Source organism: Rhea pennata, unplaced genomic scaffold, assembly GCF_028389875.1.
Source record: "Rhea pennata isolate bPtePen1 unplaced genomic scaffold, bPtePen1.pri scaffold_47, whole genome shotgun sequence".
Lineage (NCBI taxonomy): Eukaryota > Metazoa > Chordata > Aves > Rheiformes > Rheidae > Rhea > Rhea pennata.
Window position 1 is genome coordinate 1,006,201 of NW_026907686.1, and position 140,911 is coordinate 1,147,111.

Below are 140,911 nucleotides of genomic sequence, written 5' to 3' on the forward strand. Positions count from 1 at the left end.
AGCAGAGAGATTTCCTCTCCCCTCCTGGAAAGCAGTCACCTCCCTTTCCCAGTTATTTTCCCAAACTTTCTGATAAATCCTTCAAGAATATCTCCAGATGGTGCCAAAGTCAGGGAAATACCTGAAGTAGGGAACTGGAGAGGTCACTTCTGGGCTCCTGCACTCCCTGGCTGCTGCACTAGGCAAATCTCCTAGGGTTGGTTTGGGGTTTGGCATTTTTACAGGATCAAAGTCAGGTGGGATGAGAAAGCACAAGGGGTGGCCACAGGCTGAGATGCTTTGGTGAGCCTCAAAACTGGTTGCTGCTGTGCATCGCTCTTTTATGCAAAGTAGGGTGTAGGAGAATAAGGGACAGGACATAACCTTCCTGCTTTAGGCACCAAAGCAGGGTCTTAGATTTGGAAAGTCTTCGGCAAGGTTTCTCGCTCTGCGATGCTTAAGACAGAGAGGATATGCCAGAAAAGAGCAAACACACATCATCCAGAGGCCTTTACCCAGGACCCTCGTCCCTGCCAGACTCTGTGGGCCAGAGTCATGGGCCAGGCCGCGTAGCCAATCTGGGGAAGTTTTCCCATTTCCCATGAACCTTTCCTTCTGTGTGAGCCTGAGGAAAGCCAAGTCTCATCTCTGGGCTTCAGATGGTCCTTGGGCTTTTCAGTGTCCCCCTGGGGCTCTGCTTCTCCCCTGGGTACACTCCTCAGCCCCCTGCCCTTCCCCACACCAGCACCCTGGCTCCTCCAGGGATCTGTGCAGCCCGAACACTCTGGATCCGCACTGGCACCCTTGCTCTCCCATGGTCTGTACAGCCCTGGCACCTGGATCTCCCACATTTGAGGATTCGAGGCTTCTCAGGACACCCCCCATACTGCAGCACTGCTGTCCGGGCTCTGGTGCAGAGCCGACGAGGCAGTGCAATGCCTCAGGGCCTGCATTTGGACTCATTCAGGAATTCGTAAGAGCAGCCCCCAGCTCAGCAGCTGCCAAAGCTTGCGAGCGTCCCTACAGCCAACCTTCCTGCTTGCTCTTCCTAGTCTCTGAAGAGTGCTGGGGCAAGTCTTGCAGAAGGGAGACTCCACCCACCTTAAATACTGCCAGAGATGTGCTTTTCCAAGTCCCTACAGAAGGAGTTAGCTTGCTTAGTCAGCCTCTAGTCATCTGTGACGCAGGGAGCCCAACTCTACCTGCTGGCATCTCTGTCCTTTCTCTGCCTTGCCTCTGTGTGCCTACCCAGTCTTCTCCATGCACTAGAGGCATGGGAAGTGTTGCCTGAGAGAACTCACCTGAAGCTATGACACCTTCTGGAGCTGAAGGCCTGATGGAGGCAAGTCTGGGACGTGGCTGTGCCCCCATGTCCTCTCCTACTCCCAGCCCGAAGGCTAAGAAAGTTCTCTGGGGAGAGCAGTTGGTTTCGTATGGCTGGGATGGGTTTTCCTCAATATCCCTGGGTCCTGCCTGCATTGCTCTGAGTGCCCAGAAAATTCCTCTTCGCTAGGGGCTTGCATCAATGTTTTCCAGACTTTTGTACAGAAGATGTGGTTCATCAGGGCTTTCTGCATTTCAGTGAGCCTCTTGGTGTTCTTGGTGCTGAGTCCGTGAATCGCACCTACTGAGAGGAGACAGAACAAAACTCAAGAAGTCAAAGTCAGCAGCAGATCCCAAAGTTTTATAGAGCATTAATGGATCCCACTGAGGGCCATTTTAGCAACAACAACTCACCCAGATCTAATTAGAGCAGAAAACTGTAATCACTGATTACAGGTAGGCAAAGGAAATGTGCAGGGGGCTCTGGTGACATGTAAACCCTTGAGGTGTTTTCTCAAACAAAAAAGCCAAGTACAGCCATGGAGCCGCTGGGAGGGGAGATCCTTTCCCTGCTGCATTGCCCAGGGCTCCTCCTGGGGCCTGTGTGCAGGTTCAGCGTGCGCAATGCTGAGGGCAGGACAACAGGGTGACACCGCTCAGAGTCCCCAGAGGGGCAAGGGAGAGACAAGGAGGCCCTGGCGTCTGCTGGTAGGCCTCGGTGGCAGACACAACAGCCACATTTCTGCCAGGAGAAGGGGCACAAGAGCCGGGGGATGCCGGGGGGCCGGAGGCGGCCTAGGCCGGGCCAGGCCTTCCCCAGCCGCTGCTGCCACACAGCCGGGCCGCGGCGGCTCCGGCTGCCCCCGCGCGCATGGCCGCTCGCTCTGCCCAGACCGTGGCCCTCGGCCCCGGCGCGGCAGCTCCCGGCTGCGGCTAAAGGCTCCGGGCGGCCCCGGGTTGGGAGACGCTGCCCCGCGGCAGCAGCCGCCTCTCGCCCCCTCCCTGCCCGTGGGGCCCGGGCAGCCCCGGACCCACCCCCGCCCCGCCCCTCACTGCCCTCCTCTGGGCCACTGCGCATGCTCCACCCTGCCCGGACACGCCACGCCCCTCTTGGCCCCGCCCCTCCCCTCATGGCCCCGCCCCTCCCCACCCGGCCCCTGCACCGCACACGCGCACTGCTGCCTCCCTCCAGCCCCTCCCTGGTGTCCCGCCCCGGGAGGCCACGCCCCACGGGAGCCACTGGGGGAGAGCGGGGTGGGCGGGGCTGCAGGGTGAGAGTCGTCACTTCTGGGTGTGGGGGCGGGGCCTGTGCGCCCACGGCTGCCGGTGCTGCTGCGTGGGGAGATGCTGCTGCCAGGCGCTGCTGCCGCAGGGCCCCGCTCTGCCCCGGGGCCTGGGCGAGTCTGCGGGAGGGGAGGGGAGGGGAGAGGAGAGGAGAGGGGAGGAGAGGAGGGACGGGAGAGAAACCTCTGCGCTGCGCTGGGGGCAGCTGCTGCCTGTGAGCACCCCGGGGACGCGGCGGGGGTTTTCAGCCTGCGCTGTGGCCTGGTGGGTGCTGAGAAGCCCTGAGCTGTGAGAGCTGCAGCACTGGGGACCGCGCAGGCAGCAGGGCAGGAGGGAGAGGAACAGAGCAGCCGCTGCGTGTGCTGCTTCTGGCCGTGGATATTCTCCCCTCGTGGAAAGGGGAGAAGTGGCCGAGTGGACAGCGAGGTGGATTGAGAACTGGCTGAAAGGCAGAGCTCAGAGGGTTGTCATCAGCGGCGTGGAGTCCAGTTGGAGGCCTGTGGCTAGTGGCGTCCCCCAGGGCTCAGTACTGGGTCCCATCCTGTTTGACTTTTTCATCAGTGACCTGGATGAGGGGACGGAGTGCCACCTCAGCAAGTTTGCTGATGATACCAAGCTGGGAGGAGTGGCTGACACACCTGAGGGTCGTGTAGAGTGCAGAGTCCTGCACCTAGGGATAAATAACCCTAGGCACCTGCCCGAGAGTCCTGTCTGGCTCGGGAGACAATGTGGCAGCCAGGGCTCCTGGGTCCTGGGTCCTGGGGCTGGGGCTGCCCTAATCCCCAAGGCTCTTCTGGGGATGAGGGAAATCCAGGGCCAGGTATCCCTGGGAGTGGGATGCCTTTGGGGTGCCAAAAGGCACCTTTGTCAGTGCAAGAGTGACCTCTCCAGGGCCCCTTTCTAGCTAATTCCCTGACTTTGGCATCATCTGGAGACATTCCTGAAAGGATTTATCAGACAATTTTGGAAAATAACTGGGGGAAGGGAGGGGATTGCTTTCGAGGATGTGAGAGGAAATCTCCGTGCTCCCTGGCTGGGCCATCTCCACGGCAATGACATAGTGAGCCCCCAGATGACACGAGCTGAGGTCACAGCGGGATGTGCTGCATCACAGGGAGGTCTCCGTGGTGTCCTGGGTGGGGGCCCTCACTTCCCTGTGAGGCCCAGGCACTGCTGGGCACTGCTCAGGCAGTCCCCACCGCGGTCCTTCGTAGTGGCTCCGTGGCAAGCAGGGGGCACAAGAGGCAATGGGGCTGCGCTAGGACCCCTTGTCGACATGCAGAGGAGCAGCAGCATGTTGGAAAGGAGTATTGGGTGATGAGATGGGAAGAGCGTCCCTCGTCCTGGGCTTGAGAGGTGAGCTGAGGGCAAAGGGACAAGTGAGATGGAGGACTGCTGCGTGGACGCCATCACCCAGGAATGCACTTCCTTGTTTCCAGTGCTTTTGTAGCTTTCCAGTGAGGATTGACACCGTTTGCATCCTTTTATGATTCTAACTTGGCAGAGCAGATTTGGAGCTCAGAGATGCCATCCTGAGATGGCCACAGCCTCTGTCCTCCTGCGCATCGGGCTCCAACCTCTGCACCCAAAAGAAAGCCTGTTCGGGAGAGCGCTTTGTGACCAGGTGGAGGTGCCATTGTCACCCTGTAAGTCCTGGCTGCCCCAAGGACATTTCTGTGTGGGGTGCGGTGCTGGGGTGAGCCCAACATGGCCATCTCCCCCAACACCCCTCACGATCCCACACCTCCACTCCTTGGCACCGGCAGGCTCAGAGCTGGTCTCCCCCTTGCTGCCCTGTGCCCCCATGGGGCTCCTCAGCCCTCTGGAGTGACCCCTCGGGGCACAGCCCAGCCCCACACAGAGCAGCCCCTGCTTGGCCACAGCCCAGCCCTGCCAGGCGCAGCGGGAGGGCTGCCAGCCCTGGTCTACCCTGGGGAAGGGAACGGGGCAGGAGGGGCGAGAGGACACTGCCCTGCCCGAGGGCAGCAGCACGTCACCCGCAGGCTCCAGCACCCCGGCCATTCCCAGGGCCCCATCGCCTTTACGAGGGCTGGCCCAGCACAGGCCCCAGGGCTGCCCTCCAAGCCCAGCACGGCCCCCAGGCTGCAGGGCAGCGAGGAGCCCCGCGGGGCCCCTGTGGCAGAGCGGCCGGGCCCAGGGCCCCGCACTGCCCGGGCACCCTGCGCCGGGCTGCCCCGAGGCGCCGCCGTGCCCCGAACTGCTGCCCACAAGATGGCGCCATCCCGTGGGGGAGGGGGCAGAGCTGGCTGCCAGGCTGGGAGGGTGCAGTGTTGCCATGGCATCGCCTGAGTGCAGCCCTGCTATTGGCTGTCATGAGGAGGAGGGCGGGGATGGGTTTGAGTGATGGCTCTCACAGCCAATTGGAGTCCAGAGCGGGAAAAGGGCAAGAGAAGGGAGAGGTGCAAGAGGGGAGGGAGCGAAGCAGGCATGAAGGGGGCGGGAGTGAGAGCGGGTGCGAGCGGGGCTGGTGGGGGCTGCGGGTGCGTTCAGATGCCGGCGGGTGCCCGCTTGCTGGGGCAGGGGCAGCGGTGCTGGCGAGGGGGCTGCTTTCCTGCAGGAGCTCCCGAAGGTGCTGCTGGGGCTGTGAGCAGGGGACCCAGCGCCCTGTCACCGAGGGGAACTGACCTGCGAGCCAGGCGTGCCGGCCTGCCCCGAGCAGCTGGGCCGGGGCGGCTCGGTGGCGTTTGGGTGCAGGGAGCTTTGCCTGTGTTGTGGGTACAAGATGCATTTTCAGGTGCTTCCCTGATCTGGTGCTGCCCCTGCAGCCCCCAGGTGCTGCTGAGAGCTGTGTTTGGGAGCTGCAGGGCAAAGTGAGAGCAGGTTGCTGGTGTCCTCGCGAGGTCTCGTGTGCAAGTCGTCGTGCTTGCTCCATGCCTCTTGGTTTGCTCCAGGACCTGTGACCCTGGGAGCAGACTGAAGGGTGTTTGCAGAAGAGTTCTGTTAGCTGTGAGGTGTTTTGCTGTCCAGGGGCCTTGGAAGTTGACGAACGACCAGTTTCAAACTCAGCAATTGAAATATCCTGGACAGAGTCCTTCCCCATGTCTGACATTGTCAGCACATAACATCGGAGAGTGCTTGTTGTGCTTGATGTGTAGAGGATTTGCTGGGTTTGTTCAGCATTTGCGAAGGAAGTAGACTTCTGAGATGCAGGAAGGCTTCTCCCTCTGCCTGGGACATGAAGCACTGCTCCTCTTGCTACATATAGAGACTGCCTAGGCTAAAGCTGATCTTTTTTTTGGGGGGGCTGCAACTGCTATGTAATGGGTGCTTTGCTGCTGTGAATCAGGGAGGCCATTCGGGAGCTGGCTCGGCCTTGGGAAAAGGCAGGGGGAGCTGCAGGCAGCAACAGGGTGGGCAGTGAGGTCCCTAGTGTTTAAAGGGCTGTATCAGAAAACGCCCCGTGTCCATCAAGGCTCTGTAGGTAGCTGGCAGGCCTGGAGGAGGCCCAGGGCTCAGCTGCTGCTGCTGAGGTCACTTCTGCCCGCGTTCCTGATAGGCCAGCTGGAGGGGGGAGGCGTGGCTGTGGCTTGTGATGTCACTCCCAGCTGAGCAGTGGATAGGGCAGCAGCAGGTCCGTGCTGGGATGTGTTTTTGAGATCATTTCTGCCCGAGCAGCTGATCAGCCAGGATTCGTCTCCTGGCTGAGGAAGCTCTAGTGAGGTGATTGCTGCCTTAGAGGCTTCTCGGCCAGTGATGGAGACCTGGCTGCGCCGGGGACTGTGAGGTCCCGTCTTCCTGAGTCCCCGATACACCAGCAGCAGGCAGTTAGTCACGGGCGTCGAGTGTGAGGTCTCTTTTGTCCGAGTGCCTGCCAGGGCAGCAGTGGTTCGTGGCTGGGGAAGTTATTTTGAGGAAAGTTCTGTCCCTGAAGCCCATCGGCCAGCAGCAGGCATGTGCTGGGAGTTTGGACTCATGAGGTCACCTCTCTGTGAGCAGCTGACTGGTCGGGAGAAGCTACATGGCCTGGATGCTGGTGGTGAGGTGACTCCTGGGTTTGCTGCGTGTGCCCAGAGGAGGGATTGACCCCTGCAGAGCTCTACAGCAGTAGTGAAAGGCAACTAATTAATCAAGCAGAAGTAGATGTTCCCCATCATCTGACACAAATTCTAGTCCACTCTGTCATCCTGAGTTTGTACTGCTACGTTTAAAATGTGGGTGATGTTCTCTGGTGAACATGGACATGCAGTTTGACTTTGCATTTGCTAAGTTGCTAAGCAGAAGCTTGCAGCCTACCACTGGTCATCAAGGGAGTCCAACTAGACTTTTTAAACTACTGAATAAATCTAGTGGTGGTGTATGCAGTGGTGCTAGTAATCTGTTATTCCCAGAGTGTGTGTGTGCTTTAGAAATCCCCCCTGTCAAAACAGTAGGGAGCTTGTGAGATTTTCCTGCATGGTCTGAATGCTGTCGCTGTCTTTCAGGTGTCCACCTGCTTTTACGACACATTTGGAACTGTAACACATTGGAGGTTGGTGTTTTTCTGTCCGAGTATGCAGTCCCTGGAGAATGGTTGCAAAGACTGTTGGAGGAGACAGAAGGAATGTCACCCCCAAACAGGTATGGTCCACATTTTCAAAGAGATTTCTTGTTCAGGGAAGTTGAGGCACAAACGAATGGCAAGAGGTGGCCTGATCAGTCCTTGTGAGAGCGCTCCTCTGCTTCCTGGAGATGGGAAGTGACCAGGTATAGGACTGTGAGTGGATGCTGAGAGGCAGTGCCTGTTGCAGAGCCTTGGAGGACTAGAAGGGAACTGAAGAGCTGGAGAGTTGGGCCTGCTGTGTTGTGGGGCACTTGGGGTGCCCTGCGTGTTGCTGATGCGGAGGTGCGTGTTTGCTGGCAACCCTGTGTGAGGCGAGCAGAGGTGGATGCAGGGTGTCACAGCGCAGGGGTGCCCTGTGGGGGGCTGTGTGGGCGGGCTGGTTTTGGTGCTCAGCATGGGAGGAGATAGCTGGAGAGAGTGGTGCTGTGCGTGGGGAGTGCCTCAAGGTGAGGGTGTGAATATGCTCGCCGGGCCTAGGCCGCCCTGGTATCATGGGCCAGAGTTGCTGGCAGCCTGCTGCCTTTGATGCACTGAGGTTCAGGCCTTGGGGTTGCTAAGCGCTTTCCGGGATCTGCAGCATGGAGGCTGCCTAAAGGCCAGGGAGTGTTTCTCCTTGCTCTACAATGTGAAGCAAGCCTGCATTTTCCCTCCATTGTTCTCTTTTCCTTTGGTTCATGAGAGCTTTGGTCTGCAGCAGTGTTTGCTGAGAGGAGAGGACGTTGTGGGAGATGCAACTTGCTGGCTGGGCATTGGCCTGCTGGAAGCTCTTTGAAGGAGTGAAGGCCTTGTGGTGTGGTGGTCTCTGGAGAAGGGCAGATATGTTCTTAGGAGCTGACTGTCAAGGGGCTGAATCCTTCCTGTAGGAGATCTGTTTGGAAGAGTGCCTTTGAATGGGAGCAGCAAGGAAAAGTGTCCTGCGAGGGATGCGCAGCCCAGGTTTCTCTTTGTTCTAGGTACAGTGTCTGCAAGTTACCCCACCATCCTGCTGTAGTGTGACCTTTCTGTGCTGCAGCAAGGAAATAAGCAAGCAGCCACGTGTAGCCATCAGTGTGCTAGGTGTGGTGTGGTTAGGTGCTGACACTGCTGACCCTGGCAAGGTGGAAGGTGCTGGATTTTGTCTGCACTTTTGGTGGTTGTGAGGAGCCCCATGTAGCTCTAGCTGCATTGCTCGGAGTAGCTGGAGTCAAGGCAGTGGTGATGAGCACATACATCCTACCACTAACCTCCCAGCTGTTTGGCATGCATTATGTTCCCTCTGTTCTGCGATTTCATTTTCATGGAAGTTGAGGCACACGCGAGAGGCAAGCACTGGCCTGATCAGCCCCTGTGAGAGTGCATGCTCGCTATTTCTAGGAGGTGGTAAGTGAGCAGGTCCTGGGCTGTGAGTGGATTTTGAGAGGCAGTGCCTGTTGCAAGGCCTTGGAGGACTAGAAGGGAACAGAAGGGCTTGGGACTGGGGCTTTCTGTGTTACGGGGCATCTGGGGCTGCCCTGTCTGCTGCTGTCTATAGTAGGGAGGGCAGCGAGCAGAGCAGTGCTTAGGAGTGTGCAAGTGGCGAGTGTCCTGCATGCATCTCTTCTGGCTGGCACTTGGTTGCATGTAGCAGAGCAGCCAGCAGAGTGGGGCAGAGACAGGGTGCTCGTAGACTGGCTGGCTCAGCAGAGGTCTGGCGTGAGGTTGAGGGCTGTTGCAGTGCTGAGTTGCTCTGCCAGTGTCAGACACCCTTTCCAGTGAAGCTGCTCCCTGGGCTGATCGCTCTACCTAGGCACTAGAAATGGAAGTGACATGCTGTTGTCCTTGTGTAGATGCTCCAGGGCAAAGGCTCACAGCTTGGATTTCAGGGTAATAATGAAAAGGCAAGACCAACTGTTCCCTTTTGTGTCTTGCCAGGAGATGAAAGCCATTTACAGAAGATTGTTATGTCCAGAAGGACAACAGCATAGTCAAGGGCCATGAGAGTGGCCCAGGTGAGTTTCTCCTCTGTGAATCTATTTGTGTGTGCACTGTTTCCTGGTCTAGGTGAGCCTGAGGTGAAATAGCTCTTGCCAGTATCTCCACCACCCTTGCAGTCATTCAAAACACTACTGCAGATGCCTTAAAAAATCTACAAAGAGGAGAAGTGAGAGCGCTCTCTCAATTAGCCATCCAAAATCGATGGGCCCTAGATTAGCTGTTGGCCACACAGGGCGGAGTGTGTGTACTGCTATACACCGCCTGTTGTTTGTATGCAAACAAATCAAAAGAATGGAGTATGATGTAAATGTCATTCAATGACATGTTTGTACCTTCCATCAAAGACCCAAAGAGCACTCGCTGGCTAATACCCCGTCAATAGATTGGTCACGGTTGCAGTCATGGCTCCCAGATCTGGGAGCATGGGCAGGCATATTTTAATCCTTTTTAATGTTATTTCTGGCAGGAGGAACTGTGCTTTTCTGTTGTGTCTCATGAATGGGTCCAGTGTGCTCAACTTGACTCTCATGTGTAAGGGGATATAAGTATAGACCGGGTAACACTGAGAGCAGGTACGCATGAAGTAAACGGAGGGAATGTTGAGGACATTTCCATTACGCTCTAGTTTTGCAGGAAAAGAACATGAAAGATTGCACGCTCTGCAAGCAGAACATCTTACCTGATGTTGCCTTAGCCATGTTTCTCGTACAAAGGTGAAGATCTGCAAAGAAGCCAGTTTAATCCAGTCAGCAGGACAAAGGTACAACACTAGAAGAGGTGCAAAATCAGCATCAGCTAATGGATGATTTTAAGATGGACCGTATGAGGCTGGCATGGAACTATCTGGTACTCTAACACAACAAGGGGATTGGTAGAACTAAGAATCATGCATAGATCTAGTTGGTTATGTAAACTAAAGTATTGGATATGTAACAACTTACTGTTGCTTGAAAGTCATAACAAAAAGCTGCTCAGGGTGCTTTCTTCTGCTGCAAACCAAGAGGAACCTTGCTCATAACAATAAAAATTACAAAACTTAGAAAAATCTGACTCCTGCTGCTCATTACCAGTGCTTGTGAGCAAACAAAAGAGAAAAGATAATTTTAATATTGGGCTCAGTTTGAGGACCTCCTCCAGCTGCTGTAAGCCCTGGTCTGCCATGGAAGTAGCTGCTTGCCTCTCCTGTAATCCTCTTCCTACTCAAGAGCTCGTTTTCAGACAGAAATCCCTCTCACTACAAAACGGCACGGACTGTCATGGGCTGAGAGAAGGACCAGAAGCAATGGTCCACGTGCTGCTGCAGCAGGGTTTTACGCCCTCCTTAGCTCCATGTGTCAACAGCCCCCAACCTACCACTGTGACAAGAGAAAAAAAAATGGAGCTCCAGTGCTGAGCTTCATGAGCTGGGCTAGGTTTCTCGCACGCTCATTTACTTTGCTCGAGCCCCTGCCCTAGGGCTGCACTCAAGAGCCAGGCCGTAGCCCCTGGACTGCCTTTTCTCCTTGTGCCCCGGCACAGCCAGAATGAAATTAAGTGCTTGAGTTGGAAGGCTGGGGGAATGGAGATAAAACCATTAATTCATTGCAATTAATAGGAAACCTATTTTCTTTTCTTTTAGAAAAAATCTTTTCTTGTTCTCCATTTCCTGCTTTTTCTCCTTTTTTCTCTTCCTACTCATGGGGCTCTGTTCTCACCAGAAATCCCTCCCTTATCAATGTGTACAAGTACCTGAAGGGAGGGTGTCAAGGAGACGGGGAGAAACTCTTTTCAGTTGCCCCGTGTGACAGGACAAGAGGCAATGGGAAGAAATTGAAGCACAGGAAGTTCCGCCTGACCGTGAGGGGGAATTTCTTCACTGTGAGAGTGACGGAGCACTGGAACAGGTTGCCCAGAGAGATTGTGGGGTCTCCTTCTCTGGAGATATTCAAAGTCTGCCTGGACGCAACCCTGTCCAACATGCTCCAGGTGACCCTACTGAGCAGGGAGGTTGGACTAGATGATCTCCAGAGGTCCCTTCCAACCTTACTGATTCTATGATTCTATGAAATTCAGCAGCTGCCAGTATTTCAGGAGGTAAAACTCAAGGCAGCAAAAAGAAAAATAAAAAAATACCCACACCTGTGTCCTCCAGTTCAGCTTTTAGTCACAGACACGTTTCATGCTGATCCTTCACTCACACCTCACCAGCATTTGTTTCCCAGCAGACACAAAGCAGAACCCAGCCTCCTCCAGGGAACACCCAGGGATAACTACAGACAGGCTGAACAGGGGCTGGGGAAGCTCTGGGGGAAGGACCAGCTGCGGCAGGGCAGGCTCATCCCCCCATGGAGAGGGGCTGCGAGGGGAAGGGCTGCTCACAGCTCCCGCTCGACCCCAGGACACTTCGCAGGGGCTTCTCAGGAGGAATTTCCAGGCAGGGATGACACCAAAGCCAAGGAGCTTCCCCACGTCTCTGCCTTCAGGTCCCTGCTGCTGGGGTGGGGGGAAGGGAGAGGAGCTGCCAAGCCTGGACAAGAACCCAAGACTCCAAAACTGGTGGAGAGACCAGCAGGTCTGCAAGGAAGCTCAGAAAGTGCCTTCCCCCACTCCCCACCCACGCACAGCACCAGCAGCACCTTTGCTGGCCCCAGCAGGATCTGTCCCCGCTGCCCATGAGCACCTGCCAACACGCAGATGTCCCTCAACACTGCCCTGCTGCCGGGAGGCGTCTGTGGGGCAGAGCTGAGCACACAGGGCTGTGATGGGGCTGTGGGTCAGTGCTCTCCTGAGGAGACGTCACCTTCAGACCCTCGACTGCTTCTGGGAGGTGTCCTGTGGGACTCAAGTGCCCTCCAGAAGGGCACTGATCTCCTGCTGCCGCTTTGCTGCAATACCTGAAAGCCTGGTTCTGGCCATGGCCTTCAGGAGCCTTCATGTTTCCTGCTCCTCACGGTGCCCACAGCCGGGCTGGGCACAGAGAGGAGCTGGGGACCTGCCCCGGGGAAAACAGGGCTGTCAGCAGGGGCATCGGGGCGCTGGCTGCCTCCTGCCTCCAGCCTGCTGCCCCCACCAGAACCGCTGCACCCGTGGCCTCTCCTCACAGCAGGGACGGCGCTGAGAAATGGCCACCGCCGCCGGCACCGAGCCGCCAGGAGAAGGGGCGCAATCATTCCCCTCCCTTTTCCCACCTGCTTCTATTCAAACAGCCACCCATTTCCTCAGCTCTAGGACACTCACAGCTACAGTACAAAAACACAACATACCTCCTTGCAGAACTACAACTACATCCTACCATGCCAGGCAGCCTTAGTTGCCTGCTGCCTAAGACAACTGTAGCCTCATGTTCGGTGCATATGCGCTGCCTTCAGCAGGTTATTCAGTAGGCACCAAGTGGGCACAGGGCACATTCTCAGCATCTTTGGGACTGATCCTTATTCCTTCTTATCAGCAGGAAAACCTGTATTGGTACACCCCAGTGTCAGGGACATGATACATGAGGTATGCCTTAAACAAGCTGTTTCCAGAGCTAGGAAGCAGTGAGAGATGGCAGGCCTGGTGCAGGCAAGACGGTGCTGCCCCCTGCATTAACTCCCCCATCCTGACTAAAGATTAAGGGCATGTGCGCACAGAAAGGTCCTACCATGGTCACGGCAATAGAGAGGTCAAGTCAACCACCTGGAACCCCTACTCCCCCAGACCCATTTTGAGAACTTTCTGAACAACGCAGTACTCCTGCTCAAACTTTCGGACAAAATTCTGCCTCAGGGGAGGATCTCAGAAAAAAAGAAACTATACAAGATGCAAGATAAGGCAGGTAACTGCCAGCCCACTTTCCAGGAACCTCCAGTCAAGGACAATGCGGGACAAGACATCACTGGAACCGAGGGTGGTGATCTCTCTCTTCCCTATCATCTCTCCTTCTCTTCCTTTCCTTTTCCCCTTTTCTCTCCTTCAGCCTCCTCTAATTGATAATGTAGGGTGCCGAAAGTTCATTTTGCTAGTGTGGTATATCATACGGTATAAAATAGCTAGGATTGCACCCGGGACCGCTTAGTCCTTCCTCTTGTGTAGTCAATAAACAGGTTTAATTGGATTTATCAGTTGCTTGGTGTTGACTTCACCTTTATTTGTCCATGGGGTATCATGAAACCTAGTGCAATCTGTTTTGAGACCAGGGTCGCAGATTTGTATTGTGACATTATTAACGGGTGTCATAAACAGGATACCGTGTTTTAGAACAGAAGCAACTGCCAAAGGAACTGGGATAGCATCGGAGTTTTCCCCTGCGGTGAAAGGGGTTGCTCCCGGGACGAAAGAACTTTTCACCCTCAGAGGGCAGAGAACTGAAATATAAATGACCTCCAAGGGAGTAACAGGGGTAGACGTATCCCCACATTTAGAGAAATTGGAGTATTATGCTCATCCCTCTCCACTGGGAATGACCTGGGCTCAACAACATTGGCACGACCCACGGGCAGTGACAGACGGAATAACCCTGTTGACTAAAGAGCAGAATTTGAAATGCGGCAAAGGGAAAGCTGTAGTCCGCGCAGTGTTAGGGGCAGCCCCCACAGCTGCCCAGCAGGAGAACCAAGCTAATCGGCGAGCGGAAAAGGGGGCGGTTCAATCCCTGCATGACCTGGTAAAAGCAATGCAGGAACAACTCAAGGCTGAGACTGAGAGCCTCAGGGAACAGCTAGCAAGAGAGCAGGGGAACAACAAGTGTTTAGAGGCGTCCTTGGAGAGGGCGTGGAGGAGAGAACAGGAGGCCCTTTCCAGGTCACAGATAATTTGGGGTAAGTGGTATAGTGGTATTTTGGAAGGGGAAAATAAAGTGTCGGAGTCATGTGACTCGTGCTATCCCATAGAAGAATTAGAGCACCTGGGGGAAAAATATCCTAAGAAGGGGGAGGTAGTGTTGAGACCCCTAATAAAAGCAGATAGTAGAGATGACATAGCGCCAAAGTTACAATCTGTACTGTTCCCCACTCCTCTACAGAGTTAGCCAAAATTTGGGAGAAATATTCTAGGGAACCAGGAGAAACAGAAACTGAGTATGTCTGGAGAGTCTCGCTTACCGGCGGAGATCGTATAATGTTGTCGGAGGAAGAAGCTCGGGGTTATTGGGGACCTGGGGTATTTGTCACTGCGAACGACCCTCGGGAGCCTTGGTCCCTAACCCAAAGGGCAGCATATCGGGCAGGAGGTTTAGACCCCTTAGAGAGGGGAGACCCAGTCAGCACTGACATGGCTAACATCAAGCGGCTGACTGAAAGTATTCAGAAAGTGGCTTGCCTCCCATTAATGAATCAGAGGCAAATAGTCCCTAGGAAACCCTCTCCAATGTTAATGAGAGCAGATCCTGCCTGAATGACCCCCATATAATGACCCCCTGCCAGACAGTTTAATAGCTTATGCGGTCCAACTTCAGGATCAGCTGAGAGCTATACGCTGCGGACAACGTTTTATAACTAGGACACGGTTTGTGTACTTTCCTTTTATCACACCCGACACTAAGCCTTCACTTATGGCAAGGAGTTTCCTATACTTTGAGTCTACGTATAGTCTACATATAGGTTTTAAAAATTCTTCAGAAACTACCTTTTACTGCTTCTGTAAGAATTTCTGTAAGTTCTGCTTCTGTAGAATTTTTTCAAGCACACAAATGTATTGCTGCCTCAGTTTACCTACAGATACACTCAACAGAACACATCTCTGATGTTAAAGCAAGGCAAGGAAACCCCATCAGGGCCTCTATTTATACATATTCTGTGATAAGGGTTATCTTACTGAAGAGCCTACTGCAAAGCATAGGGATAGTAGAATTCTGCGTTGAACTATTTAGCTTTTTTGCCTAATCGCTCCAAAAAAAGATACAATTCCTCTTAAAAGAATCCAACTGGTCCATGTGATGAATCACCTCAGGGTTAAGAGGGGCACTTTCTGCATTTTCTGGCTACAACCTCCATTGCACACACAGACAACGGAAAACATCACATCAGCTTCCAGCACTATTCTTTGGGAGCAGCAAGAGAAAAAAAGAGAAAAGAGAAAGAAGAGCTCATGTCCTATCCCACTTTCTTCCCTCAACGCATGGCAGGAGCCCTTCTCTTTTGCTGTGTCGCTTTCACTCGTTGGAAAAGGGGGAAGCCACCAGCACCTCCTCTGTAAAGTCCTTGGTGATCTACTGGGGAGGAAGACTGCAAGCTGCAGACTCTGAACACCAAGCAAATACACAGGCACTGAAGATGCCCCTGTAGATGCTCCTACTGCCCCCAAAAGGAGTACTTTCACTGTCACCAGAGATGGGACTCTTCACTCTGCCTCAGCCTTTGCACCTAACACCTGCCTCATGCTGAGGCCTGAGGTAGGCTGGGGCAGCACCACTAGGCTACAGCGAGAGCAGACACAAACACCACATCCTCACGGGCAAAAACAAGGAGGTCTGCTGTCCTTGCAGGTTTCTCAGTAATTCTTTGTTTATACCTGCCAAGTCTGGAACTCTTTGGAATTAAGTCAATCCTTTCCCAGTAACCAAAAGGACCGGACCGGTGTGCAATTCAGAGCACACCTGCATTGTGAAGGAGGAGGAAGAATGAGAGCTCTCACTGTCAGTCAGGTAACTACTGATCGTAAGCATGCAACTTAATGAATTATCATGTTAATGCATCAGTGAACTAGCACATGTAACTAGAAAATTAATATTTTAGTGAGTCTACAGAGAAAGGATTAATCCCTTCTTGGCTTTTTCTTTTTCTCCTTTTTTTTTAACCTGAGGAGTTCCTGGAAATAGCACGAGCTTTTCAGGGGAGAGGCCTACAAGTGTAACTCGTAGTATCCCAAACACATTGTGCTTTTCAGGCATTCAATCCAGTGCTGGAAGAAGAGACTCTACACAACCAGATCGTTTCTCTGAGACCACTGGGGCCCCCCACGATCACCACCCTTCATAGCTGCGCTGAGGGACGACAAAGTGTTAAGAGAAAAACCACAAGTCAACCTTCAAGGCCAATTACACGTACGAGACTGCCAGTTTACGGGTGACAATGCAGACAGCTTCCGAACACTCACTGGCTGAGCAGGAAGCCTGAACTCTGACAAACAGGCCTGTCAGATACCATGTCAAAACTGATGAGCACAGAAGCAAGGCAGCTGCTAGAGGTTAAATCTTGACACTCCACCTCGGACCAAATTAGTCCCCTACTTCCAGGACATGCTCAAAAGTAATTACAAAACACATATGTTTTCTTAATAATCTCAGACAGGTCAAAAGATGTACCTGTGAGCTATTATTTAAGTAATAAACAGGATACAAGAAAAAACACCCTCTTTGGGACAGTAGTAAATGTGTACACATGGCATTCTTATGAACTGCAGGATGCAGAAGCAGCTTGTTTGTCACCAAACTAATTTAACCTGACCTCTCCTCAGGGCACAATTCAGGACACCTTCACACGTTACAGACCTCCAGTTTTACACAGAAGATTCCTCCCACACCTGCTACTTTCCAGAGAGAGCTCGTTTTATTTCCTAGCTTCCAACAAAAGCTATAGTAGCACAAAGGCTCTGCCTCATTTAGACTTTTTCAGACAAGAGATTTTAACACTTTCAGGTGAAATGCTCTTGCTGCTGCCCACGCGCAGAGGCACACAACCTGCCATCCACGGCACTGCTGACTTGGGATCCCTCCTGCTGGCACTAGCCAACACTCTTAAGGATTCTCCACTCTTTCTTCCACAAAATCCCTTCTTTTCAACTCTTCTGCTCCCAAAACCACCTGGCACCATCTCTACTGGATCATCTCCCTTTTGTGTCTGCTGCACAGAAACTTCCTACAACAGAACTGATATTTTCAACTGCACCTTCCACTGAACACAGGGAACAGTTGCTCTCAACATGCTTCTAAGGTCAAGCAGAAAATAGTGTGGGGTAGATGGTAAACACAAACCTAGTCCTAGAAAGATACATTCTCATTCCGCATGGTCTGGTATGGACCTTTCGATGGAAGGTAAAGATCAAGAAGGCAAAATATTTCTGTGTCCCCCGGCTCAACTTTGAGCACAACATCAGTTTCAGTGGAGCTGTCTTCAGTCACAACTTGCCTGCACCAGCCTTCCCACAGACACAAAGCACCAGTCAACCTTCTCAGTGTGACATGCAGACATAGCTACAGTTTAAAGGTGTGGCTACGGTAACAAGACCCACTCTTGAACAGAAGCACCCCTTTCTCCAGCTTTCGCAGAGCGCTCAGCATCTGTGAGACCCTGGCTCTGTCCTTTCTCAGACACTTGGGGGTTTAGAAGTGGTGTGATCACACACGTAGAGCATTTTCTCTTCACAATTTGGAAATGCATGGCGACATCTCAGATCTTCTAAAGTAGCCACAGCCAGGGAACACGGCTGGACACAACACAGAAGCAAGAGTGAGTCTACGCTTAGATCCCTCTGTCTCTAGATGGAACATACACCTCGATGAGAGGGCTACCATCAAATGGCTTCACCATTTAGGGTTTACCAAGGGCCTGGGAGAAAGGAATAAGCTTACTGGTGTGGAGCAGTATTGGAAATAAACTGAGAAAATGGGACCTACCTGTAAATCCTTTGAAAATACTTTCCATGCAAGGCTGTGTTCACGACCTTCTCCTTGGTCTAGCAAAGACACTGCCATTTGTGGCCAGCCTTTTGCTTTCCCCCTTAGCAACTGCAGGAAGAGAGGACGCTTTCAACAAAGTGCTTCAACTCTGCACATAGTTAGCTCAGGCCTCAGGCCCTACTCTTTTCACAGCTCTCTTTTCTCCCCGTTACTGCACATGACAGCTTGTGACTCCTCTTAATTGAAAACTGAACAAAAAAGTCACATTTTCACAGGTTGATCAAGGAAACCGTACACTTCACTGCCCCAGCACAGTGCAGCAGCAGCTCCTGCCTGTCCACTTCCCCCAGCACTCTCCCCACACACACCCAGGGTGTTCCAGCTTTCCGCGAGGGGAGAACATCCTGGGGCAGAAGCAGCACACGCAGCAGCTGCTCTGTTCCTCTCCCTCCTGCCCTGCTGCCTGCGCGGTCCCCAGAGCTGCAGCTCTCACAGCTCAGGGCTTCTCAGCACCCGCCAGGCCACAGTGCGGGCTGAAAAACCCCGCCGCGTCCCCGGGGTGCTCACAGGCAGCAGCTGCCCCCAGCGCAGCGCAGAGGTTTCTCTCCCGTCCCTCCTCTCCTCCCCTCTCCTCTCCTCTCCCCTCCCCTCCCCTCCCGCAGACTCGCCCAGGCCCCGGGGCAGAGCGGGGCCCTGCGGCAGCAGCATCTCCCCACGCAGCAGCACCGGCAGCCGTGGGCACACAGGCCCCGCCCCCACACCCGGAAGTGACACCTCTCACCCTGCAGCCCTGCCCACCCCGCTCTCCCCCAGTGGCTCCCATGGGGCGTGGCCTCCCGGGGCGGGACACCAGGGAGGGGCTGGAGGGAGGCAGCAGTGCACGTGCGTGGTGCAGGGGCCGGGTGGGGAGGGGCGTGGCCATGAGGGGAGGGGCGTGGCCAAGAGGGGCGTGGTGTGTCTGGGCAGGGCGGAGCATGCGCAGTGGCCCAGAGGAGGGCCGTGAGGGGTGGGGCGGGGGCGGGTCCGGGGCTGCCCGGGCCCCTCGGGCAGGGAGGGGGCGAGAGGCGGCTGCTGCCGCGGGGCAGCGTCTCCCGGCCCGGGGCCACCCGGAGCCTTTAGCCGCAGCGCCGGGAGCTGCCGCGCCGGGGCCAAGGGCCGCGGGCTGGGCAGAGCGAGCGGCCGTGCGCGCGGGGGCAGGCGGAGCCGGCGCAGCCCGGCTGTGTGGCAGCAGCGGCTGGGGAAGGCCCGGCCCGGCCTGGGCCGCCTCCGGCCCCCGGCAGCCCCCGGCTCTTGCGCCCCTTCTCCTGGCGGCCCCGCGGCTCGGTGCCGACGGCAGCGGCTGTTTCTCAGCGCCGTCCCTGCTGTGAGGAGAGGCCGCGGGTGCAGCGGTGCTTTTGTGGGCGCCAGGCAGGAGGCAGGAGGCTGCCAGCGCCCCGGTGCCCCTGCTGACAGCCCTGCTTTCCCCGGGGCAGGTCCCCAGCTCCTCTCTGCGCCCAGCCCGGCTGTGGGCACCGTGAGGAGCAGGACGCGCAGAGGGTCCTGACGGCCATGGCCAGAACCAGGCTCTCAGGTATTGCAGCAAAGCGACTGCCTCAGGTATTGCAGCAAAGCGACTGCAGGAGATCTGTGCCCTTCTGGAGGGCACTCGAGCCCCTCAGGACACCTCCCCAGGGACAGTTGATCTGAAAGTGACGTCTCCTCAGGAGAGCACTGACCCACAGCCCCATCACAGCCCTGTGTGCTCAGCTCTGCCCCACAGACGCCTCCTGGCAGCAGGGCAGTGTTGAGGGACATCTGTGTGTTGGCAGGTGCTCAGGGGCAGTGGGGACAGATCCTGCTGGGGCCAGCAAAGGTGCTGCTGGTGCTGTGCGTGGGTGGGGAGTGGGGGAAGGCACTTTCTGAGCTTCCTTGCAGACCTGCTAGTCTCTCCGCTAGTTTTGGAGTCTTGGGTTCTTGTCCAGGCTCCCTTCCCCCCACCCCAGCAGCAGGGACCTGAAAGCAGAGACGTGGGGAAGCTCCTTGGCTTTGGTGTCATCCCTGCCTGGAGCTTCTTCCTGAGAAGCCCCTGCGAAGTGTCCTGGGGTCGAGCGGGAGCGGTGAGCAGCCCTTCCCCTCGCAGCCCCCTCTCCATGGGGGGATGAGCCTGCCCTGCCACGGCTGGTCCTTCCCCCCAGAGCTTCCCCAGCCCCTGTTCAGCCTGTAGTTATCCCTGGGTGTTCCCTGGAGGAGGCTGGGTTCTGCTTTGTGTCTGCTGGGAATCAAATGTTGGCGAGGTGTGAGTGAAGGACCCACATGAAACGTGTCTCTGGGTAAAAGCTGGACTGGAGGACACGGTCATTTTTTGCCACCTTGAGTTTTTCCTTCTGAGATACCGGCAGAGGGGTGCTGCCATGCCAAAATGCCGTGGAGAGGGCTGTTGCCACGGGAGCCGCAGGGCTTTGTGATGGTGGTGGCATGGTGCCCACAAGGCCACTGTGATGGGGTGGTCTCCATGGGGACTGTGTCCCCGCTGTGAGCAGGGCCCCCGGGGTCCTCACTCTGAGGAGAGCGGCTGGATCAGGAGGCAGCTGCTGCCTTTGGTGCCAGAGAGGCAGGTCCCCAGGAGAGGATCCTGAGGAGGGACAAGAAGCAGCAGGCAAACACCTGCTCCCAGTGCGCAATGGACTCCCAGGCACGCCAGAGCGCAGGGTCGAGGCGAGCCGTGGGGCTGGAGGGAGAGAGAGGCGGCACGGATGGGAGACTGACGGAGAGCACGAGGATGGTTTGGGCTGACCTGCTGGAAAGCAGCTCTGCAGAGAAGGACCTGGGAGTGCTGGTGGAGAGCAAGTTGACCATGAGCCAGCAATGTGCTCTTGTGGCCAAGAAGGCCAAAGGTAACCTGCGGTGCATTAGGAAGGGTGTTGCCAGCAGGTCAAGGGAGGTGATTCTGCTGCTCTCAGCCCTGGTGAGGCCTCCTTGGAGTACTGCATCCGGTTCTGGGCTCCCCAGTACGAGAGAGACGTGGAGCGACTGGAGAGAGTCCAGCGGAGGACTACAGAGCTGATCGGGGCACTGGAGCATCTGCCCTCTGAGGAACGGCTGCGAGAGCTGGGCCTGTTTAGCCTGGAGAAGAGAAAACTGAGAGGGGATCTTGTCAATGTACAGAAATGCCGTGGAGGGGGTGTCAAGAGGGTGGGGCCAGACTCTTTTTAGCGGTGCCAAGCGACAGACAAGAGGCAACGGGCACAAACTGAAGCACAGGAAGTTCCGCCTGAATGTAAGGAAGAACTTCTTCACTGCGAGAGAGACCCAGCGCTGGAACAGGTTTCCCAGAGAGGCTGTGGAGTCTCCTTCTCTGGAGACACTCAGAGGGGCGGTAGCGGCACCGGCTGTAATGATTGAGAAGGTGAGGAATGTTATTTTAGCGCTAGTCTGTAGGGAAGGGATCAACCCTTGGTTTGCTTTTTGATCTAATGAGCGCGTACAGATGAGGTTTGTTTCGCACAGTGGGGCATCCTGTGAATTAGCGAGATCACAGCGAGTGGTAGTAATAGGTAACAGATTTGGGGGAGGTATAGGCGATTCAAGTACTGGTGATGAGGTCGGTGACTGTGAGACCACTTGGGTGAGGCCCTTGCAGCCAAGTCTAACCACTGACCTTAAGCACTACCTCTAACCCTAAAGCCTACCCTAACCCTCAATGCCTTATTTTAGTCCCCATCCCATACTCTAATCACGAAGCCCAGATCCAAACCTGTAATGCCTTACAGGTAATCCTCAGATCTTTCCCCAAGAGTCACTCTAGTCGCTAGCTCTTATGCCTAGCCTTAATGTGTAAGCCCCAAACTCCAGCCTTAGCCCAGTCCTCTAACCCCAAGCTCTAAAACACACCTTAGCTGATTGCTGGAAACTGTATGCCAAACCCCAGCCCTTCCCAAAGCCTCTCCCCACTCCGCAACCGCCAAAGCCATTCCCTCCTCTGACCTCCTGCCAGAGCACAGCTCTGAAACCTCTGTGGATGCCAACACTGGAAGAGACACGCTTGCGACAGCGGAGAGCTTGAGCGTGCTGGCCAGGGTAGATGTTGTCGGCCACCCAGGGGCCTGCACGTGCCTTTTGAGAGCTTGAGGCTTTCTCTGTGCCAACCCCTATCCTGGGCTTTGACTGTCAGCTGAACCTTGTCCGATATCACCAACCCCAAGGCAGGGGAAAAAGTGGTCTGAGGGGAGATATTTTGCCAGATACCATATCCTTTAGAGGGATCTGGGTTTCTCCAAAAGGCAGCAGGAGAGTGTTGGGGTGCACGGAAAGACACACCAAGGGGGTTGTGGGGGAGACCCATACCCGAGGAGCCACCGAGGAAGCTCTCGCCCCCTACCAAGACCTTCCCTCTCCATCAGCACTGAGCCCAACCTCTGCTGGAGCAAAAAAGAGCAAAATAGTCATCGGAGCCCCCTGAAGCGCCCTCTGGAAAGTATAAGCTTGGTGGTAAGGCGGAAGGAGCCCTTCCAAAAAAATAACTTGAAAAGATTTTTGAAAAAAGCTCTCACAGCATTTGTATTTCCATGTATTTATTTAAATTGATGAGTACTCACATCATGTAATTATTAATTGATGGTTATAAGATTTTCTTAACATTCATGAAGGAAGATTGAGATCAATCTTAACAATGTCACTGTGCCCCAAATTCTGCTAAATCCTGACGAAACTTCCAGACAGAAGGACATGGCGGGGCCATGGGCTGCACGGGAGGGCAGATGAGGGGTCCTGAGAGGAGCAGACCCTGACTGGAGGCGGGGGGCATAGAAGGCCCCACGGCCCAGAGGGTTTCAGCTCCCGGGGTGACAGTGACCTGCCAGCGCCCAGCCGCGGGGCACGGCGGTGCAAGGAAGGTCCCTGGCACCCGGCCCCGTGTGGACAGCTGCCCGTCCGCTGCCGGCCCCAGGGGCCGCATGTCCAGCTGCCTGGTCGGGGCACAGAGCCAGCCGCGCTCGGGGCTGGGGAGTCTCCTCACATCCCCCCAAAGGCCTCGCGGTGCCTCGCTGCAGCTCAGGAGGCTGTGGGGGCCGGGCAGGGAGGGGGCAGCAGGGATCAGGCCCTGGCATGGGATCCTGCTACCTCCTCCCCACCCCGCTCCCAGGCAATGTTGGAAGAGGGACCCTGCAGCGTTCGGAGAGTTCCCGGGTTACACAGAGCTCCCTGCCCAGGGCCTCCCCAGCAGCATCACTCAGCTCCCCATGCAGAATGTCATAGTTTTATTTGTGTATTCATTATTACATACTTGTAATACAACTTAACAGCATATAGTAAAATTTACACTATAGTTTAATCTGTCAGGCTACAGTACAATTTACACAGGACTGTATCTATCAGAAATCTGCAGGTAGTATAGTACCAGATTATGAGCCTATTGCCTTATGAGCCTTTTGCCTTATAGCCCTTCTACGCTCTATCTTGGCTCTCCCCTCCACTATTCTCCTGATTTTGTTTTTCTCGCTAGTGGCTGAAGTGGCGATTGTGGGCGGCCGCGGGGGATGACTGCTGGCTACGCTCTGTCTTCCTCGTGGCTCCTGAAGGCTCGCAATCCAACGCTGTCCATCTTTGGAGGCTAAAGACAATGATGCATTACAGATTACAACAGTTGTTTCTGACTAAAACTCCTGGTTTTGCCAAGAGAATGATCAAGGAGGCCTGCAGGCCCATGGTTTTGGTGGCAGTGAAAAGCTTGGGTGCCTGTAATACAGTGTCTTTGCCAGGAGGTTATTCTCCCACGACAGCATTTCCAACCAGGACGCTCCTCGAAACAAGCCTCGGGGGAGCACGTTTGTGCTGAATTGGAGCAGAAGTAGAAGTTGGTGCTGCACAGGAAGCGCTGGGGCTCAGCGTCTACCCCCTCTACTTTGCCAGGTGTTACAGCATACAAGACAGTGCTGTCCTTTGCAGCAGTCCCTGTCTTTTGGCACCATCCCAGCATTTTCCAGTCTTTTAGATAGTAGATTGAGGCCCCTTTTCCCAGACTGCTAAAACTCTGCGCAGCATTATAAAAGTCCATTTGTAGCTGCCTTAATCAAATACTTTGTTTTCTCCTCGTGGCTGTGTTCAGTGCTCTGTGCTAAGGGAGGGGGCTGGTAAAGCTGTTGGTGGCTGGTGCGCCCTCCTGTCTGTGTTACCAGTGCATGCCAGCCCGAAGGACTGGGAGCGCCCACGGCTGGGCTGTCTGCTGGCAGGAGCCGTCTCTCGGGCACTCCTCTCCCCCACTGCTCCCTCCCGAGGAGACCCTTTCCCCAGCCGTGGTGGGGAGCGGGGGTGCAGGGTGGCCCCCTCTGAACTGCACGGCCCTTAGCGTACCTCCTTGCTGTGGTCTGTTGAAGGTCAGCAGCGCAGGGATGTGGGCTCCTGATGTCAGATCAGTCAGGGATTGCTGTGTCCTACAGTCACATGTGCTGGGCTCAGCACTGGGGAAGGAGCCCAGAGTGATCCCCCCACATCCCTCTGAGGCCCACTGCCACCACACAGGTGGCAGCACAGCCTTGGCATCAGGGGCTGGTGGAGCATGGCCCAGGCTGCCGTGTGACTTGGCCCTTGGGAGAAGGAGCGACCTAGAGCACACCAGTGCCAGGCCTGTCTTGCAACCCCTAGCCACAACTTGCATGGGGGCAAGTCCCTGCCCCGGCTGTGGGCGCTGAGCAAGAACCCCATGCCGCCCCCCACTGCCAGCCCCAGTCTGTTCCTGACCTGTGAGCAATGTTGGCGGTTGGCTGCGCTCGGGGATATGGCAGGAGCGCCTGGGAGGCTTGAACAGCCCCGCGTATGCCTGCTGCCTGCTGTACACAGGCTCTCACCTTCTTAGCTTGGACTGGTAGTGGGGTCTTAGCTTTCTCCTTCTTGCCCCTGCTTCAGAGCACCAGTCCATGGACTCTACAGGAGCCCCAAGGAGGGAGGTGGTGAAAACCTAGGAGGACAAGAGATGCCTTGGCTGTGGGGGTCCCCGCCTCAGAAGTGAGCTGGCTGGCACACAGAGCTGAATACGATGCTGGCAGCACAGCCACTATGGCACCTTTCTCAGGAGCGTTATGGGGGAGCTGCATGGCTGTGAAAGCAGCTTGCCCTTCAGAGAAAGGTGTGAATACACCACACGCCTGCCCCAAGCCTGGTCTGAAGATGCAGTCAGAATGAGGCCAAGAGGAAAGGGAGAAAGGATGGGTCTGGTTGGCGGGGCAATGACACAAGGCAAGATGATCTCCCTCTCGGCCCCAGAGCCATGGCTCCTCTGATACAGGCGTTCTGGTGCAGGGGCTCAACGTGACACTGTGCTCCCCCACAAGCCCAGGACCTGCGCCCGGTGCCACAGACCCTCCAAAGCCCTTCCTGACAAGGTCTCTGGCCTCAGCTCAGGGCTTTCCTGATACCTGGGCGCCGATGACGCTGGTCACCACGTCCTGCTCTGTCTGATGATCTGATGTGGTCCTCCTCGCCCTCTTCTGAGCCTGAAAAAGGGAGGGAGGCATTTGCAGGAAGGGCGATGAAGCCAGCACTAGTCCTGGGGGCGCACGTGGCAAGTGGCAGCATCACCCCACTGCTGAGATGCCTCCCTCCCATCTCTCCTCAGCCCCTTTCCTATGCAGCTAAGAGCAGCACAGAGCAGAGGCATCCCACGACTCTGACGGCAGCTCAGCAAGAGCATCCGTCTCTTCCTTTGCTTCAACACCAGCTTGGAAGGTTTTCTCCCTGCAGCTTTCCAGGGACAGCAGTGTCTTGCCTGTGGCGGGGAGCAGCTTGCCAGCTGCCAGGGAGCAGTCTCCAACACTGCCACCGTCAACCCTGGCTGACGCATCCCGCCCAGCTCCCTGCAACCCCATCTGCCTGCTCTCAGCACACACGGAGCGAAGAGCCTGTGTCCCTCGGCCCGTTCCCGGCTTGGCAGCCATCTCCCCGTGGGCACTGCCTGTGGGTGCTGCTGGTAGTGTTTGTTCTTGCCTGCTGTCCATTTGCACACCCTGATTTTTTTTCAGTAGTTTTTATATGGCTTTTCTTAAGAAAAATCTGTGCTGGACAATCTCCGCTCATCTAGAGAGGCTTACCAAGCTACCCAGAGGTAGAACAACAGAAGAGTGAGGATGTTGAGGGATATGATGGATGCTTATGTCGTTCCCAGTTGTTTTTTGGCCTTGGATCGGTGTTGTGATCCTTTCCAGGAGCTAAAAAAGAAGAAACATTTGGTACAAGAAGTCAGAAGCAGCCTTCTTCCGCCTTCTGGAGATTGGCAGTGACCTCCCAAGGACAACATGCATATCCCATCACAGGCAATAACCCCAAAGAATAATCACAACAACACAGCCCCAGCAAGTCCCCAGCCTGTGAGGACTCACCACAAACTGCTCCCATTGCCCTCCCCACTTGCCATGCCTATTTACACTGCTGGGGCCTGGATGCTCCACTGCATTCCACTCCCCTCCATGCACTGCTGCCCGCCCACCTGTCCGAGGGACACACGGAACCCCCTTTACCTCCAGTGAGGCTGCGGGCTTCTCCTGCCTCTGGGGGATGTCCTGGGTCCAGCAGACAACGTGTCCAAAGTGGGCGCTGTCGGTGCTGTGCTGTCAATGGCAATTGGCAGGGGCGAGCAGGCCCGTGGCTCTGGGCTCCTGGCCCACTCCAGCATGGGCTGTGGACTCCTGGCAGGACTTGGCACAGCAGGTGGCCTGGGGTGCGTTGGCATATTCCTCATCTTCCAGGCACATCTCTGGCAGGACCCATCAGAATTAAGCCTTTTACTTACCCCTGCACTGTACACGCACAAGACAAGGGACCAGGATCCTGCACCTAACATCCTCCTTCCCACCGGCATCGGGGGGAGGCTCCTCTACTCCTCACTTTCCTAAACACTTGCATGGGGACATTCATCCTTGGGATGCTCATGTGCTGCTTGCCTCTGGGTGAGATGGGAGTGAAACCCTCCCTTTGTTTTAGCTACTGACCTCTGCCCATAGGGAAGACTCTACAACAAACTGCTCACCAATCAACGCCCACTCCAAAAATACCCTGATACTGCCCAATCCTTTGCTCCAGAAGTGGGTCCAGATCTATCAGAAAGCCCCATCTTCCAACAGCACCCTGTACCGTGGCTCCCATCACACATGTCCTGGCTTACTCGTCCATGATCCTTCCCCACCCAGGGGTTGTGCGGCCCCCAGTGCCTCCCTTCCCCCCACTCCTCAAGCCCTTCCTTGGTTGCAGCAGGGAACCCACTGTCCCGATGCCTTGCCCCAGCACGCTACTCTTACGCAGACAGGGTGTCACTTCAGGGAGTGGCAGCTTGGGGCCCCACAGGTGCCCCCAGCGCCACCATCGCTGCAGACACAAGCTCTGGGAGGCTGCAGACCCAAGCTCTTCTTGGGAGGAGAGCAGCCCAGAGCTGAGGACATGGAGGGCTGTGAGCGGCGCTTACATTCTTCACGTTGGGGTTGTGGACTGGGAGCCACATCCTGCATGGCTCCAGAGTCTGTCAAAATAGAAATTGTCAGGTCAGTGGCTCAGAAGGAGCCTTCTATGGCACTTTCAGAGAAGAAAGAGAATTACAGTCTCGGCACGCGGGGAAGCTGGAAATAAATCTGCTCACTGCCCCAAAGCACTGAGTAGGCTTTAACCCTGAAACACCCTGATTTCACCCACTCCTTTGCTCCAGACACAACATCCTGACTTAATCCTCCCCTTAGCTCCACAAGTGGGGAGGAACCACCAGTTACCCCCATTTTCTGCAGTGCCTGTGCACTGATGCTCCCTCCCCAGGTGGCTAGGTAGCATGAGCTCCCGACTCTCCCCTCCGCGGTCTGCCGAGTGCCCAAAGCTGCCCATCTCCCCGCTCCCACAGCCCTTCCTCAGCACACCGGGACATGCTGCTGCTGTGCCTGGCCCCAGCGTGCTCTTCTTACCTGGACGGGACGCGATAACGTTTCAGCGGTCACCATCATGGTGCCACCCAGGTTTTCCCATCGGCCTGTCGTCCTGGTCTGCTTTGGAGTCTGGCAGCTTGCCATCAGGGACTGCAATGACACACGGTTGCCCGGGCTGAGCAAAGGGGCAGGTGGGAAGCTGGGGGGATGGGGCTCCCCCCAAGCACGGCCCCACATCCAGGCCTTGCAGAAGATCCTGCGCCAGGGGCAGCTGGCAGCCCTGGCACTGCCAGCAACTCTGTCATTCCCTTCGTGGCACCGCACAGCTCTCCTGCCCCACATGCTGCCCCATGGCAGCCCCACCATCCTGAACACTGCCCCATGATAGCCCATTGCCCTCCATGCTGCTCCAAGACACCCCTGTCCCCCCACAAGGGGCCCTGCCACCCTGCATGCTGCCCCATCGCAGCCCCAGCGCTTCCTAGGGAGCCAGACAGCTGCTCCTTGGGCTTGTGTCCCTTCTTCTGTTCCGGCTTTCTCTAGCACCCAGGCTATTTGCACTTTAAAAGCACAGCTGGTGAGCCACCCACAGGTTCCTCGGTGGGCATTCAGGACTTTTTCGGAAGGGGCACATATTTCCAGAGCTCCCAGTTTTGCATTAACACCCCGCACGCTGCTGTGTGCGCCTGGGCTCTCTTACCCTCACTCTACACACAAGCAACCTCTCCTGCCCCTGGGGGCTGCCCTCACCCCAGCCTCCTCAGTTGCACCAGTGGGCAACTGACCCTGACTGCTGTGCTTGAGCTGCCCTGCCCACTCCATCCCAGGCTCCATCTTGGTTCCAATCTTCATCCCGGGCCCCATCCCACTCCCACGCCCCATCCTGCTCTGATGGGGCTTTGGCAGCACAACCCCCATCCCATACGTGCCTGGGCAGAGCATGCTATTTTCAGCCCAGGACCGCTCCAGAGGGAGCCTCTTTTCTTACACTGTTTCTACACTGTTACTCTGCAGAGTCCCATTCCTCTCCGACACCACCACTCGCTTGAAATGGCCTCCCTGGAGACACCCCGAGCAGCCCTGCTACAGCCTGAGCTTTGGCCAGCACCTTATCTCAAACCTGGCTTGTTGCAGAGCCTTGAGCTTGGCTCTCCTCCCACCTAGCCTGCAAGCTCCTGGGGGGCAATGACTACAGCACGATAGGGAAACTGAGGCAGGGAGGTGGTGGTGAAGGCACAAAGATGGCGGAACAAGCGCACAAAAGAGCCTTTTCTCCTACCTCACAGGGAACACGGGTATCTGGCGGTCTTCGCCACAGGCTGCCAAAAGCCTGTGTTTTCTTTCTTCTCTGGCCAGAGGTAGGAGCTGAGGTCTGAGGAAAACCAAGCGAGCTGACATCAGGGATGGGGCACTGGTGGGGCACCAGAGCCCGCACCAGGCTGGGACTCACCAAGGCACACATGATTTCAGCCACAAAGGAGCCAGTCAGTTTCTTCCCATGGACAGCAGATCTTTGTCTGGCGACGTAGGGCTGCACACAGCGCTCAGACATGGCTCCTGCAAGATGCACCAGGCTGGTGTGTGATGGGGCTACCACGGCTGGTGTTCCCCAGCACGGACTGTCCTCATGGCAGGGGAAGGGCCATGCCACAGTCTGACCCTAGATGCTGTCCCGGGAACCTGGGCTGGGCTGGGCTGGGGGGGGGCAGTGCATCTTCCCCATTGCCTCCAGTGCCAGGAGCCAGTGGTGCTTCTGGCCAGGAGGCTCTTACCTAGCTGGGTGTGCTGCAGCTTCGCTTTTCCGCCACTGGCTGTCCGCTTGCCCGTCCCCCAGCCCTTCAGCTGGCTGAGACACCACAGCCACAGGACCCAGAGGACGGTCCCCAGGAACGTTAGAAACCGCCGCACGGTGCCCTGCTGGGAGAGGGGACAGGGCACAGCTGAGTGTCTCTGTGCCCTTGCCATGGCCTCGGTCAAGGACAGGGCAGGGACACTCTTCTCCAGGGGAGCAAGGCAGAGTGCCTTGAGGAGCGGAGGTGCTAGCCCCGAGTGTGTGGCCATCAGGGAGGGGAGCCCATCTTGTGGCCCCCAGCACCGCAATGGGGCTGCTGCAGTGTGAGGGACTGCATCCCTGGGGCTCCAGCCCTGCGGGATGCACCACCCGGACCCAGGGCTCTTTGCAGTGGTCGGTGGCAGCCTTTCACCCTCGTGTCAGCCTCATCTTTGCCCACAGGCTTTATGGGGCTGACGCTGGGTAGCTTCAGGCATTTTTGGACCAAAGGAAAAGCTCTTTCACTTTTGATGCAAAGAGCCCCTGCCCTGCAGGTACTCCTGCCACATGCTTGGACCCCAAGGCAATGTTTGGATTTTAAAGGAGAGCATCAGTCACGTGTTTTTGCCCCAGGGACCCTCACCAGCAGGAGCATAAGCCCCCCGGAAAGCTCTCCTGGGATGGGGAGGGAGCCTCGGAGGGGATGTCTGCGGCATTCAGGTCGGAAGGGCTGTGGGGACCCAGGACACGACAGCTGTCACGGCAGCAGCACCCAAGGCACTGCTTTGGTCCCCATCTGCCACCCCCCAGCAGTCTGGAGATGCCGGGAGCAATGACCCCAGCCCCCAGCCCCATGGCCCTGGCCTGCTTCCCAGCCCACCCCCACACACCCAGCGCCTCCTACCTGCTGCGGTGGCGGCACCCTCCTCTCCAGCCTGACTCGCCTCCTCATCGCTGGCGCCAAGCGGGGCAGGACCCTGTCCCGCTCTGGGGAGAGCCAGGACCCTCCTGCTGCCCCACGCAGTGCCACAGACTGCGCCTGCAGCCTGGTGCATCCGTGTTGCCACGGCGATAACTGCCCCACAGCGATGGAATCGGGCCGGGCTGGACCACGGGGCTCAGGGGGGCCCAGAACATCCCCTCAGGGGTGGATGGGGGCTCCCAGCAGTGATCCGCCTCAAAAATGGGCACAGCCCCCTCCTCCACGGCATCTGGCCTCAGCCCTGCCACCACCGTCCTCGCAGGATGGCTCTGGGGGGGCGGGGGGAACTGGGGACCCTGTGGTCGGGGGCACCGCTCGACCCCTGCTGCAGCCCATGCTGTGGCACGTGCTGCCCTGGGCCGTTCCCCGTACGGGCATGGCGGCTGTTACAGCTTTTGCACAGGTTGGTGCTTCCCAGGCAACACATTTTTTACTTCAAAATGCAGTTAGCAACATTGTAATTGGAGAAGATCTTTACCTGTTTTCTCTTTGCATGACGGAGGGTTAATAGCTGGATTAAAAAAAAAATCCTCCAAACCTTTTGTCTCTCTTGCCTTACTAGGTAACTTCTCCATCATCGTTAATCAGCAATGAACAGCTCTAGTACCTAAGCTCTGAGGAAATTAAAAACAAAAAAGAAAAATAAAAGTGGGGCCCCAAAAGAGCATATCCTACTCCAAAAAATAAGTACTCTTGGAAACAAAGCTTAATCATGATCTGAATATGAGAGAAATGAGGCTAAGTTAGCTTCCTGGTTTTAGAAGGCAAGATTTTCCTAAGTTAGCAGGGCACTTTAAAATGCTTCCTCTAGAATTAAAGCTCAGTGAAATGCTCATTAAGATACAGAGATAAAGTGGCGGCCTTTGCCATCCCTTGCTTTGCCTGTGTTGTATTTACTCTCCTGTCTGCCCTTTACTTTGAACCTTGAAGGCAGCTCCAAAGGGAGCAGGTGGGGTTCAGCTGAACAGACCGGGCTTTGATGGGCAGCTTCTGTTTTTAATTTGAACCAAGGTCTCTGAAGTCGCGTGCAGAGTGCTCTCACCACCATGCTGCCAGTGAAAAGCAGGCTTCCTCCTCCGGTGATAACTGGAGGGAAAGTGCTCACGTCTCCCAGGGAGTTTGCAGTGAGCGTCTGTGCTGGGCATCTCACTATCTGCCTTCCCAAAAAGGGCAGGCAAGAGCTGTGGGCACAGGAGCAGTGCCTGCACTTACCTTGTCATACGCTCCAACAAACAATCCTTTCTGCCCCTACAACCAGCAAAAAGGGGCCCATGTCCACAGAGCTCTTGGCTGAGCAGCTCCGCTGATGTGCACACACCAGCCCTGCACAGCACTTGTATAAACCCACAGATCTGCATTTGCTCCTCCAGCCTTTGCACTTCCTTGCCCGCAGCCCTGGGCAGCCCCTTACCCATAACAGGCACACACGAGTGCTGCCTGCTCCACGTTTACTGCACAACCAGGCTGCTTCTCTTCAGGCAACTGCCGGTGTCTCTCATTTTGGCACTGGGTGTGGGTTTGCTGAGGGACACTCTCCAAATCCATCAGCAAGAAGCAGCCTGTGACCTCCTTGCAGGTGGCCAGAGAGATTTTCAGTTTCTTTGGCACGAGGGTTGTGTGCAACAAATTCCCAGCTTTCCTCTTTAGCCCGAAAAGCCTCTTTAGGTTTACGACACTGCACGGCCGTTCCAGTATTTTGTAAATTTCATACTTCTTTCCAATGTGCCCAAGATGGCAAGACAGTTTCCTCGGAGCCTGCTGTGCATTTGTGACACTGGCGGAAGACGTGGACTGCAGGCCAACACGTAGAGTTTGAGCGTGCATGAAGGGGCAAGAGCAGGCATCATTTGGAAGGACTGGGAAAATTGCAGGAAGGCAATGACACAAAATCCCAGCCACGCTGTGCATTCGAGCAGCACCTGGACTAATTATTCTGCCTTACGGTACCTCTTGGGTTTATGTGGGAGCACAGCCAAACGGAGGCAGTAAAGAAGGAATCCTAAGAGAAATTTAGCAAACATTCTTTAACATCTTCAGTAAGGACCTAGGTAATGGGACCAAATGAATCCTGGACAAGTTGGCAGATCACACAAAACTGAGAGCAGTGACTGATTCAGCAGATGCTCATGCCCACCAGCAGCAGCCACGTGAACATCGCTGGCCTAGCAGGCCCTGGGGCCTGAGAGTCCTCACCGACAGAGGCAGCGTCCAAGGACATAACAGTGGTCCGGCAGCCGCCGAGGCACAAGGGACGTCACGAGCAAAACCAGCACTCAGGGCCCCAGCACTGGCCTATCAGGCTCGGAGGTACAAGGGACATCGCAAGCACGGCCAGCACCCAGGAGCCTGCGCCGGTCCACGAGGCACTGAGGCAGAATGGCCTCAGCAGAGCAAAGATCAGCCATGCGCCCAGCACGGCCAGGCTAGGTACGGAGGCAGAAGTGACCTCACAGCCACAAGCAGCAGCCATGGGCTTACGACAGTCCTATAAAATACCGCTGCACAACGGACCTCACAACAGCTAACAGCAGCCTTTGAACCAGCACTGGCCTGCCGGACACTGTGCACGGCGCACCTCACAACCGCTATCTGCAGCCACACCACCAGCACGGTCATACCAGGCACTGGTGCGGGAGCCACCTCACATCCACAAATAGCATCCATAGGCCTGGCTCTGGCCTACCCGGGCCTCAGGCAGAAGCGACCTCACAAGCACAAACAACACCCATAAGCCTGGCACTGCCCTGTCAGGCACTGAGGCCCAAGTGACCTCACATGCACAGCCCGCAGCCATGGGCCTGCCACTGCCCTAGCAGGCAGTCAGCCTGAACTGACATTTACCATGTGGAAGTCTTTCAGACGGGTATCAAAGAACTTCATTACTACTTGCCTCTTTGGCTCTGAGGAAGTAGTGACTTCACAGGCTTCATCAAAGCCATGGGTCATCTGCTGGCCTATCAGACAGCAAGGCAATAGGCACCTCACAAGCAAAAACAGCAGCTATGTGCCTACCACTGGCCTCTCAAATACTGAAACAGCCAGGCACGCTTATGGAAGCCGTCGCATCCGTACACAGCCTCATCTCATTCACTTGCAGCTGCTTTCACAGAGGCTCGCGATGGTGGCAAAGACATTGACAGCTACAGGGACGCACCCTGGCGTACTGCCTCCATTCCCAGCGGCTCGAGGACTGCGCTGGGAACGTACACAACTGGAGCAACCTAGAAAGAAAGGCAGAATCGGAGTGTTACTGTCAGTTCTGCTGCCCTTCCATAGTCGCCACAGTTAGGGGCAAATGTCACAGTTAGGGGCGCCGGAGCCTGCGGGTGACGTGCTGCTGCCCCCCTCCTGCCCTACCCGGCCCCTTCCCCAGGGTAGTCCAGGGCTTGGCAGCCCCCCCGCTGCACCTGGCAGGGCTGGGCCGTGGCCAAGCAGGGGCTGCTCTGGGTGGGGCTGGGCTGTGCCCCGAGGGATCGCTCCAGAGGGTTGAGGAGCCCCATGCGGGCACAGGGCACCAAGGGGGAGACCAGCTCTGGGCCTGCTGGTGCCAGGGAGGGGAGGTGTGGGGTTGTGAGGAGCTTTGGGGGAGATAGTCGTGTCAGGGTCACCCCAGCACTGCACACCCAGAGAAAAATCCTTGGGGTAGCCAGCACTTATGGGGTGGCAATGGTGCCTCCACCTGTGCAAGAAATGCTGCCAGCGGGCAGAGACCTCCTGTTCTTTGACAGCGCTTCCCACCTGCTCCTCAGCAGCTCCAGGCAGACAGGCAGAGGCTCTCAAGGCCAGCGTCACGGCTCAGCTCTGCACCTTTGTGAGGACATGTGCAGAAGCCCGTGAGCCCTGTGCGTCAGGCTGCAGAGGCAGCCTGTGCCTTTGGTGGGAGCAAGCTGGGCTCCGGCTGCACTGCACTGCTGCGTGCAGCTGCTGCTGCTGCCCCGCTTGTGGGCAGAAGGACACCCAGGGTGGGGGCTGTTGCCTTGGTACGAGTGGCTGCTGAAGAGCAGGAAACCTGAGGCCTGTGTGCAAGGGAAGCTCTGGCTGCATGCTACTTGGCTGAGCTGGGCCCAGAGCTGCTCTCTGCCCCTCAGCGTAGAGCTCACAGGCTCCGTGGCGGCCTTGGAGCATGCAGGTCAGTGTGCTTTGTGCCAGGGAAACTCCCCAGGGCCAGCAAGAAATTCCCACCTGGCCGCAGCAGCTCCTGCCTGCCTCTTGCCCCCCCAGCTCCTTTGCCAAACCAGCCCAGTGCTCTCCGGGCGGCTCCCATGCCTGCTGCCTGCCTCTGCCTCCAGCCCCATGGCTCACCTCACCCCTGCACTCCAGCTGGCCTGGCAGTGCGTGCGCAGCCTGGCAGCAGGCATTTGCATGCCGCTCCTTGTCCCTCTGCACGATCCTCTCCTGGGCACCTGCTCCTCTGGCCCCAAGGGCGCTTGCTGCCTCCTCATGGAGCCGCTCTCCTCAGAGGGAGCACCTCAGGGGCTCACTCGCATCCCAGCAGGGACAGTTAGTCTTGTGCTGACACCAGAAGGTGGCCAAGGCACTCTAGGCTCACAGGGCATGTGCAAGTGATTGGCACAAGATCAGGCACAGGGCTGGCTCACTGGGCAATGCTGCTGCTTTCAGAGGGAAGGATTCTGCCTTCTTCAGGCAGAGCAGGCTGCAACTTTCCACCTCCATCCCCTAAGGAACCTCCACCTAGTCACGGCAGCGGTGGGGTTTTTCTTTAATAATACAAAAGCTACAGACATAATGTAGAAATATTTGAGAGCCCGGAAGGCCTCCTCAGCCCAAAGTAACCTCGGTTCCTTTCCTTTAGTTACTTCAACAAGAAGCCCCCGTGAAGGGAAAAAAAGCATGCAGAGGCTTTGAAATGAGGCCCAAGCAAGGAGACAGCCCCAGGCTGGCAGGCTGATGAAATGCCAGCTGCCTGGCTGCACGGGCTTTGAAGCAGCAGTCTGAGCTCCACAGGTGGATCCACAACCTGAGCCTGGGCACCTCTTCAGCCCTCACAGAGACAGGAGCCCAAGAACTGTGAGACATCCTCAGTTTCAAGCTACAGAGTCTTTGGCACACTCAGACTAATACGTGGCACCACAACCGTCTAGGAAAAGGAGGGAACACACTAGCATTTGCAGCGCAAGCTGGCAGTAACAGCATTTGTGTGACGCAGAACTTGCAGCACAGCGGACGTGAACCCACACGCCAAGTCACCCATGGAAGCCAGGCGCACTTACAGAAGCCTTCACATCCATACCTAGTAGCCTCACCTCATTCACTTGCAGCTGCTTGCGCAGAGGGCTCCCAGTAGTGGCAAAGATGCTGACAGGTACAGGGACACACCCTGGCATCCTGCCTCCATCCTCGGCAATTCTAGGACTACATGACTGGAGTAACCTAGAAAGAGAGAGAATATCAGTGTTACTGTCAGTTCTGCTGGCCTTCCACAGTCACAACAGTCGGGGGCAAATGTCTCCCCTCTGCGCTGAGCTGCATTTGTGAGAGCACAGGTGAGACCACTTCTGTGTATCGGGTCCCCTCTGGACACTCCAGTTCTGGAAAGGCACGAACACGCAGCAGGGAGTCCAGCACAGGGACACCAAGACAGTCAAGGGCTGGAGCATGGGGCACACAAGTAGAGGCTGAGAGAGCTCGGATTCTTCAGCCTAGACAAGAGAAGGCCAAGGGGGACATACATGCTGTGCACAGCTGGCTTATGGAGGGCCCAGAGAAGACAGAGCTGGATTTTTTTGGAGGTGCACACTGAGAGCATGAGAGGCCACAGGGACAAATTGGACAATGGGGAATTCTTCTTAGATGTTAAGAAGAACCCTTGTTTCCAGGAGGGTGGCCAAACTGTGGCACACGGATCCAGACAGGTTCTCAGATCTCCATCCAGGCAGATAATCAAATCTCTACTGAGAAAGGCCCAAATATACCTCCTCCACTGGGACTTGCCTTCAGCAGGGAGTTAGATCCCTACCTCCAGATGTCCGCCCCCACCACCGCAGGCTCAAGGCATCTGCTATTCTGAGACTCTTTCCAAAGGGACCAGTGGCTTTGCAGATGCTGCCTCCAACACTGACCAAGGACAGGTGCCTCCCTTGACAAGGAGCCACCCATCACCCTGAGAGCCCTGACCTCTTGTGAGGTTGCATCTCCCCTGTCTGGAAGTAGAAGGGTCTCTGTAGGCACAAACTTGAAAAATGGTTCTGATGGCTTGCATTAACTACCAATCTCTCTGATGGCTCAGAATGGGTTAGGGTCTGAGACGAGGAGGTGCAAGGAGCATCTGGATTCAACAGAAAGCCTTGAAGCAGTGAGAAGATCACTTTCTCCAGGGGAAACAGTAACATCTCAAAGACTCAGGAAAGCAGCAAGACCTTCAAAAACTGCAAGCCTGAACCTCAGCTGACAGAAATCACCAAACTGCAAGTATCTCTGGCTTGCATCACCATGCTCTCAGGTGAGAACACGGTCACCAAGAGTCCTCACCCAGGTTTCCCAGAAGGACACAATGATGGCAGGCTGGGCTCTAGCTGCACAGCACTGCTCTGTCCAGACACCTCCTCCCATGCTGAGCACCAAACCACTGGGGCCACCACACAGCTCCGCCACAGCCCCTTGACAGTCAGCTTCCAAGAACATACCGGACTGCCTCCAACAGCCATCTTGCCAGAAGGCCTTCACTCCTTCAAAGAGCTTACAGCATTCCCTTGCCCACTTGGCAACAAGTATCTCCCACCCGCTCCTCCTCTCTCAGCAAACACTGCTACAGATAAAAGATCTCATTAGGAAAAGCAAACAAGAGGCAAGGAAGGAAAAAGCAGGCTTCGTTCTCATCTCAGAACAAGAAGAAACACTCCGTGCCCTTTAGGCAGCATCCTACCTGCACATCCTGGCAAGAGCTTAGCAAGCTCAAGGCCTGGACCTCAGGGCACCGAAGGCAGCAGTCTGCCAGCATCTCTGGCCCATGACACCATGGCAGCCTGGGGCCTTTGAGCAAACACCTCCTTAGCTCACAGGGCTCCCCAGCTCCCCAACCTGGCAGCACTCCCCCTGCACTGTACTTCTCCCTCCAGCTACATTCCCCCATGCCAAGCACCAAGACACTACAGCTACCAACCACCAAGCCCCACCACAGGCCACGCTTTTAGAGTGATGCAAACTGCATCCATCGCCCCTCGCCTCTAAAATGGAGTTGCCAGCCAACATGCACAACTGCATCAGCAACACACACGGCACTGTACCACATATGAAAGCAGGCAGGGCACCCCTAAGTGCCCCACAACACACAAAGCCCGATTCTCCATCCTTCAACTCCCTTCTAGTCCTCCAAGGCCTTGCAACTGGCACTGCCCCTCAACATCCACTCACAGCCCAGGGCCTGCTCACTTACCACCTCCAGAAAGCACAGAGCAAGGGCTCCCACAAGGGCTGAGCAGGACAGCTCCTGCCTCCTGCTTGTGCCTCAACTTCCATGAAAACAAAATCTCTTTGAAAACGGGGACCATAACTTTGGGGGGATGACGTTCCTTCTGTCTCCTCCAACACCCTTTGCACTCCTTCTCCAGTGACTGCATACTCGGACAGAAACTCAGAGACCTCTAACGCGTTACACTTCCAAATGTGTCATAAAAGCAGGTGGACACCTGAAAGACAGCGACAGCATTTAGATCTTGCAGGAAAATCTCACAACCTCCCTGCTGTCTCTACAGGGGGAATTTCTACTTCACAGGAAGTGCAAGGTCAAACTCCATGTCCATGTTCACCAGAGAACATCATCCACATTTTAAACGTAGCAGTACTAACACAGGATGATGGAGTCGAACAGAATTTGTGTCAGATGGTATGGAACATCTACTTCTGCTTGACTGAGTAGTTGCATTTCCATATTGCTGTAGAGCTCTGCAGGGGTCAATCCCTCCTCTGGGCACATGCAACAAACTCAGGACTCACCTCACCACCAGCATCCAGGCCGTGTGTGTTCTCCTGACCAGTCAGCTGCTCACAGAGAGGTGACCTTGTGAGTCCAAACTCCCAGCACATGCCTGCTGCTGGCCGATGGGCTTCAGGGACAGAACTTTCCTCAAAATAACTTCCCCAGCCACGAACTACTGCTGCCCTGGCAGGCACTCGGACAAAAGAGACCTCACACTTGACGCCCGTGACTAACTGCCTGCTGCTGGTGTATCGGGGACTCAGGAAGACGGGACCTCACAGTCCCCTGCGCAGCCAGGTCTCCGTCACTGGCCAAGAAGCCTCTAAGGCAGCAATCACCTCACTAGGGCTTCCTCAGCCAGGAGACGAATCCTGGCTGATCAGCTGCTCGGGCAGAAATGATCTCAAAAACACATCCCAGCGCGGACCTGCTGCTGGCCCTGCTCACAGCCCCAGCAGCACCTTCGGGAGCTCCTGCAGGAAAGCAGCCCCCTTGCCAGCACCGCTGCCCCTTTCCCAGCGAGCGGGCACCCGCCGGCATCAGAATGCACCCGCAGCCCCCACCAGCCCCGCTCGCACCCGCTCTCACTCCCGCCCCCTTCGCTCCCTCCCCTCTTGCACCTCTCCCTTCTCTTGCCCTTTTCCCGCTCTGGACTCCGATTGGCTGTGAGAGCCATCACTCAAACCCATCCCCGCCCTCCTCCTCATGACAGCCAATAGCAGCGCTGCACTCAGGCGATGCCATGGCAACACTGCACCCTCCCGCCCTGGCAGCCAGCTCCGCCCCCTCCCCCGCGGGACGGCGCCATCTTGTGGGCGGCAGCGTGGGGCGCGGCGGCGCCTCGGGGCAGCCCGGCGCCGGGTGCCCGGGCAGTGCGGGGCCCCGGGCCCGGCCGCTCTGCCACAGGGGCCCCGCGGGGCTCCTCGCTGCCCTGCAGCCTGGGGGCCATGCTGGGCTTGGAGGGCAGCCCTTTGGCCTGTGCTGGGCCAGCCCTCGTGCAGGCGATGGGGCCCTGGGAATGGCTGGGGTGCTGGAGCCTGCGGGCAACATGCTGCTGCCCTCGGGCAGGGCAGTGTCCTCTCGCCCCTTCTGCCCCCCCGGCCCCTTCCCCAGGGTAGCCCAGGGCTTGGCAGCCCTCCCGCTGCGCGTGGCAGGGCTGGGTTGTGGCCAAGCAGGGGCTGCTCTGTGTGGGGCTGGGCTGTGCCCCGAGGGGTCACTCCAGAGGGCTGAGGAGCCCCATGGGGGCACAGGGCAGCAAGGGGGAGACCAGCTCTGGGCTTGCTGGTACTAGAAAGAGGAGGTGTGGGGTCGTGAGAGGGCGGGAGGAAATGGCTTTGTTGGGCTCACCCCAGCACTGCCCAGAGAAAAATCCTTGCGTCAGTCAGGACTCTGGCAGTGGGAACTGTGCCTCCACCCATTTCCAAAGTGCTCTCCCAATTAGGCTTTCTTTTGCATGTAGACATTCGAGTCTAATTTGCACAAGGACACGGGCTATGACCTTCTCGAGATGGATTCTCTGACCACAAAACATGCTGTGGCAACTTTAAAGCATGAAAGGAACAGAGGTTCTCTCAAACATGCAGAGGATGTGGGGTTATTACAAGGTGGTTTCCTTATTGTATATGGACATTCCCAGCAGGCTCTTGAGAGCCCCATGAGAGTGGTAGGATACCCCAGCCTCTGGGATGTAGGACCCGAATTCCTCTCAGGGTCAGACTGCAAATGAAGACCCAATCCCAGGGAAACCTGCCATGAATTCCCATACCCCCCCACACACACCCGAAAAGGCAATGGAGCTGGCCCCACAGAAGCCTTGAGTCTCAGGGCATCTCCCGCCCCATGACCCAGGAGTCCTGGCAGTCCACTAAGCCAGATGGGACCCTCAGTGATGACTCTTGCGGCAGCACCCAGCCCTGTCCAGACACACCCACAGCCTTGGATTCAGTTACCAATCTTTGTGCAACATCTCAGGAAGAAGTACCCGAAGCCCTTACCCTCAGTGGAGGGCTGCAGGAGCCTTGGGAACAAGGAACTGTGGTCCAGGCTGATGGTGTCCATCCAGCAGTCCTCCTTGCTTGCCCCTTTGCCTTCGGCTCACTTCTGCAGCGCAAGAGGCGGGACGTTCTTCTCTTCGCCCAAAACTCCTTTTCATAGGATCGTTAAGGTTGGAAGGGACCTCTGGAGGTCATCTAGTCCAACCCTCAAATGAGTGGCCCATACAGGGATCGAACCGACAACCTTGGTATTATTGGCACCCCGCTCTAACCAGCTGAGCTAAACCTAACCCCTTTTCATCGTGCTCCTGTTCCTCTGCATGTCAGCGACGGGTCCCAGCACAGCCCCATTAACTGCTGTCTCCAGTCTTGCCATGGAGCCACTACAAAGGGCAGTGGTAGGGAGTGTGGGAGCAGTGCCCAGCAGTGCCTGGGCCTTGCAGGGAAGTGAGGGCCCCCACCCAGGACACCACGGAGACCTCCCTGTGATGCAGCACATCCCGCTGTGACCTCAGCTCGTGTCATCTGGGGGTTCACTATGTCGTTGCCATGGAGATGGCACCGCTAGGGAGAGAACAGAGAGATTTCCTCTCCCCTCCTAGAAAGCAGTCACCTCCCTTCCCCAGTTATTTTCCCAAACTTTCTGATAAATCCTTCAAGAATATCTCCAGATGGTGCCAAAGTCAGGGAAATACCTGAAGTAGGGAACTGGAGAGGTCACTTCTGGGCTCCTGCACTCCCTGGCTGCTGCACTAGGCAAATCTCCTAGGGTTGGTTTGGGGTTTGGCATTTTTACAGGATCAAAGTCAGGTGGGATGAGAAAGCACAAGGGGTGGCCACAGGCTGAGATGCTTTGGTGAGCCTCAAAACTGGTTGCTGCTGTGCATCGCTCTTTTATGCAAAGTAGGGTGTAGGAGAATAAGGGACAGGACATAACCTTCCTGCTTTAGGCACCAAAGCAGGGTCTTAGATTTGGAAAGTCTTCGGCAAGGTTTCTCGCTCTGCGGTGCTTAAGACAGAGAGGATATGCCAGAAAAGAGCAAACACACATCATCCAGAGGCCTTTACCCAGGACCCTCGTCCCTGCCAGACTCTGTGGGCCAGAGTCATGGGCCAGGCCGCGTAGCCAATCTGGGGAAGTTTTCCCATTTCCCATGAACCATTCCTTCTGTGTGAGCCTGAGGACAGCCAAGTCTCATCTCTGGGCTTCAGATGGTCCTTGGGCTTTTCAGTGTCCCCCTGGGGCTCTGCTTCTCCCCTGGGTACACTCCTCAGCCCCCTGCCCTTCCCCACACCAGCACCCTGGCTCCTCCAGGGATCTGTGCAGCCCGAACACTCTGGATCCGCACTGGCACCCTTGCTCTCCCATGGTCTGTACAGCCCTGGCACCTGGATCTCCCACATTTGAGGATTCGAGGCTTCTCAGGACACCCCTCATACTGCAACGCTGCTGTCCGGGCTCTGGTGCAGAGCCGACGAGGCAGTGCAATGCCTCAGGGCCTGCATTTGGACTCATTCAGGAATTCGTAAGAGCAGCCCCCAGCTCAGCAGCTGCCAAAGCTTGCGAGCGTCCCTACAGCCAACCTTCCTGCTTGCCCTTCCTAGTCTCTGCAGAGTGCTGGGGCAAGTCTTGCAGAAGGGAGACTCCACCCACCTTAAATACTGCCAGAGATGTGCTTTTCCAAGTCCCTACAGAAGGAGTTAGCTTGCTTAGTCAGCCTCTAGTCATCTGTGACGCAGGGAGCCCAACTCTACCTGCTGGCATCTCTGTCCTTTCTCTGCCTTGCCTCCTGTGTGCCTACCCAGTCTTCTCCATGCACTAGAGGCATGGGAAGTGTTGCCTGAGAGAACTCACCTGAAGCTATGACACCTTCTGGAGCTGAAGGCCTGATGGAGGCAAGTCTGGGACGTGGCTGTGCCCCCATGTCCTCTCCTACTCCCAGCCCGAAGGCTAAGAAAGTTCTCTGGGGAGAGCATTTGGTTTCGTATGGCTGGGATGGGTTTTCCTCAATATCCCTGGGTCCTGCCTGCATTGCTCTGAGTGCCCAGAAAATTCCTCTTCGCTAGGGGCTTGCATCAATGTTTTCCAGACTTTTGTACAGAAGATGTGGTTCATCAGGGCTTTCTGCATTTCAGTGAGCCTCTTGGTGTTCTTGGTGCTGAGTCCGTGAATCGCACCTACTGAGAGGAGACAGAACAAAACTCAAGAAGTCAAAGTCAGCAGTAGATCCCAAAGTTTTATAGAGCATTAATGGATCCCACTGAGGGCCATTTTAGCAACAACAACTCACCCAGATCTAATTAGAGCAGAAAACTGTAATCACTGATTACAGGTAGGCAAAGGAAATGTGCAGGGGGCTCTGGTGACATGTAAACCCTTGAGGTGTTTTCTCAAACAAAAAAGCCAAGTACAGCCATGGAGCCGCTGGGACAGGAGATCCTTTCCCTGCTGCGTTGCCCAGGGCTCCTCCTGGGGCCTATGTGCAGGTTCAGCGTGCGCAATGCTGAGGGCAGGACAACGGGGTGACACCGCTCAGAGTCCCCAGAGGGGCAAGGGAGAGACAAGGAGGCCCTGGTGTCTGCTGGTAGGCCTCGGTAGCAGACACAACAGCCACAGTTCCGCCAGGAGAAGAGGCACAAGAGCCGGGGGCTGCCGGGGGGCAGGGGCAGCGGTGCTGGCGAGGGGGCTGCTTTCCTGCAGGAGCTCCCGAAGGGGCTGTTGGGGCTGTGAGCAGGGGACCCAGCGCCCTGTCACCGAGGGGAACTGACCTGCGAGCCAGGCGTGCCGGCCTGCCCCGAGCAGCTGGGCCGGGGCGGCTCGGTGGCGTTTGGGTGCAGGGAGCTTTGCCTGTGTTGTGGGTACAAGATGCATTTTCAGGTGCTTCCCTGATCTGGTGCTGCCCCTGCAGCCCCCAGGTGCTGCTGAGAGCTGTGTTTGGGAGCTGCAGGGCAAAGTGAGAGCAGGTTGCTGGTGTCCTCGCGAGGTCTCGTGCGCAAGTCATCGTGCTTGCTCCATGCCTCTTGGTTTGCTCCAGGACCTGTGACCCTGGGAGCAGACTGAAGGGTGTTTGCAGAAGAGTTCTGTTAGCTGTGAGGTGTTTTGCTGTCCAGGGGCCTTGGAAGTTGACGAACGACCAGTTTCAAACTCAGCAATTAAAATATCCTGGACAGAGTCCTTCCCCATGTCTGACATTGTCAGCACATAACATCGGAGGGTGCTTGTTGTGCTTGATGTGTAGAGGATTTGCTGGGTTTGTTCAGCATTTGCGAAGGAAGTAGACTTCTGAGATGCAGGAAGGCTTCTCCCTCTGCCTGGGACATGAAGCACTGCTCCTCTTGCTACATATAGAGACTGCCTAGGCTAAAGCTGATCTTTTTTTGGGGGGGCTGCAACTGCTATGTAATGGGTGCTTTGCTGCTGTGAATCAGGGAGGCCATTCGGGAGCTGGCTCGGCCTTGGGAAAAGGCAGGGGGAGCTGCAGGCAGCAACAGGGTGGGCAGTGAGGTCCCTAGTGTTTAAAGGGCTGTATCAGAAAACGCCCCGTGTCCATCAAGGCTCTGTAGGTAGCTGGCAGGCCTGGAGGAGGCCCAGGGCTCAGCTGCTGCTGCTGAGGTCACTTCTGCCCGCGTTCCTGATAGGCCAGCTGGAGGGGGGAGGCGTGGCTGTGGCTTGTCCCAGCGGAGCAGTGGATAGGGCAGCAGCAGGTCCGTGCTGGGATGTGTTTTTGAGATCATTTCTGCCCGAGCAGCTGATCAGCCAGGATTCGTCTCCTGGCTGAGGAAGCCCTAGTGAGGTGATTGCTGCCTTAGAGGCTTCTCGGCCAGTGACGGAGACCTGGCTGCGCAGGGGACTGTGAGGTCCCGTCTTCCTGAGTCCCCGATACACCAGCAGCAGGCAGTTAGTCACGGGCGTCGAGTGTGAGGTCTCTTTTGTCTGAATGCCTGCCAGGGCAGCAGTGGTTCGTGGCTGGGGAAGTTATTTTGAGGAAAGTTCTGTCCCTGAAGCCCATCGGCCAGCAGCAGGCATGTGCTGGGAGTTTGGACTCACGAGGTCACCTCTCTGTGAGCAGCTGACTGGTCGGGAGAAGCTACATGGCCTGGATGCTGGTGGTGAGGTGACTCCTGGGTTTGCTGCGTGTGCCCAGAGGAGGGATTGACCCCTGCAGAGCTCTACAGCAGTAGTGAAAGGCAACTAATTAATCAAGCAGAAGTAGATGTTCCCCATCATCTGACACAAATTCTAGTCCACTCTGTCATCCTGAGTTTGTACTGCTACGTTTAAAATGTGGGTGATGTTCTCTGGTGAACACGGACATGGAGTTTGACTTTGCATTTGCTAAGTTGCTAAGCAGAAGCTTGCAGCCTACCACTGGTCATCTAGGGAGTCCAACTAGACTTTTTAAACTACTGAATAAATCTAGTGGTGGTGTATGCAGTGGTGCTAGTAATCTGTTATTCCCAGAGTGTGTGTGTGTGCTTTAGAAATCCCCCCTGTCAAAACAGTAGGGAGCTTGTGAGATTTTCCTGCATGGTCTGAATGCTGTCGCTGTCTTTCAGGTGTCCACCTGCTTTTACGACACATTTGGAACTGTAACACATTGGAGGTTGGTGTTTTTCTGTCCGAGTATGCAGTCCCTGGAGAATGGTTGCAAAGACTGTTGGAGGAGACAGAAGGAATGTCACCCCCAAACAGGTATGGTCCACATTTTCAAAGAGATTTCTTGTTCAGGGAAGTTGAGGCACAAACGAATGGCAAGAGGTAGCCTGATCAGTCCTTGTGAGAGCGCTCCTCTGCTTCCTGGAGATGGGAAGTGACCAGGTATAGGACTGTGAGTGGATGCTGAGAGGCAGTGCCTGTTGCAGAGCCTTGGAGGACTAGAAGGGAACTGAAGAGCTGGAGAGTTGGGCCTGCTGTGTTGTGGGGCACTTGGGGTGCCCTGCATGTTGCTGATGCAGAGGTGCGTGTTTGCTGGCAACCCTGTGTGAGGCGAGCAGAGGTGGATGCAGGGTGTCACAGCGCAGGGGTGCCCTGTGGGGGGCTGTGTGGGCGGGCTGGTTTTGGTGCTCAGCATGGGAGGAGATAGCTGGAGAGAGTGGTGCTGTGCGTGGGGAGTGCTGCCAGACTAGGGAGCTGGGGAGTGCCTCAAGGTGAGGGTGTGAATATGCTCGCCAGGCCTAGGCCGCCCTGGTATCATGGGCCAGAGTTGCTGGCAGCCTGCTGCCTTTGATGCACTGAGGTTCAGGCCTTGGGGTTGCTAAGCGCTTTCCGGGATCTGCAGCATGGAGGCTGCCTAAAGGCCAGGGAGTGTTTCTCCTTGCTCTACAATGTGAAGCAAGCCTGCATTTTCCCTCCATTGTTCTCTTTTCCTGTGGTTCATGAGAGCTTTGGTCTGCAGCAGTGTTTGCTGAGAGGAGAGGACGTTGTGGGAGATGCAACTTGCTGGCTGGGCATTGGCCTGCTGGAAGCTCTTTGAAGGAGTGAAGGCCTTGTGGTGTGGTGGTCTCTGGAGAAGGGCAGATATGTTCTTAGGAGCTGACTGTCAAGGGGCTGAATCCTTCCTGTAGGAGATCTGTTTGGAAGAATGCCTTTGAATGGGAGCAGCAAGGAAAAGTGTCCTGCGAGGGATGCGCAGCCCAGGTTTCTCTTTCTTCCAGGTGCAGTGTCTGCAAGTTACCCCACCATCCTGCTGTAGTGTGACCTTTCTGTGCTGCAGCAAGGAAATAAGCAAGCAGCCACGTGTAGCCATCAGTGTGCTAGGTGTGGTGTGGTTAGGTGCTGACACTACTGACCCTGGCAAGGTGGAAGGTGCTGGATTTTGTCTGCACTTTTGGTGGTTGTGAGGAGCCCCATGTAGCTCTAGCTGCATTGCTCGGAGTAGCTGGAGTCAAGGCAGTGGTGATGAGCACATACATCCTACCTCTGTTTGGCATGCATTATGTTCCCTCTGTTCTGCGATTTCATTTTCATGAAAGTTGAGGCACACGCGAGAGGCAAGCGCTGGCCTGATCAGCCCCTGTGAGAGTGCATGCTCGCTATTTCTAGGAGGTGGTAAGTGAGTAGGTCCTGGGCTGTGAGTGGATTTTGAGAGTCAGTGCCTGTTGCAAGGCCTTGGAGGACTAGAAGGGAACAGAAGGGCTTGGGACTGGGGCTTTCTGTGTTATGGGGCACCTGGGGATGCCCTGTCTGCTGCTGTCTATACCTTTGCTCTTTGGAAACGACCAAATCCTGTCGAGAATGGCAGTGGCAGGGAAAAACTCCAGCGCTGTGTCCTCACACCAGGGTCACCACTATCCCCAAATCACCTGCCTCCTGAAAGCTCCGATCTGCTTCAGTGCAAGAGCAAGAAGCATTCTGCCTTCAAAGTCATTTCTCCACGGGTTCTTGCTGCTTTTGATCACAGATTGCTGAAAGCCTGAGGTGGGCAGGAGGTTTGCAGGCCTCTAGTCCACCCCTCTGCTCTAGGCAGGGCTAACTCCACGTAAAGCAGGCTGCTCAGGACCTTGTCCAGCTATGTTTTGAACCTCTCCAAGGACACAGGGCTCCCGCCTCTCTGCTGCCTCTCCCAGGGCTGCACCACTCTCAGGCACAAGAATAGTTTCCTTTCTACCAGTCCTAATTGCCCCAGGGGCACCTCAGGCCAGCTGCCTCTCGTGCCTTCACTGAGCACCTCTAAGAAGAGTCTGCCTCCATAGCCTCCTCCGGGTGCTGGATCACTGTCTTAGATCCCCCTTCATTATCCTTTCCCGAGACAGAGCAAACGCAGCTCCTTCAGCCTTTCCTCCTAGGTTGTGTTCCCCAGCCCTGACCATCTTCACAGGCTGTGCTGCACTTGCTCCAGCTTACTGGCAGCTCTCATGGTCCCTGCACAGGGCACTGCATTCCAGATGTGGCCTCACTGTTGCCACCGAGAGGGGATTCATCTGGCTCAACATCTCTGTGAGAAGACTTCTGGGGACAGTGGAAGGCTCCGAGACTCTCTGTGCGAGAGAGGCCATCAAGCAGGTCTGACACACTGGCCAGGTGATGCTGGGTGGCGGCTGCAAGCCATGTCCTCACTGGCAATGCTCGAGGCCAGCCCAAGCTCTTCCACAGACCAGCGTGGTAATTTCAAAAGCACTTGGCCAAAACCACTGCAAACTCATCCTCTCTCTCATGGCACTCCTTGAAAAAGCTAAGATCCTGCCCCAGTGCACCAGGCCATCTCCACTCTGGCCACGCAACAGGCCTGGGGCAGCTGCCACATCTGAAAGTGACCCACCAAAGTCATGCGGTTGCCTTGAAAGACGAAAAGCTGACAGAGTGCCTCTCCTCCGCGATGTAGCCCAGCATCAAAGGCACGTTCTTCTTCCCGCTTCTCTCTTGCAGAGTCTGGCAAGGTTTAATCTGTTTCCCGCAAGCTTTGGGGCAATACAAAGCTGACCTGCCCTCTGCTACAAAAAGCTGCAACTGGCAATAATAGCCCTGGCAAACAAGGAGGTCAATGTCAGAGCTTCCCCTGACCTGATCTGAGAGTGCCCTCTTCTGCCCTGAACATCCAAAACCACGGAGGCCTGACGCCGCTTGTCAGGGCAGGCAGAGCATGGCACACCTGCCTGGCTAAGGCCACAGGGCCCTGCCCGGTGCTACGTGCCAAGCTCCCCAAGCTCCGCTGAGCCTGCCGCACAGCACTGCAAAGGTGACCTAACATGCAGTCCCAATGTGTCTGGGACGCAGCTATGGTTGCCTCATCGGGAGCCAAGGACAGTGCTGTGCCTGGAGGAGGGAACACAGGAGTCCCCATGCAGGCAGCGGGGACCACCACACACGACAGCTTCCTTTGCTGGGTCCATCTGGATGAAGGAGGAGTTGGGAAGCCCTTGCAGAAAGTCTGCTGCTCATCTACTGCTCCAAGAGGCCACCCAAAGCAAGCAAGACAAGAGAAGAGAAGGGAGAAAGGAGGGTTGGAGCCTCACCTCGGCTGTGCGGGGTGCGGGGGTGTAGAGCGGAGGCGGGGGGTGGTTGTGGGCTACGTACACCGCAACATCGCACACCTTGCTTGGTGACTGTGTCACGCCCTTGACTTTGGTGAGGACAGAGCTCTGCGGGCTTGTCTCCCATTCCTGGTAGCCCTTCTGAAGGATGACAGGAAAAGGCGCTATCAGTGATCTCCTCGCCTCTGGGACCCAGAGTGCTGCATCCGTACTATGTGATACTTGGTGGGAACGGTCTGTGTCGCAACTTTTGTATCCATACTACATGATACTTGGTGGGAACGGTCCCTGCTGTAACTTTTGGGTGTCTAGAACACTACCGCTGTGTTAAGCGGAATACGAATAAGTAACTAACAAGGTCGTGGAAATCTGTGAGAAAGAACGGCGAACAGATCCGGTGGCTTCCAGCCACAGAATAACCGTGAGAAACAGTCAACAAGAAGGTCTGAAGTTGGAGAGTAATGAAATAGCGAACCCCAAAGTCAATGTGGGCCCCGAAATAAATCCGCACACGTGCGCAGTGTCGTAGCCCGGTTATGCAACTGGGGCGGAGTTGGGCTAAACTCCCTGCAGTGCAGAGCAACCCTGCAAGCCCCACAACAGACCCTGCAGGCAGCAGGGTACCTGCGCTTCCTGACAGCACAGCTGCACGACAAAGCTCTCAGGCCACAGCCACGACTCACACGACAACACACAGCAGAGCCAGCAGAGGTTACAAGCATTGCACTTTTATTACATGCAGAGAGAGCTGACAAGCGGCAGCTGCTTCCTGATGCAGCATCAAGCTCGGAGCCTTTGCAAACGCACATTGTTTTGCACAAGGCAGAACAGCCCAAGCATATGGAATGCATGGAAGTGCCTGAGCTTGCCCCAGGGCAGAGAGCGAGAGAGCTGCAGGGCACAGCTGGTGTCTTGGTGCTGCAAGAGCAGGCAATCAGTGGCCTGAAAGGGCTCCGAGGAGCCCTGGGAGTGGGCCGTGCTCAGTGCTGCAGAGGAAGGCGAAAAACCCCCAGGCACTGCTGCCAATCTGTGCTGGGGGAAAATTCCTTCCCGACCCCAAAGCTGGTGATCGGCTGTTCCCTGCGCATGTGAGCAAGGCCTGCGTCCCGGCCAGCCCTGGGACGTTTCTCACGCCCACCGGGGCACACCAGCGCTGCCCAGCTCCTTTCCTCTCTCTCTCAAACTGAAGCCACTTTAGGGGCTCCAGAGCATGGCAAAATAAAAAAAAAAATGAAAAAAGAAAGAAAGAAAGAAAAAAGAAAAAACCAGACCTGATAGAGCCTGGGGGAAAAAACTCTTTCCTGGGCCCTGCAGGAGACCAGATGGCTGGGTGCTCCAGAGTGTTGCCTGAGACCTATGACACTGATGATGAGCACTTGGAGCATCTTCGCATCGCATGGCCTGCATTTCCTGGGTGCTGCATGTGGCACCAAAGCAGATAGGCATGGGGATCTTTGGAAGGGTCTCCAGCTCTGAGAATGGATGCCCTTGCTCTTTGCGGGCCATCGAGTTAACTTTCTCCACTGATCTCCAGCCGAAAAGGCCTGGAGCCCTTGCGGAGCTTGGGGTGCGTGTGAGGGGTCTTCTCCCGCTCCCAAGGGCTTGCTCCGGTCTCTGAAAGACCAAAGTTACATCTGGCTTTGAATCCGAGCCTGCTCGGAGCACGGATTGGATCGGAGGGCCTCCAGCGAGCTCTTCCAACAGAAGACCTTCCACGATCGGATGATGCACAAGGGCTGAATCAGCTGTGAGCTTCAGCGCGCTGCCTGCCCGTGAGCAAATGCCTGGGCACAGTCTGCGCTCCCAGAAGAATGGCTGCTGACAGTGGTGGCAGGGGTCACTTCCATTTCCCACAGGAGGCATGCACAGGCCAGCTGTGCCCAGCAGCGCCACACGAGTACAGCAATAAAAGCAGAAAGCCTGCTTGCCTTTGCATCAGCTCAGCTGAGGCAGCTTAGAAGAGACCTGGAGCTGGCAGATGCTGACCTCCCTCTGCTTTCCTGAGTGTGAAAACACTGTGAAAACCTTGCTGTCACTTGGTATTGCTCTGTGCGTCTTTGGAGGAGTGCCAGGCGGAAGAGGAAGAGGATCCACAGTCTTTCTGAGGCTGAGGCAAGCCAAAGACCCAGTCTTAGAGCAGGTGCTGGAAGGGGTCAAGGGCTGCAGGAGGAAGGGGTTGGTCGTGCCTATTTGTGTTGGGGAAGAGGCAGCCGGCACAGGAGGCAGCGTTAGGCAGTGTTAGGGAGTGAAGCAGCAGACACAGGCACTTTCCAAGCCTGCGAGGCACGGCAGGGAGTGCTCTGAGCACCAAAGTAGGGCAGAGAAGGTGCAAAGCAAGAGCTGGGAGTAAGGTCAGACGAAGGCCACAAAGAGGTCTCCATACGAAAGGGAGGTGCAGCTGCTGAGCACGTCCATCGTTTGGCGGCCCGAAGTGCAGGCAGCCGTGCCCCCGCACGTCCTGCGACAACATCGCGCTGGGTGGCCGTCGAGAGCCCTGCTGCCCTCGTGGCGGTGGGTGCGCCTGCGCCCAAGGACAGCGTGCAGAGAGCCTCGGCCCTGGGCGGCAGCCAGCTGCGAGCCGGCTGCGGAGCCTGGCAGAGCGGCAGGGGCGCGGGCGCCTTATAGCCCTGCTCGTGCCGCGAGCATTGTGACTGTGTTGCCGGGTCACAGTGCTGCGACATGGGGGCCCCGGGGCCACGCTGCAGCCTCCCTGCCAGCCGTCTGCCGGCCCGGCGTCGGCGTGGCACAAGGTCCCGGGGCTGCCAGCCCTGCTGCAGCCCCTGTGCCCAGCACCCCAGGGCAGCTGCGCCTCCCGCTGCGGGGCCGTGCCTGAGCCATGGCCCAGGACACCTGCCGGCCCCTTGCTCTGTGTCAACGCGCCCCACGCTGCCCCAGGCTTGTCCCAGGTCACTGCAGAAAGGGCAAGAGTCCGCTCCCATGCTGCCATTGGGAAGTGGCATCCCTGTGCCATGGCACCGCCTCCCTAGGCCATGGCCTATTGCTGAAGGGGCCAAACCTCTCAAGAGCACCCTCAGAGTTGTCCCACCCAGAGCATCCCCTGGTGTCCAACGGGACCTCGAAGATGGGCCAGCCTTTTGGTGCCTGTTCCATCCTAACAGAGGACTCTCCTCCCGAGGGCCACGACCCATCTTTGGCGCCCTTGCCCTACACTCGCTTCCTCTGCTGGACACCAAGCCAGCATTTCAGAGCTCTTCTCGGTGCCGCCAGCATTGGGCACGCAGCGCCCTGTCTTCTGCCCTGTGAGGACGAACACACAACGCTGAACTTCCTGGCAAATGGGATCCTGCCCAGTGTGCAGTGCTGCACAGATCACTTGTCCCTGCGCATGCCCAGCTCTCTGTGGCCCAACATGTCCATGTCGCCAGGGGTGCAGTCATGGTCGCAGCTGCATACAGCACTGCAAACTGTTAGCCCCTGCAGGGTCATGGGGGACATGATGAGAACAGGACATGCACCTGGTAGTCCTGCGCCGCGGCTGCAGAGGGGACGGGGCACCCCATGTGCTTCCCCATGTCTGCATAAGTGCCAGCCCTTGCAAGCTGCCTGGGGTAAGCCGCTGTTAAGCGTGCCTGCGGTGGCCCTACTCTAGCATGGCTTTCCTTGGTGTGTCCTCCGGAGTAGGCAGTCAACCTTCTTCTCCATTTCCTTGCACGGGAACTGAGCCAGGGGCAGCTGTGCTCACTAGGATTCCCCACGTCTCTGCATCCGCCAGCAAGCTCCGCTCAGTCTCCACACATCTCCCCTCCCGTGATCCCTCACTCAGCAGCCCGCAAACAGTGCCCAAGTCAAGGCAGGCAGGCGGATCCCTGCCACAAACTGGTAGCGGCAGAGGAGAGCTACAGGCACCAACATCACGTCCACGTGCAGCTCCACACTGACTGTCCTGGGGGTCTCTGCTGGCAGCTCCACACATCTCTGTAACCCGCCATCCTCTCCATTCCTCTTCCCAGGCCCACCTCACCTCAGCGCAGCTCTCTATCGTCTGCGCAGGGCTGACCTCCACCCACGCAAGGATGCAGAAGGTGCTCCCGCCCTACGAAGCAACCAGCAGAGATGATGCTATTTGTAGGAAGGCAGAGCTATGCTTTGACACAGGGACACGCAAGCGTATGCACATGGAGATGAGACCACATGCATTCTCATGGAGAGTCACGTGCAGCTGTGCACACATGCATTTGCACACGCGTGCACACAGGGGGCACACACACACACACTGGGACAGTGCACACAGGTTCACACCTGTGCTCATACCACCACGTACACATGCCTATTCACACAGGGACATGCAAGCTGTGACTTTGCACTGCTGTGGAAAGCACCCCCTGGCAGCACTTTGCTGAATCTGGAGCTGGTTCTGCAGGCAGCACACAGGGCAGAGCTGCTGTGCCATGTACCCAACAGGCTTGAGCCAACCTTTGCTCTTTGGAAACGACCAAATCCTGTTGAGAATGGCAGTGGCAGGGAAAAACTCCAGTGCTGTGTCCTCACACCAGGGTCACCACTATCCCCAAGTCACCTGCCTCCTGAAAGCTCCGATCTGCTTCAGTGCAAGAGCAAGAAGCATTGTGCCTTCAAAGTCATTTCTCCACGGGTTCTTGCTGCTTTTGATCACAGATTGCTGAAAGCCTGAGGTGGGCAGGAGGTTTGCAGGCCTCTAGTCCACCCCTCTGCTCTAGGCAGGGCTAACTCCACGTAAAGCAGGCTGCTCAGGACCTTGTCCAGCTATGTTTTGAACCTCTCCAAGGACACAGGGCTCCCGCCTCTCTGCTGCCTCTCCCAGGGCTGCACCACTCTCAGGCACAAGAATAGTTTCCTTTCTACCAGTCCTAATTGCCCCAGGGGCACCTCAGGCCAGCTGCCTCTCGTGCCTTCACTGAGCACCTCTAAGAAGAGTCTGCCTCCATAGCCTCCTCCGGGTGCTGGATCACTGTCTTAGATCCCCCTTCATTATCCTTTCCCGAGACAGAGCAAACGCAGCTCCTTCAGCCTTTCCTCCTAGGTTGTGTTCCCCAGCCCTGACCATCTTCACAGGCTGTGCTGCACTTGCTCCAGCTTACTGGCAGCTCTCATGGTCCCTGCACAGGGCACTGCATTCCAGATGTGGCCTCACTGTTGCCACCGAGAGGGGATTCATCTGGCTGAACATCTCTGTGAGAAGACTTCTGGGGACAGTGGAAGGCTCCGAGACTCTCTGTGCGAGAGAGGCCATCAAGCAGGTCTGACACACTGGCCAGGTGATGCTGGGTGGCGGCTGCAAGCCATGTCCTCACTGGCAATGCTCGAGGCCAGCCCAAGCTCTTCCACAGACCAGCGTGGTAATTTCAAAAGCACTTGGCCAAAACCACTGCAAACTCATCCTCTCTCTCATGGCACTCCTTGAAAAAGCTAAGATCCTGCCCCAGTGCACCAGGCCATCTCCACTCTGGCCACGCAACAGGCCTGGGGCAGCTGCCACATCTGAAAGTGACCCACCAAAGTCATGCGGTTGCCTTGAAAGACGAAAAGCTGACAGAGTGCCTCTCCTCCGCGATGTAGCCCAGCATCAAAGGCACGTTCTTCTTCCCGCTTCTCTCTTGCAGAGTCTGGCAAGGTTTAATCTGTTTCCCGCAAGCTTTGGGGCAATACAAAGCTGACCTGCCCTCTGCTACAAAAAGCTGCAACTGGCAATAATAGCCCTGGCAAACAAGGAGGTCAATGTCAGAGCTTCCCCTGACCTGATCTGAGAGTGCCCTCTTCTGCCCTGAACATCCAAAACCACGGAGGCCTGACGCCGCTTGTCAGGGCAGGCAGAGCATGGCACACCTGCCTGGCTAAGGCCACAGGGCCCTGCCCGGTGCTACGTGCCAAGCTCCCCAAGCTCCGCTGAGCCTGCCGCACAGCACTGCAAAGGTGACCTAACATGCAGTCCCAATGTGTCTGGGACGCAGCTATGGTTGCCTCATCGGGAGCCAAGGACAGTGCTGTGCCTGGAGGAGGGAACACAGGAGTCCCCATGCAGGCAGCGGGGACCACCACACACGACAGCTTCCTTTGCTGGGTCCATCTGGATGAAGGAGGAGTTGGGAAGCCCTTGCAGAAAGTCTGCTGCTCATCTACTGCTCCAAGAGGCCACCCAAAGCAAGCAAGACAAGAGAAGAGAAGGGAGAAAGGAGGGTTGGAGCCTCACCTCGGCTGTGCGGGGTGCGGGGGTGTAGAGCGGAGGCGGGGGGTGGTTGTGGGCTACGTACACCGCAACATCGCACACCTTGCTTGGTGACTGTGTCACGCCCTTGACTTTGGTGAGGACAGAGCTCTGCGGGCTTGTCTCCCATTCCTGGTAGCCCTTCTGAAGGATGACAGGAAAAGGCGCTATCAGTGATCTCCTCGCCTCTGGGACCCAGAGTGCTGCATCCGTACTATGTGATACTTGGTGGGAACGGTCTGTGTCGCAACTTTTGTATCCATACTACATGATACTTGGTGGGAACGGTCCCTGCTGTAACTTTTGGGTGTCTAGAACACTACCGCTGTGTTAAGCGGAATACGAATAAGTAACTAACAAGGTCGTGGAAATCTGTGAGAAAGAACGGCGAACAGATCCGGTGGCTTCCAGCCACAGAATAACCGTGAGAAACAGTCAACAAGAAGGTCTGAAGTTGGAGAGTAATGAAATAGCGAACCCCAAAGTCAATGTGGGCCCCGAAATAAATCCGCACACGTGCGCAGTGTCGTAGCCCGGTTATGCAACTGGGGCGGAGTTGGGCTAAACTCCCTGCAGTGCAGAGCAACCCTGCAAGCCCCACAACAGACCCTGCAGGCAGCAGGGTACCTGCGCTTCCTGACAGCACAGCTGCACGACAAAGCTCTCAGGCCACAGCCACGACTCACACGACAACACACAGCAGAGCCAGCAGAGGTTACAAGCATTGCACTTTTATTACATGCAGAGAGAGCTGACAAGCGGCAGCTGCTTCCTGATGCAGCATCAAGCTCGGAGCCTTTGCAAACGCACATTGTTTTGCACAAGGCAGAACAGCCCAAGCATATGGAATGCATGGAAGTGCCTGAGCTTGCCCCAGGGCAGAGAGCGAGAGAGCTGCAGGGCACAGCTGGTGTCTTGGTGCTGCAAGAGCAGGCAATCAGTGGCCTGAAAGGGCTCCGAGGAGCCCTGGGAGTGGGCCGTGCTCAGTGCTGCAGAGGAAGGCGAAAAACCCCCAGGCACTGCTGCCAATCTGTGCTGGGGGAAAATTCCTTCCCGACCCCAAAGCTGGTGATCGGCTGTTCCCTGCGCATGTGAGCAAGGCCTGCGTCCCGGCCAGCCCTGGGACGTTTCTCACGCCCACCGGGGCACACCAGCGCTGCCCAGCTCCTTTCCTCTCTCTCTCAAACTGAAGCCACTTTAGGGGCTCCAGAGCATGGCAAAATAAAAAAAAAAATGAAAAAAGAAAGAAAGAAAGAAAAAAGAAAAAACCAGACCTGATAGAGCCTGGGGGAAAAAACTCTTTCCTGGGCCCTGCAGGAGACCAGATGGCTGGGTGCTCCAGAGTGTTGCCTGAGACCTATGACACTGATGATGAGCACTTGGAGCATCTTCGCATCGCATGGCCTGCATTTCCTGGGTGCTGCATGTGGCACCAAAGCAGATAGGCATGGGGATCTTTGGAAGGGTCTCCAGCTCTGAGAATGGATGCCCTTGCTCTTTGCGGGCCATCGAGTTAACTTTCTCCACTGATCTCCAGCCGAAAAGGCCTGGAGCCCTTGCGGAGCTTGGGGTGCGTGTGAGGGGTCTTCTCCCGCTCCCAAGGGCTTGCTCCGGTCTCTGAAAGACCAAAGTTACATCTGGCTTTGAATCCGAGCCTGCTCGGAGCACGGATTGGATCGGAGGGCCTCCAGCGAGCTCTTCCAACAGAAGACCTTCCACGATCGGATGATGCACAAGGGCTGAATCAGCTGTGAGCTTCAGCGCGCTGCCTGCCCGTGAGCAAATGCCTGGGCACAGTCTGCGCTCCCAGAAGAATGGCTGCTGACAGTGGTGGCAGGGGTCACTTCCATTTCCCACAGGAGGCATGCACAGGCCAGCTGTGCCCAGCAGCGCCACACGAGTACAGCAATAAAAGCAGAAAGCCTGCTTGCCTTTGCATCAGCTCAGCTGAGGCAGCTTAGAAGAGACCTGGAGCTGGCAGATGCTGACCTCCCTCTGCTTTCCTGAGTGTGAAAACACTGTGAAAACCTTGCTGTCACTTGGTATTGCTCTGTGCGTCTTTGGAGGAGTGCCAGGCGGAAGAGGAAGAGGATCCACAGTCTTTCTGAGGCTGAGGCAAGCCAAAGACCCAGTCTTAGAGCAGGTGCTGGAAGGGGTCAAGGGCTGCAGGAGGAAGGGGTTGGTCGTGCCTATTTGTGTTGGGGAAGAGGCAGCCGGCACAGGAGGCAGCGTTAGGCAGTGTTAGGGAGTGAAGCAGCAGACACAGGCACTTTCCAAGCCTGCGAGGCACGGCAGGGAGTGCTCTGAGCACCAAAGTAGGGCAGAGAAGGTGCAAAGCAAGAGCTGGGAGTAAGGTCAGACGAAGGCCACAAAGAGGTCTCCATACGAAAGGGAGGTGCAGCTGCTGAGCACGTCCATCGTTTGGCGGCCCGAAGTGCAGGCAGCCGTGCCCCCGCACGTCCTGCGACAACATCGCGCTGGGTGGCCGTCGAGAGCCCTGCTGCCCTCGTGGCGGTGGGTGCGCCTGCGCCCAAGGACAGCGTGCAGAGAGCCTCGGCCCTGGGCGGCAGCCAGCTGCGAGCCGGCTGCGGAGCCTGGCAGAGCGGCAGGGGCGCGGGCGCCTTATAGCCCTGCTCGTGCCGCGAGCATTGTGACTGTGTTGCCGGGTCACAGTGCTGCGACATGGGGGCCCCGGGGCCACGCTGCAGCCTCCCTGCCAGCCGTCTGCCGGCCCGGCGTCGGCGTGGCACAAGGTCCCGGGGCTGCCAGCCCTGCTGCAGCCCCTGTGCCCAGCACCCCAGGGCAGCTGCGCCTCCCGCTGCGGGGCCGTGCCTGAGCCATGGCCCAGGACACCTGCCGGCCCCTTGCTCTGTGTCAACGCGCCCCACGCTGCCCCAGGCTTGTCCCAGGTCACTGCAGAAAGGGCAAGAGTCCGCTCCCATGCTGCCATTGGGAAGTGGCATCCCTGTGCCATGGCACCGCCTCCCTAGGCCATGGCCTATTGCTGAAGGGGCCAAACCTCTCAAGAGCACCCTCAGAGTTGTCCCACCCAGAGCATCCCCTGGTGTCCAACGGGACCTCGAAGATGGGCCAGCCTTTTGGTGCCTGTTCCATCCTAACAGAGGACTCTCCTCCCGAGGGCCACGACCCATCTTTGGCGCCCTTGCCCTACACTCGCTTCCTCTGCTGGACACCAAGCCAGCATTTCAGAGCTCTTCTCGGTGCCGCCAGCATTGGGCACGCAGCGCCCTGTCTTCTGCCCTGTGAGGACGAACACACAACGCTGAACTTCCTGGCAAATGGGATCCTGCCCAGTGTGCAGTGCTGCACAGATCACTTGTCCCTGCGCATGCCCAGCTCTCTGTGGCCCAACATGTCCATGTCGCCAGGGGTGCAGTCATGGTCGCAGCTGCATACAGCACTGCAAACTGTTAGCCCCTGCAGGGTCATGGGGGACATGATGAGAACAGGACATGCACCTGGTAGTCCTGCGCCGCGGCTGCAGAGGGGACGGGGCACCCCATGTGCTTCCCCATGTCTGCATAAGTGCCAGCCCTTGCAAGCTGCCTGGGGTAAGCCGCTGTTAAGCGTGCCTGCGGTGGCCCTACTCTAGCATGGCTTTCCTTGGTGTGTCCTCCGGAGTAGGCAGTCAACCTTCTTCTCCATTTCCTTGCACGGGAACTGAGCCAGGGGCAGCTGTGCTCACTAGGATTCCCCACGTCTCTGCATCCGCCAGCAAGCTCCGCTCAGTCTCCACACATCTCCCCTCCCGTGATCCCTCACTCAGCAGCCCGCAAACAGTGCCCAAGTCAAGGCAGGCAGGCGGATCCCTGCCACAAACTGGTAGCGGCAGAGGAGAGCTACAGGCACCAACATCACGTCCACGTGCAGCTCCACACTGACTGTCCTGGGGGTCTCTGCTGGCAGCTCCACACATCTCTGTAACCCGCCATCCTCTCCATTCCTCTTCCCAGGCCCACCTCACCTCAGCGCAGCTCTCTATCGTCTGCGCAGGGCTGACCTCCACCCACGCAAGGATGCAGAAGGTGCTCCCGCCCTACGAAGCAACCAGCAGAGATGATGCTATTTGTAGGAAGGCAGAGCTATGCTTTGACACAGGGACACGCAAGCGTATGCACATGGAGATGAGACCACATGCATTCTCATGGAGAGTCACGTGCAGCTGTGCACACATGCATTTGCACACGCGTGCACACAGGGGGCACACACACACACACTGGGACAGTGCACACAGGTTCACACCTGTGCTCATACCACCACGTACACATGCCTATTCACACAGGGACATGCAAGCTGTGACTTTGCACTGCTGTGGAAAGCACCCCCTGGCAGCACTTTGCTGAATCTGGAGCTGGTTCTGCAGGCAGCACACAGGGCAGAGCTGCTGTGCCATGTACCCAACAGGCTTGAGCCAACCTTTGCTCTTTGGAATCGACCAAATCCTGTTGAGAATGGCAGTGGCAGGGAAAAACTCCAGTGCTGTGTCCTCACACCAGGGTCACCACTATCCCCAAGTCACCTGCCTCCTGAAAGCTCCGATCTGCTTCAGTGCAAGAGCAAGAAGCATTCTGCCTTCAAAGTCATTTCTCCACGGGTTCTTGCTGCTTTTGATCACAGATTGCTGAAAGCCTGAGGTGGGCAGGAGGTTTGCAGGCCTCTAGTCCACCCCTCTGCTCTAGGCAGGGCTAACTCCACGTAAAGCAGGCTGCTCAGGACCTTGTCCAGCTATGTTTTGAACCTCTCCAAGGACACAGGGCTCCCGCCTCTCTGCTGCCTCTCCCAGGGCTGCACCACTCTCAGGCACAAGAATAGTTTCCTTTCTACCAGTCCTAATTGCCCCAGGGGCACCTCAGGCCAGCTGCCTCTCGTGCCTTCACTGAGCACCTCTAAGAAGAGTCTGCCTCCATAGCCTCCTCCGGGTGCTGGATCACTGTCTTAGATCCCCCTTCATTATCCTTTCCCGAGACGGAGCAAACGCAGCTCCTTCAGCCTTTCCTCCTAGGTTGTGTTCTCCAGCCCTGACCACCTTCGTGGGCTCTGCTGCACTTGCTCCAGCTTACTGGCAGCTCTCATGGTCCCTGCACAGGGCACTGCATTCCAGATGTGGCCTCACTGTTGCCACCGAGAGGGGATTCATCTGGCTCAACATCTCTGTGAGAAGACTTCTGGGGACAGTGGAAGGCTCCGAGACTCTCTGTGCGAGAGAGGCCATCAAGCAGGTCTGACACACTGGCCAGGTGATGCTGGGTGGCGGCTGCAAGCCATGTCCTCACTGGCAATGCTCGAGGCCAGCCCAAGCTCTTCCACAGACCAGCGTGGTAATTTCAAAAGCACTTGGCCAAAACCACTGCAAACTCATCCTCTCTCTCATGGCACTCCTTGAAAAAGCTAAGATCCTGCCCCAGTGCACCAGGCCATCTCCACTCTGGCCACGCAACAGGCCTGGGGCAGCTGCCACATCTGAAAGTGACCCACCAAAGTCATGCGGTTGCCTCGAAAGACGAAAAGCTGAGAGAGTGCCTCTCCTCCGCGATGCAGCCCAGCATCAAAGGCACGTTCTTCTTCCCGCTTCTCACTTGCAGAGTCTGGCAAGGTTTAATCTGTTTCCCGCAAGCTTTGGGGCAATACAAAGCTGACCTGCCCTCTGCTACAAAAAGCTGCAACTGGCAATAATAGCCCTGGCAAACAAGGAGGTCAATGTCAGAGCTTCCCCTGACCTGATCTGAGAGTGCCCTCTTCTGCCCTGAACATCCAAAACCACGGAGGCCTGACGCTGCTTGTCAGGGCAGGCAGAGCATGGCGCACCTGCCTGGCTAAGGCCACAGGGCCCTGCCCGGTGCTACGTGCCAAGCTCCCCAAGCTCCGCTGAGCCTGCCGCACAGCACTACAAAGGTGACCTAACATGCAGTCCCAATGTGTCTGGGACGCAGCTATGGTTGCCTCATCGGGAGCCAAGGACAGTGCTGTGCCTGGAGGAGGGAACACAGGAGTCCCCATGCAGGCAGCGGGGACCACCACACACGACAGCTTCCTTTGCTGGGTCCATCTGGATGAAGGAGCAGTTGGGAAGCCCTTGCAGAAAGTCTGCTGCTCATCTACTGCTCCAAGAGGCCACCCAAAGCAAGCAAGACAAGAGAAGAGAAGGGAGAAAGGAGGGTTGGAGCCTCACCTCGGCTGTGCGGGGTGCGGGGGTGTAGAGCGGAGGCGGGGGGTGGTTGTGGGCTACGTACACCGCAACATCGCACACCTTGCTTGGTGACTGTGTCACGCCCTTGACTTTGGTGAGGACAGAGCTCTGCGGGCTTGTCTCCCATTCCTGGTAGCCCTTCTGAAGGATGACAGGAAAAGGCGCTATCAGTGATCTCCTCGCCTCTGGGACCCAGAGTGCTGCATCCGTACTACGTGATACTTGGTGGGAACGGTCTGTGTCGCAACTTTTGTATCCATACTACATGACACTTGATGGGAACGGTCCCTGCTGTAACTTTTGGGTGTCTAGAACACTACTGCTGTGTTAAGCGGAATACGAATAAGTAACTAACAAGGTCGTGGAAATCTGTGAGAAAGAACGGCGAACAGATCCGGTGGCTTCCAGCCACAGAATAACCGTGAGAAACAGTCAACAAGAAGGTCTGAAGTTGGAGAGTAATGAAATAGCGAACCCCAAAGTCAATGTGGGCCCCGAAATAAATCCGCACACGTGCGCAGTGTCGTAGCCCGGTTATGCAACTGGGGCGGAGTTGGGCTAAACTCCCTGCAGTGCAGAGCAACCCTGCAAGCCCCACAACAGACCCTGCAGGCAGCAGGGTACCTGCGCTTCCTGACAGCACAGCTGCACGACAAAGCTCTCAGGCCACAGCCACGACTCACACGACACACACAGCAGAGCCAGCAGAGGTTACAAGCATTGCACTTTTATTACATGCAGAGAGAGCTGACAAGCGGCAGCTGCTTCCTGATGCAGCATCAAGCTCGGAGCCTTTGCAAACGCACATTGTTTTGCACAAGGCAGAACAGCCCAAGCATATGGAATGCATGGAAGTGCCTGAGCTTGCCCCAGGGCAGAGAACGAGAGAGCTGCAGGGCACAGCTGGTGTCTTGGTGCTGCAAGAGCAGGCAATCAGTGGCCTGAAAGGGCTCCGAGGAGCCCTGGGAGTGGGCCGTGCTCAGTGCTGCAGAGGAAGGCGAAAAACCCCCAGGCACTGCTGCCAATCTGTGCTGGGGGAAAATTCCTTCCTGACCCCAAAGCTGGCGATCGGCTGTTCCCTGCGCATGTGAGCAAGGCCTGCGTCCCGGCCAGCCCTGGGACGTTTCTCACGCCCACCGGGGCACACCAGCGCTGCCCAGCTCCTTTCCTCTCTCTCTCAAACTGAAGCCACTTTAGGGGCTCCAGAGCATGGCAAAATTAAAAAAAAAATGAAAAAAGAAAGAAAGAAAGAAAAAAGAAAAAACCAGACCTGATAGAGCCTGGGGGAAAAAACTCTTTCCTGGGCCCTGCAGGAGACCAGATGGCTGGGTGCTCCAGAGTGTTGCCTGAGACCTATGACACTGATGATGAGCACTTGGAGCATCTTTGCATCGCATGGCCTGCATTTCCTGGGTGCTGCATGTGGCGCCAAAGCAGATAGGCATGGGGATCTTTGGAAGGGTCTCCAGCTCCGAGAATGGATGCCCTTGCTCTTTGCGGGCCATCGAGTTAACTTTCTCCACTGATCTCCAGCTGAAAAGGCCTGGAGCTCTTGCAGAGCTTGAGGTGCGTGTGAGGGGTCTTCTCCCGCTCCCAAGGGCTTGCTCCGGTCTCTGAAAGACCAAAGTTACATCCGGCTTTGAATCCGAGCCTGCTCGGAGCACGGATTGGATCGGAGGGCCTCCAGCGAGCTCTTCCAACAGAAGACCTTCCACGATCGGATGGTGCACAAGGGCTGAATCAGCTGTGAGCTTCAGCGCGCTGCCTGCCCGTGAGCAAATGCCTGGGCACAGTCTGCGCTCCCAGAAGAATGGCTGCTGACAGTGGTGGCAGGGGTCACTTCCATTTCCCACAGGAGGCATGCACAGGCCAGCTGTGCCCAGCAGCGCCACACGAGTACAGCAATAAAAGCAGAAAGCCTGCTTGCCTTGGCCCCTTTGCATCAGCTCAGCTGAGGCAGCTTAGAAGAGACCTGGAGCTGGCAGATGCTGACCTCCCTCTGCTGTCCTGAGTGTGAAAACACTGTGAAAACCTTGCTGTCACTTGGTATTGCTCTGTGCGTCTTTGGAGGAGTGCCAGGCGGAAGAGGAAGAGGATCCACAGTCTTTCTGAGGCTGAGGCAAGCCAAAGACCCAGTCTTAGAGCAGGTGCTGGAAGGGGTCAAGGGCTGCAGGAGGAAGGGGTTGGTCGTGCCTATTTGTGTTGGGGAAGAGGCAGCCGGCACAGGAGGCAGCGTTAGGCAGTGTTAGGGAGTGAAGCAGCAGACACAGGCACTTTCCAAGCCTGCGAGGCACGGCAGGGAGTGCTCTGAGCACCAAAGCAGGGCAGAGAAGGTGCAAAGTAAGAGCTGGGAGTAAGGTCAGACGAAGGCCACAAAGAGGTCTCCATACCAAAGGGAGGTGCAGCTGCTGAGCACGTCCATCGTTTGGCGGCCCGAGGTGCAGGCAGCCGTGCCCCCGCAAGTCGTGTGACAACGTCGCGCTGGGTGGCCGTCGAGAGCCCTGCTGCCCTCGTGGCGGTGGGTGCGCCTGCGCCCAAGGACAGCGTGCAGAGAGCCTCGGCCCTGGGCGGCAGCCAGCTGCGAGCCAGCTGCGGAGCCTGGCAGAGCGGCAGGGGCGCGGGTGCCTTATAGCCCTGCTCGTGCCGCGAGCATTGTGACTGCGTTGCCGGGTCACAGTGCTGCGACATGGGGGCCCCGGGGCCACGCTGCAGCCTCCCTGCCAGCCGTCTGCCGGCCCGGCGTCGGCGTGGCACAAGGTCCCGGGGCTGCCAGCCCTGCTGCAGCCCCTGTGCCCAGCACCCCAGGGCAGCTGCGCCTCCCGCTGCGGGGCCGTGCCCGGGCCATGGCCCAGGACACCTGCCGGCCCCTTGCTCTGTGTCAACGCGCCCCACGCTGCCCCAGGCTTGTCCCAGGTCACTGCAGAAAGGGCAAGAGTCCGCTCCCATGCTGCCATTGGGAAGTGGCATCCCTGTGCCATGGCACCGCCTCCCTAGGCCCTGGCCTATTGCTGAAGGGGCCAAACCTCTCAAGAGCACCCTCAGAGGTGTCCCACCCAGAGCATCCCCTGGTGTCCAACGGGACCTCGAAGATGGGCCAGCCTTTTGGTGCCTGTTCCATCCTAACAGAGGACTCTCCTCCCGAGGGCCACGACCCATCTTTGGCGCCCGTGCCCGACACTCGCTTCCTCTGCTGGACACCAAGCCAGCATTTCAGAGCTCTTCTCGGTGCCGCCAGCATTGGGCACGCAGCGCCCTGTCTTCTGCCCTGTGAGGACGAACACACAACACTGAACTTCCTGGCAAATGGGATCCTGCCCAGTGTGCAGTGCTGCACAGATCACTTGTCCCTGCGCATGCCCAGCTCTCTGTGGCCCAACATGTCCATGTCGCCAGGGGTGCAGTCATGGTCGCAGCTGCATACAGCACTGCAAACTGTTAGCCCCTGCAGGGTCATGGGGGACATGATGAGAACAGGACATGCACCTGGTAGTCCTGCGCCGCGGCTGCAGAGGGGACGGGGCACCCCATGTGCTTCCCCATGTCTGCATAAGTGCCAGCCCTTGCAAGCTGCCTGGGGTAAGCCGCTGTTAAGCGTGCCTGCGGTGGCCCTACTCTAGCATGGCTTTCCTTGGTGTGTCCTCCGGAGTAGGCAGTCAACCTTCTTCTCCATTTCCTTGCACGGGAACTGAGCCAGGGGCAGCTGTGCTCACTAGGATTCCCCACGTCTCTGCATCCGCCAGCAAGCTCCGCTCAGTCTCCACACATCTCCCCTCCCGTGATCCCTCACTCAGCAGCCCGCAAACAGTGCCCAAGTCAAGGCAGGCAGGCGGATCCCTGCCACAAACTGGTAGCGGCAGAGGAGAGCTACAGGCACCAACATCACGTCCACGTGCAGCTCCACACTGACTGTCCTGGGGGTCTCTGCTGGCAGCTCCACACATCTCTGTAACCCGCCATCCTCTCCATTCCTCTTCCCAGGCCCACCTCACCTCAGCGCAGCTCTCTATCGTCTGCGCAGGGCTGACCTCCACCCACGCAAGGATGCAGAAGGTGCTCCCGCCCTACGAAGCAACCAGCAGAGATGATGCTATTTGTAGGAAGGCAGAGCTATGCTTTGACACAGGGACACGCAAGCGTATGCACATGGAGATGAGACCACATGCATTCTCATGGAGAGTCACGTGCAGCTGTGCACACATGCATTTGCACACGCGTGCACACAGGGGGCACACACACACACACTGGGACAGTGCACACAGGTTCACACCTGTGCTCATACCACCACGTACACATGCCTATTCACACAGGGACATGCAAGCTGTGACTTTGCACTGCTGTGGAAAGCACCCCCTGGCAGCACTTTGCTGAATCTGGAGCTGGTTCTGCAGGCAGCACACAGGGCAGAGCTGCTGTGCCATGTACCCAACAGGCTTGAGCCAACCTTTGCTCTTTGGAATCGACCAAATCCTGTTGAGAATGGCAGTGGCAGGGAAAAACTCCAGTGCTGTGTCCTCACACCAGGGTCACCACTATCCCCAAGTCACCTGCCTCCTGAAAGCTCCGATCTGCTTCAGTGCAAGAGCAAGAAGCATTCTGCCTTCAAAGTCATTTCTCCACGGGTTCTTGCTGCTTTTGATCACAGATTGCTGAAAGCCTGAGGTGGGCAGGAGGTTTGCAGGCCTCTAGTCCACCCCTCTGCTCTAGGCAGGGCTAACTCCACGTAAAGCAGGCTGCTCAGGACCTTGTCCAGCTATGTTTTGAACCTCTCCAAGGACACAGGGCTCCCGCCTCTCTGCTGCCTCTCCCAGGGCTGCACCACTCTCAGGCACAAGAATAGTTTCCTTTCTACCAGTCCTAATTGCCCCAGGGGCACCTCAGGCCAGCTGCCTCTCGTGCCTTCACTGAGCACCTCTAAAAAGAGTCTGCCTCCATAGCCTCCTCCGGGTGCTGGATCACTGTCTTAGATCCCCCTTCATTATCCTTTCCCGAGACAGAGCAAACGCAGCTCCTTCAGCCTTTCCTCCTAGGTTGTGTTCTCCAGCCCTGACCACCTTCGTGGGCTCTGCTGCACTTGCTCCAGCTTACTGGCAGCTCTCATGGTCCCTGCACAGGGCACTGCATTCCAGATGTGGCCTCACTGTTGCCACCGAGAGGGGATTCATCTGGCTGAACATCTCTGTGAGAAGACTTCTGGGGACAGTGGAAGGCTCCGAGACTCTCTGTGCGAGAGAGGCCATCAAGCAGGTCTGACACACTGGCCAGGTGATGCTGGGTGGCGGCTGCAAGCCATGTCCACACTGGCAATGCTCGAGGCCAGCCCAAGCTCTTCCACAGACCAGCGTGGTAATTTCAAAAGCACTTGGCCAAAACCACTGCAAACTCATCCTCTCTCTCATGGCACTCCTTGAAAAAGCTAAGATCCTGCCCCAGTGCACCAGGCCATCTCCACTCTGGCCACGCAACAGGCCTGGGGCAGCTGCCACATCTGAAAGTGACCCACCAAAGTCATGCGGTTGCCTCGAAAGACGAAAAGCTGAGAGAGTGCCTCTCCTCCGCGATGCAGCCCAGCATCAAAGGCACGTTCTTCTTCCCGCTTCTCACTTGCAGAGTCTGGCAAGGTTTAATCTGTTTCCCGCAAGCTTTGGGGCAATACAAAGCTGACCTGCCCTCTGCTACAAAAAGCTGCAACTGGCAATAATAGCCCTGGCAAACAAGGAGGTCAATGTCAGAGCTTCCCCTGACCTGATCTGAGAGTGCCCTCTTCTGCCCTGAACATCCAAAACCACGGAGGCCTGACGCTGCTTGTCAGGGCAGGCAGAGCATGGCGCACCCGCCTGGCTAAGGCCACAGGGCCCTGCCCGGTGCTACGTGCCAAGCTCCCCAAGCTCCGCTGAGCCTGCCGCACAGCACTACAAAGGTGACCTAACATGCAGTCCCAATGTGTCTGGGACGCAGCTATGGTTGCCTCATCGGGAGCCAAGGACAGTGCTGTGCCTGGAGGAGGGAACACAGGAGTCCCCATGCAGGCAGCGGGGACCACCACACACGACAGCTTCCTTTGCTGGGTCCATCTGGATGAAGGAGGAGTTGGGAAGCCCTTGCAGAAAGTCTGCTGCTCATCTACTGCTCCAAGAGGCCACCCAAAGCAAGCAAGACAAGAGAAGAGAAGGGAGAAAGGAGGGTTGGAGCCTCACCTCGGCTGTGCGGGGTGCGGGGGTGTAGAGCGGAGGTGGGGGGTGGTTGTGGGCTACGTACACCGCAACATCGCACACCTTGCTTGGTGACTGTGTCACGCCCTTGACTTTGGTGAGGACAGAGCTCTGCGGGCTTGTCTCCCATTCCTGGTAGCCCTTCTGAAGGATGACAGGAAAAGGCGCTATCAGTGATCTCCTCGCCTCTGGGACCCAGAGTGCTGCATCCGTACTACGTGATACTTGGTGGGAACGGTCTGTGTCGCAACTTTTGTATCCATACTACATGATACTTGGTGGGAACGGTCCCTGCTGTAACTTTTGGGTGTCTAGAACACTACCGCTGTGTTAAGCGGAATACGAATAAGTAACTAACAAGGTCGTGGAAATCTGTGAGAAAGAACGGCGAACAGATCCGGTGGCTTCCAGCCACAGAATAACCGTGAGAAACAGTCAACAAGAAGGTCTGAAGTTGGAGAGTAATGAAATAGCGAACCCCAAAGTCAATGTGGGCCCCGAAATAAATCCGCACACGTGCGCAGTGTCGTAGCCCGGTTATGCAACTGGGGCGGAGTTGGGCTAAACTCCCTGCAGTGCAGAGCAACCCTGCAAGCCCCACAACAGACCCTGCAGGCAGCAGGGTACCTGCGCTTCCTGACAGCACAGCTGCACGACAAAGCTCTCAGGCCACAGCCACGACTCACACGACACACACAGCAGAGCCAGCAGAGGTTACAAGCATTGCACTTTTATTACATGCAGAGAGAGCTGACAAGCGGCAGCTGCTTCCTGATGCAGCATCAAGCTCGGAGCCTTTGCAAACGCACATTGTTTTGCACAAGGCAGAACAGCCCAAGCATATGGAATGCATGGAAGTGCCTGAGCTTGCCCCAGGGCAGAGAGCGAGAGAGCTGCAGGGCACAGCTGGTGTCTTGGTGCTGCAAGAGCAGGCAATCAGTGGCCTGAAAGGGCTCCGAGGAGCCCTGGGAGTGGGCCGTGCTCAGTGCTGCAGAGGAAGGCGAAAAACCCCCAGGCACTGCTGCCAATCTGTGCTGGGGGAAAATTCCTTCCTGACCCCAAAGCTGGCGATCGGCTGTTCCCTGCGCATGTGAGCAAGGCCTGCCTCCCGGCCAGCCCTGGGACGTTTCTCACGCCCACCGGGGCACACCAGCGCTGCCCAGCTCCTTTCCTCTCTCTCTCAAACTGAAGCCACTTTAGGGGCTCCAGAGCATGGCAAAATTAAAAAAAAAATGAAAAAAGAAAGAAAGAAAGAAAAAAGAAAAAACCAGACCTGATAGAGCCTGGGGGAAAAAACTCTTTCCTGGGCCCTGCAGGAGACCAGATGGCTGGGTGCTCCAGAGTGTTGCCTGAGACCTATGACACTGATGATGAGCACTTGGAGCATCTTTGCATCGCATGGCCTGCATTTCCTGGGTGCTGCATGTGGCGCCAAAGCAGATAGGCATGGGGATCTTTGGAAGGGTCTCCAGCTCCGAGAATGGATGCCCTTGCTCTTTGCGGGCCATCGAGTTAACTTTCTCCACTGATCTCCAGCTGAAAAGGCCTGGAGCTCTTGCAGAGCTTGAGGTGCGTGTGAGGGGTCTTCTCCCGCTCCCAAGGGCTTGCTCCGGTCTCTGAAAGACCAAAGTTACATCCGGCTTTGAATCCGAGCCTGCTCGGAGCACGGATTGGATCGGAGGGCCTCCAGCGAGCTCTTCCAACAGAAGACCTTCCACGATCGGATGGTGCACAAGGGCTGAATCAGCTGTGAGCTTCAGCGCGCTGCCTGCCCGTGAGCAAATGCCTGGGCACAGTCTGCGCTCCCAGAAGAATGGCTGCTGACAGTGGTGGCAGGGGTCACTTCCATTTCCCACAGGAGGCATGCACAGGCCAGCTGTGCCCAGCAGCGCCACACGAGTACAGCAATAAAAGCAGAAAGCCTGCTTGCCTTGGCCCCTTTGCATCAGCTCAGCTGAGGCAGCTTAGAAGAGACCTGGAGCTGGCAGATGCTGACCTCCCTCTGCTGTCCTGAGTGTGAAAACACTGTGAAAACCTTGCTGTCACTTGGTATTGCTCTGTGCGTCTTTGGAGGAGTGCCAGGCGGAAGAGGAAGAGGATCCACAGTCTTTCTGAGGCTGAGGCAAGCCAAAGACCCAGTCTTAGAGCAGGTGCTGGAAGGGGTCAAGGGCTGCAGGAGGAAGGGGTTGGTCGTGCTTATTTGTGTTGGGGAAGAGGCAGCCGGCACAGGAGGCAGCGTTAGGCAGTGTTAGGGAGTGAAGCAGCAGACACAGGCACTTTCCAAGCCTGCGAGGCACGGCAGGGAGTGCTCTGAGCACCAAAGCAGGGCAGAGAAGGTGCAAAGTAAGAGCTGGGAGTAAGGTCAGACGAAGGCCACAAAGAGGTCTCCATACCAAAGGGAGGTGCAGCTGCTGAGCACGTCCATCGTTTGGCGGCCCGAGGTGCAGGCAGCCGTGCCCCCGCAAGTCGTGTGACAACGTCGCGCTGGGTGGCCGTCGAGAGCCCTGCTGCCCTCGTGGCGGTGGGTGCGCCTGCGCCCAAGGACAGCGTGCAGAGAGCCTCGGCCCTGGGCGGCAGCCAGCTGCGAGCCAGCTGCGGAGCCTGGCAGAGCGGCAGGGGCGCGGGTGCCTTATAGCCCTGCTCGTGCCGCGAGCATTGTGACTGCGTTGCCGGGTCACAGTGCTGCGACATGGGGGCCCCGGGGCCACGCTGCAGCCTCCCTGCCAGCCGTCTGCCGGCCCGGCGTCGGCGTGGCACAAGGTCCCGGGGCTGCCAGCCCTGCTGCAGCCCCTGTGCCCAGCACCCCAGGGCAGCTGCGCCTCCCGCTGCGGGGCCGTGCCCGGGCCATGGCCCAGGACACCTGCCGGCCCCTTGCTCTGTGTCAACGCGCCCCACGCTGCCCCAGGCTTGTCCCAGGTCACTGCAGAAAGGGCAAGAGTCCGCTCCCATGCTGCCATTGGGAAGTGGCATCCCTGTGCCATGGCACCGCCTCCCTAGGCCCTGGCCTATTGCTGAAGGGGCCAAACCTCTCAAGAGCACCCTCAGAGGTGTCCCACCCAGAGCATCCCCTGGTGTCCAACGGGACCTCGAAGATGGGCCAGCCTTTTGGTGCCTGTTCCATCCTAACAGAGGACTCTCCTCCCGAGGGCCACGACCCATCTTTGGCGCCCGTGCCCGACACTCGCTTCCTCTGCTGGACACCAAGCCAGCATTTCAGAGCTCTTCTCGGTGCCGCCAGCATTGGGCACGCAGCGCCCTGTCTTCTGCCCTGTGAGGACGAACACACAACGCTGAACTTCCTGGCAAATGGGATCCTGCCCAGTGTGCAGTGCTGCACAGATCACTTGTCCCTGCGCATGCCCAGCTCTCTGTGGCCCAACATGTCCATGTCGCCAGGGGTGCAGTCATGGTCGCAGCTGCATACAGCACTGCAAACTGTTAGCCCCTGCAGGGTCATGGGGGACATGATGAGAACAGGACATGCACCTGGTAGTCCTGCGCCGCGGCTGCAGAGGGGACGGGGCACCCCATGTGCTTCCCCATGTCTGCATAAGTGCCAGCCCTTGCAAGCTGCCTGGGGTAAGCCGCTGTTAAGCGTGCCTGCGGTGGCCCTACTCTAGCATGGCTTTCCTTGGTGTGTCCTCCGGAGTAGGCAGTCAACCTTCTTCTCCATTTCCTTGCACGGGAACTGAGCCAGGGGCAGCTGTGCTCACTAGGATTCCCCACGTCTCTGCATCCGCCAGCAAGCTCCGCTCAGTCTCCACACATCTCCCCTCCCGTGATCCCTCACTCAGCAGCCCGCAAACAGTGCCCAAGTCAAGGCAGGCAGGCGGATCCCTGCCACAAACTGGTAGCGGCAGAGGAGAGCTACAGGCACCAACATCACGTCCACGTGCAGCTCCACACTGACTGTCCTGGGGGTCTCTGCTGGCAGCTCCACACATCTCTGTAACCCGCCATCCTCTCCATTCCTCTTCCCAGGCCCACCTCACCTCAGCGCAGCTCTCTATCGTCTGCGCAGGGCTGACCTCCACCCACGCAAGGATGCGGAAGGTGCTCCCGCCCTACGAAGCAACCAGCAGAGATGATGCTATTTGTAGGAAGGCAGAGCTATGCTTTGACACAGGGACACGCAAGCGTATGCAAATGGAGATGAGACCACGTGCATTCTCATGGAGAGTCACGTGCAGCTGTGCACACATGCATTTGCACACGCGCGCACACAGGGGGCACACACACACACACTCTGGGACAGTGCACACAGGTTCACACCTGTGCTCATACCACCACGTACACAGGCCTATTCACACAGGGACATGCAAGCTGTGACTTTGCACTGCTGTGGAAAGCACCCCCTGGCAGCACTTTGCTGAATCTGGAGCTGGTTCTGCAGGCAGCACACAGGGCAGAGCTGCTGTGCCATGTACCCAACAGGCTTGAGCCAACCTTTGCTCTTTGGAAACGACCAAATCCTGTTGAGAATGGCAGTGGCAGGGAAAAACTCCAGCGCTGTGTCCTCACACCAGGGTCACCACTATCCCCAAATCACCTGCCTCCTGAAAGCTCCGATCTGCTTCAGTGCAAGAGCAAGAAGCATTGTGCCTTCAAAGTCATTTCTCCACGGGTTCTTGCTGCTTTTGATCACAGATTGCTGAAAGCCTGAGGTGGGCAGGAGGTTTGCAGGCCTCTAGTCCACCCCTCTGCTCTAGGCAGGGCTAACTCCACGTAAAGCAGGCTGCTCAGGACCTTGTCCAGCTATGTTTTGAACCTCTCCAAGGACACAGGGCTCCCGCCTCTCTGCTGCCTCTCCCAGGGCTGCACCACTCTCAGGCACAAGAATAGTTTCCTTTCTACCAGTCCTAATTGCCCCAGGGGCACCTCAGGCCAGCTGCCTCTCGTGCCTTCACTGAGCACCTCTAAGAAGAGTCTGCCTCCATAGCCTCCTCCGGGTGCTGGATCACTGTCTTAGATCCCCCTTCATTATCCTTTCCCGAGACGGAGCAAACGCAGCTCCTTCAGCCTTTCCTCCTAGGTTGTGTTCTCCAGCCCTGACCATCTTCACGGGCTCTGCTGCACTTGCTCCAGCTTACTGGCAGCTCTCATGGTCCCTGCACAGGGCACTGCATTCCAGATGTGGCCTCACTGTTGCCACCGAGAGGGGATTCATCTGGCTGAACATCTCTGTGAGAAGACTTCTGGGGACAGTGGAAGGCTCCGAGACTCTCTGTGCGAGAGAGGCCATCAAGCAGGTCTGACACACTGGCCAGGTGATGCTGGGTGGCGGCTGCAAGCCATGTCCACACTGGCAATGCTTGAGGCCAACCCAAGCTCTTCCACAGACCAGCTTGGTAATTTCAAAAGCACTTGGCCAAAACCACTGCAAACTCATCCTCTCTCTCATGGCACCCCTTGAAAAAGCTAAGAGCCTGCCCCAGTGCACCAGGCCATCTCCACTCTGGCCACGCAACAGGCCTGGGGCAGCTGCCACATCTGAAAGTGACCCACCAAAGTCATGCGGTTGCCTCGAAAGACAAAAAGCTGAGAGAGTGCCTCTCCTCCGCGACGGAGCCCAGCATCAAAGGCACGTTCTTCTTCCCGCTTCTCTCTTGCAGAGTCTGGCAAGGTTTAATCTGTTTCCCGCAAGCTTTGGGGCAATACAAAGCTGACCTGCCCTCTGCTACAAAAAGCTGCAACTGGCAATAATAGCCCTGGCAAACAAGGAGGTCAATGTCAGAGCTTCCCCTGACCTGATCTGAGAGTGCCCTCTTCTGCCCTGAACATCCAAAACCACGGAGGCCTGACGCTGCTTGTCAGGGCAGGCAGAGCATGGCGCACCTGCCTGGCTAAGGCCACAGGGCCCTGCCCGGTGCTACGTGCCAAGCTCCCCAAGCTCCGCTGAGCCTGCCGCACAGCACTACAAAGGTGACCTAACATGCAGTCCCAATGTGTCTGGGACGCAGCTATGGTTGCCTCATCGGGAGCCAAGGACAGTGCTGTGCCTGGAGGAGGGAACACAGGAGTCCCCATGCAGGCAGCGGGGACCACCACACACGACAGCTTCCTTTGCTGGGTCCATCTGGATGAAGGAGCAGTTGGGAAGCCCTTGCAGAAAGTCTGCCGCTCATCTACTGCTCCAAGAGGCCACCCAAAGCAAGCAAGACAAGAGACGAGAAGGGAGAAAGGAGGGTTGGAGCCTCACCTCGGCTGTGCGGGGTGCGGGGGTGTAGAGCGGAGGCGGGGGGTGGTTGTGGGCTACGTACACCGCAACATCGCACACCTTGCTTGGTGACTGTGTCACGCCCTTGACTTTGGTGAGGACAGAGCTCTGCGGGCTTGTCTCCCATTCCTGGTAGCCCTTCTGAAGGATGACAGGAAAAGGCGCTATCAGTGATCTCCTCGCCTCTGGGACCCAGAGTGCTGCATCCGTACTACGTGATACTTGGTGGGAACGGTCTGTGTCGCAACTTTTGTATCCATACTACATGATACTTGGTGGGAACGGTCCCTGCTGTAACTTTTGGGTGTCTAGAACACTACCGCTGTGTTAAGCAGAATACGGATAAGTAACTAACAAGGTCGTGGAAATCTGTGAGAAAGAACGGCGAACAGATCCGGTGGCTTCCAGCCACAGAATAACCGTGAGAAACAGTCAACAAGAAGGTCTGAAGTTGGAGAGTAATGAAATAGCAAACCCCAAAGTCAATGTGGGCCCCGAAATAAATCCGCACACGTGCGCAGTGTCGTAGCCCGGTTATGCAACTGGGGCGGAGTTGGGCTAAACTCCCTGCAGTGCAGAGCAACCCTGCAAGCCCCACAACAGACCCTGCAGGCAGCAGGGTACCTGCGCTTCCTGACAGCACAGCTGCACGACAAAGCTCTCAGGCCACAGCCACGACTCACACGACAACACACAGCAGAGCCAGCAGAGGTTACAAGCATTGCACTTTTATTACATGCAGAGAGAGCTGACAAGCGGCAGCTGCTTCCTGATGCAGCATCAAGCTCGGAGCCTTTGCAAACGCACATTGTTTTGCACAAGGCAGAACAGCCCAAGCATATGGAATGCATGGAAGTGCCTGAGCTTGCCCCAGGGCAGAGAGCGAGAGAGCTGCAGGGCACAGCTGGTGTCTTGGTGCTGCAAGAGCAGGCAATCAGTGGCCTGAAAGGGCTCCGAGGAGCCCTGGGAGTGGGCCGTGCTCAGTGCTGCAGAGGAAGGCGAAAAACCCCCAGGCACTGCTGCCAATCTGTGCTGGGGGAAAATTCCTTCCTGACCCCAAAGCTGGCGATCGGCTGTTCCCTGCGCATGTGAGCAAGGCCTGCGTCCCGGCCAGCCCTGGGACGTTTCTCACGCCCACCGGGGCACACCAGCGCTGCCCAGCTCCTTTCCTCTCTCTCTCAAACTGAAGCCACTTTAGGGGCTCCAGAGCATGGCAAAATTAAAAAAAAATGAAAAAAGAAAGAAAGAAAGAAAAAAGAAAAAACCAGACCTGATAGAGCCTGGGGGAAAAAACTCTTTCCTGGGCCCTGCAGGAGACCAGATGGCTGGGTGCTCCAGAGTGTTGCCTGAGACCTATGACACTGATGATGAGCACTTGGAGCATCTTCGCATCGCATGGCCTGCATTTCCTGGGTGCTGCATGTGGCGCCAAAGCAGATAGGCATGGGGATCTTTGGAAGGGTCTCCAGCTCTGAGAATGGATGCCCTTGCTCTTTGCGAGCCATCGAGTTAACTTTCTCCACTGATCTCCAGCCGAAAAGGCCTGGAGCCCTTGCGGAGCTTGGGGTGCGTGTGAGGGGTCTTCTCCCGCTCCCAAGGGCTTGCTCCGGTCTCTGAAAGACCAAAGTTACATCTGGCTTTGAATCCGAGCCTGCTCGGAGCACGGATTGGATCGGAGGGCCTCCAGCGAGCTCTTCCAACAGAAGACCTTCCATGATCGGATGGTGCACAAGGGCTGAATCAGCTGTGAGCTTCAGCATGCTGCCTGCCCGTGAGCAAATGCCTGGGCACAGTCTGCGCTCCCAGAAGAATGGCTGCTGACAGTGGTGGCAGGGGTCACTTCCCTTTCCCACAGGAGGCATGCACAGGCCAGCTGTGCCCAGCAGCACCACACGAGTACAGCAATAAAAGCAGAAAGCCTGCTTGCCTTTGCATCAGCTCAGCTGAGGCAGCTTAGAAGAGACCTGGAGCTGGCAGATGCTGACCTCCCTCTGCTTTCCTGAGAGTGAAAACACTGTGAAAACCTTGCTGTCACTTGGTATTGCTCTGTGCGTCTTTGGAGGAGTGCCAGGCGGAAGAGGAAGAGGATCCACAGTCTTTCTGAGGCTGAGGCAAGCCAAAGACCCAGTCTTAGAGCAGGTGCTGGAAGGGGTCAAGGGCTGCAGGAGGAAGGGGTTGGTCGTGCCTATTTGTGTTGGGGGAGAGGCAGCCGGCACAGGAGGCAGCGTTAGGCAGTGTTAGGGAGTGAAGCAGCAGACACAGGCACTTTCCAAGCCTGCGAGGCACGGCAGGGAGTGCTCTGAGCACCAAAGCAGGGCAGAGAAGGTGCAAAGCAAGAGCTGGGAGTAAGGTCAGACGAAGGCCACAAAGAGGTCTCCATACCAAAGGGAGGTGCAGCTGCTGAGCACGTCCATCGTTTGGCGGCCCGAGGTGCAGGCAGCCGTGCCCCCGCAAGTCGTGTGACAACGTCGCGCTGGGTGGCCGTCGAGAGCCCTGCTGCCCTCGTGGCGGTGGGTGCGCCTGCGCCCAAGGACAGTGTGCAGAGAGCCTCGGCCCTGGGCGGCAGCCAGCTGCGAGCCGGCTGCGGAGCCTGGCAGAGCGGCAGGGGCGCGGGCGCCTTATAGCCCTGCTCGTGCCACGAGCGTTGTGACTGCGTTGCCGGGTCACAGTGCTGCGACATGGGGGCCCCGGGGCCACGCTGCAGCCTCCCTGCCAGCCGTCTGCAGGCCCGGCGTCGGCGTGGCACAAGGTCCCGGGGCTGCCGGCCCTGCTGCAGCCCCTGTGCCCAGCACCCCAGGGCAGCTGCGCCTCCCGCTGCGGGGCCGTGCCCGGGCCATGGCCCAGGACACCTGCCGGCCCCTTGCTCTGTGTCAACGCGCCCCACGCTGCCCCAGGCTTATCCCAGGTCACTGCAGAAAGGGCAAGAGTCCGCTCCCATGCTGCCATTGGGAAGTGGCATCCCTGTGCCATGGCACCGCCTCCCTAGGCCATGGCCTATTGCTGAAGAGGCCAAACCTCTCAAGAGCACCCTCAGAGTTGTCCCACCCAGAGCATCCCCTGGTGTCCAACGGGACCTCGAAGATGGGCCAGCCTTTTGGTGCCTGTTCCATCCTAGCAGAGGACTCTCCTCCCCAGGGCCACGACCCATCTTTGGCGCCCATGCCCGACACTCGCTTCCTCCGCTGGACACCAAGCCAGCATTTCAGAGCTCTTCTCGGTGCCGCCAGCATTGGGCACGCAGCGCCCTGTCTTCTGCCCTGTGAGGACGAACACACAATGCTGAACTTCCTGGCAAATGGGATCCTGCCCAGTGTGCAGTGCTGCACAGATCACTTGTCCCTGCGCATGCCCAGCTCTCTGTGGCCCAACATGTCCATGTCGCCAGGGGTGCAGTCATGGTCGCAGCTGCATACAGCACTGCAAACTGTTAGCCCCTGCAGGGTCATGGGGGACATGATGAGAACAGGACATGCACCTGGTAGTCCTGCGCCGCGGCTGCAGAGGGGACGGGGCACCCCATGTGCTTCCCCATCTCTGCATAAGTGCCAGCCCTTGCAAGCTGCCTGGGGTAAGCCGCTGTTAAGCGTGCCTGCGGTGGCCCTACTCTAGCATGGCTTTCCTTGGTGTGTCCTCTGGAGTAGGCAGTCAACCCTCTTCTCCATTTCCTTGCACGGGAACTGAGCCAGGGGCAGCTGTGCTCACTAGGATTCCCCACGTCTCTGCATCCGCCAGCAAGCTCCGCTCAGTCTCCACACATCTCCCCTCCCGTGATCCCTCACTCAGCAGCCCGCAAACAGTGCCCAAGTCAAGGCAGGCAGGCGGATCCCTGCCACAAACTGGTAGCGGCAGAGGAGAGCTACAGGCACCAACATCACGTCCACGTGCAGCTCCACACTGACTGTCCTGGGGGTCTCTGCTGGCAGCTCCACACATCTCTGTAACCCGCCATCCTCTCCATTCCTCTTCCCAGGCCCACCTCACCTCAGCGCAGCTCTCTATCGTCTGCGCAGGGCTGACCTCCACCCACGCAAGGATGCGGAAGGTGCTCCCGCCCTACGAAGCAACCAGCAGAGATGATGCTATTTGTAGGAAGGCAGAGCTATGCTTTGACACAGGGACACGCAAGCGTATGCAAATGGAGATGAGACCACGTGCATTCTCATGGAGAGTCACGTGCAGCTGTGCACACATGCATTTGCACACGCGCGCACACAGGGGGCACACACACACACACTCTGGGACAGTGCACACAGGTTCACACCTGTGCTCATACCACCACGTACACAGGCCTATTCACACAGGGACATGCAAGCTGTGACTTTGCACTGCTGTGGAAAGCACCCCCTGGCAGCACTTTGCTGAATCTGGAGCTGGTTCTGCAGGCAGCACACAGGGCAGAGCTGCTGTGCCATGTACCCAACAGGCTTGAGCCAACCTTTGCTCTTTGGAAACGACCAAATCCTGTTGAGAATGGCAGTGGCAGGGAAAAACTCCAGCGCTGTGTCCTCACACCAGGGTCACCACTATCCCCAAATCACCTGCCTCCTGAAAGCTCCGATCTGCTTCAGTGCAAGAGCAAGAAGCATTGTGCCTTCAAAGTCATTTCTCCACGGGTTCTTGCTGCTTTTGATCACAGATTGCTGAAAGCCTGAGGTGGGCAGGAGGTTTGCAGGCCTCTAGTCCACCCCTCTGCTCTAGGCAGGGCTAACTCCACGTAAAGCAGGCTGCTCAGGACCTTGTCCAGCTATGTTTTGAACCTCTCCAAGGACACAGGGCTCCCACCTCTCTGCTGCCTCTCCCAGGGCTGCACCACTCTCAGGCACAAGAATAGTTTCCTTTCTACCAGTCCTAATTGCCCCAGGGGCACCTCAGGCCAGCTGCCTCTCGTGCCTTCACTGAGCACCTCTAAGAAGAGTCTGCCTCCATAGCCTCCTCCGGGTGCTGGATCACTGTCTTAGATCCCCCTTCATTATCCTTTCCCGAGACAGAGCAAACGCAGCTCCTTCAGCCTTTCCTCCTAGGTTGTGTTCTCCAGCCCTGACCATCTTCACGGGCTCTGCTGCACTTGCTCCAGCTTACTGGCAGCTCTCATGGTCCCTGCACAGGGCACTGCATTCCAGATGTGGCCTCACTGTTGCCACCGAGAGGGGATTCATCTGGCTGAACATCTCTGTGAGAAGACTTCTGGGGACAGTGGAAGGCTCCGAGACTCTCTGTGCGAGAGAGGCCATCAAGCAGGTCTGACACACTGGCCAGGTGATGCTGGGTGGCGGCTGCAAGCCATGTCCACACTGGCAATGCTCGAGGCCAACCCAAGCTCTTCCACAGACCAGCTTGGTAATTTCAAAAGCACTTGGCCAAAACCACTGCAAACTCATCCTCTCTCTCATGGCACCCCTTGAAAAAGCTAAGAGCCTGCCCCAGTGCACCAGGCCATCTCCACTCTGGCCACGCAACAGGCCTGGGGCAGCTGCCACATCTGAAAGTGACCCACCAAAGTCATGCGGTTGCCTCGAAAGACAAAAAGCTGAGAGAGTGCCTCTCCTCCGCGACGGAGCCCAGCATCAAAGGCACGTTCTTCTTCCCGCTTCTCTCTTGCAGAGTCTGGCAAGGTTTAATCTGTTTCCCGCAAGCTTTGGGGCAATACAAAGCTGACCTGCCCTCTGCTACAAAAAGCTGCAACTGGCAATAATAGCCCTGGCAAACAAGGAGGTCAATGTCAGAGCTTCCCCTGACCTGATCTGAGAGTGCCCTCTTCTGCCCTGAACATCCAAAACCACGGAGGCCTGACGCTGCTTGTCAGGGCAGGCAGAGCATGGCACACCTGCCTGGCTAAGGCCACAGGGCCCTGCCCGGTGCTACGTGCCAAGCTCCCCAAGCTCCGCTGAGCCTGCCGCACAGCACTACAAAGGTGACCTAACATGCAGTCCCAATGTGTCTGGGACGCAGCTATGGTTGCCTCATCGGGAGCCAAGGACAGTGCTGTGCCTGGAGGAGGGAACACAGGAGTCCCCATGCAGGCAGCGGGGACCACCACACACGACAGCTTCCTTTGCTGGGTCCATCTGGATGAAGGAGCAGTTGGGAAGCCCTTGCAGAAAGTCTGCCGCTCATCTACTGCTCCAAGAGGCCACCCAAAGCAAGCAAGACAAGAGACGAGAAGGGAGAAAGGAGGGTTGGAGCCTCACCTCGGCTGTGCGGGGTGCGGGGGTGTAGAGCGGAGGCGGGGGGTGGTTGTGGGCTACGTACACCGCAACATCGCACACCTTGCTTGGTGACTGTGTCACGCCCTTGACTTTGGTGAGGACAGAGCTCTGCGGGCTTGTCTCCCATTCCTGGTAGCCCTTCTGAAGGATGACAGGAAAAGGCGCTATCAGTGATCTCCTCGCCTCTGGGACCCAGAGTGCTGCATCCGTACTACGTGATACTTGGTGGGAACGGTCTGTGTCGCAACTTTTGTATCCATACTACATGATACTTGGTGGGAACGGTCCCTGCTGTAACTTTTGGGTGTCTAGAACACTACCGCTGTGTTAAGCAGAATACGGATAAGTAACTAACAAGGTCGTGGAAATCTGTGAGAAAGAACAGCGAACAGATCCGGTGGCTTCCAGCCACAGAATAACCGTGAGAAACAGTCAACAAGAAGGTCTGAAGTTGGAGAGTAATGAAATAGCAAACCCCAAAGTCAATGTGGGCCCCGAAATAAATCCGCACACGTGCGCAGTGTCGTAGCCCGGTTATGCAACTGGGGCGGAGTTGGGCTAAACTCCCTGCAGTGCAGAGCAACCCTGCAAGCCCCACAACAGACCCTGCAGGCAGCAGGGTACCTGCGCTTCCTGACAGCACAGCTGCACGACAAAGCTCTCAGGCCACAGCCACGACTCACACGACAACACACAGCAGAGCCAGCAGAGGTTACAAGCATTGCACTTTTATTACATGCAGAGAGAGCTGACAAGCGGCAGCTGCTTCCTGATGCAGCATCAAGCTCGGAGCCTTTGCAAACGCACATTGTTTTGCACAAGGCAGAACAGCCCAAGCATATGGAATGCATGGAAGTGCCTGAGCTTGCCCCAGGGCAGAGAGCGAGAGAGCTGCAGGGCACAGCTGGTGTCTTGGTGCTGCAAGAGCAGGCAATCAGTGGCCTGAAAGGGCTCCGAGGAGCCCTGGGAGTGGGCCGTGCTCAGTGCTGCAGAGGAAGGCGAAAAACCCCCAGGCACTGCTGCCAATCTGTGCTGGGGGAAAATTCCTTCCTGACCCCAAAGCTGGCGATCGGCTGTTCCCTGCGCATGTGAGCAAGGCCTGCGTCCCGGCCAGCCCTGGGACGTTTCTCACGCCCACCGGGGCACACCAGCGCTGCCCAGCTCCTTTCCTCTCTCTCTCAAACTGAAGCCACTTTAGGGGCTCCAGAGCATGGCAAAATTAAAAAAAAATGAAAAAAGAAAGAAAGAAAGAAAAAAGAAAAAACCAGACCTGATAGAGCCTGGGGGAAAAAACTCTTTCCTGGGCCCTGCAGGAGACCAGATGGCTGGGTGCTCCAGAGTGTTGCCTGAGACCTATGACACTGATGATGAGCACTTGGAGCATCTTCGCATCGCATGGCCTGCATTTCCTGGGTGCTGCATGTGGCGCCAAAGCAGATAGGCATGGGGATCTTTGGAAGGGTCTCCAGCTCTGAGAATGGATGCCCTTGCTCTTTGCGAGCCATCGAGTTAACTTTCTCCACTGATCTCCAGCCGAAAAGGCCTGGAGCCCTTGCGGAGCTTGGGGTGCGTGTGAGGGGTCTTCTCCCGCTCCCAAGGGCTTGCTCCGGTCTCTGAAAGACCAAAGTTACATCTGGCTTTGAATCCGAGCCTGCTCGGAGCACGGATTGGATCGGAGGGCCTCCAGCGAGCTCTTCCAACAGAAGACCTTCCATGATCGGATGGTGCACAAGGGCTGAATCAGCTGTGAGCTTCAGCATGCTGCCTGCCCGTGAGCAAATGCCTGGGCACAGTCTGCGCTCCCAGAAGAATGGCTGCTGACAGTGGTGGCAGGGGTCACTTCCCTTTCCCACAGGAGGCATGCACAGGCCAGCTGTGCCCAGCAGCACCACACGAGTACAGCAATAAAAGCAGAAAGCCTGCTTGCCTTTGCATCAGCTCAGCTGAGGCAGCTTAGAAGAGACCTGGAGCTGGCAGATGCTGACCTCCCTCTGCTTTCCTGAGAGTGAAAACACTGTGAAAACCTTGCTGTCACTTGGTATTGCTCTGTGCGTCTTTGGAGGAGTGCCAGGCGGAAGAGGAAGAGGATCCACAGTCTTTCTGAGGCTGAGGCAAGCCAAAGACCCAGTCTTAGAGCAGGTGCTGGAAGGGGTCAAGGGCTGCAGGAGGAAGGGGTTGGTCGTGCCTATTTGTGTTGGGGGAGAGGCAGCCGGCACAGGAGGCAGCGTTAGGCAGTGTTAGGGAGTGAAGCAGCAGACACAGGCACTTTCCAAGCCTGCGAGGCACGGCAGGGAGTGCTCTGAGCACCAAAGCAGGGCAGAGAAGGTGCAAAGCAAGAGCTGGGAGTAAGGTCAGACGAAGGCCACAAAGAGGTCTCCATACGAAAGGGAGGTGCAGCTGCTGAGCACGTCCATCGTTTGGCGGCCCGAGGTGCAGGCAGCCGTGCCCCCGCAAGTCGTGTGACAACGTCGCGCTGGGTGGCCGTCGAGAGCCCTGCTGCCCTCGTGGCGGTGGGTGCGCCTGCGCCCAAGGACAGTGTGCAGAGAGCCTCGGCCCTGGGCGGCAGCCAGCTGCGAGCCGGCTGCGGAGCCTGGCAGAGCGGCAGGGGCGCGGGCGCCTTATAGCCCTGCTCGTGCCACGAGCGTTGTGACTGCGTTGCCGGGTCACAGTGCTGCGACATGGGGGCCCCGGGGCCACGCTGCAGCCTCCCTGCCAGCCGTCTGCAGGCCCGGCGTCGGCGTGGCACAAGGTCCCGGGGCTGCCGGCCCTGCTGCAGCCCCTGTGCCCAGCACCCCAGGGCAGCTGCGCCTCCCGCTGCGGGGCCGTGCCCGGGCCATGGCCCAGGACACCTGCCGGCCCCTTGCTCTGTGTCAACGCGCCCCACGCTGCCCCAGGCTTATCCCAGGTCACTGCAGAAAGGGCAAGAGTCCGCTCCCATGCTGCCATTGGGAAGTGGCATCCCTGTGCCATGGCACCGCCTCCCTAGGCCATGGCCTATTGCTGAAGAGGCCAAACCTCTCAAGAGCACCCTCAGAGTTGTCCCACCCAGAGCATCCCCTGGTGTCCAACGGGACCTCGAAGATGGGCCAGCCTTTTGGTGCCTGTTCCATCCTAGCAGAGGACTCTCCTCCCCAGGGCCACGACCCATCTTTGGCGCCCATGCCCGACACTCGCTTCCTCCGCTGGACACCAAGCCAGCATTTCAGAGCTCTTCTCGGTGTCGCCAGCATTGGGCACGCAGCGCCCTGTCTTCTGCCCTGTGAGGACGAACACACAATGCTGAACTTCCTGGCAAATGGGATCCTGCCCAGTGTGCAGTGCTGCACAGATCACTTGTCGCTGCGCATGCCCAGCTCTCTGTGGCCCAACATGTCCATGTCGCCAGGGGTGCAGTCATGGTCGCAGCTGCATACAGCACTGCAAACTGTTAGCCCCTGCAGGGTCATGGGGGACATGATGAGAACAGGACATGCACCTGGTAGTCCTGCGCCGCGGCTGCAGAGGGGACGGGGCACCCCATGTGCTTCCCCATCTCTGCATAAGTGCCAGCCCTTGCAAGCTGCCTGGGGTAAGCCGCTGTTAAGCGTGCCTGCGGTGGCCCTACTCTAGCATGGCTTTCCTTGGTGTGTCCTCTGGAGTAGGCAGTCAACCCTCTTCTCCATTTCCTTGCACGGGAACTGAGCCAGGGGCAGCTGTGCTCACTAGGATTCCCCACGTCTCTGCATCCGCCAGCAAGCTCCGCTCAGTCTCCACACATCTCCCCTCCCGTGATCCCTCACTCAGCAGCCCGCAAACAGTGCCCAAGTCAAGGCAGGCAGGCGGATCCCTGCCACAAACTGGTAGCGGCAGAGGAGAGCTACAGGCACCAACATCACGTCCACGTGCAGCTCCACACTGACTGTCCTGGGGGTCTCTGCTGGCAGCTCCACACATCTCTGTAACCCGCCATCCTCTCCATTCCTCTTCCCAGGCCCACCTCACCTCAGCGCAGCTCTCTATCGTCTGCGCAGGGCTGACCTCCACCCACGCAAGGATGCGGAAGGTGCTCCCGCCCTACGAAGCAACCAGCAGAGATGATGCTATTTGTAGGAAGGCAGAGCTATGCTTTGACACAGGGACACGCAAGCGTATGCAAATGGAGATGAGACCACGTGCATTCTCATGGAGAGTCACGTGCAGCTGTGCACACATGCATTTGCACACGCGCGCACACAGGGGGCACACACACACACACTCTGGGACAGTGCACACAGGTTCACACCTGTGCTCATACCACCACGTACACAGGCCTATTCACACAGGGACATGCAAGCTGTGACTTTGCACTGCTGTGGAAAGCACCCCCTGGCAGCACTTTGCTGAATCTGGAGCTGGTTCTGCAGGCAGCACACAGGGCAGAGCTGCTGTGCCATGTACCCAACAGGCTTGAGCCAACCTTTGCTCTTTGGAAACGACCAAATCCTGTTGAGAATGGCAGTGGCAGGGAAAAACTCCAGCGCTGTGTCCTCACACCAGGGTCACCACTATCCCCAAATCACCTGCCTCCTGAAAGCTCCGATCTGCTTCAGTGCAAGAGCAAGAAGCATTGTGCCTTCAAAGTCATTTCTCCACGGGTTCTTGCTGCTTTTGATCACAGATTGCTGAAAGCCTGAGGTGGGCAGGAGGTTTGCAGGCCTCTAGTCCACCCCTCTGCTCTAGGCAGGGCTAACTCCACGTAAAGCAGGCTGCTCAGGACCTTGTCCAGCTATGTTTTGAACCTCTCCAAGGACACAGGGCTCCCGCCTCTCTGCTGCCTCTCCCAGGGCTGCACCACTCTCAGGCACAAGAATAGTTTCCTTTCTACCAGTCCTAATTGCCCCAGGGGCACCTCAGGCCAGTGCCTCTCGTGCTTTCACTGAGCACCTCTAAGAAGAGTCTGCCTCCATAGCCTCCTCCGGGTGCTGGATCACTGTCTTAGATCCCCCTTCATTATCCTTTCCCGAGACAGAGCAAACGCAGCTCCTTCAGCCTTTCCTCCTAGGTTGTGTTCTCCAGCCCTGACCATCTTCACGGGCTCTGCTGCACTTGCTCCAGCTTACTGGCAGCTCTCATGGTCCCTGCACAGGGCACTGCATTCCAGATGTGGCCTCACTGTTGCCACCGAGAGGGGATTCATCTGGCTGAACATCTCTGTGAGAAGACTTCTGGGGACAGTGGAAGGCTCCGAGACTCTCTGTGCGAGAGAGGCCATCAAGCAGGTCTGACACACTGGCCAGGTGATGCTGGGTGGCGGCTGCAAGCCATGTCCACACTGGCAATGCTCGAGGCCAGCCCAAGCTCTTCCACAGACCAGCTTGGTAATTTCAAAAGCACTTGGCCAAAACCACTGCAAACTCATCCTCTCTCTCATGGCACCCCTTGAAAAAGCTAAGAGCCTGCCCCAGTGCACCAGGCCATCTCCACTCTGGCCACGCAACAGGCCTGGGGCAGCTGCCACATCTGAAAGTGACCCACCAAAGTCATGCGGTTGCCTCGAAGGACGAAAAGATGAGAGAGTGCCTCTCCTCCGCGACGGAGCCCAGCATCAAAGGCACGTTCTTCTTCCCGCTTCTCTCTTGCAGAGTCTGGCAAGGTTTAATCTGTTTCCCGCAAGCTTTGGGGCAATACAAAGCTGACCTGCCCTCTGCTACAAAAAGCTGCAACTGGCAATAATAGCCCTGGCAAACAAGGAGGTCAATGTCAGAGCTTCCCCTGACCTGATCTGAGAGTGCCCTCTTCTGCCCTGAACATCCAAAACCACGGAGGCCTGACGCTGCTTGTCAGGGCAGGCAGAGCATGGCACACCTGCCTGGCTAAGGCCACAGGGCCCTGCCCGGTGCTACGTGCCAAGCTCCCCAAGCTCCGCTGAGCCTGCCGCACAGCACTACAAAGGTGACCTAACATGCAGTCCCAATGTGTCTGGGACGCAGCTATGGTTGCCTCATCGGGAGCCAAGGACAGTGCTGTGCCTGGAGGAGGGAACACAGGAGTCCCCATGCAGGCAGCGGGGACCACCACACACGACAGCTTCCTTTGCTGGGTCCATCTGGATGAAGGAGCAGTTGGGAAGCCCTTGCAGAAAGTCTGCTGCTCATCTACTGCTCCAAGAGGCCACCCAAAGCAAGCAAGACAAGAGAAGAGAAGGGAGAAAGGAGGGTTGGAGCCTCACCTCGGCTGTGCGGGGTGCGGGGGTGTAGAGCGGAGCCGGGGGATGGTTGTGGGCTACGTACACCTCAACATCGCACACCTTGCTTGGTGACTGTGTCACGCCCTTGACTTTGGTGAGGACAGAGCTCTGCGGGCTTGTCTCCCATTCCTGGTAGCCCTTCTGAAGGATGACAGGAAAAGGCGCTATCAGTGATCTCCTCGCCTCTGGGACCCAGAGTGCTGCATCCGTACTACGTGATACTTGGTGGGAACGGTCTGTGTTGCAACTTTTGTATCCATACTACATGATACTTGATGGGAACGGTCCCTGCTGTAACTTTTGGGTGTCTAGAACACTACCGCTGTGTTAAGCAGAATACGGATAAGTAACTAACAAGGTCGTGGAAATCTGTGAGAAAGAACAGCGAACAGATCCGGTGGCTTCCAGCCACAGAATAACCGTGAGAAACAGTCAACAAGAAGGTCTGAAGTTGGAGAGTAATGAAATAGCGAACCCCAAAGTCAATGTGGCCCCCAAAATAAATCCGCACACGTGCGCAGTGTCATAGCCCGGTTATGCAACTGGGGCGGAGTTGGGCTAAACTCCCTGCAGTGCAGAGCAATCCCGCAAGCCCCACAACAGATCCTGCAGGCAGCAGGGTACCTGCGCTTCCTGACAGCACAGCTGCACGACAAAGCTCTCAGGCCACAGCCACGACTCACACGACACACACAGCAGAGCCAGCAGAGGTTACAAGCATTGCACTTTTATTACATGCAGAGAGAGCTGACAAGCGGCAGCTGCTTCCTGATGCAGCATCAAGCCCAGAGCCTTTGCAAACGCACATTGTTTTGCACAAGGCAGAACAGCCCAAGCATATGGAATGCATGGAAGTGCCTGAGCTTGCCCCAGGGCAGAGAGCGAGAGAGCTGCAGGGCACAGCTGGTGTCTTGGTGCTGCAAGAGCAGGCAATCAGTGGCCTGAAAGGGCTCCGAGGAGCCCTGGGAGTGGGCCGTGCTCAGTGCTGCAGAGGAAGGCGAAAAAACCTCCAGGCACTGCTGCCAATCTGTGCTGGGGGAAAATTCCTTCCTGACCCCAAAGCTGGTGATCGACTGTTCCCTGCGCACGTGAGCAAGGCCTGCCTCCCGGCCAGCCCTGGGACGCTTCTCACGCCCACCGGGGCACACCAGTGCTGCCCAGTTCGCTTCCTCTGGAAAATGTGCTGGAAGCGGTCAACAACTTGTACCTACTGAAACCTATGAAGAAAAGAAAAATTAATAACCAGAAAATAAGCATAAAATATACACCCAAATGGATCAGCCCTGATGACATTTTCATCAAATTACCCAAAGCCATTTCAATAGCAACACACATTTTTCTTGCTATCAGCAAAACGTACTCTGTTGCATTTTGAAAGGGAGTGGGTTTTCAAAGAGCTATGATCTGAAGTTTTCTGTCGGTCCAGAAATAAGTTTTTAAAATCTTGAGTTTTACGTGTTGGGAAAAAACTGAGCAATGAGGTTCACAGGAATTGTCACTGTAGAGATAGAAAAAGTCCAACTGTGAAGCCTCAAAAAAAAAAAAAAAAAATTGCCAGGCCACTCTTATAAGCTATCACATCAAGAGTATTACAAAGTTGAAAGAGCTGTTATTTGTAAACCTATAGGTCTTTGAACTAAAGGCATAGCCTATTAGTATGTATTATTAACATAACTGAAAAAAGAAAAACAAAATCACAACAATGATTTTGGACAGTTTCAGAGGCCATTTTTAAACCAGAGTTAATGATTTCTGCTCTCCTGTTACACAGGGCTCAATAAAACTATAAAGATTTGACAGGTTAAGAGAATAAACATTGCAATGAAGTGAGCTATCCCCAGCTTAGCTATAAACATTCAATATTTCCTCTGAGAAAGGATAATGTAAATTAAAAATAATACGAAACAAACAGGAATGGAGAATTTTTAAGATTTTTGATAATTTTGATCTTTTAACTTATGTTTTGCAGAGATACTATGTAACTCAATGTACTCATTCTCCAAGTCCTCAAGAATTTGAATTTGTCATAATCACTAATAGAAAACTGAGTTGTTTTCACAAACCAAGGTATACACTGACTTTTTCACGTTATTCATCTTTCTACTCCTGTGGTCAAGTACCTTGCAGTGATTATCGCTTATTTGTTCAAGCAGTGAGGAAATATTAACTATCACAAGTTCTCAGCAGAGACTGGACAGTAATTATCAACAGATGGCTGGCAGTACAGTTTGGGGTGAGAGAAAGAAAGTGCCCTTCCTTCCAAAACATCCCCCACTGAGAAGTCCTCAGCAACTCAGTGGTCACAGTTTTGGTTAAAATCAGATTTATGTTAACTACCTGTTTTCTCCCCACATTTTTCTTTAATATTTGCTTATTTAACTATGATGAGGAAGCACAAACCCTGTACATCCCATCTATCTTATAATGATGACATTCATATCTGGAAAAAAAATCAACTTTGGTAATTTACACTCTTATTAAAATAATACTAGTATTGGGTAATTAGAAAGGATCCAGTTCAAGAAGTTCAACTGAATACAAACAAGGAAATTCAAAAAAACAGTGTGCTCCTCCTAGTTTATTTACAAAAGCCTTAGCAACGGCCAACACAGAAGAGGCTTGCTTTAGTAGCGGGGGCTGTGCCCAAGGGGCCGCTGATAGAGCACAGCCTGGGCAAAAGGCAGCAGTGCTTCCTACGTGCTCCCAGCACCGCCCGAGCACCACGGAAGGACAACGCAATCCGGGCTGCTCAAGCTGGCAGTGCCAGCTCACAGCTGGCTGGGGCCCAGAAAGAAACTTCCCAGGAGCCTCCCGATTTCCACACTGCATATGCTTAAAACCCCAAACTTCTGGTTCATACATCCGTGCAGAAAGCGCTTCCTGTGGACTACCTCCACAGTGCAGTTTTCCGATGTCTGAGACATTTTTTTAGGGTCCCTGCAGAGCACCTGCCCCTCTTTTCTTCTCTCAGGCAGTGACTCCACAGACTGACCGCAGTGCTGCTTGCTGTTTCACTGCAAACCAGCCAGCTTCAGCGTCCAGCTCCCTCCCACGCCCTGAACGGCCGGACGGCACCTCAGCGAGACGGGGCGGGTCAGGCTCGCCGAGCCCATGCCAGGCCTGCTCCGCGCAGCTCGCCAGGGCTTCAGCAAGGACGGAGCTCGCACGCTGCGCCTCGGCCCCCGACAGCTCCCCGCAGCCCGTCCGGCCTCCAGGCAGGAAGACTCGCACAGCCCAAGGAGCCCAGCACGTGCCTCAAGGCCGGCCAGGGCTCCTTGGGGGCGCAGCCGGCTCCCAGCTCCCTCGCAACCGGAGGGCTACCTGGAGAGGCGGCCAAGACGGCGGCGCCGGTCCGCAACTGCCCCCGTGACGGCGCCGCTTCGGGAGCAGCGGCCGCTTCCCGCGCAGCGCCGCCACCCCATGACAGGCCGCGCCGGGTCGGGCCGCGCCGGGCGCCGCCGCGCAGGTGCGTGCACGGCAGGGGCAGCCGGGGCGGGGGCGGGGCCTGCACGGGAAGGTGCCGCGAGGGGCGTGGCCAGCGCAGCCGCCCTGCTGCGGGGCAGAGGTCGAGGAAGACAGCGACCATTGGCTGCGGTGCTGCTCTCTGATTGGTGCTCTCCCTGGGGAGGCGGGGCTCGCAGGCTTCCCGCTTGCGGGAGGTGGGGGCAGCACGTGAAGCTGCTCCGTCCGCGGCGGGATGGTGGTCCGGGGCGGCGTGAGGAGCCGGGCGGCGGCGGCGGCAAGGGCGGGCGGGCGGGCGGCGAGCACCGGGGCCTGGCAGCAGCGGGAGGTGTGTGTGGGGGGGGTGGGTCACGGCTGGTGGCAGGGACTGGGCAGCGGCTGGCAGCGCTGCGTCCTGCAGGGACGATGGCTCCTCGCTGTCCGCCCTCAAATGCCTGGAGCACTCGTAGCGCACGGGGCGGCTGGACACACTGTTCGGCTTCGAGCGGCCCACAGAGCCTGGCGAGCGCACGGGCTGGCTCATCAACATGCGCCCGGTAGGACTGGGCCGGGGGAGGGGGATGTCACCGGCTGGCGGTGTCATCCACAGGCACCCGGTAGGACTAGGGGGGACAATGATGGGAGGTGTCACCGACAGGCACCTGGTAGGACCAGGGCGGGGGAGGGGGGAGATGTCACCGACAGGCACCCGGTAGGACCTGGGTGTGAGGGGAGGTGTCACCAATAGACACCCAGTAGGACTGGGGTAGGAGGGGGCGGGGGGGTCGTGTGTCATAACAGGCCATGTGCATGTGCAGATGGAGGTGGTGGACGAGGACCGGCGACTGGTGAGCGCTGTGGACTACTACTTCCTCCCAGAGGATGGGAGCCGCTTCAAGGTGCATCCCGTTCCTCCAGGGCAGCGCTGGTGCCCAGGCTGGGCATCCTGCCTGCCCCCACCGGTTTGGCTGTTCTGGGCCCCAGGCATCACCCACAAGGCAGCAGCGCTGTCTGCCCTACGCTGGGTCCACCTGGGACCCTTGGGGGCCAATGTGGGTGCTGCAGAGATGCAGGGATGTGTATGTGGCGCACAAATGCCAGCAACGCGCAGCAAGGGCAGCACGGTGCTCGTTGCTTCCATTGGGAACCGTTGGGTTGGTTTCTCACCTTGGCTGCGGGGTCACGCAATGTTCACCGGTTTTGATTTCTCCTGGGTGGCCCTGCCCTATAAGCCGTATTTCTACTTCACTACCCAGAAGGCGAGTATGGACCTAGAAGCTGCGCACTGGCAAGCGGGGTCTTGAGTAAACTAGTGGCCGAGGTCCCAGAGACAAGGGCAGGTTTGACTTGAAGGGTCCCCCAGTAAGCTGAGAGGCCTTGTGACCGACCATCTTCTTGGGTTGGTAGGAGAAAAATCCAGCTACAGTGCTTCTGTTGGTGGTTTTGTCAGAGCTGTTAGAGAAGACCTGAGATGGGAAGCAGCTGTATCAGTATGGTGGCTCCACTAAGGTTTCTTAGAGGGCGGTTGGTTTGTTATGTGATGAATTACCCCTTCAAGGAGCTGTCATATTTTTCCTGTTCTTTTTTTGTCCTAAAATTGATCTCTGGAGCCTATTTCACTTCTTCTAAGCCCAAACAGGGGTAAATTTCCCCTCTCATCTCGTCTTGATCCTGCTCGTGCTGCAAAACTGGGTTTGTTCTGACGGTGCTGTGAATTGACGATCAAAGACAGCCCCAGTGTGAAGGAACAGATTTCCAGATGGCCAGGATTTCAGGACAGCCTCGTGTCCTCCCCTCACAATTGAGGACACTAGTGCCGGAACCTCTTGTGAGCTTGTCTCTCCTCTGGAGAAGCGTCTGGCTTTGTTGCTCATTCTCCAGTTTCTTTGCAGGGCTGTGAATGAGAAGTGTCATCCTTCCTCTCCAAGAAGTTTCAAGGGAACATTTCAAAGCTGGAAACTGTCCCCAAAGAAGATTTGGATCTGGTCAGTATTCCTCTGCCTGCTGTACTATTGAATAACCCTAATCTTTCTTTCTTTCTTTGTTTCTTTCTTTCTTTTGAGCTCAAGTGGAGTAGAAAGGGGCTAAGCAGTAAAGGGAAGCAGTATGCTTACCTTTAATCTTCAAGCACTGTTTGCATTGCATGTCATGAATAGGCTAATTATTGCTTATTGATAGTAATTGCTTATTATAGTAATAGTAAATAAAATATATGTTCTGCTCCAGCACATAGTCTTTTTCACAGGATGCTCAAGAAACTTCCTGAGCTAGAAATGGTTGGAGGTAAGAGTGTTGTGGCAGAAGGAGATACTATACATTTACTCTTTCTTGGGTGTGTACTGGTGATTGTGCTTGGAAACAGACAACAAGACAAGATGGCCCTTGGTGTGAACTGGCATAGCTCATATGTTCTTCGCTGTCTTACGTGCTTGCTAGCATCTCTTCTCACTCCTAGTCTTTCCATCCAATTACTACCTCTTCTTTGGCCAGTTCTTCCGTGTGTGCCAGTATAATTTGCCTTCCCAACGCTTTCTTACTGTTAGCAGTCTTCCCCTTTCCCTCATTACTCTTTTCCACCCTCAGCTGGCACTGTCTTGTTGCTTTGTAGCCAAATCACTTGGTGGGTCTTAAGCAGAACTACATTAAGTTATCCTTCCACACGGATGACTTGGTGAAGGTGCGGAAAGAGATCTCTCTTGTTGTGAGGAAAAACAGAGAGCGAGACCAGGCGAGCGATGTCTATACGTCTATGCTGTCAAGGAAAGAGGTCTCCTTAGGATGGTTGGTCCATGGGCTTACTAGGATTCCCCTAGTCACACAGACTAAAAAGTACAAATGAGAATTCCAATCTTCTCTTTGGTTTCCTACACCTGATGTCTGATTTCAGTTGAACCATTTCAAAGGAAGAGGAATCTAGTGAAGTGAGCACTCCCTGCCCCACTGAGAGGTGTACATTTTTTGTTCCAGGTGGTTCCTGGGGTGCCCAGCTATTCTTAAACTCATTGTTATGCTTTATAAATCCAATGCCATAAGAAACCTTTACTATAAAGGCATAGAGGTAATAAGTGTTTTTTGCCTGCGCAATGTTTCCTCACGTGCTGTCAGTCCTGATGACTCTCTTTCTCGAAGGGGGTTGTTGCATTAAAGAGAAGCTTTTGTTATTCCGTTCTCTCCTGTTAATGAATTTTGCTGTTTGGTTATCAGTGGGTACCACTGTTGCTACCTTGTCTCCTACAGTCAAGCCTGCTGGGTCTGAGATGTGCATAAACCTACTTACGTAAATTAGTTGGTGATCTAATGAGAACTGCTCGTTAAATCATATTCTAAAGCTGATTTGAGTTTAATGTATTTGGTCATATTCAGGATCCGGTTCTTCTCGCCTTTGACATTGAAACTACCAAACTGCCTTTGAAGTTTCCTGATGCAGAGACAGACTGGATCATGATGATCTCCTACGTGGTTGATGGGCAGGTAATGGAACAACAGTTCTTTTCTTCATGCTTTGGAGCAAAATGCTAGACAGCAAACGAGCATGTCACCTTTGGCGGTCTGGTCCCTGGCTTGCTTTGTTGCTAGTTGCTTGGTTTATATGTAATGGCTGTGGAAATAAAATTGAAGTCTAGTCTGAATGATGCATAAGGATTTCCTCGTTTTGTATGTTGGAGAACCCAGCTAAGGCTACTGGTGCCCCTTTGAGGGGCAGTAGTAATTCGGAGAGTATAGTCCTTAAGTTGTCTTCCTTTTGGCATCCTTAGTTGATTGTAAGCAATTGTTCAGAAGGTGACCTCCAAAGAGTTGTTCCCACTTGACAAAAGCTCTACCTATCAAGCTGTGCAAGGATTATCGCATCGATGGAAGACTATTTCATCCTTTAGGCAGTGTGTTCCGGTTGTTCAGGAACGTGTCCCTGGTGTAGCAGGGATCTGAGTCCTCAGTAACTCTTCCTTTGTCAACTCTCTAGGGCTATCTGATCACAAACAAGGAGATTGTCTCTGAGGATATTGAGGACTTTGAATTTACTCCGAAGCCGGAGTATGAGGGTCCATTCTGTGTCTAAGGAACCAGATGAGGTAAGTAGGTTCTACTTGGGAAATAAGGCTGCTTTTTATCTGCCTTGGTCTCTTGTAGGCCAAAGAGAGCTTATCACCCAATAGAGTGTATCTTTGGGGAGCACAGCGGACAGTCACAGTGCTGGTGATGCTTTCATTTCATGGTGTGATGATGAGGCAGATCAGGTTCTAGCTAGGTCAAGAGCAGAGGGGAAGGACTGCATCAATTGCATTATATCCAGTGCCTGCCTGCAGGAGGTGAATTTGCTGAGTGTTTGTGTTTGTGTTTGTGGGGGAGATGTTTTTTGTTTTGAGTTTTTTTTAATCCTCTGTTGCATACTAGGCTCATTTAATGCAGAGGCAGTTTGAACATGTCCAGAAGACCAAACCTACTCTCATTGTCACATACGATGGAGACTTCTTTGGCTGGTGAGATCAGGAATGAAAACTAACCTGGTTTCTAAAAGGAAATGTTGTCTAGGCCATGAGGTGAGATTGGGTACCAGCCTGTATGTCCTTTGTCTGGAGGTCACATAGCGGCCACATGCGTTCTTATCTATGCAGACTATCCAACCAGTTTGGGAACCTGTTTACAACCTGATTATGTGCTCTTTATCTGGAGTACTGGGCTGAGTCTTGGATCGCCAGCCTGCACAGGACTGTCGAAGAGGGGGAGGTGGAATTCAGAATTTTTTTTTTTCCCTGAGCAGAGCTATGTTTATTGGCTTTCTATAGAGTCTCCTCAGTTGGTCCTGGGATTGCTGAGCTACTTTTAGATTGTTGTTGATTTGGCAATGTTTGTACACTGATGACCTCAGTAACTGGAGAACAGGCAAAGTGTCAAAAGAGAACTGCAGAATAATAGGGAGACCAGAGCAGCCAAGCCTTTGGGGAGCGAAGGAAACTCGATCATAATGTTCTGCCTCCTGGTATAGGATGTAAGCAAACAGCTTCCTTCTTGCAGTAGCTCTGCCCTACAGGGAGTTTTCACTGTGGCCAGCTCTCACGGGTAAGGTCTGGAGCAAAGGAGAATTCACAAGAAAAATTCCTCATTAAGTAGCTTACAAGAAAGCAATTCTGAAACCCTTGGGGTGGGGATGGGGTGGAGGAAAGGGACTGCTTTGTTTCTACTCTTCTGCATTGTCTCTCTCCTCAGGCCTTTTGTGGAAGCAAGAGCAGCAGCTCATGGAATTAATATGTGTCAGGAAATTGGATTTCAGAAGGGCAGCCAGGGAGAGTACAAAGCCCCACAGTGCATCCACATGGATTGTCTGAGGTACCGAATGCTGCATCTGTACCGTATAACTGCATCTTTATCTGTTAAATTTGTATAAAATGCCTACAGTTGATGTATTTGAATACTGTCCCTTTTCCATCTCTGTGCACTGCTATCATGAGTTGCATCTTATTAGGAAAGGACTAGCACCCCCATCTTTGGTTGTGCTGCTTCTACTCGGTACTCCATTGTGTGCCGTTAGCTACAGAAGTTACGTCTTGCCCACACTAGCCTGAACAACTAACTCTGTTTATACAGTCTGCTCGTGGCTGTCACTGGGGATTTGAGAACTGTCCTGGATAGCAGGTAAAAGGACAGGATAAGACCAAACCGTTGTAGTGGGCACAGGGCCATATTCTAACCCAACAGCCTGCCTAGCACAGAGAGGAAAAGAAAGGGTGCATGTGTGTGTGTGTGTGTGTGTGTGTGTTTGTGTGTACAGGAGAGGGCTGTCTGTCTTGGCAGTTGTGACTTGAATGTTTTTTCACATTGGACCAGTGTCCAGACTCTGGAAAACAACTGCCTCTCTTTGCAGTCCTGCTGATACCTCCTCCTGTGTTTAAATGTTTATCTTTGAAGTCTCTGAAGTATGAGGGTTGAGAAAAATCTGAGCAGTAGAAATGATTTGAATAGCAGAATTTGTACGAGTCAGGATTTAAGAGCATGGGTAGATATGCAGACTGTCTAAAGCTGTGCAGCTTCTTATTCCACTGCACTTGGATGTTCTGCTCTCACCTTTCCCTGTTAGAGTAATCCAGATCTTTTTGTACGTAGCAGCCCTTTCTGAAGTGCAGGGCTGTCTCTTCGTAGACTGGCATTTTCATTATTCTGTCTAGGTGGGTGAAGAGAGAGAGTTACCTGCCAGTGGGAAGTCACAACCTGAAAGCAGCAGCGAAAGCAAAACTGGGTTATGATGCAGTGGAGCTGGACCCTGAAGAGATGTGCCGGACGGCTATGGAGGAGCCTCAGGTATTCCCACCCTGTGCTGTATCTCTGGGCATCTGCAATATTAGTGAACCTTTGAGTTAGAGCTTTGTGAAATCCTTTAAGTTAATGCAGTGTCTTTGAGAAGTTGTCAGTGTATCTTGCTGAATTTCAGACACCTGAAAGAACTTAAGCTTAGGGAAGAATAGAATTTCTTTGATGTTTTTCTGTCATTGGCGCTGCACTGTATATTTGTGTTATTTACACTTCTGCAAAACGGTAGTACTCAGGGCATTGCAACGGAGCAGTACTTTGCTAGTGTCCAGGAGACACCTTAATGAGGTTTCTGCCGAAGCCCTGGAGATCTCTGTAGGCCAAGAGTGGCCTCCTGACCACTCCGGAGTGGCATCTGTGCAGATGTGTGAAATCTTCCCCATTTCTGCTAATTTGGAGCTGGCTTATGTAATTCAGGTTAAAGCAGAATGTCGTCTTAAGCCAACTGATAACTCTTTACCTGCTGGGATGTTTGTATGCAGAAATATACCTTTTGCATCTTCCTGCTGATTTCAGCCTTTCATTGTTTCCCGTTGTACGTGTTAACTGCTGTATTAAATGTGACTGGGATTGATTTGTCTTTCTCCTCAACAGACTCTGGCCACCTGTTCGGTGTCTGATGCAGTTGCTACCTATTACCTATATGAAGTATGTGCACCCTTTCATTTTCACGTTGTGCACCATCCTTCCCATGGAGCCTGATGAGGTGAGTGCATGCCTGAAACAATTTCTTTTCTGGGCAGAGAGCTGCATGCTTCATGCAACAGTGACACATTGGCAATAGAACTAATTTCTACTGTTTGGATAGTTTTTCCCAAGGAAAGGAGGGAAAGTAGTCTCCAAATGCGCTTCCTTTCTGCAGTACAGCAGTCATAGCTGTTTTCCATAGACCAGTTATGGGTAGCCTAAGTGAAGGAGTTGGTTTTGTTTCCTTACTGTGCTCCTTCTTGCCTTGGGCTTCAATACTGTCTGAATAAACACATCATGTTGGGCACCAAATCAGACATTTAAGTTCAATGATGTGGTGATAAAGCCAGCCTAATTGCAGCAGCACCCTTTACAGTGCTTCCTTCTAAGTCCAGTTTTTGATGTCTGTGTTTTACAGGTGTTAAGAAAAGGTTCTGGGACACTGTGTGAGGCATTGCTGATGGTTCAGGCCTATCACGCCAACATCATCTTCCGCAACAAGCAGGAGCAGGAGTTCAGCAAACTTACAGATGATGGCCACGTGCTGGACTCAGAGACGTATGTAGGAGGCCACATGGAAGCTCTGGAACCTGGGGTTTTTCGCAGTGACATCCCTTGCTGCTTTAAAAAGGTAAGGACACAATCAAGGTGCTGCGACAGAGGCTTTAAAATGGTAATGCAATGATGCTCTTTCTCTTCTTTCTGGAGAACATGGCAGTAGGGAATAACCCTCCAACTGGAATTACCATCCTCTGTTCTTTTGGGGGATACCCAATAGCAATACCTGTTATAAAACTTTGATACCTAATTTATGGCTTGAGTGTATGAACCTGCTTAGAGTTTAGGTGGGAAGGGTTGGAGAAGTTGCTCTTCATGACCTCAGACTGGCTATTGGGTAAAGACAGTGTTACAGCAAGGAGAGTGGTTCATTGCTTTTGTGTGGGTTTGTTTATTGGTTGGTTGAGGGTGGGTTTTTTTTATGGTTTTTGGTTTTCTTTGAGCGAGTGGTTGTTGGCATAGATGACTCTGTTTTTGTCTCATCAGGATTATATCTTTGTCCTTCTCCCACTCAAGCCAAGCTTCTTTTGGCCACTTCATTTGGCCTCTTTTACCTGTTTCTGGTTAGTACTACTGTCTAGATTGTAAGTTTTTAGAGGCAACTTCTCTCTTTGCTGTGTGATACACCACACCTCAGTGCTGCTTATTTTAGTGGCCTTAATCTTATAAATGATCTTAAGGGAACGTGCACTGTGAATTTAGAAGGATCTTAAATCTAAATCCTTGGCCCCTTAGAGCAGTGAGAAGTGTGAGCAGCTGACTGCTAGGTCAGCCACGCCTCATAAGTGTTGCTCTATGGAACATACATGCAATCATCTCTTCTTGTTAGCTGCCCTATATAGCCTCCTTTGCAGGAGAACTCCAAGGGCCGGGGAGCAGCCACCATCTCTTCTCTGCTTTGTGTTTTGCCTTAGTGCGAGTGGTGTAGACTTTTGTGAGTTGTAGGGTTCTTAGCAGAAAGCCACCGTCCTTCAGTTCTAGAGAGCTCTCAAGTTGGCTGTGGAGGTCAGGCCAGCTAATTGGCCAACATTATCTGCCTGCTCACATCGGAGCTGGTCGATGAACAAAGGGGCATTTCCAGATGCCATTCAGCTGACCTGTTTCAGCCATCTGCCCTTCAGATGAGATGAACTGCTCTCTACCCATACTGAGACATGCTCTGCTAAGTAGTGAGCCTGTTTTCAAAGATCCCCGAAGCTACACTGGAGCATGGATAATCTTGCAGAAGCTGTCACTCCCCACCCCCTCTTTCCCTGGGCAGTGTGCGAGGATGGGTGTCAGGGCTAGAACAGGTCTCGGTATCATTCCTGTATCCTTGCAGAATCCTGCTGCCTTTGACTTCCTGGTGCAGCACATGGAGAAGACGCTCTGGCATGCTGTCGAAGAGGAAGAAGGTTTGCCTTTGGATCAAGTCACCAGCTTCCAGGAAGTCTGTTGTCCTGCCTCAGCCTGCAGGGGCAGAAGCATGACTGGGCTTTCCAGGGAGAGCAGAATTGTGAGGGTGGAGTTGCAGCACATTTCTTTAGGCAAGCCTGGGTCCTGTGCACATATGTTGGTGTTGAAGAAAGTTGTTATACAACTTTGAGTTCTGCCCCATGTATATCTGTGCCTTATTTCCCATATTAATAAAGAACTGGCATAGGCTGGAGGCAAGGCTGATTTTTCTCATCCTGAATATGTCTGGTGAGACACCACATGTTAAAGATGCCTGTTTAGACTCATTTTATACTCCATGGAGAGAGACAGGAGAAACTTATCTGTAGACATTTGCAGTGTAGATGAAACCTACCTTGGAGGTCCAAAAGAAAACCTTAAAGATTGGTGGCTAAAGAAGACTCGCCACTGCCACTCTTCTTAATCCTGTTCCTTTAGTTCTTCATACTCTTCCTCTGTTCCCCAGACTCAGTGGCAGGTGTCTCTGCATGTGGGAAGTAAAGGACCAAATATAGTGCATATGTGACTGCATCATTAATTCCTTCTTGTTTGAATTTTACTTCTTTACATCTCCCCGCAGGTTTGTGATGAAATCAAAGTCAAGCTGAATTCCTTTAATGATGTTCCTAACGGAATTGAATGCCCCCGTATCTACCATTTAGATGTAGGGGCCATGTACCCCAACATCATTCTGACCAACAGGTTGCAGGTGGGTAACCTCAGTCCAGTCAGGAAGGTGTCTTCTGTTTTGTCTTGCAGATGGTCTAGGAGTTCCCTCCAATTTGATCCCCTTAACGGCAAACAATAAACTTTCTGCCCTGGACAGGGGGATAAAATAAGGCTCAGTTTGAAATCCAGTCAGGCTGTTACAGTTGGCAGGTGTACAGAGCCGAAAGGTCTGTCCAAGGTAGAGCAATAGCTTTAGCTGGTTTCTTCCAAAGAATAGTCATTGTTTTTGCTGTAACTTGTGTTCTGAAAAGCTCCTAGAAAGGAAAACTTACTGAACATCACCTCTGTGATGTTCACATTTGTGTTCTTCTACTACCCAACATCTGTTCATTCTGAAATATGTCACCGGAGACGGTTCTGTTTTCTCTAACATGGGTGTGTCTGACCTGTGTCCAGCCTTCAGCAATGGTGGATGAGGCCACGTGTGCTGCCTGTGACTTCAACAAGCCAGGTGCTCATCGTTGGTGCCGGATGACTTGGCAGTGGAGAGGAGAATTCAGTAAGTGTAATTCTGCTGTCTGCTTTGTCAAGTTCCCTGTTGCATTGCAGCATGGATAGAGCTTGCAGTGTGAGCTGAAGACACAGAGACCACTTCCTGTTCCTCCCCTGGAGAGCTCCTAGTTGCTGTTCCTTTGCAGTGCCTGCAAGCCGCAGCGAGTATCACCGCATCCAGCAATGACTGGAGCCTGAGATGTTTCCTGCTCTGTATCCAGATGGAGCACCCCGGGCGTTCCACGAGCTTTCCCGTGAAGAGCAGGCCAAGTATGAGAAGAAGTGACTGGTAAGTGAAAAAAAAAATGGCATTACCTGGAGCAGGTTTTTGCTGCCTAGACTGCAAACACATCATTAATTACTTCTCTCTCAGGTCTGGAGCTACTTAGTTCATGCTGGCTCAGACTGAATTTGATCTCAGTTTTATGCTGCAACAGTTTTCCCCTAGGATCCCAACCAATTCCTGTACGTTTTTTGAGGAGGAGGCAAGTGCTGTTTTTTGTCTCAGTGTTTCTCTTTTCTCACTGAGAGCCATATATTTGAGCTGACACACATGAAAGGTGGTGTTTGTTTGTCTGTTTGTTTTTGTTGTTGTTCTTTAATGAGTGCTAATTAAAGCATGTCAGTGAAACACATGTGTCAATACCCTTTCACTTTTTGCTCCTAAAGTGATACTGCTCAGCAGAAGCATCTAGTTAGCAGGGGCTCTGAGCAGAGCCTGAATTTGTGGATGGGCCATCATGGGCAATTTATTTCCCACACATACCTCTGCATCTCTATAGAGAGGTGCTGTTTCTCTCTGAATTAGTATCTTCCACCCCTTGCCTGTGTAGCAGGTCTGCTTCCTTGCTTTCCTAGGTATGGTGTTTATTTGCATTGATGGAATTTTTCTCAGACTGGTGCCTTGAAAGCTTCGGATCTGTGTGGTTTGCCCTGATGCCATTGTGTTCATCCTTCCCATCCATAGTGGGGCACTGATCTGTGAGAAGGCTTTCTCTATTTATTCCCTTTACTAGATTATTGCTGCAAGGCTTGTGAGCAGATCCACGTCACCAAGGTGGAGGAGCGTGTCACCACCATCTGCCAGCGAGAGAACTCTTTCTATGTAGACACTGTACGAGCTTTCAGAGACCGTCACTGTGAGTTCAAGGGGCTGCATGAGGTGCTGGGCTTGAATTTCTGTTTTATTTGTGCTGCGAAAGCTAGAAGGTCCTCACCTCTCACTGAAAACTTGAACCCTAAAGGATCGTTTTGCTCAATCTGTATGGTCAATAAGAAATACTAGCTTTCCTGACAGCTCTGGTGCAAGTGCAGTTTTTCCCCTGCTGAATCCTAAACAGCTGCTGCCACAGTGGTTCCTATCTCTGTGATGTCTCAGCTCACTTTCAGTGCTAGGAAAGAAAACAGCTGGGTTTTTTTTGGCTTTTACTGGATCTAGAAAATCCTCAGCTCAACTATTTTGTGATCTGGTTTGTGTTCAGCGTAGGGTACTTTTCAAACAGAAAGATGAGACAAGCAGAGAAACAATCTTGATCTTAGGCTAAGAAATGATTGATTCTAGGAGAAAGAAGCAGCATATTCTAGTTCTCAAATGTTTGGAGTCTTGTGGCAGAGGGAGGAGACTGACATGTAATTGCTAATATGTTGAAAGAAATGACAAGACGCTGGGACTCTGTCTCTGGAAGAGTTTAATAAAGAGCCATTTGCTTTGCAGTTATTGCTAGTTCTGTCGTGAATCACGGAGGTGGCTGGGAGGCCTTTTCTACTGAAATGTTCTGCTGTTAGTCTCAATCTAATCTCTTGCTGCAAGCATTTAGTTCTTGCCAGCACAATACGTGGTGTGACAGAATTGATGTAGGATGGCAGTTCTGCTGGGATTAGGTAATTCTAACTATGGGTGTGAGTTACAGTTGATGCTGCAAGACTCTTCCATAATATAGCATAATGCCTATGCCCAACGCTTCCCCCTCAAATGCAAAAGAAAGAGCAGAAAGAAAGAGGAATTATCTTAATAACTGATACTGTTCTAGGATCACAGTGTCATATTAGGATTGAGGTGGGGGGAATATCTGGCTATTGGTACTGCCTGTAGTGGAATGTAGGGTTGTCCTGACTCTGCCTCTTGCCATCAGGTGTGGAAGAAAAAGCTGTCTGCGGCTGTGGAGACAGGCGATGCCTCTGAAGTGAAGCACTGCAAGAATATGGAAATCCTCTATGACTCCCTGCAGCTGGCACACAAGTGTGTCCTCAATTCTTTCTATGGCTATGTCATGCGTAAAGGGTGAGTCTCACCTGCGGTCATTGCTGGAGTCCTCCAGCAAGGAGCGTTGTAAACCAGAGCTGTTCTAGTGAGGCTCTCACCTTCTTAACGTGCTTCCGAAGCACGAGGGGGATGATAGGTGATCCCTGTAACACTTTTTTTTGTTCCTACTAATGACTTCTTATTTATTAGTCCCCTTAGCAGGGACCTTTGCTAAACAAGGCCCTGTAGCATTGGCAATGGATGGCAGGGTTGTCTATAGGTGATTCTTCAGGGTGTGCGGTTTCCTGAAGTATCACAGGGAAGGAAAAGGCAAATGATCTCCTGAGGGCTGTTGTGATTGTCTTTTTTGCCCTGAGACTTTATTTTCTGTACGACCTGATGCGCTTCCCCGCAGCTGTACTTAAGAGGTAGCACTGCAGCCTTTTGACTGTCCCTCCTCCATTCACAGAGCTTGCTGGTACTCCATGGAAATGGCTGGGATTGCTTCACTGGAGCAAATATGATCACACAGGCTAGGGAGCTGATTGAGCAGATTGGGTGAGTATGTACTGAGCTGAGGAAGAAAGGTTCTCCTGTATGTAGTGTGAGTAGGTGGGTAAGGGCAGAATTTGACCGGCAGAGAAGAGGAGCAGTGGGATAGATGTGGGATTAATCAGTGGAAGCTCTGGTGTTCTGGAGATTCAGGTTTCTGACATTGCCATGGCTTATTAATGCCACTGCTGTTGTATGACTAGGACTTCCTTTGCAGAAAGGACACTGCCTCTGCCTGACTTGTGGACAGAGAACAGTTCTTTGGCATATTTTCCAATCTCTTCCTGATGATGATTTTTTTTTTCTTCCGTTCTTAGGAGACCTCTAGAACTGGATAGAGATGGGATTTGGTGTGTTCTTCCCAACAGCTTCCCGGAAAACTTTGTCATCGAGTCAACCAATGCAAAGAAGCCGAAGGTGACAATCTGCTACCCAGGTGCCATGCTGAACATCCCCGTGAAGGTGAGTCTGGCATCTGTACCAGCCAGCTGTACAGTCTGGTAAAAACAGTGAAAGGGAAGAAAACGTTTTAGCCTTCTGTAGGCCTGCAAGCCAGTCAGGCAGTTCTTGTGAAGGGAGCAGCTCTACTGGCAGTGGAGTATGCATCTTTGTTCTCGGAGTTGGCTTCAGCCCAGAGGACAGCCTGTCTTTTGTCTCTGGTCCCCTGTGTAATGAGCAGGACGTTGGGGCTGACAGCTTTGCTTGCTACACAGCTACTCTCTGCCCTGCACAGCCCATAGCTCAAACTGGCGTTTGAGTGGAAGGAGAGACTCTGATATAGCAGAGAGGGTATAGTGTAAGAGACCAAGGTTGGTGTCTGCTTATGTACATAGACTGCCAGAAGCAGTAGGAGTCAAGACAACAAGGTCCCATGCTCTGCTTGCTCAGACATTTATGGCTATAAGCCAAAAGAAGTGACTTCAGAGTCTCCTGCACTTTTCTTCAGGTCCCATGTTTGAGTCCTACGTGCTAAATTGTTCTGTAGGTTTCCAAGGAGTTGCTTGGTCACAAGGAATCAGGATACTTTATTCTCTGCTAAGATAGGGTAAGTTATGCTCCCTCAGGAGAGCAGGGATTGATCTTTCCCATCATCCGGAAGGAACAAAGGCCATCAGTGATCCCTTCAGACAGGATGATGTATCTGGGGGCTATCTGCTCGTATAATCAGCCGAGCTGTTGAGTGAGGCTATTCTGTTGGGGCTGTGCCGGCAGGAAGGCTTCACAAATGATGAGTACCAGGAGCTGGCGGACCCAACCTCTCTCACCTATGTCACACGCTCAGAAAACAGCCTCTTCTTTGAAGTGGATGGGCCCTACTTGGCCATGATCCTCCCAGCATCCAAGGAGGAGGGCAAGAAGCTGAAGAAAAGGTAAGAGTTCAAAGCTTGAAAAATCACCACTTCCCCAAGGGAAGGGATTGAGGGTCCTTTTTCTTGACTACATTTGAGGCGTGTTAGTCCTTGCCCAGTCCTCTGGAGCTGGCAGCATGTTTGGTTTGCTTGTTGCTGCGTACCACCGAGATCATGCTGTCTTTAAATGGCAGGTTCCTTGCATGAGATCAGTCTTTGAATCCAGCTATGCCCTGGCCTTAATTGACACACTCTGACAGTAAATTTCTGGAGATAACAGTAAAACAGCACTTCTCAAACTTTCTGATTAGTCATGGTCTCCCTGTTTGGTTCTGAGATGCACAGGCAAACTTTGATTTTTCTTTCTATCTTTTCTCTTTAAATTCACTAATCTCTGTCTGTCCCTCTCTCAAGTTTACAGACCTCTAGTAATACTTTTCCCAGACGTTTCCACTTTAATCCCCATCTAGGGGAAGGAGTGGATCTTGCCATTGCCATCACGGTATAGAAAAGCAATTGCACTTGACTTCACTGACTTTCTCATGCAGCCTCCTTGACTATGAGCAGGAGCAATTGCTAGAGGACTGCCCACAGACCTGGGTCTGGGTTCAGAAAATACTGTCACTGTCCTCCAGCACTCTCTGTTCTTACAGGACTATGTTTGTTTCTGCTTGAATGTCTCTGTTGGATGAGCTCCAGCATCCACTGTGAGTGCCTTTGCATGCCAAGGGAGTCTATCGCAGAAGTCAAGATGATGTCAAGCACTGAATGAACTCTGCTCATAGGAGTCTTATCTCAGGGGCCCTTGATTTTTTCCTGTGATTTTTGGGATGTCAGCAAGTGCACTTATTTCTTGCTCACTCTCCAAGTGGAAAGAGCAGTAGTGTGGAGCTGGCTGGCAGGTACCGCTGCCAGCTGAGGAAGAAAAGACTGCCTGGAGGAGGAGTGATAAAGCAATGTACGTTTGAGTCTCACCTCTGTTCCACTGAAGCTTCCTGTGATGGTTGTATTGAGCCATACAAATAATTGGCAGGCATGTGAAATCCAAGAAACACAATAGAAAAAAAGAGGACAGTGTGTTGTCATAGTTGTTTCGATAGCGATGTCCGGTTTCCTCTGAGTCCATTTTGCCAGCGTCCCCTCCTGTTTTCCAAACAAAGCTTCATTCTCCTGTATAAGGCTTTTCCTAGTATTTCACTCCACTTCTCTACTCCTCTAACCCCGACTCTCACTTCTTGCCCTTTATTTGTGTGCATTTAAGAACATTTTGCCAGTTAGTACTGGCAAGTTGGGGGCAGAGGCTGATGTGCTTTTGCAGCTGGAGGTGAAGTAGTTCATGATGTTATTGTCTCTAGCTGTGTAAATATGCCTAGATCATGCTAGTACAGAGCCCCACAGCTTGGATTAATTTACCTGGTGGCTGCCTGGTTTGGCAATACTAGAAGTACTTTGGCAGGAGGGTAGTAAGCAGCATCCTGGGAGATGTGTTCCTTGGCATAGACCAGGTTTTGCACAAGCTCCATATCCTAGGTATGGAGTCTTCAGTGAAGATGGATCCTTGGCTGAACTGAAAGGGTTTGAGGAAAAGTGATGGGGAGAGCTGCAGTTGGTGAAGGTATTCCAGTCTTCTGTATTCGAGGCCTTTCTGAAAGGCACCACACTGGAGGAGGTCCCTGCCTCTGTAGCCAAGGTGGCTGATTACTGGTTGGATGTACTGTAGAGCAAGGTGAGTGTAGGGTTTGCAGGATATGCATCCCCTGCATGTTTGTCTTCTCAGGCTGGCCAGAGAAGAGATGTCGAAGCTACCCTAACGCTGTAGGGAGGATGGACTTTGTCTGAAGAGAATGGTTGGTCCATTGTGCCTCTGATGGCTGTTTGCCTGTAATTTCTGCCCCTTTGATTCTCTAGGGCTGTTCTTTAGGGTCTTTTAGCACCAGACCTGTTATTACAGCACTTTTGTCAGCTGTTACCGCTTAATTGTGGGTAAGCGTTGTCCTCCAGTCACCTCTTTCACAGAGGTAGCGTGGTGGCCCTCTTCCACCAAGGACCTTCTCTAGAGCCACTCACTGAGACAGAGGATGGCAGAACCATTTGCCTGCAGAATGTTTTCTGAGGAGCCCAGAAGAGATTAGCTTTAAAATAACCAGCAAGAGCAGAGACAATGCCAGAAAACAGAGCCTCAAACCGGGGAGCAGGAGAGATGAAAAGCCGGAGCGACTGCTCTGCTTGGGAGTTTATTGGGAGCACTTCCCCTTTGTATTTTGCATCTGGCACTATGGAGCTGGGCGCACTAAGAGTTTGACGTACAACATCATTTCAAAGCATTGCATTCACAGCACAAATTCTGATGCAGACCTCATGTCCATGCTCTCTATATTCCATAGGTCGTGTTGGCAACTGGAGCAGAGATTGCTCACAAACTCCTCATAAAGACAGCCGTATCAATCGGTTTAAATGTTCCATGTATATAATAGCAACGAGGTTTGATCATTAGGTTCCTGATAGTGTTTTTTTTTCCTTACTCCTTTTTTCAGGCTGCCAACATGCCTGATTGAGAGCTGTTTGAGCTGATCTCAGAGAACCATTCCATGTCTCGCAAGCTAGAAGACTCTGGGGAGCAGAAATCCACTTGCGTCAGCCCTGCCCAGCGTCTGGCAGAATTCTTGGGAGCCCAGATGGTGAAGGATGCAGGGCTAAGCTGTCAGTTTATCATTTCTAAGAAAGCAGAAGGGTCTCCAGTCACAGAGAGGTAAAACTGCCTTGAGGGGCCAGGACTTTTGGGAGGATGTGAAAGGAATGGCAGGGTGAATTGATGTGGCATGACCAAGTGATTGCTGGTGTACTGGCTTGGACCATAAAAGAGACTGTAGTGGTGAGTAATGCTGTGCAATTGCCTGCTGTTTGGTGGCATAGCAGAGGGGTGAGAGGAGAAGCCCAGAGAGGTGTGTGCAGGCTGAGAAGATGGGGTGCTGTGCTGCCAGTGAGCTTGCTCCTGGTTGGTGCTTCCCTATCTTCTCCAGGGCCATCCCACTTGCCATCTTCCAAGCAGAGCCCAGTGTATGGAAGCACTACCTCTGGAAATGGCTGAAGAGCCCCTCACTGCAGGACTTCAGCATCCGGGCGGTGAGTTGAACGCCCCTATGGAGCAGCACAGCCTTTGATTCTCCAGCACTAGGCTGCAGCTCCTCCCTCGGGAGGCACTATGTTGGCAGCAGTTAGTTGTTGTCACAAAGTGAAGTGCTGTGGAGAGTACTGCAAGCAAGGAGAAATGCTGGTCCCTACATCACCCAGCAGAGCCCAGAGCAGCACCTTTCTGCTCCATCTCCTTCACTGTCTACTATTGTGCATCTTGCCCAGATTCTGGACTGGGACTACTATATTGAGAGACTAGGCAGCACCATCCAGAAAATCATCACTCTTGCTGCAGCACTGCAGCAGGTATGGAGGTGGGAAAGGACAGGAGGGCTGCAGGTCCATGGTGATGGGAGGAAAGACAGAGGGCATTGGCTTTGGGGACTGCTTATGTGTGATTTGACAACATTCCTCAGGTAAAGGACTCTGTCCCACGGGTCCGGCATCTCGACTGGCTGCACAAGAAACTCCTAGAGAAGAATGATGTGTACAAACAAAAGAAAATGAATGAGCTCTTCACTTCTGAAGGCAAGAGAAAGGTAATAAGAGTGAGAGAAAGGAGTTGGCTGTGCTGATGGGCATCTCTTGCTGATACTGTGTTCTCAGCACCCAAATCTTCTTGCTGTCATTTCTCTCAGGTCCTTGCTAACCAGCACCAGGGGGGAACACCCAGCTCCCAGATTGGAGACATAGAGGATTTGGGGGCTGCTAAGCCCCTTCAGCTGTTGGTTCCAGTTGCAAATAAACAGAAGCGGGTCCGTACGGCAGAGGAAAGCTAGCAGATGTTCCAGTATCTGGAGTTGTCGCAGTCCTGGCGAGAGATCCTGGGCCCACCTGCTGCCATGGGCACTACTAAGGTAAGTGAAGTAGACTGGGCAGGAGGAATCCAGGAAACATCCTAGGAGTATGATCATCTGCCTAGCCAGCCAGGGAACAGGGCGTAGCAAGCTGCATGTTTATTGAAACCCTCTGCGCTTCTATGGCTGAAAACTACAAAGGGAAGTGTTACCGGGAGAGTCCCACTAGCAGAGAAAGTCAGGCCAATGGCAACTTCACAGCTATGCCAGTAACATGATCAGGGTCTGAAGGTGGAAGGGCTCAGCTTTATGTTGCTTGATCCTCATGTGTACGAGATGCGTGGTAATTTCTGTGGTTCCTGTTCATGCACTCTCTCTGATTAGGAAGAACAACTGGTCTGGCAGTGCTACCACAAGAAGAAATGGGAGCTGCAGGCTCAGCAGCACCAGGAGCATCGGAAGAAGCGGCACCTGGAGGATGGTGGAGTGATGACAGGCGGAGGCATAATCCGTGATACCCTCTCCAAAGGACTGAGCAGCTACGTGTACAGGACGGCACGCGGCATCCTGGACTTGCCCTGGCAGATTGTGCAGGTACCAGGCAGCAAGGCAGGCCCACTCTTAACCCCTCACAGAGGCCAGTTCAGTGCCCTATGCCTCATGTTTGCAATACCTGTAGTCAAACCTTGAATGTCAGGGACAGCTAACCTCAATCCTACTTTAGTTTTACCTCCTTGAAGGTCATGTGGGACTGCATAGCCTCAGGCTCAGAGAAGCTTTGTAAGGAAATGAGGTCCTCAAGTGATCGTGCTTGACTGCAAATCTGGGACTTCTATGTAGACCCTGTGTGGGGCAAGCTCAGCTGAGGAGCTGGGCAAGTGTGCCTTGAATCCTAGATTTAGTCAATGCGAGCATGAAGAAGTTGATGGTACAATCCAAGCATTTTCTTAATTTCTTGTTATGCTTGGTTGCCTCTGCTATCTGAGACCCAGCCTCTTGTTGTGACACTTCTCATCTTCCAGAAAAGTCTTGTTTGGTTTAAGGTCACATGCAGCCTTTGACTCTGTGTGTAACCATGAGCTGGAGATGGGACACCTAATCCAGCATGTCCAAATGCTTTGGCTAAAGTCAGACAATGGCATGAATTTGTTAGCTAATGCTAGCCCAAAGCTAAGAGATGTGTTTGAGCCTTTACCAGGTGTCCTCTTCCCTTCAGAAGCACAATGCAACGTGCTGCCTGCAGATCAGTCAGAGCTGTCTTCATTCATGCTCTGACATTTCCTCTGACAGAACATTTTTTTTCACCGTACCTGTAGGACAATAGCAGGATGTGGAGATGCCAGAGCTGAGAGCAATGAATCTTTGGGTCCACTGCTGTCTTTGTGGTCACCAATTGCTCCTTATTTGGAGAACAAAGTCATAGGTAGTAGAGCCTTTGAAGATCCCAGAAGTGCTCCATGGCGTGTATGTAAGAGCTAAGAATGGGTTGCATCTCTCCAGCAAAGCTAACTTAAATCACCCTGTCCTGCAGATTGCTGAGAGCAGCCAGGCTGGCTTGTTGAGGCTGTGGGCAGTGATCGGAAGCGACCTGCACTGTATCAGACTGAGCATCCCAAGAGTGTTCTATGTCAATCAGTGCGTTGCAAAACCAGAGGAGGGAGCTGTCTACAGGAAGGTGGGGGTCATGTTTTTGACCCTGCTGCTTCTACAAGGGAAAACAGCTGCTTGAATATATATAAGTTGCTCTAGCCACTGTGGGCAGATATTATGGACGGTTTGCCTCACAAGACCTCCCTGTCCAGCCCTGCTAATGCACCTTAATGCAGTCCCTTTTGCCTGCTGCTAATCTCAGCCTGACCAGAAAGCAGGTTGACAGTTACTGCAATGTGGACAAAGCATAAATCCCGCTAACTGCCTTAGGAATGACCAGCACCGGCAGCTAGATTGCTTCCTGAGTCAGCATGTTTCTGGAAACATAAGGCTGGCTCAAACTACAACTCCTTACTTTACAACTCCTTTAAGATTCCGCTGCTGTTGGGAGGAGCTCAGGCTGAAGCAAGGTGCCCTGCTAAGTATGTCTGTTTTCCTGGCGGGTGAACCAGATCTTGCCCCGCTCAGACTTTGTTTACAATCTCTATGACTACTCAGTCCCTGAAGATGTACCAAGAGCACATCAATGAAATCAATGCAGACCTGTCTGCTCCAGATGTTGAGGGAATGTATGAGACTCAGGTAACCCTTCCAGGTGCTCGTTTTCCTTCCTCATCCTTTAAGGAGTGCTGAGTGGTAGCTGACTGGTCTGTGTACCAATGGCACAGGTAGAGGCATGGGAGCTCAAAGTGAAACAAGTTAGTAAGACGCTAAAATGAAAGACCCTCTCTTTCTTAGTAGCTTTCTCAGAAATGTGCCCAGTTTTATATGAGCAAAGATACTTGTTTGGTTTACAACCCCTTAGGGGAAAGAGGTTTAGATTTATTTGAAATTAGGAGACTCTGGGAAAAGACGGCACTTGAATGGGAAGAGTGAGTTTCCTCTAAACCAAACCAGAACCGTCTTGCTAGCAATTGGACTACAAAGGTATGGGAGTTTTTTCAAGTAAAGATGAGGAAAACTTCAACATGTGGCATGTACATAGGCCAGGGTGCAGTGATAAAACCTCTGTATTCCAGAAAGAAGGATAGGATACCACTTTTTAAAGTTCAGAAAGAGCAAAGAAGAACCTAAACTGTATTCAGTAGTAGACATACGAAAGCAGTGAGACCAGGATTAAATGTACTAGTGCTTCTAAAGCTGTAAGTCTGAAATGAAGATGGGCAGCTGGGATGCCTGCTTTTAATGAAGATATTGATTCGTTAAGCAGCTCAAAAGTTGGTGGCTTGAGGATTATCTGAGTGTCCCTGTCACTACAGGTGCCGTTACTATTCCGAGCCCTGATCCAGCTGGGTTGCATGTGCCTGGTCAGCAGGCAGCTTGTCAGACACCTCACAGGGCGAGAGGCTGACGCTGTTGACATTGAACACCTGGAAATGCACTCTCTGGCTCAGTTTACTTAGCTGGAGCCAGGTAAGGCACCCTAGGAGAAGGCTTGTCAGTGTACCCAGGACCAAATAGCTTGAAGATACTATTGATGCTGCATGTTTGCTCTGTGTCTCTAGGAAGTATTCGCCACATCTACCTCTACCAGAGCTCCCAGGGCAGTAACGTGCTCTTTGGCCTTTTCATCCCCTCTCAGCGCAAAGCTGCAGTGTTTGTGTTGGACACGGTAAGAGTAGGACTTAAAGGCTTTGGAGAGAACACAAGGGGATCAGGCAGCAGTTTGGAGCTGAGCAGTTTCTTTGCACAGACACAGATCTCTACTGCTGTGCAGCAGGGATTCTCGTATTTTGAAGTGTACCAAGCAGGTCTGTTCCTCAACTGTCACGTGAAGCATTGTGATGTGTAGAGGAAAGAGCTTCCTTGAAATTTGCAGCCTGGAGCCTGTCTCTTTTGAACCCTGTTCCCTCTGCTCAGGTTTGCATTTGGTACAGGTACGCAGCAACCAGATGCCAAACCTCACCAACATGTACTCATCAGAACGCAGTGCTGTGCTGGAAAAGGTGGGCGAAGAACTACTGCTTCCAGACAAGCACACCTTTGAAGTGTGTGCTGAGACTGACCTCAAGACAGTCTACAGAGCCATTCAGCGGCTCCTGCAGGCTGCAAGGTGTGAGCTGAGGGCATGAGGAAGGACCCACTGAGACCTTGTCAGTGGAGGTACATAGGAGGTGGAAAGCATTGCATGGAAGGCATTGGTCCAGCAGTTCAAACAGCCTCTAAGCATAGCTCTCTGCACACAGCTAGTGCTCCAAAGTTGAAGGGTAAAAATGGATGTTGCCTGCGGGCTCTGGCTTGCCTGGGGTGAGCTTACATAGCGCAATGCAAGCAGTGAGGCTAGATCATACCCCCAAACCCCAGCTCTCAACTGTGGAGCTGGTTATTCAGTGGGAGGTGCTTCAGGAGACTCCCGAGTACACTGTCCCTATGTGTAGAGGACCAGGGACCACTACAGGAATGGGGCATGTGAGCACTCATTCACACAGCTGGTTTCCTGCTGAGCAGAGGTGCCGGCTGAAGGGATGTACCAGGGCATGTCCTCTCCTCCTTTGTGTAGGGTGGGCGCCAGGGCCCCACACTTCTTGCTGTGCAGTCTAACTGGGACCTGAAACGACTGGCAAGTGGGATTCCCATCATCGAGGAGTTCCCTTTGGTCCCTGTCCGAGTAACAGATGCCATCAGCTATTCAGTCCTGGACCGGTAGCGCCATGCAGCCTGCCGCATGATCCGCCACTGCCTCAACTTGGACACGTGCCTATCCCAGGCTTTTGAGGAGGGCAGGTGCCTGTGGTGGCCACAGTCCCCTAGAGAGGTTACTTTGTTCGTGCTTGGGTGGGAAAGGGAGACTGCAGGAGCCTGAGGCCAAGATGAGGCCAGATGCTTTCACCTTCTGTGCTTTTGCCCTTGTTGGGACAAGCAAATATGATGCTGGCACAGTTCTTCTGTTGATGTGTTTACCCCGATGACTGTACCTCTTTCCTTTCCTCAGATATTACCACATCCCCATTGGGAATCTCCCTGATGACATGTCTACCTTTGGTTCTGACCTGTTTTTCTCCCGCCACCTCCATCGCCACAACCATTTACTGTGGCTCTCACCCACGGCACGCCCAGAGTTGGGGGGTAAAGAGGCTGATGACAACCGTTTAGTTATGGAATTTGACGGGAGAGCCTCAGTGGAGATAAACAACCCTGGCTGCTACTCCACAGGTAGGATAGCACTGAGTGGGAGCAGAGCCAAGTGCGCTTCCATGAGCTCAGGAGAAGGATGGCTGCAGTGGCAGAAGAGTATCTGAGCAGTTCTGCAGTTGCTGACAGCTTCAGAAGTTGAGCAATGATGATCGGGACAGGATATATGCAATTGGCATCTCCTGGGGATAGAAGGTCCTGTATGTAATAGAAAAATGCATGCAGGCATTTAAATACAGATTATTTCCTAGTTTGTGGCCTCTCATAGCAGCATTCAGAAGATCACTTCTGGTGGTCACTAGGATGAATCTTTCTGTGATGCAACACAAGCTGACTGATAGTTCTTCTGAGTACCTCTGCTGCAGTTTCCAGAAAAAGCTGGTGGCCCCTGGAGGGGAAGTAGATCCAAGTTTTGTTGGAAGGTGCTATGCTGTTTAGCTGTGCAGTGAATGGGGCCATCCATACATAGCATCACAGCCATAGAGGGGAGAGGTCTGGCCATGTGCCAAAAGTGTCCTTTAAAGCCTGTAATACAAGGTGTGTGGCAGTCTGGAGAGCAGCACAGTTTCCCATGCTGCTGCAATACCATATAGGCTTTCACCATTTCCTGATATGAATATCTTGATGTTGCACTCGGTAGATGCAGCAAGACCTGTAAAGAGCTCTTACAACTTGTGGAAAGTCCTGGCAAGTGGGTGCATTCATCATACCTGGAGAGGGGATTGTGTCCTTGCTGGTTCTCTGCCCTGCTTGCCCATTGACAGGTTGTGTTTGGTCACAGTGTGTCTGGAGCCGGATAGTCAGAGCTTGGCTGTAAACACAGTGTTACAGTCCCATCACATCAATGACATGGAAGAAGGTTCCAGCGTGAGTATCAGTTTTGATGTGATCCAGCAGGCATCTCTAGAAGACATGGTGACGGGGAACCAAGGTGCCAACATTCCAACCAGCTATGATGAGAGTGCCCTGTGCTCCAACCCTTTTAGGTATGTCTGTAAGGGTCAGCATGAGATGGAGCATCTGTTCCATTCTGCTTGATGCCCTCAGGGTGGTGCCTTGAAGCACAAAAGGCAGCTGGCTTGGCAGAGGGAAGGAGGCGAAGCCCAGCTTTGTCTGTTGACATCCTCCCTTTTAGGCTTGAGGATCAGCTCTACCTAGTGGCTCAGCCAGCATATGTGAGGAGATGCTTTTGAAGAGTTTGCCCTTTCCTGTTTCTCTTCTCTTCATCTCCACAAGGTCATGGAGGCACGTATTTGCCCTGTGGCTTATGTGCTGAGAGCTAATGCATCTCTGCTTTGGCAGAGTTGCCACTTGCTCTAGCGTTATCTGAAAACATGTCAGTGTGTGAGAGGAGGAAGGGCTCATCTGCCTGGTGTCTTGGCACTTCAGTGGTTTATGCCAACTTCAACCAGATCATCTTGTGCACCAAGAAACGGCGAATCGAGGATGCCATCAGCTACATGGAGTACATCATCAACAGGTGGGGCACACTTGGCTGCCAAAGGGTACGCTCAGCAAGCCAGGCCTGGAGAAAATCTTCTGGAGGCTGAGCTAAGACATGGCTCAAGGTGTGGAAGGAGGATGCTGATTTTTTGCCTCTTCTTGGTCCTCAGCACTGCATTTCTTGCAAAGTTAGCTTTGGAAGAAAGGGGACAAGGTCACCTGGTTCTCTCACCATCATGCCCAGAGTAGGGATCTGTCCCTTAACGGTGCTGTATGGGGCAATATTCCAAAAATATCTGTACGATTCAATCTAAAGAGACCTTCAGGAGAATGTGAGCAGTTGCGCTCTGCCCAGTCTCTTATACTCTGGCAGCTCTCAGCATCCCAGCTATGATGTGTAGGCTCCTAAGACAGGCGTCTTGACACAAGAGGCAGTTGAAGCGTGGGTATGATTCCTCTGCAGCCCTTAGTTCTGCTAATGACTGCTCTGCAGCCTTTTGTACTGAGTCCATTTGCTGAAGCATGGTTGGATGTGAGAAGTGAACTGCTCTCTTGCTAACATCACCTGCTCCTCATTACCTCCCATGGAGAAGGTTATTAGCTAGGGAAGATGCCAACATTGTGTGTGACTGCAGTCTCTTCCCTCCAGCATCCACTCAAAGGAGATCTTTCACTCTCTGACTATTTCCTTCTGCCGCTGCTGGGAATTCCTGCTCTGGATGGATCCAGCAAAGTACGAAGGTATCAAGGGAAGAGCGCATTCTAGCGTCCACTCTGGGGAGGTAAGAGATGGGAAGTGCTCAGTCCTGCAGAGACAGGGGTGCAGTGGGTTGAGTTGAGCAGGGAGCTATTGGTTTGGATATAGGGAACTGCTACAACATCACCAACCGAAAGCCTGGGCATGGCTTGTGCTCCATTCCAGCAGGACACTAGCAAGAGTCAAGTATTGGATGAGGACAGTGAGGAAGAGGAGGACAAGGAAGAAGAGGAGGAGGATGGAGAAGCAAATGTGGAGGAGTTGCTAGAGAATAGTTGGAATATTGTGCAGTTTCTCCGCCAGGCTGCCTCCTGTCAGAACGGCTTCCTCAGGATTGTGTTGGGTGAGTGCAGTCTGCTGCTCGCCTGGTCCTACTTTGAATGTTACCTCTGGTGATTAGAGCTATCTGCACCCTACTGCTGCCCAAGCCATATCCACAGCATTCCCCACAGCTTCTTGAAGCTCTCTGTGCTACTGAGAAGGTTCTGATGGTGATCCAAAGAACCCCTTACAGTCAAAGATTGCACTGTGCCGGATGTGGTACAGAAGGAACCACCTCCGCGTCTGTAAATATCATTGTTTGAGTGGTTTCAGCGCCAGTGTGAACTCTCTCAGGGAGGGGGAAAATGTCACTAGTTCCTGATTAGTCATTGGTGCCCCAGGAGAGTCGACAAGCACAGTCGCGCTTGTGCCACTCTCTCATCGTGGACTGCATCTGGAGCTTTTCTTACATGTCTCTGCAGCCTACATTGTGGCTGTGTACCACAGCATGAAGGAGGAGCTGCGGCGGAATGCCCCTCGGAGCGCTCCCATCAAGAGGAGGGCCACGAGCCAGGTGTCCCAGGAGGCATTGGGAGAGACGGGAGCCATGCCTGGTGAGTACGGTTAGCCACAGTTAGCCATGGGAGAGCTGTGTGCAGCACTACTGGGCCAGTCCTGCAGCAGGAAGAGAGCTGCCCACCTTGCTGTCCGCATATGCTTCCATATGGCTGAAGAGCTCTCTCTGCTCCTCCTCTCCAGGCATGATCACTTTCTCACAGTATTACGTGGCCAACGAGCTCATGCAGTGCTTCTTCACCATCACTCAGAAGATCCAGAAGAAGATGGCTGGTTCCCATAATGCCACTGAGCCCTCAGACATGTTCCCAGTGCTACCTGGCTCCTACTTGCCACTCAACAACCCACCTCTAGAGTTCATCAAATATGTCTGCAAGGTTAGTGGGGTGGGCCTTTTCTTTTTTTTTTTAAGAATTTGTTGCAATTCTACAATCAGTTTGTTTTGCCCAGCTAGCACTCGCATCAGAGTGAGTCGCTGTGAGGACCATCTTCTCTGCTGGTGGCCTTACCTAACACTTTCTCCTGTAGGTGTTGTCCCTGGATGCCAGTATAACTAACCAAGTAAACAAACTGCGCCGGGACCTGCTGCGCCTCATTGAGGTGGGTGAGTTCTCAGAAGAAGCCCAGTTTCGGGACCCTTGCTGCTCCTATATGCTCCCTGAAGTCATCTGCAGGAACTGCAATTTTTGCAGGGACTAGGACTTGTGCGAGGACCCTGCCCTCTCGCAGGTACAGCCTTCCTTTCCCAGGAAATCCCCTTTGCCCTGGCTGCATTCATGAAGCCCCTCTTGGGGACACCAGAGGCCCTAGCATGGTTGTGCTCTCGGCCTGTCATTCACTCACATGTTGTCTGTCTTTCTCTCTCTCTCAGTCCTTTTGCTTTGAAGGTCTGCTTGGTTCCATGACAGCGATAAACCTCCCTTCAAGGTTATTTTCTGCTCATCCCCTTTCCTAGCTGCCTGTGACAGTTTGAGGTGTGCTGGTGCTTTGGCTGATGCTTTATCCCCTCCTGAAATTGGTTATGGCGTCCTGGCACTCGGGGCTCTCAGAATGCTCTTGTTAGGCTGCGAGGGCTGAGGCTGCACCATGCTTTCTCTTGGGAAGAGTCACACTTGTGTTCATCTCCCTTCTCTCTACCCCTCGGATGGGTCAGTGCTGCCCAGTTGGGTATGCTCCAACTGCCAGGCCCAGTATGACTCGGATTCCATTGAAATGGCACTGGTGGAAGCGCTGCAGAAGAAGCTAATGGCCTTCCTGCTGCAGGACTTGATGAGTGCTGGGCTGCCGTGCTGCGGGAGCCTGCCCTTGATGTGGCAGGCTGCAGCAGGAGGGCTGAAGCTGCTCTCTGCTCCTTGTAAACTGACCAGCCCAACCTTACTTCTCTGACTGATGTGATGCAGTGGGGATATGATGAGTAGAGTTTGGCTCGAGCGCTCTCCACTTCTTCTCAGCACATAGCTGCAGCCTTTTGCTGGCTGGCTGAGGCTTGACCCATTGACCTGATGTCAGTGGTGTGTCCCCAGAGAGCCCTGTCAAAGGACTGAGCTGCTCAGCCTTGTCTGCTATCCCAGCTAAAACTCCTTTGCCTCTAGGTGTGCAAGAAGTGTCATGGTGTGAAGGAGACACCTATGCCTGTGTACTGCAGTTGTGCTGGAGATTTTGCCCTCACCATTTCTTCCCAGGTATGTGTGCATCCTGCCACCAGGTCCAGCCTCCTGCCAGCAGCTCCTCTGTAATAGCCAGTGAAAAACCCAGTGATAACTTGTCCCTTTTGGCCCATCTGGCACAAGTTCTTCTCTGTGTGCTTTCTGGCTGTTTATTCGTTGCTTTGTGCTCAACCCAGGCTGTCCTGCCTGACCAGCTTGCAGAGCTTCTTCTGGCCTGGCCTTCTCCCCCCTGTCCCCTCCAGCTTCCATCTTCCCTGGCTCGTGCATGAGGTGTGCTGGGCAGCCCTCCCTCACTAGTATCTTCCCCCTCAGCTCTTCATGGAGCACATCAACATCTTCCAGAGCATTGCTTGGCACTACAGTGTGGCCTATCTGCTGGAAACTATTGAGTGGCTGCTCCATACAAACTGCCAGCTCCAGTAGTGATGTGATGAACTTGCCCTCCTGTCTTTTTTTGTTGCTGTGTCAGCTCTGGGTACTTGCTCTCACCTCTGCTGAAGAGCATTTGTGCTCTGTGATAGATCTCGGAGAAGCCACATATCCATCTTGCACTGTGTGGGGGCGCTAAGAGGTGCTGAGGCAATCCTGGTCACAGCCTGGTGCTGTACTGGGGGAATTAAGAAGGTGCCTAGGGGCTGGAACTGCTCTCTATGGGGGAAGGGGGGGCATTTGCCAGAGCCCTGCAGAAGCCCAGTTTGGGATGGGAGTTTGTGCTGTAGGCAGCACCCTGTGTGCATGAATCTCTGTGGTTTTAATGTGGAGTTTTATACAATTAAATGTGTCACAGACAGTGCGTCTGGCTTATGGATAGAGGAGCATGTGCTATGGCCCACAGCAGGGAGCTGTAGGCACCCTGGAAACGAACATTCTCTGAGCCATGGGGCAGGATTTCTAGAGGGAGGAGAAAGCCAGACTCTTCTTGTTGGGCTGGAAGGGGAGCAAGGGATCTGTCCCACTTGGGTGCTAAAGCTTCAGGTTGACAGCAGTGAATCATAGGGTGGGGGGGCTGCTCACTGAAATCCCAGCACAGGTGTGATGAAACCCAGGAGGCCAGTGCTTAGCTGAAGCCTGACCTCCTGGTCCTTTAAATCTACTCCTGCTTGCAGAAGCCTGAAAAAGCATGAGGGGAGCCAAGATTACTAGATTCCAGTTAATTTTCTGGGCATTTTGAAACACTGTGTGTTCAGCTACTTCTGCCACTTCCTTTTATATATATGTATATATATATATTTATTCAATGCCCTCCACACACACCTGTATTGAAAATATTTTTCTGAGCTTTGTTTTTTTCACTTCTATAATATACCTGTTTCTATTAGTATTTCTATTAACGTTGGGTTATGGGGCAAGTGGTCCTGTCCTTCACTATGCCCTCCCTCCATCTAGTACTCCTGAAAGGGGGGTTGAGGGGGCTGTACCTGTGTGTTTGTTTTCTTGATATTAGAGTTGGAGGAAATGAGCTGGCCTGGAGGGGCAGAGAAAACTGGCCCTAATGCAATCACTGCGTTGTGCAATTGAGTTAAGGTTTGGTCCAACGGAGCCTCCAGTGGCTTCAACTTGCGCCAGGCAGCTCCTCTCAGCCCTGCATCATTGCTCCTGCTCTCCTCAGGGCAATGAGCTGCTGGAGGTGGGGGCAGGCACTTGCCTTCATCCTGCTGCTCTGCAGTGAGAGGCTGGCTCCTTCCCCCAAGCCCTTCCCATAAGTTTGCCTGCTCGGAGTTGCTCTTTGGTCATAGAGAAGCCAGGTCCTCTTCTTGGAATGAGGACAAAGTAGACTCCTCTTGCAATGGTGCTACCTTGTTCCTGTGAGCAATTGCACCCCAAGTCAAATGGGGAAGATGCTCCCCAGCCCAGCAAGGGGAGCAAGAGGAGGTTTTGGTGCACCAGAAGTCCCCTGCCTGTACCCCTGGCATGTCTTCCATCTGCATCCCCACCCTCCAGCCTGTGGGAGAGCCTTCAAGACATGGCTTGGGGTCTTCCCTTGCTTGGTGTGACAAGACCCCTTTCCCCCAAACTTCTGCCTGGGCTGAGCTATGCTGGGGGAGGATGTGCTGAGCTGAGCTGCTGTAACCTGAGAGCCAGAAAATAATCAGATTATGCCTGGGTGAGTTACTGCCAGGTACCTGCTGTGAATTGCTTTTGGGCATAGGCTCAGAGAGCTGCAGCCTCAGGACAGGGTTGGTGTTGGCAGAGGTCCATGCACCATGCTGGCAGGGGTTGGGGGGGGACTGCCCAAAAAGGCAGCAGAGGCAGCAGGGCTGGATGGGGCTGGAGACCAAATGCTGGGTGCACTGCCCTCCCCTGGCAATGTCATGGTATTTCCCAAAGTGTGTGAATGAGTCCCCACCACTGGGCGAGCAAACCTGCCAGTCCTGGCAGTGATACAGGCACACCTGCAATCTATGTTTTGCTGCCAGCTGGCCTCCTGCTCTCCAGCCTCTGCACAGGGGCCTCGTAAGAGAGACCCTGGGCCTGGGAGCCTTGCAGGGCTCTGCATGCACAAGGTGGGCAGAAAGGACTGCTCAGGGGCTGCAGTGAATGTGCTGTGCTCCGAGCTGTTGAGGCTGGCTAAGCTGCCACTGCCCTCAGCCCATCCCAGCTAGCCCCTGCAGCATACTGGCAGGGCAGCAGGGCCAGGGACCTGCCTCCAGCTGCCTCTGAGTCTCAACAGTGTCAGTGTGTGAGTGATGATCCCATGGAGCCAAGCACTAGAGCAGATGCTGAGGGAACGCCCTGTGCCCAGCCAGCAAGACCTTGGGCCCTCTGGGAGGACCATCCTCCCAGGACATGACACCTTCTCTGCCAGCTCCATTGAGTTCTCTCCCGTCTGCTCCACGAAGATGGGGCAGTAAAGGGCAGAGGTGGTGTTGAAGGTGCAGCTTTTCAAGTAACTGCTCTCAGCAGCTTGAATGTTGTTCTTGGGGAGATAAAGCCAGAACCATGGCATAGAGCAGCACACCAATACGCCTCAATTTTCTTCCTAATATCTTGAAGCACCCAAACGAAACATTAAACCCCAACTCTGCTCGTTGATATCCATGCCATCACTGATGGTCCCAGCTGATGAACAGTGAAGGGATTTCCTAGAACTACATACCAGACGTGGATGTATGCAGGCACTCAGAAATGCACATGACTGACTAAGGGATGGCCTGCACAGCAGGAGGGTGGAGAGCAGGAAGAGGAGGAACTCTGGGGTAGTTACCTGGCGAGATGCTGGCATTTTCAAAGGGATTCTTGTTCCCAAAGACTTCAACTGCTCCCTTTGCAAGGCCACATGCCCCATATCTATGAACCAGTGTGAGCATTCCTGCTCCTTCTTGCTCAATAATTACCATCCTCATCATCACCACCTTCCTCAGTGGAGGCAGGGGCAAGCAAGAGTGAAGGATAGATAGATAGAGTAAGGGTTGAGAACTCCATATCACAGAGACAGCAGCTGAGCACCAAAAAATGTCCTGTCCCAGCAGGTTGAGGGAGGTGATTACTGCCCGCTCCTCAGCACTGGGTGAAGCCACAGCTGGATTACTGTGTATGGGTGTGGTCTCACCAGTACAAGAAAGACATGGACCTACTGGAGCAAGTCCAGCAGTGATGACGAAGGGACTAGAAGCATCTCTCATGTAAGGAGAGGCTGAGAGAAATGGGACTGTTAAGTCTGGAGAAGAGAAGGCTCAGGGGCATCTTATCAATGTGTACAAATACCTGATGGGTAAGAGTAAAGAAGATGGAGCCAGGCTCTTCTCAGTGCCCCGTGATCATATGAGAGGCAATGGGCATAAACTGAAATACAGTAATTGTGTCTGAACTTAAGAACAAACATTTTTTTTTACAGTGAGGGTGATCAAACACTGCACCAGGTTGCCCAGAGAGGTTAGAGAGTCTCTATCCTCGGAGATACCAAAAACCCGAGTTGGCTTGGCCTTGAGCATCCTGTTCTAGGTGACCCCGCTTTAAGCAGCTGTTGAACTAGGCAATCTCCAGAGGTGCTTCCAACCTCTGTCATTCTGGGAGCAACCTAGGAACAGGGATCCCCTGTGAAAAGCCAGCATCTCCTCCAGCTGCCAAATGGCACTGCTCCTGCACAGCTCCACTCCTGCCTCTCCATCCTTCAGGCTTGTCCACGTATTTCAACCACATCTTCCTGCTGTCAGTGAACACTCATTCCTCTGGTACCTAATTTTTAGGGGAAATGGCTGTGCCATCCGCCATTGCACTTTCAGGAAGGCATCTGGCTGCACTCCACACACACACTCAGATAACACACATGCAAGTGCAGGGCAAGGGTGACCCCCTTCTCCCCACTATGCCAAAGACCTGACTACAAAGCACTGCTGCTGCAGCAAAGCTGTCCTGGTCCCAGCAGCAGGGCCTGACCTGCACTCAGCTGCTTAGCATCACCTATATTGCTCACCACTTTGTTCTATACCCTGTACACACACAGCAGCCTGGGTACCCACTGATCTACTTGCTCCATCCCTAGGCCCCACACTGATCTCTTCCACATGGACATCCTTGGAGAAGCCAAAGCAGGGGAAGTGGATGTTCCTCTTGATAATGATGGTGAACTGTGGTGCCATCTTCGCCAGGGACTCACTGTGGAGATACCTGAGCACTATGGCTTCGGGACCAAAATGGTGATTGTTGGCATGGCCTGTGCAAGGCCATCCCTGTGCGTTGGCACCGCCTCCCTAGGCCATGGCCTGTTGCTGAAGGGGCCAAACCTCTCAAGAGCACCCTCAGAGGTGTCCCGCCCAGAGCATCCCCTGGTGTCCAACGGGACCTCGAAGATGGGCCAGCCTTTTGGTGCCTGTTCCATCCTAGCAGAGGACTCTCCTCCCCAGGGCCACGACCCATCTTTGGCGCCCATGCCCGACACTCGCTTCCTCCGCTGGACACCAAGCCAGCATTTCAGAGCTCTTCTCGGTGCCGCCAGCATTGGGCACGCAGCGCCCTGTCTTCTGCCCTGTGAGGACGAACACACAACGCTGAACTTCCTGGCAAATGGGATCCTGCCCAGTGTGCAGTGCTGCACAGATCACTTGTCCCTGCACATGCCCAGCTCTCTGTGGCCCAACATGTCCATGTCGCCAGGGGTGCAGTCATGGTCGCAGCTGCATACAGCACTGCAAACTGTTAGCCCCTGCAGGGTCATGGGGGACATGGTGAGAACAGGACATGCACCTGGTAGTCCTACGCTGTGGCTGCAGAGGGGATGGGGCACCCCATGTGCTTCCCCATCTCTGCATAAGTGCCAGCCCTTGCAAGCTGCCTGGGGTAAGCCGCTGTTAAGCATGCCTGCGGTGGCCCTACTCTAGCATGGCTTTCCTTGGTGTGTCCTCCGGAGTAGACAGTCAACCCTCTTCTCCATTTCCTTGCACAGGAACTGAGCCAGGGGCAGCTGTGCTCACTAGGATTCCCCACGTCTCTGCATCCGCCAGCAAGCTCCGCTCAGTCTCCACACATCTCCCCTCCCATGATCCCTCACTCAGCAGCCCCCAAACAGTGCCCAAGCCAAGGCAGGCAGGGGGATCCCTGCCACAAACTGGTAGCGGCAGAGGAGAGCTACAGGCACCAACATCACGTCCAGGTTTGTACAGCTCCGCACTGACTCTGTCCTGGGGCAGAAAAATGAGACAAGGCTCAGGGACAACACCACTGCAAGAGTCCCAGTCAGGGGCGTACAAGAAACGTGGTCTTAACAGCAGGATATGAAGGGACTGGAGCAATGGGAGAGGGGACTGGGAGATAACCATCAGGGCAGGACAGACACACTGTGCCTACCTCTTGGAGCACTATGGCTTTAGCTGAAATCACCTTCTCACTCTCCCAACAGAGACAAGAGAAGCTGCCCTGGCAAGCAGGTTCAAAACATAGCTGGAAAAGATCCCGAGCAGCCTGCTTTACGTGGAGTTAGCCCTGCCTAGAGCAGAGGGGTGGACTAGAGGCCTGCAAACCTCCTGCCCACCTCAGGCTTTCAGCAATCTGTGATCAAAAGCAGCAAGAACCCGTGGAGAAATGACTTTGAAGGCACAATGCTTCTTGCTCTTGCACTGAAGCAGATCGGAGCTTTCAGGAGGCAGGTGATTTGGGGATAGTGGTGACCCTGGTGTGAGGACACAGCGCTGGAGTTTTTCCCTGCCACTGCCATTCTCAACAGGATTTGGTCGTTTCCAAAGAGCAAAGGTTGGCTCAAGCCTGTTGGGTACATGGCACAGCAGCTCTGCCCTGTGTGCTGCCTGCAGAACCAGCTCCAGATTCAGCAAAGTGCTGCCAGGGGGTGCTTTCCTCAGCAGTGCAAAGTCACAGCTTGCATGTCCCTGTGTGAATAGGCCTGTGTATGTGCTGGTATGAGCACAGGTGTGAACCTGTGTGCAGTGTCCCAGTGTGTCTGTGTGTGTGCAACCCTCTGTGTACGTGCATGTGAAAATGCATATTTGCACACCTCTACATCATTCTACATGAGAATGCATGTGGCAGGGCGAAACAAGGGATGTGCCGCACATCTAGCCTCGCAGACAGATTCATTCCTGGGGCGCTTAGTTCTCTTGCCTTAGCGCCCTGCGTTGTATGGAGGCTGTATGTGGACAGGAGCACGCACACCGAGAAGCTTCCCGGTTGTCCGCCTCTAAGTCTCGGCAGATAGAAGCGTGAGTGAGGCACCCGCTCTCGGTTTCTGCCGAGCATGCAAACAAGCACTCTGCGTGCCCAGAATGCTTCCCGCTCTCTCCTGCCTGCCGTGGGGCTGCTTCTGAGCACGGAGGCAGGCCTACAAGCCTGCTGAGGTGGGCTTTGCCTAAGTGTCAGGGAAGAGGCGAGCGGAGCAAGGGACGTGCTGCACATGTTCCCTCGCAGGCAGATTCCCTGCTGGGGCGCTTAGTTCTCTTGCCTTAGTGCCCTGCTTTGTTTGGAGGCTGTTTGCGGACAGCAGCACGCACAGCGGGAAGCTTCGTGCTTGTGCGCCTCTAAGTGTCGGCAGACAGAAGCGCAAGGGAGGCACTTGCTCTCGGTTTGCCCCGCGCATGGGAAGCAGCACTCCGCGTGCCCAGAATGCTTCCCGCTGTATGCTGGCTGATGCGGGGTGGCTTCTGAACACACCGGCATGCCCAACAGCCAACTGAGAGGAGACTTTGCCTAAGAGTCAGGGAAGTGGCTGCGTGTCTGCCCTCGGCAGGCAGAAGCACTCCTGGGGTGCCCAGAGCGCTTGCCTTAGCGCTTTTGCGGCTGTTTGCGGACAGCAGCACACAGAGCGGGAAGGTGCGCGCTGGCCAGCTCCAAGTCTCGGCACATAGAAGCGCAAGTGAGGCACCTGCTCCCGGTTTGTGCCGAGCATGCAAACAAGCACGCTGCGTGCCCAGAGTGCTTCCCGCTCTCTCCTGCCTGCCGTGGGGCTGCTTCTGAGCACGGAGGCACACCTACAAGCCAGCTGAGATGGGCTTTGCCTAAGAGTCAGGGAAGTGGCGAGCGGAATAAGGGATGTGCTGCACAGGTTCCCTCGCAGGCAGATTCCCTCCTGGGGCGCTTAATTCTCTTGCCTTAGTGCCCTGCTTTGTTTGGAGGCTGTTTGCAGACAGCAGCACACACAGCGGGAAGGTGCGCGCTGGCCAGCTCCAAGTCTCGGCACATAGAAGCGCAAGCGAGGCACCTGCTCGCAGTTTGTCCCGGGCATGGGAAGCAGCATGCTGCGTGCCCAGAGTACTTCTCGCACTGTCCTGCCTGCCACGGGGCTGCTTCTGAGCACGGAGGCACGCCTACAAGCCAGCTGAGAGGGGTTTGCCTAAGAGTGAGGGAAGTGTCGAGCGGAACAAGGGATGTGCTGCACAGCTTCCCTCGCAGGCAGATTCCCTCCTGGGGCGCTTACTTCTCTTACCTTAGTGCCCTGCTTTGTTTGGAGGCTGTTTGCAGACAGCAGCACACACAGCGGGAAGGGGCGCGCTGGCCAGCTCCAAGTCTTGGCAGATAGAATCGCAAGCGAGGCACCTGCTCGCAGTTTGTCCCGGGCATGGGAAGCAGCATGCTGCGTGCCCAGAGTACTTCTCACACTGTCCTGCCTGCCACGGGGCTGCTTCTGAGCACGGAGGCACGCCTACAAGCCAGCTGAGATGGGCTTTGCCTAAGAGTGAGGGAAGTGGCGAGCGGAACAAGGGGTGTGCTGCAAATCTTGCCTCGCAGGCAGATTACCTGCTGGGGCGCTTAGTTCTCCTACCTTAACGCCCTGCTTTGTTTGGAGGCTGGTTGCGTCCAACAGCACGCAGAGTGGGAAGCTTCCTGCTTGTCCGCCTCTACGTCTCGGCAGATAAAAGCGCAAGGGAGGCACTTGCTCTCAGTTTGCCCCGCGCATGGGAAGCAGCATGCTGCGTGCCCAGAATGCTTCCCGCTGTATGCTGCCTCCTGCGGGGTAGCTTCTGAGTACGGAGGCACGCCTAAGAGCACACTGAGATGGGCTTTGCCTAAGAATGAGGGAAGTGGCAAGCGAAAAAGGGGTGTGCTGCACGTCTTGCCTCGCAGGCAGATTACCTGCTGGGGCACTTAGTTGTCTTGCCGTAGCATCCCGCTTTGTTTGGAGGCTGTTTGCGTCCAGCAGCACACACAGCGGGAAGCTGTGCGCTGGCCAGCTCCAAGTCTCGGCAGATAGAAGCGCAAGCGAGGCACCTGCTCTCGGCTTGTCCCGGGCATGGGAAGCAGCACGCTGCGTGCCCAGAAGACATCCCGCTCTCTCCTGCCTGCCACGGGGCAGATTGTGACCACGGAGGCATGCCTGAAAGCATGCTGAGTTAGGCTTTCCCTAAGAGTGAGGAAAGTGGCGAGCGGAACAAGGGATGTGCTGCACAGGTTCCCTCGCAGGCAGATTCCCTGCTGGGGTGCTTTGTTGTCTTACCTTAGTGCCCTGCTTTGTTTGGAGGCTGTTTGCGGACAGCAGCACACACAGCGGGAAGGTGCGCGCTGGCCAGCTCCAAGTCTCGGCAGATTGAAGCGCAAGCGAGGCACCTGCTCACAGTTTGTCCCGGGCATGGGAAGCAGCATGCTGCGTGCCCAGAATGCTTCCCGCTCTCTCCTGCCTGCCGTGGGGCTGCTTCTGAGCACGGAGGCAGGCCTACAAGCCTGCTGAGGTGGGCTTTGCCTAAGTGTCAGGGAAGAGGCGAGCGGAGCAAGGGACGTGCTGCACATGTTCCCTCGCAGGCAGATTCCCTGCTGGGGCGCTTAGTTCTCTTGCCTTAGTGCCCTGCTTTGTTTGGAGGCTGGTTGCGGACAGCAGCACGCACAGCGGGAAGCTTCGTTCTTGTGCGCCTCTAAGTGTCGGCAGACAGAAGCGCAAGGGAGGCACTTGCTCTCGGTTTGCCCCGCGCATGGGAAGCAGCACTCCGCGTGCCCAGAATGCTTCCCGCTGTATGCTGGCTGATGCGGGGTGGCTTCTGAACACACCGGCATGCCCAACAGCCAACTGAGAGGAGACTTTGCCTAAGAGTCAGGGAAGTGGCTGCGTGTCTGCCCTCGGCAGGCAGAAGCACTCCTGGGGTGCCCAGAGCGCTTGCCTTAGCGCTTTTGCGGCTGTTTGCGGACAGCAGCACACACAGCGGGAAGGTGCGCGCTGGCCAGCTCCAAGTCTCGGCACATAGAAGCGCAAGTGAGGCACCTGCTCCCGGTTTGTGCCGAGCATGCAAACAAGCACGCTGCGTGCCCAGAATGCTTCCCGCTCTCTCCTGCCTGCCGTGGGGCTGCTTCTGAGCACGGAGGCACACCTACAAGCCAGTTGAGGTGGACTTTGCCTAAGCATCAGGGAAGTGGCGAGCGGAACAAGGGACGTGCTGCACAGCTTCCCTCGCAGGCAGATTCCCTGCTGGGGCGCTTAGTTCTCTTGCCTTAGTGCCCTGCTTTGTTTGGAGGCTGGTTGCGGACAGCAGCACGCACAGCGGGAAGCTTCGTGCTTGTGCGCCTCTAAGTGTCGTCAGACAGAAGCGCAAGGGAGGCACTTGCTCTCGGTTTGCCCCACGCATGGGAAGCAGCACTCCGCGTGCTCAGAATGCTTCCCGCTGTATGCTGGCTGATGCGGGGTGGCTTCTGAACACACCGGCATGCCCAACAGCAAACTGAGAGGAGACTTTGCCTAAGAGTCAGAGAAGTGGCTGCGTGTCTACCCTCGGCAGGCAGAAGCACTCCTGGGGTGCCCAGAGCGCTTGCCTTAGCGCCCTGCTTACTTTTGCGGCTGTTTGCGGACAGCAGCACACAGAGCGGGAAGGTGCGCGCTGGCCAGCTCCAAGTCTCGGCACATAGAAGCGCAAGTGAGGCACCTGCTCCCGGTTTGTGCCGAGCATGCAAACAAGCACGCTGCGTGCCCAGAGTGCTTCCCGCTCTCTCCTGCCTGCCGTGGGGCTGCTTCTGAGCACGGAGGCACACCTACAAGCCAGCTGAGATGGGCTTTGCCTAAGAGTCAGGGAAGTGGCGAGCGGAATAAGGGATGTGCTGCACAGGTTCCCTCGCAGGCAGATTCCCTCCTGGGGCGCTTAATTCTCTTGCCTTAGTGCCCTGCTTTGTTTGGAGGCTGTTTGCAGACAGCAGCACACACAGCGGGAAGGTGCGCGCTGGCCAGCTCCAAGTCTCGGCACATAGAAGCGCAAGCGAGGCACCTGCTCGCAGTTTGTCCCGGGCATGGGAAGCAGCATGCTGCGTGCCCAGAGTACTTCTCGCACTGTCCTGCCTGCCACGGGGCTGCTTCTGAGCACGGAGGCACGCCTACAAGCCAGCTGAGAGGGGTTTGCCTAAGAGTGAGGGAAGTGTCGAGCGGAACAAGGGATGTGCTGCACAGCTTCCCTCGCAGGCAGATTCCCTCCTGGGGCGCTTACTTCTCTTACCTTAGTGCCCTGCTTTGTTTGGAGGCTGTTTGCAGACAGCAGCACACACAGCGGGAAGGGGCGCGCTGGCCAGCTCCAAGTCTTGGCAGATAGAATCGCAAGCGAGGCACCTGCTCGCAGTTTGTCCCGGGCATGGGAAGCAGCATGCTGCGTGCCCAGAGTACTTCTCACACTGTCCTGCCTGCCACGGGGCTGCTTCTGAGCACGGAGGCACGCCTACAAGCCAGCTGAGATGGGCTTTGCCTAAGAGTGAGGGAAGTGGCGAGCGGAACAAGGGGTGTGCTGCAAATCTTGCCTCGCAGGCAGATTACCTGCTGGGGCGCTTAGTTCTCCTACCTTAACGCCCTGCTTTGTTTGGAGGCTGGTTGCGTCCAACAGCACGCAGAGTGGGAAGCTTCCTGCTTGTCCGCCTCTACGTCTCGGCAGATAAAAGCGCAAGGGAGGCACTTGCTCTCAGTTTGCCCCGCGCATGGGAAGCAGCATGCTGCGTGCCCAGAATGCTTCCCGCTGTATGCTGCCTCCTGCGGGGTAGCTTCTGAGTACGGAGGCACGCCTAAGAGCACACTGAGATGGGCTTTGCCTAAGAATGAGGGAAGTGGCAAGCGAAAAAGGGGTGTGCTGCACGTCTTGCCTCGCAGGCAGATTACCTGCTGGGGCACTTAGTTGTCTTGCCGTAGCATCCCGCTTTGTTTGGAGGCTGTTTGCGTCCAGCAGCACACACAGCGGGAAGCTGTGCGCTGGCCAGCTCCAAGTCTCGGCAGATAGAAGCGCAAGCGAGGCACCTGCTCTCGGCTTGTCCCGGGCATGGGAAGCAGCACGCTGCGTGCCCAGAAGACATCCCGCTCTCTCCTGCCTGCCACGGGGCAGATTGTGACCACGGAGGCATGCCTGAAAGCATGCTGAGTTAGGCTTTCCCTAAGAGTGAGGAAAGTGGCGAGCGGAACAAGGGATGTGCTGCACAGGTTCCCTCGCAGGCAGATTCCCTGCTGGGGTGCTTTGTTGTCTTACCTTAGTGCCCTGCTTTGTTTGGAGGCTGTTTGCGGACAGCAGCACACACAGCGGGAAGGTGCGCGCTGGCCAGCTCCAAGTCTCGGCAGATTGAAGCGCAAGCGAGGCACCTGCTCACAGTTTGTCCCGGGCATGGGAAGCAGCATGCTGCGTGCCCAGAATGCTTCCCGCTCTCTCCTGCCTGCCGTGGGGCTGCTTCTGAGCACGGAGGCAGGCCTACAAGCCTGCTGAGGTGGGCTTTGCCTAAGTGTCAGGGAAGAGGCGTGCGGAGCAAGGGACGTGCTGCACATGTTCCCTCGCAGGCAGATTCCCTGCTGGGGCGCTTAGTTCTCTTGCCTTAGTGCCCTGCTTTGTTTGGAGGCTGGTTGCGGACAGCAGCACGCACAGCGGGAAGCTTCGTTCTTGTGCGCCTCTAAGTGTCGGCAGACAGAAGCGCAAGGGAGGCACTTGCTCTCGGTTTGCCCCGCGCATGGGAAGCAGCACTCCGCGTGCCCAGAATGCTTCCCGCTGTATGCTGGCTGATGCGGGGTGGCTTCTGAACACACCGGCATGCCCAACAGCCAACTGAGAGGAGACTTTGCCTAAGAGTCAGGGAAGTGGCTGCGTGTCTGCCCTCGGCAGGCAGAAGCACTCCTGGGGTGCCCAGAGCGCTTGCCTTAGCGCTTTTGCGGCTGTTTGCGGACAGCAGCACACACAGCGGGAAGGTGCGCGCTGGCCAGCTCCAAGTCTCGGCACATAGAAGCGCAAGTGAGGCACCTGCTCCCGGTTTGTGCCGAGCATGCAAACAAGCACGCTGCGTGCCCAGAATGCTTCCCGCTCTCTCCTGCCTGCCGTGGGGCTGCTTCTGAGCACGGAGGCACACCTACAAGCCAGTTGAGGTGGACTTTGCCTAAGCATCAGGGAAGTGGCGAGCGGAACAAGGGACGTGCTGCACAGCTTCCCTCGCAGGCAGATTCCCTGCTGGGGCGCTTAGTTCTCTTGCCTTAGTGCCCTGCTTTGTTTGGAGGCTGGTTGCGGACAGCAGCACGCACAGCGGGAAGCTTCGTGCTTGTGCGCCTCTAAGTGTCGTCAGACAGAAGCGCAAGGGAGGCACTTGCTCTCGGTTTGCCCCACGCATGGGAAGCAGCACTCCGCGTGCTCAGAATGCTTCCCGCTGTATGCTGGCTGATGCGGGGTGGCTTCTGAACACACCGGCATGCCCAACAGCAAACTGAGAGGAGACTTTGCCTAAGAGTCAGAGAAGTGGCTGCGTGTCTACCCTCGGCAGGCAGAAGCACTCCTGGGGTGCCCAGAGCGCTTGCCTTAGCGCCCTGCTTACTTTTGCGGCTGTTTGCGGACAGCAGCACACAGAGCGGGAAGGTGCGCGCTGGCCAGCTCCAAGTCTCGGCACATAGAAGCGCAAGTGAGGCACCTGCTCCCGGTTTGTGCCGAGCATGCAAACAAGCACGCTGCGTGCCCAGAGTGCTTCCCGCTCTCTCCTGCCTGCCGTGGGGCTGCTTCTGAGCACGGAGGCACACCTACAAGCCAGCTGAGATGGGCTTTGCCTAAGAGTCAGGGAAGTGGCGAGCGGAATAAGGGATGTGCTGCACAGGTTCCCTCGCAGGCAGATTCCCTCCTGGGGCGCTTAATTCTCTTGCCTTAGTGCCCTGCTTTGTTTGGAGGCTGTTTGCAGACAGCAGCACACACAGCGGGAAGGTGCGCGCTGGCCAGCTCCAAGTCTCGGCACATAGAAGCGCAAGCGAGGCACCTGCTCGCAGTTTGTCCCGGGCATGGGAAGCAGCATGCTGCGTGCCCAGAGTACTTCTCGCACTGTCCTGCCTGCCACGGGGCTGCTTCTGAGCACGGAGGCACGCCTACAAGCCAGCTGAGAGGGGTTTGCCTAAGAGTGAGGGAAGTGTCGAGCGGAACAAGGGATGTGCTGCACAGCTTCCCTCGCAGGCAGATTCCCTCCTGGGGCGCTTACTTCTCTTACCTTAGTGCCCTGCTTTGTTTGGAGGCTGTTTGCAGACAGCAGCACACACAGCGGGAAGGGGCGCGCTGGCCAGCTCCAAGTCTTGGCAGATAGAATCGCAAGCGAGGCACCTGCTCGCAGTTTGTCCCGGGCATGGGAAGCAGCATGCTGCGTGCCCAGAGTACTTCTCACACTGTCCTGCCTGCCACGGGGCTGCTTCTGAGCACGGAGGCACGCCTACAAGCCAGCTGAGATGGGCTTTGCCTAAGAGTGAGGGAAGTGGCGAGCGGAACAAGGGGTGTGCTGCAAATCTTGCCTCGCAGGCAGATTACCTGCTGGGGCGCTTAGTTCTCCTACCTTAACGCCCTGCTTTGTTTGGAGGCTGGTTGCGTCCAACAGCACGCAGAGTGGGAAGCTTCCTGCTTGTCCGCCTCTACGTCTCGGCAGATAAAAGCGCAAGGGAGGCACTTGCTCTCAGTTTGCCCCGCGCATGGGAAGCAGCATGCTGCGTGCCCAGAATGCTTCCCGCTGTATGCTGCCTCCTGCGGGGTAGCTTCTGAGTACGGAGGCACGCCTAAGAGCACACTGAGATGGGCTTTGCCTAAGAATGAGGGAAGTGGCAAGCGAAAAAGGGGTGTGCTGCACGTCTTGCCTCGCAGGCAGATTACCTGCTGGGGCACTTAGTTGTCTTGCCGTAGCATCCCGCTTTGTTTGGAGGCTGTTTGCGTCCAGCAGCACACACAGCGGGAAGCTGTGCGCTGGCCAGCTCCAAGTCTCGGCAGATAGAAGCGCAAGCGAGGCACCTGCTCTCGGCTTGTCCCGGGCATGGGAAGCAGCACGCTGCGTGCCCAGAAGACATCCCGCTCTCTCCTGCCTGCCACGGGGCAGATTGTGACCACGGAGGCATGCCTGAAAGCATGCTGAGTTAGGCTTTCCCTAAGAGTGAGGAAAGTGGCGAGCGGAACAAGGGATGTGCTGCACAGGTTCCCTCGCAGGCAGATTCCCTGCTGGGGTGCTTTGTTGTCTTACCTTAGTGCCCTGCTTTGTTTGGAGGCTGTTTGCGGACAGCAGCGCACACAGCAGGAAGCTTTCCGCTTGTCCGCCTCTATGTCTCGGCAGATAGAAGCGCGAGTGAGGTACCCGCTCTCGGTTTGCCCCGCGCATGGGAAGCAGCACGCTGCGTGCCCAGAATGCTTCCCGCTGTATCCTGGCTGATGTGGGGTGACTTCTCAGTACGGAGAAACGCCTAAAAACAAACTGAGAGGAGACTTTGCCTAAGAGTCAGGGAAGTGGCTGCGTGTCTGCCCTCGGCAGGCAGAAGCACTCCTGGGAGTGCGCAGAGCGCTTGCCTTTGCACCCTGCTTTGTTTGGAGGCTGTTTGCGGACAGCAGCACACACAGCGGGAAGGTGCGCGCTGGCCAGCTCCAAGTCTAGGCAGATAGAAGCGCAAGCGAGGCACCTGCTCGCAGTTTGTCGCGGGCATGGGAAGCAGCATGCTGCGTGCCTAGAGTACTTCTCGCACTGTCCTGCCTGCCACGGGGCTGCTTCTGAGCACGGAGGCACACCTACAAGCCAGCTGAGATGGGCTTTGCCTAAGAGTCAGGGAAGTGGCGAGCGGAACAAGGGATGTGCTGCACAGCTTCCCTCGCAGGCAGATTCCCTCCTGGGGCTCTTAGTTCTCCTGCCTTAGTGCCCTGCTTTGTTTGGAGGCTGTTTGCGGACAGCAGCACACACAGCGAGAAGGTGCGCGCTGGCCAGCTCCAAGTCTCGGCAGATTGAAGCGCAAGCCAGGCACCTGCTCGCAATTTGTCCCGGGCATGGGAAGCAGCATGCTGCATGCCCAGAAGACATCCCGCACTGTCCTGCCTTCCTCGGGGCTGCTTCTGAGCACGGAGGCACATCTACAAGCAAGCTGAGATGGGCTTTGCCTAAGAGTGAGGGAAGTGGCGAGCGGAACAAGGGATGTGCTGCACAGCTTCCCTTGCAGGCCGATTCCCTCCTGGGGCACTTAGTTCTCTTGCCTTAGCGCCCTGCTTTGTTTGGAGGCTGTTTGCGGACAGCAGCACACACAGCGGGAAGGTGCGCGCTGGCCAGCTCCAAGTCTCGGCAGATTGAAGCGCAAGCGAGGCACCTGCTCGCGGTTTGTCCCGGGCATGGGAAGCAGCATGCTGCGTGCCCAGAAGACATCTCGCACTGTCCTGCCTGCCACGGGGCTGCTTCTGAGCACGGAGGCACACCTACAAGCCAGCTGAGATGGGCTTTGCCTAAGAGTCAGGGAAGTGGCGAGCGGAACAAGGGATGTGCTGCACAGCTTCCCTCGCAGGCAGATTCCCTCCTGGGGCTCTTAGTTCTCATGCCTTAGTGCCCTGCTTTGTTTGGAGGCTGTTTGCAGACAGCAGCACACACAGCGGGAAGGTGCGCGCTGGTCAGCTCCAAGTCTCGGCACATAGAAGCGCAAGCCAGGCACCTGCTCACAGTTTGTCCCGGGCATGGGAAGCAGCATGCTGCGTGCCCAGAAGACATCCCGCACTGTCCTGCCTTCCTCGGGGCTGCTTCTGAGCACGGAGGCACGCCTACAAGCCAGCTGAGATGGGCTTTGCCTAAGAGTGAGGGAAGTGGCGAGCGGAACAAGGGATGTGCTGCACAGCTTCCCTCGCAGGCAGATTCCCTCCTGGGGCGCTTACTTCTCTTGCCTTAGTGCCCTGCTTTGTTTGGAGGCTGTTTGCGGACAGCAGCACACACAGCGGGAAGGTGCGCGCTGGCCAGCTCCAAGTCTCGGCAGATTGAAGCGCAAGCGAGGCACCTGCTCACAGTTTGTCCCGGGCATGGGAAGCAGCATGCTGCGTGCCCAGAAGACATCTCGCACTGTCCTGCCTGCAACGGGGCTGCTTCTGAGCACGGAGGCACGCCTACAAGCCAGCTGAGATGGGCTTTGCCTAAGATTCAGGGAAGTGGCGAGCGGAACAAGGGATGTGCTACACAGCTTCCCTCGCAGGCAGATTCCCTCCTGGGGCGCTTAGTTCTCCTGCCTTAGCGCCCTGCTTTGTTTGGAGGCTGTTTGCGGACAGCAGCACACACAGCGGGAAGGTGCGCGCTGGCCAGCTCCAAGTCTCGGCAGATAGAAGCGCAAGCGAGGCACCTGCCCGAGGTTTGTCCCGGGCATGGGAAGCAGCATGCTGCGTGCCCAGAAGACATCCCGCACTGTCCTGCCTGCCACGGGGCTGCTTCTGAGCACGGAGGCACGCCTACAAGCCAGCTGAGATGGGCTTTGCCTAAGAGTCAGGGAAGTGGCGAGCGGAACAAGGGATGTGCTGCACAGCTTCCCTCGCAGGCAGATTCCCTCCTTGGGCGCTTACTTCTCCTGCCTTAGTGCCCTGCTTTGTTTGGAGGCTGTTTGCGGACAGCAGCACACACAGCGGGAAGGTGCGCGCTGGCCAGCTCCAAGTCTCGGCAGATTGAAGCGCAAGCGAGGCACCTGCTCACAGTCTGTCCCGGGCATGGGAAGCAGCATGCTGCGTGCCCAGAAGACATCCCGCACTGTCCTGCCTGCCACGGGGCTGCTTCTGAGAACGGAGGCACGCCTACACGCCAGCTGAGATGGGCTTTGCCTAAGAGTCAGGGAAGTGGCGAGCGGAACAAGGGATGTGCTACACAGCTTCCCTCGCAGGCAGATTCCCTCCTGGGGCGCTTAGTTCTCCTGCATTAGCGCCCTGCTTTGTTTAGAGGCTGTTTGCGGACAGCAGCACACACAGCGGGAAGGTGCGCGCTGGCCAGCTCCAAGTCTCGGCACATAGAAGCGCAAGCGAGGCACCTGCTCGCGGTTTGTCCCGGGCATGGGAAGCAGCATGCTGCATGCCCAGAAGACATCTCGCACTGTCCTGCCTGCCACGGGGCTGCTTCTGAGCACGGAGGCACACCTACAAGCCAGCTGAGATGGGCTTTGCCTAAGAGTCAGGGAAGTGGCGAGCGGAAAAAGGGATGTGTTACACAGCTTCCCTCGCAGGCAGATTCCCTCCTGGGGCGCTTAGTTCTCCTGCATTAGCGCCCTGCTTTGTTTGGAGGCTGTTTGCGGACAGCAGCACACACAGCGGGAAGGTGCGCGCTGGCCAGCTCCAAGTCTCGGCAGATTGAAGCGCAAGCGAGGCACCTGCTCGCTTTTTGTCCCGGGCATGGGAAGCAATATGCTGCGTGCCCAGAAGACATCTCGCACTGTCCTGCCTGCCACGGGGCTGCTTCTGAGCACGGAGGCACGCCTACACGCCAGCTGAGATGGGCTTTGCCTAAGAGTGAGGGAAGTGGCGAGCGGAACAAGGGATGTGCTGCACAGCTTCCCTCGCAGGCAGATTCCCTCCTGGGGCGCTTACTTCTCTTGCCTTAGTGCCCTGCTTTGTTTGGAGGCTGTTTGCGGACAGCAGCACACACAGCGGGAAGGTGCGCGCTGGCCAGCTCCAAGTCTCGGCACATAGAAGCGCAAGCGAGGCACCTGCTCGCGGTTTGTCCCGGGCATGGGAAGCAGCATGCTGCGTGCCCAGAGTACTTCTCACACTGTCCTGCCTGCCACGGGGCTGCTTCTGAGCACGGAGGCACGCCTACAAGCCAGCTGAGATGGGCTTTGCCTAAGAGTGAGGGAAGTGGCGAGCGGAACAAGGGGTGTGCTGCAAATCTTGCCTCGCAGGCAGATTACCTGCTGGGGCGCTTAGTTCTCCTACCTTAACGCCCTGCTTTGTTTGGAGGCTGGTTGCGTCCAACAGCACGCAGAGTGGGAAGCTTCCTGCTTGTCCACCTCTACGTCTCGGCAGATAAAAGCGCAAGGGAGGCACTTGCTCTCAGTTTGCCCCGCGCATGGGAAGCAGCATGCTGCGTGCCCAGAATGCTTCCCGCTGTATGCTGCCTCCTGCGGGGTAGCTTCTGAGCACGGAGGCACGCCTAAGAGCACACTGAGATGGGCTTTGCCTAAGAATGAGGGAAGTGGCAAACGAAAAAGGGGTGTGCTGCACGTCTTGCCTCGCAGGCAGATTACCTGCTGGGGCACTTAGTTGTCTTGCCGTAGCGTCCCGCTTTGTTTGGAGGCTGTTTGCGTCCAGCAGCACACACAGCGGGAAGCTGTGCGCTGGCCAGCTCCAAGTCTCGGCAGATAGAAGCGCAAGCGAGGCACCTGCTCTCGGCTTGTCCCGGGCATGGGAAGCAGCACGCTGCGTGCCCAGAAGACATCCCGCTCTCTCCTGCCTGCCACGGGGCAGATTGTGACCACGGAGGCATGCCTGAAAGCATGCTGAGTTAGGCTTTCCCTAAGAGTGAGGAAAGTGGCGAGCGGAACAAGGGATGTGCTGCACAGGTTCCCTCGCAGGCAGATTCCCTGCTGGGGTGCTTTGTTGTCTTACCTTAGTGCCCTGCTTTGTTTGGAGGCTGTTTGCGGACAGCAGCGCACACAGCAGGAAGCTTTCCGCTTGTCCGCCTCTATGTCTCGGCAGATAGAAGCGCGAGTGAGGTACCCGCTCTCGGTTTGCCCCGCGCATGGGAAGCAGCACGCTGCGTGCCCAGAATGCTTCCCGCTGTATCCTGGCTGATGTGGGGTGACTTCTCAGTACGGAGAAACGCCTAAAAACAAACTGAGAGGAGACTTTGCCTAAGAGTCAGGGAAGTGGCTGCGTGTCTGCCCTCGGCAGGCAGAAGCACTCCTGGGAGTGCGCAGAGCGCTTGCCTTTGCACCCTGCTTTGTTTGGAGGCTGTTTGCGGACAGCAGCACACACAGCGGGAAGGTGCGCGCTGGCCAGCTCCAAGTCTCGGCAGATAGAAGCGCAAGCGAGGCACCTGCTCGCGGTTTGTCCCGGGCATGGGAAGCAGCATGCTGCGTGCCTAGAGTACTTCTCGCACTGTCCTGCCTGCCACGGGGCTGCTTCTGAGCACGGAGGCACGCCTACAAGCCAGCTGAGATGGGCTTTGCCTAAGAGTGAGGGAAGTGTCAAGCGGAACAAGGGATGTGCTGCACAGCTTCCCTCGCAGGCAGATTCCCTCCTGGGGCGCTTACTTCTCTTGCCTTAGTGCCCTGCTTTGTTTGGAGGCTGTTTGCGGACAGCAGCACACACAGCGGGAAGGTGCGCGCTGGCCAGCTCCAAGTCTAGGCAGATAGAAGCGCAAGCGAGGCACCTGCTCGCGGTTTGTCCCGGGCATGGGAAGCAGCATGCTGCGTGCCTAGAGTACTTCTCGCACTGTCCTGCCTGCCACGGGGCTGCTTCTGAGCACGGAGGCACGCCTACAAGCCAGCTGAGATGGGCTTTGCCTAAGAGTGAGGGAAGTGTCAAGCGGAACAAGGGATGTGCTGCACAGCTTCCCTCGCAGGCAGATTCATTCCTGGGGCGCTTAGTTCTCCTGCCTTAGTGCCATGCTTTGTTTGGAGGCTGTTTACGGACAGCAGCACACACAGCGGGAAGGTGCGCGCTGGTCAGCTCCAAGTCTCGGCAGATTGAAGCGCAAGCGAGGCACCTGCTCGCGGTTTGTCCCGGGCATGGGAAGCAGCATGCTGCGTGCCCAGAAGACATCTCGCACTGTCCTGCCTGCCACGGGGCTGCTTCTGAGCACGGAGGCACATCTACAAGCAAGCTGAGATGGGCTTTGCCTAAGAGTCAGGGAAGTGGCGAGCGGAACAAGGGATGTGCTGCACAGCTTCCCTCGCATGCAGATTCCCTCCTGGGGCGCTTACTTCTCTTGCCTTAGTGCCCTGCTTTGTTTGGAGGCTGTTTGCGGACAGCAGCACACACAGCGGGAAGGTGCGCGCTGGCCAGCTCCAAGTCTCGGCACATAGAAGCGCAAGCCAGGCACCTGCTCGCGGTTTGTCCCGGGCATGGGAAGCAGCATGCTGCGTGCCCAGAAGACATCCCGCACTGTCCTGCCTGCCACGGGGCTGCTTCTGAGCACGGAGGCACGCCTACAAGCCAGCTGAGATGGGCTTTGCCTAAGAGTCAGGGAAGTGGCGAGCGGAACAAGGGATGTGCTGCACAGCTTCCCTCGCAGGCAGATTCCCTCCTTTGGCGCTTAGTTCTCTTGCCTTAGTGCCCTGCTTTGTTTGGAGGCTGTTTGCGGACTGCAGCACACACAGCGGGAAGGTGCGCGCTGGTCAGCTCCAAGTCTCGGCAGATTGAAGCGCAAGCGAGGCACCTGCTCGCGGTTTGTCCCGGGCATGGGAAGCAGCATGCTGCGTGCCCAGAAGACATCTCGCACTGTCCTGCCTGCCACGGGGCTGCTTCTGAGCACGGAGGCACGCCTACAAGCCAGCTGAGATGGGCTTTGCCTAAGAGTCAGGGAAGTGGCGAGCGGAACAAGGGATGTGCTGCACAGCTTCCCTCGCAGGCAGATTCCCTCCTGGGGCGCTTACTTCTCTTGCCTTAGTGCCCTGCTTTGTTTGGAGGCTGTTTGCGGACAGCAGCACACACAGCGGGAAGGTGCGCGCTGGTCAGCTCCAAGTCTCGGCAGATAGAAGCGCAAGCGAGGCACCTGCTCGCGGTTTGTCCCGGGCATGGGAAGCAGCATGCTGCGTGCCCAGAAGACATCCCGCTCTCTCCTGCCTGCCACGGGGCTGCTTCTGAGCACGGAGGCACGCCTACAAGCCAGCTGAGATGGGCTTTGCCTAAGAGTCAGGGAAGTGGCGAGCGGAACAAGGGATGTGCTGCACAGCTTCCCTCGCAGGCAGATTCCCTCCTGGGGCTCTTAGTTCTCCTGCCTTAGTGCCCTGCTTTGTTTGGAGGCTGTTTGCGGACAGCAGCACACACAGCGGGAAGGTGCGCGCTGGCCAGCTCCAAGTCTCGGCAGATAGAAGCGCAAGCGAGGCACCTGCTCGCGGTTTGTCCCGGGCATGGGAAGCAGCATGCTGCGTGCCCAGAAGACATCCCGCACTGTCCTGCCTGCCACGGGGCTGCTTCTGAGCACGGAGGCACACCTACAAGCAAGCTGAGATGGGCTTTGCCTAAGAGTCAGGGAAGTGGCGAGCGGAACAAGGGATGTGCTGCACAGCTTCCCTCGCAGGCAGATTCCCTCCTGGGGCTCTTAGTTCTCTTGCCTTATTGCCCTGCTTTGTATGGAGGCTGTTTGCGGACTGCAGCACACACAGCGGGAAGGTGCGCGCTGGCCAGCTCCAAGTCTCGGCAGATAGAAGCGCAAGCGAGGCACCTGCTCGCGGTTTGTCCCGGGCATGGGAAGCAGCATGCTGCGTGCCCAGAAGACATTCCGCACTGTCCTGCCTGCCACGGGGCTGCTTCTGAGCACGGAGGCACGCCTACAAGCCAGCTGAGATGGGCTTTGCCTAAGAGTCAGGGAAGTGGCGAGCGGAACAAGGGATGTGCTGCACAGCTTCCCTCGCAGGCAGATTCCCTCCTGGGGCGCTTACTTCTTTTGCCTTAGTGCCCTGCTTTGTTTGGAGGCTGTTTGCGGACAGCAGCACACACAGCGGGAAGGTGCGCGCTGGCCAGCTCCAAGTCTCGGCACATAGAAGCGCAAGCCAGGCACCTGCTCGCGGTTTGTCCCGGGCATGGGAAGCAGCATGCTGCGTGCCCAGAAGACATCCCGCACTGTCCTGCCTGCCACGGGGCTGCTTCTGAGCACGGAGGCACACCTACAAGCCAGCTGAGATGGGCTTTGCCTAAGAGTCAGGGAAGTGGCGAGCGGAACAAGGGATGTGCTGCACAGCTTCCCTCGCAGGCAGATTCCCTCCTGGGGCTCTTAGTTCTCTTGCCTTAGCGCCCTGCTTTGTTTGGAGGCTGTTTGCGGACAGCAGCACACACAGCGGGAAGGTGCGCGCTGGCCAGCTCCAAGTCTCGGCAGATTGAAGCGCAAGCGAGGCACCTGCTCGCAATTTGTCCCGGGCATGGGAAGCAGCATGCTGCGTGCCCAGAAGACATCCCGCACTGTCCTGCCTTCCTCGGGGCTGCTTCTGAGCACGGAGGCACGCCTACAAGCCAGCTGAGATGGGCTTTGCCTAAGAGTCAGGGAAGTGGCGAGCGGAACAAGGGATGTGCTGCACAGCTTCCCTCGCAGGCCTATTCCCTCCTGGGGCACTTACTTCTCCTGCCTTAGCGCCCTGCTTTGTTTGGAGGCTGTTTGCGGACAGCAGCACACACAGCGGGAAGGTGCGCTGGCCAGCTCCAAGTCTCGGCAGATTGAAGCGCAAGCGAGGCACCTGCTCGCGGTTTGTCCCGGGCATGGGAAGCAGCATGCTGCGTGCCCAGAAGACATCCCGCACTGTCCTGCCTTCCACGGGGCTGCTTCTGAGCACGGAGGCACGCCTACAAGCAAGCTGAGGTGGGCTTTGCCTAAGAGTCAGGGAAGTGGCGAGCGGAACAAGGGATGTGCTGCACAGCTTCCCTCGCAGGCAGATTCCCTCCTGGGGCTCTTAGCTCTCTTGCCTTAGTGCCCTGCTTTGTTTGGAGGCTGTTTGCGGACAGCAGCACACACAGCGGGAAGGTGCGCGCTGGCCAGCTCCAAGTCTCGGCAGATTGAAGCGCAAGCCAGGCACCTGCTCGCAATTTGTCCTGGGCATGGGAAGCAGCATGCTGCGTGCCCAGAAGACATCTCGCACTGTCCTGCCTTCCTCGGGGCTGCTTCTGAGCACGGAGGCACACCTACAAGCAAGCTGAGATGGGCTTTGCCTAAGAGTGAGGGAAGTGGCGAGCGGAACAAGGGATGTGCTGCACAGCTTCCCTCGCAGGCAGATTCCCTCCTGGAGTGCTTACTTCTCTTGCCTTAGTGCCCTGCTTTGTTTGGAGGCTCTTTGCGGACAGCAGCACACACAGCGGGAAGGTGTGCGCTGGCCAGCTCCAAGTCTCGGCAGATTGAAGCGCAAGCCAGGCACCTGCTCGCAGTTTGTCCCGGGCATGGGAAGCAGCATGCTGCGTGCCCAGAAGACATCCCGCACTGTCCTGCCTTCCTCGGGGCTGCTTCTGAGCATGGAGGCACGCCTACAAGCCAGCTGAGATGGGAATGCCTAAGTCAGGGAAGTGGCGAGCGGAACAAGGGATGTGCTGCACAGCTTCCCTCGCAGGCAGATTCCCTCCTGGGGCTCTTAGTTCTCTTGCCTTAGTGCCCTGCTTTGTTTGGAGGCTGTTTGCGGACAGCAGCACACACAGCGGGAAGCTGTGCGCTGGCCAGCTCCAAGTCTCGGCAGATTGAAGCGCAAGCGAGGCACCTGCTCGCAATTTGTCCCGGGCATGGGAAGCAGCATGCTGCGTGCCCAGAAGACATCCCGCACTGTCCTGCCTGCCACGGGGCTGCTTCTGAGCACGGAGGCACGCCTACAAGCCAGCTGAGATGGGCTTTGCCTAAGAGTCAGGGAAGTGGCGAGCGGAACAAGGGATGTGCTGCACAGGTTCCCTCGCAGGCAGATTCCCTCCTGGGGCGCTTACTTCTCTTGCCTTAGTGCCCTGCTTTGTTTGGAGGCTGTTTGCGGACAGCAGCACACACAGCGGG

General features: G+C 55.4%; 1 pseudogene; it reads left to right on the plus strand.

The window, feature by feature from the left end:
* The first annotated feature begins 38,108 nt into the window (after nt 1–38,108).
* On the plus strand, nt 38,109–117,070 carry LOC134154872 (DNA polymerase epsilon catalytic subunit A-like; annotated as a pseudogene).
* Nucleotides 117,071–140,911: the final 23,841 nt, after the last annotated feature.